Genomic DNA, 114,432 nt, shown 5'->3' on the forward strand with positions numbered 1-114,432 from the left:
AATTTCGAATACATCAACCCTGCAATTATCCGGATAATAAGTGTTCTGATCTTACCGATTCCATTTACACCTGGCCACATAAATATGTTTTTGCAAAATGGATATAAATCCGATCTTCAACTCCCGCGTTATATGCAGATTTAATGGATTGCACGCCACCAAAAGCAACAGATATGATCTGCATTTTATTGATCATCAGCTAATTTCAAAATCAAAGACAGCAAAAAGAGAGAGAGGAGATCATTTCGTTTCTTTACTTGAAGATGATTGTGTATTAAGCGTCTGTGACTTACTTTCACTTTTATTTGCAATGTTTGTACGTTGGCTTGATGACGCTCTGCTCATCTGCGGTGATGCGTGTCGCCGTATCTGACTATAGCATATAGCCTATATAACACGCTCTCACTCGTTTATTTTTTAGCATTTTTGGGAGGAGTAAAATATACAAATGTGGTTTCAACAACCAGATTGCGTTTACACCTAGTAAAGATCCGAACACAATGTAAGCCAGACTACCTCCAGATGTGGTAACGTGAAGCGTATAACGCATGTGAATCACAACAATAATGAGGTTAGCGCCACCGGCAGCTTAGCAGCAGTAGGTTGCACGCACATGTCGGAGCAGATGCTGAAATTAGACAGGCGGCAAAATAAACGCATTAATCGATTCTCTTGCAGACGCATCGATGCATTGAATCGTCGGCTGTATAATTGATGCATCGATGCAAATCGATTAATATTTACACCCCTAATTCACGCCCATTCGCATATTGCCTTGGCAAACAAAACAAAATGTTTTTCACAATATAACCCAATTCACAGTTTTATGTGAACGATTAGGAGGATGATTTTCAGATCATTGTGAAGAAAAAACCCTAGGCAACAACATAAATTAGTCAAAAGTCTTGTGGACACATATTTAGTATGTGTTTTGTGGCCTTATTTCAGAAACTTTCATTTTTAGTTTTTACAATAACCACACATAAACAATATTCTCTCAAAAATACAAACATGTACAAACATGTTGCTCATAAGTTATTGTTGCCCTGTTTCTGTTAAATATAGCGTAATTTCACCTGTGCCATTAATATCTTTATAAGCAGCTGAAAAAAACACAGATGTTAGGGCATGTCAGAACATCCCAAGGAGGCCAAATAGCCCTTGATCTCCAGAGGGTTAATTGCAATCAACTTGTAGTTAATTGCAAGTATACACATGCATGCATGCAGGTAAAATAACATATCATCCCTACCCGGGAGATTTATTAACATGTAAGACTGATCTAATCCAAACCTGTATGAATATTTATTAATTACCAATTATTAATTATGATATGCAAATTCCCCATGGATCAGATCCGCCCCTTTGAGTCTTTACAGCTGATAACAAGCAGAATCAATTGTCCTTGATTAGTTTCAGTTTTTAATTTTATTTATTTATTTTTTTTAAGACATAGACATCAAGAATCAGTTACATGAACAAATTATATTATGTTTGTCCCAAAACTCTATTATCTTCTATCAGCCTGAGAGTTTGACTGAGAAAGCCAGGAGCATAGCAGAGAGCAGGGGACAATGGATGGAAAAAAATAAGAAAAGTTTTTTTTGTTGTTTTTTTTATTGAATAATCTTAGTCGCATATGTTTCAGTGCTCAAACTTTATTGTTTCGATGTCTGACTAGTACAAATCAACATATAGCCAAGCAACAGCAATGGAAAATGACTGCTTCACAAAATTGTCCTGTGATGTTAACCTTAACATGGAGACATTCTCTTATCACTTATTTATGAAGACAAACACCCCTTGAAAGCACACAATCATAAAATGAAACAGCAATAGCAAGCATTGCAAGAGCAAGAAAATAAGTAATGTTAAATATAAAAACATAAACTTATAGAAATCAATAATAAAATGATAAAATGATGTAAATCAAATAATATGAAAATCAATCAGTTGTACAATTATGTAAATCAAATAAAATCAGAATAATAAATGATTAAATGATAAATCAAATGATGGCAACATTGACTAATGATTATAAGTGATTAAAAATTAAAATATAAAAAAAACAAAGAAAATAATAATAAAATGATTAAATGATGTAAATCAAATAATATAAAAATGAATAAATTGTACAATTATTTAAATAAAATAATAATCAGAATAATACATGATCAATCAAATGACAACTACATAAATGACTAATGATTATAAGTGATTCAAAATTAAAATCATATAAAAAACAAAGAAAACAATAGGACAACACAGATATTGCTGTTAAGATTCCTTAGATACAATACATAAATTATCCAAACTCTGAATAGCATCTTTTTGTAAGTGCTCTCTCCATTCAGGTGGAATCTCACCATGACCCTGGAATGTTGCATTATAATATTTTTCCAGATCTTTCTGGAATCTGCACACAAACCATTTCCAGTAGGACAGTTCAGAGTGATCAGGGGTGATGCTCCACTCCGCATAAACTCCTCCTGCGCTTCTGTATTCTTTAAATGGAAACCACACATCAGATACACGAAAGCTTTTACCACTTGTTACTAAAGTTGTGCAAAAATCAGCACAGAGATTCTCTGTTTGATAGTATTTAATTCCATTAATTCCATCCACTCGATGGAAAGGAACACTGTGATCTCCAGGATGGTTTTCTGTGGTGTTGGTGCAGATGGCTCCACAGAACGGACACTGAACCCAACAGCACTGACAGAAGTGATCAATCAGAAGCTCATCTGGTCTGTCTTTATAGTCCAGCTTTACTGGAAAAGTCTTTGTGAATCCACTGCTAATGTCCAATATTATGTTAGGAAGTTCTTGTCTTATCACATCTTCTAGGAGTTTCACATCAACATCATCATGTTTGACTCCACTGAGGTCTTTTACAGAGAAGATCAGCACACCTGAGAGCCGCTGTGTGAAACTCTTCAACCACAAACCAACATCTCCTCTGTTCTCTTGAACATGTTCAGTAGATTCATGTGCTGCTTTCAAGATCTTCTTCTGCAGGAGTTTAATGTTCTTCTTAATTTTGGGTAAAACACTGACACTGAAATTATCAGTGATGTACTGACTGACTTCATCTCTGATGAACCTCTTGAAGTGATCTCTGGGATTATGAATGTAGTTCATGTATTTTTCAAAATCCTCCTCTTCTGCCAGTGTCTTCAGGATGTGTTTCTCCAGATTTGATCTGTTTCCATTCAGTGATTCACAGTTTGATATAATTTCACCAGCCAGATCTCTGGCAGTCTTCTTGTAGATACTCTGCTCAATGGGCTCTTTCAGTTTCTGACAGATGATCTCTCCAAAAATGGCCGCTGATGTTGCTCCATGACAATATTTCTGGAAAATACTATAGTACTCTTCTCTCTTATTCTTAAAATATGTTACAGGATCATTGGCTTCCCTGAACATTTTGTGTTGGTCAGTGATCATTGTGTTTGCTCTCTTGAAGATGGAAAGAACCAAATCCCTGAAGAATTCATGCTTGAACACATAATTCACTGGTCCTTCCTCATGTCTTGCTATGCTTTCCTTGATGTAACCTGTGAGTTGTTGAATGCAGCTCTTGTTGTAGCCCATCTTTGAAATGTTAAATGATTGAATATCTGTGTCTGTATGCTGAGCAACGTCTGTGACTAATGCTCTTATTTGAACTTCATCCTCTTTAGATGGAGAACTGGCAACAAATATCCCTTTAGTCTTTGAAATAATTCCACTTTTTTTTACTTTTACATAATCTGAAAAACTGGGCACAGAGAAAATATCTCTGCTCTCCCTCCAGTGGTCTACAGAAACACTTTTATAGGTGTCACTGAGGATCTCTCTCACATCTCTCATTATATCAATGTCTTTGGTTTCAGGAGTATCTGACTTGATATTATTCACACATTTTTCCCAAAACAAATCAAACTCTTTAGTCAGTGTTTCTTCATCATTATCTTTCAGTTTTAAGGCAAGTTCTTTGCTCTTTTCATAGAGAGTGTTTTCTTGATGTTTCCTCTGACCATCAATCTTTTTCTTCAGGTCTCGCTGTTGAAGAACCTCATTTAATTTCCTCTTGGTTTCTCTCACAATGTTTTCCTGAAGCTCCTTGATTTTGATTTCAAATGATGTTTTCCACTGAATCAGTATATCTTTATCTCTGTCTTTCTCAAAGAATCCAGACATCGATTTTTCCACTTCTTCTCTTGTCTTCTTCAGTTCTCTTTGAAGATCAGTTTCCTCAACCTTATGAATTGCTTCATTTTCTATTTGGTTGTGTAGTTTGTTCTCAGTTTCCTTCATGGCACTGCGAAGACTCCAGGTCCATTTGCTGTATTCAGTTTCCAGTTCTCTGTAGGCTGAAATCTCCAGAGAATTTCTGAAGCTGAAGACGAATCGTTCATCCAGTAAAGCCTCCCAGAGATCTTTAATACGGGCTTTTAAGTGTGTCAGCATTACTCCATGTGAATTTGAGGCATGGAAAGTAATTGTTTTCTTTAGTTCTTGAATGTTCTCGCAGTAGTTTGGGTTTGGTGGTGCCATCGGTGGGCTTCCCTCCCAGAGCTGAGCGAAATACTTCACATCTTTCTGTACATCAAATCTAATGACATCACTGAAACATTCTGCATCACACACTTCCTCTTTAGCAGCAAGTTTTGTCATCTCATCCAGTTTCTCCTGCAGTCGTCTCCTTCCCTCCATGTTTTTCTCTCCAGCTGTGACGTCTGAGACGTTCTGATGCACAAACACACAGCTGGGATTCAGTCTGACCTTCTTCATCCTCAGGAAGGCCTGAACAACAATCTGAAGAATGTCCTGCATCTCAGATGGGTTTTCTCCAAAGATGTTGATCAAGGTCAGATTACCAAGACCAACAACAAATGTGGCCAGTTCATTGTCATGATGTCTTGTTGATCTTCCAGCCAGTTCTAGAGCACGAAGACCCTCAGTATCAACTACCAGAATATAGTCAAAGTTCATCTGTGTTTTCATCTCGTCTGAGACTTTGATCAGCTGCATGAAAGCTCCTCTGGTGCACCTGCCAGCACTGACGGCAAACTGGAGTCCAAACATGGCGTTCAGCATGGTGGATTTCCCAGAGCTCTGAAGCCCTAAAACTGACAGCACAAAGACTCTCTGGTCTCCCAGTTTCTGGATGAGTTCATCTATAACAGCAGAGATCCAGACCAGAGGAACATGAGCAGCATCTCCATCCATCAGCTCCAGTGGAAATCCAGAGATCATCATCTCTGCTGCAAGACTCGGGAGAGAAGAGAAGTGAATCTGCAGATCTTTCTTGTTCTTCTTCACAGATGAACATGATTCATAGATCTGACCGATCTCCCTCATGATGTGCTCCAAACCAAAGGCTGCAGCTTGAAGATCCTCAGATATTCTCTCAAGTTCTGCTTGTTCAGCTTTGAATTGTTCAGCTTTTTCATTGTTCTCCTTCAGTTTTAAAACTGTTGACCATTTTTTATCATATTTATGATGAAGAACAGATAGATCAGCAGATGTGTGTTCATCCAGGAAGACTCTGAGCCATTTGAGAAAAAACATCTTTTCACGTTCAAAATGTGAGTTCATTGTTTTATGAAAGCGAGTCATAAACTCACCGGTGTCGCATTCATACTGTTGTTTACGGATTTTCTTCATTTCTGTTCTTTTTCCACTCTTTTCCATTTCTATATTTTCTCCTTGAGGTCGATGTAGTTCTTTGTTCTTCTGACTCCACTGATGCCACAGTTTCCCCTGATGAGGCAGAAATGATACTTTGATTTTTGTCAGATTTTTCTTCTCCAGTAAACTCATCATCTGCTGTGCTGCTTCTCTTCCTCTCCTGCAATCATCATCATCTTCCTCATCTACTCTGATGTCTGAGTGTTTGGACACATCTTCAAGTCTGAAAGTGGAACATGATTCTGAGAGACAATCATTTATGGCTCTTCTGAGTTCTTCAGAAACATCTGACTGATTTCTGTCTTTCAGACCAATCTTGAATTTCCCTTTCTTCATCTTCATTAAAGTAGATTCATCCTCTGTAAAAAGACAAATAAGCGGTGTTGTGATTCTGAACAGGTTCTGGATCTTTTCTGCAGTTCTGTCATTTTTCTGAAGTCCTGGTAGAACAACAACATTGACTGAGGCCATTTCAGTGAGGATCTTCAGTTGTTTCTCATGATCTCCTGCATCACCGTGTAGATTACAGAACGCAACACAGTCCGTGAATCTATCTGTTTTTTTCCCAGAGGGGCAGAACCAGGCGATCTCCACCACTCCATCCATCAGGACTCTGGTTCTGCTGCTGCCTGGACAGTTCCTGTGGAAGAACGTGTTGTGTTTCTCATTGATCAGACTGTTCATCAGATGAGACTTGGATGAAGACACAGAGCCAAACCTGAAGAAACACACCATTGGAGTTTGTGCCTTGTAGACCGGATGGGTTTGACTGATGATTTCATTGTTGGTGTTCTTTATCTTCCAGCTCTTGTTGATTTGTCTGAATGTCCAGAAAGGAAACTCAATCTGTTGTGTGTCTGGATCAGGAACAAGCAGAGGGAGAGCGTACTGACACTGGGACAGTTTAGTGACCATCAACTGCTTCAGGAAACCATCAGCACAATGAAACACGGCCATCTGAACATCCATCGGGTGGATTCGCTCAGATTGACTTGTTCCTTTGTTAGACACTGACACCGCTTGGAATATATCACCAATGTCTTCAGATGTGTCAGTGTCTCTTTGTTGTGTTTGATCATGTTCATTGGCCTTATTAACATGATTGTATCTTGCTCTGTAGTCCATCATCAGTAGTTTTTGAATGAAAGTCTGACTCAGCTCCTCTTCAGAACAGGACTCATGGGAATGTAATGAAAGTTTAGTTATCTGAAGAACATCTGCAGCTCTCAGTTTATTGTTCCTTTGAAGATGAAGTCTGTGAAATAGTTGCTGTATTTCTTTGCGTTTAGTCTTTTCCTGCAGAAGGTCTTGATCTGAACTGATGCCCTCTCTCTGTTTAACATACACAATAATAATAGCTTTATTTAATTTATGCCTAGTTTCATTTACATGCAATCAATATTCAGTATTTAAAATGAGAAAGGCCATGTTATTGGGTCTATATTTTTTAAAGTTTTTTTTAAAGGGATACTCCACTTTTTTGGAAATAGGCTCATTTTACCACACCCCCAGAGTTAAACAGTTGACTTTAACCGTTTTCAAATCCATTCAATTGATTTTCTGATATTTAGAAGAATATCAGTAACCAGACAGTTTCTGGTCTCATTGACTTCCATAGTAGGAAAAAAATATACTATGGAAGTCAATGAGAAGAAAATGGCAAAAATATAAAACAAGACTAAAACTTCTCAAAAGATTTTCTGTTAATGTTCACCTTTATTGAATCATTTGATTCAAAACTCTCAGTCAACTTCTCACAGGGGCTGTTTCCAGTTACACAATTCTCTGTGTTTTCAGGTGAATCTGAAAGACAGAAAATAGCACTAGTTTGTTTAAATATTACCACTGAAGGTTTTAAGATTCAACTAAAAACAAAGATTTTGTCATTTGCTCACCCTTGTTATAAACTTTTATAATAGTTACATTTATTTGTGGAACAAAAGGCAGAATTAGTTGGCTATGCACTTGATTTGCGTATGTGCACTGTGTGCATGTTTGCGACTCCAGTCAACAGCCACTAGTCGGCAGCAACAAGCTCCCATGGTCCTGCCCCACCCAGTAGGTTTTATTTAATTAGACCGCTCCTAACCCTAATAAATTATTTAATTGAATTACAATCATGTTAATAAGTGTATACATGTATTAGTTGGAATAATAAATAAAAAATAAAATTGTTGTGTTTCTGAATAAATAAAGACATTATTTGATTTCACAAAATCACCAATTTATTGATCAGAAGCTATACATGACGTAAACAAATCGCAAACATGACACTTATAATTATATATATATATATATATATACAGGTATATACTTATAATTATATATGTATAATTATTATACACTTATAATTATATATGTGTGTGTATATATATATATATATATATATATATATATATATACACACTCACCTAAAGGATTATTAGGAACACCATACTAATACTGTGTTTGACCCTGTTACGTTCGTAGATATTCTTGTGTTTGTTTTCTTGCGCTCTCTCTCTCTCTCTATCAATTTCTTAGGTCAGCCTTCTCCGCTTGCTGATTGGCCCAGGAAACTGTCAATCATCATCAAGGGATGTGATGTGGACCTATCCGCTGTCTGAGACGTACTCACTACCAGTTTAAAGGACGCTGGAAACAGTCTGGAAATTAGTCCCGTTTTGATTTCAGTTCCCTTTTTGCTGCCATTGTGATTCGTTTGATTTGTTAATTTGCTTATTCTAGTTGTGTTTTTTCAGTTTGTTTTTGTTACTTTGTTTGATTACTTTGTATGACGTTTGTTTCGACTTGTGTAGAGCTTGTGCTCTTTTTGTTACCCTTTGCTCCAAGGAATGGGGGATAGGGAAGATGTCGTACGACTTCCATTGTGCAAACATCTAGAATAACCTTTGTATAGAAACACCAGGTAAGAGGTGAACGCCACCCTTGTATGTTTTTGTTTTGTGAGCTAGGGTAGGGAAGAACACGGCGCTCGGCGCTGAAGAAACAATTCTTTTTTCTTTCCTTTTCTTTAGCCAGGTAAGAGGGTTGAATTTAATTAGAATTGTTTTCTTTTGTTTCTTTCTTTATTTTGGCGTCACTTTAGTCCCTTTTTCCTTAAGGGTAAATTGTTGCTTACTTTCTTTTATTTTATTTATTACTTATTTTTTTTGTTTCTCTTTATATAATTGTTTATATTGTTGGAGGCTGTTAGCTTCCTTACTGTTCCTGATTTACTTTATCATTAATTTGGTATTCCTTATCTTTTGTATAATAAACATCATTATTTTCATTGGCAGTTTGGTTTCGCTTATTGTTTATTGACAAACTACCATTTCCACAGTTCTACAAGGTTTTCTTTTATGTTACTCCTCTAGCCCATAGATTAGTTTGGAGGGGTTGTAACAGACCCCCTTTCGCCTTCAGAACTGCCTTAATTCTACGTGGCATTGATTACACAAGATTATACAAGGCGCTGAAAGCATTCTTTAGAAATGTTGGCCCATATTGATCATATTAAGACCATAATGTGGGGGTCAAAAGCCCAACTAAAACAAACACTCATCTCCATAATGGTGACTTTAAATTCCAGTTTTCTCCTTCGGTGATTCTGCTTGTTAACGTCAGGTGTCTTCAATAATGCTCAATCATCACTCAATTATTCACTTAATTATCTCATTAACTTTAACACTGCTTCAGTATTCATTTAAAACTCAGCTCAGAGTTTGATTGGATGGCTTAAAATGACTTCCATGATGTTGAAGTTACATGAACAAATTATGTTTGTGAAACCAAGTTATGTGGAACCGGTGGAACCTGTTTACAAAAAAAGTGAAGTAAAGCCAACACATCATTTTTTTGTGTGTGAAAGAGGACAACTAAAAGAAAGTCTCGTTACTGTATATCAGTGCAAGTAAAAGTTGTGAAGGCCTGAACAAGACAGAATCAAACCAGACTGGGATTGAAAAATCAGGCTATTACCTTTTCCTAAGGGCTTTTGCAGGGAGGAACAGGACAAAACTTGAATGTTTCAGGTGAGAGCAGGATAAAATAGAAGATTATTAGTATTTTTTGTAGAGAATTTAAGTTGTGTTGATTCTAACAACTTATTCTAGAAAATCTCAGATTATCAAACTTCAGATTCAAGAACCTTTTTAGATCTTGGTAACTCATCTTCAATTGCTAAAAACTGTAATTAATCTTACCGATGTATTCTTTAGGAGGGTACTTGCTTCTCTGCACGTATAGGCTGAGGGGTTTGGGTGGGAATTTATCCCCACCTATGCTGTTGGTCTCCATCTTCTCACTCTTCTCAGTGGAAATGATGTCATGTTGCTTTCTGGGCTTCTTTCTGGGGGAAGCTCCCAGGGTGACATCTGTATCAGGGTCCACCAACATCTGTGCACCACTGTTTGGCCCTGATGCCACTGAGATGGTTTGAGGTGAAAGACACTGCCTTATCAGTTAAATCAGTTGATACTTCTGGTTTTTGATATATGCATCACATCATTTTCCTTTCATTGTTTCAGTTTATACATAATGTAGCACTGGGAATAGTTTGTAAAATACTGGATTAAATGAATCTCAATTTTATAGGCAGGTTGCTTCTTTTACGCAGCAGTGCTGGTAGCCATGTTAGCGAGGGAGAGTGACAGTCGCCCAGCTAGTCATTTCTTTTGTCTTGGTTGGAAATAATGAGCTGTGTTTATTGCAGTACTGAGAGGACTACAGACACTCGATTTGTCTATTTTCTTTTTCAGAGTACTTACATTTTAATTATGTACTGATATATATAGACAGTTTAAACAAATTTGGGATTTTCTGCATAAAGATCTCACCTGGTTTTGTAGTATCCATAGGCTCCGCCTCTTGCTTAATATTCATCTCTGGAAGGGTGGAGCTGACGGCACATGCTGAAGTGGTGCTGGCTGAGTGGGAGGAAAATAGAAAATAGAGAAACACAAGTACTGCAACTGACTTCAAGCCTTTACACATTATTAAGTTTATTATTTTGTAATTTTTTTTAATAATTTTGTATTATTTGGTAATGTGCTCTTGCTGATTGAACTGGCCTTTAAATAATCTGTGCATCCAATTTTTTTGTAAATGCAGGCGGTTATAATGATCATTCTTGCATAGTCCTTTTATTGAGACTATTCTGTAGAGGGAAACTTCAGAATTTAGCATTAAGTTTGCATAAGTAGAAAGCCTGTAGTGTTTTCAAATTATCGTGCTTTCCATCCTTATATCCATCCCCCCGTGGGACGAGAGATTTATGTATTTTTTGTCTGGAAAAAAAATCATCTGATGATGCAAAAATCATCATATTGCATCATCTGAGGATTTTTTGTCCAGAGGCTAAAGACTACACTCAGTAGTAGGGTCTGTCCCGCATGTTCTCAACCTGCCCATAGAGGGTGGGATCTCACTCACAGAATGAACATATAGTGTCGGCCATCTTTTTTTGGAAGCTAAGCTAGCAGGTTCTTGTTCTTTGGAGAAAGACAGATTTTTTCCCGGACAGATTTTCACGCAAAGATTGTACATAAATTCAGATTTTACTTTCTGCTGTCGCCATTCATTGTTTACATGCGCAGCTTTTGTTTCAATCTAACTGAATTCATTACGATTGATGAATCTGAATGTACACTCTTAAAATGGATGTGTTAAAAACAACACAAACTGTGTTGTATCTTAACACATCTGTGTGTTTAGTTAAGGACAACACATTTTGTGTTACTTTTAACTCAACCAGTGTGTTATTGTTCTTAACACAGGGAGTGTGATTTCACTAAGTTTGCACTTTGAATTAGATTAAAATGTAGCAACTGACAAAATATTGTGTGTAAATAAGTTTTATTTACACTGGTGCACTCTTATAAAATGATTTTGTAAATAACACAACCTGTAAAAAGAGATGTTAAAAATGACACATGCTGTGTAGATTTTAACACATAAAGTGTGTGTGCTTAGGGACAACACATTTTGTGTAGATTTTAACACATGCTGTGTAGATTTTAACACATGTAGTGTGTGTGCTCAGGGACAACACATTTTGTGTAGATTTTAACACATGTTGTGTAGATTTTAACACGTTTTGTAGATTTTAACACATTTAGTGTGTTTGCTCAAGGACAACACATGTTGTGTCAAATTTAACACACAACCTGTGTTGTTTCTTTACACATCTCTGTGTTTATAAGGATTACACATTTTGTGTTACATTTAACACAACTAATGTGTTACACAGCAGCAGTGTGTTGTTGAAACCTTTTACACACTAATGTGTTATAGTAACACAACTTGTGTCAGATATGCGTCACATGTGACTGTAGTCGGAGAGTATTTGCCAGAGTTAATTCCCGTGTGCTTACAAAAGTGTTTGGATGAACATTGACACGTATTGGTAACTTGTGTTTATGTAGTCCAGTGATGTTTAATAGAGTTTGTTTGAACATTTGGATGTTTTAAACATCATTAATCTACATAGACAAGCTCTTATTGAGAATTAACAGAGGTTTGATGTTTCATTTCAGTTTTATTTCAAGTCACCATAATCGTGATTAATGGCTCCTTTATTTGGGCTCTTGACCCTTTACTCTTGTTTTAGTGTTTCTCTGGCTGCTGTAACTGTATTTTAATAAAATACATCTGTTATGGTGATAGAAAATATGATCAGATGGTTCTTGATGATGTCATAATCAGCAAGTTATGATCAAGTTTTTGAGTATATGGATGGAGTGCTTTATTTTAATGATTTATTGTTAGTTCTGAAAGTTTTGTGAAACTACATCCAGCAATCAAAAAGTGCAGAATGACAAAAAAAGTTTAAAGCTACAGCAGAAACCAGTCAAACACAGATATCAAGAATCAGCGTATGTATCTCAATAATGGTGACAAACGAAAAATTTCAGGCCGCAATGCATGCTGGTACTTATGGATGAGCTTTATACTAGAGACATGAAGCTTTGCCACCATTGTTGAGAGTCATATGCTGATTCTTGATGTCTGTATTTGACTAGTTTATGCTGCAGCTTTAAACGTTCTCTAAACATAAATTTTTTTAAGAATTATAGCATGAGGTAGCATACACCATAATATCATGTAAAAACTGAGTATCTGTAATCAAATATAAGTGATCAAATATACATTATCTCTTATACATTAAACTTCTCTTGCTATGTTAAAAAAACATCATGTTGAAAACTGATCATTTAATGATCTTTTTCCTGAAGATAATTTCAACTGTTTCAGATCTGCAATATAAATACACAGAAACAGCAAACAGAGAAACGAATGATAAAGTGTGAAGGGTCAAGAGCCCAAATAAAGCTGCCACTAATCACGATTCTGGTGACATCAAAACAAACATTCAATGAATCGTCAACACAAAACCTGGTAATTCTCAATAAGTGTTTCTGTAGACATCTGACAGAAATAAATTGTTTGTTATAATAAATTAGTTATCAATAACAAGTGAAATCAGCATTTGAAAAAACATTGAAACCGAGGCATGATGTGATTGGCTGCCAAAAACACTCATTAATCTGAAGTTTTTTTATGAATTAAGATTTTATTTATTTATTGTAATGTATTGTTTCATTTATTTTAGAGCTTGTTATGGGATACCATAGAAAATATACTACCTCTAATTAGGTTCTTAAACACAAACTTCCCTCAACCCATTAAAATTCTATCCAGTTACATTTTAACACACATTGTGTGTTAAAAACTACACAACTTGTGTCAAAATACCATCAACACATGATGTGTGTTGTTTTTTAACACATCTCTTTTTAGAGTGTAGTGTGTGAGGCCTGCTAAATCGATCCAATCATGGTATTCGATCAGAGTCTCACGCGTGTTCCGTCTCTTCTCATGGCAAAGGGATTTTTAATTAAATGCAATACATTTAATCTTATGTATTAACTCGTTTAATCTGACTCCATAAAATGAAAAGGGTTTTTCAGTGATATCTGTGCATCATTAAATACACGTTAATGTTTGACTATTTCTTTTAACTCTAATATAAAATAAAGTCAAAGTCTGTTAGAATAATCAAATATAACAATTTATTATGTCAGGTAAATGTATTATTACAATTTCATAATCAATTGAACAAAGGGGAAAATCTTTTACTCGACATTTGCCTATGTAAGCTGAGTATCACGATACCCTCCCTCACGGGCTAATCTGAATACAGACAACAGCCCCGAGCTCTCGTTGCATTTTCCTTATACAGCCAGACCTCATTTGATATGTGAGCATTTGCTTCCAGTGGAAATTTACCAGTGGGTAACTGTTTGCTTAGTGGTAATTTGCATTCAGACAAATTTGCATTCAGACAAATTACCAGAAGGTGTCAACTCAAAGACACACCCTTCTGTGTGCAAGATATTTCTATATTCTGAAGAACTTTATTATCTTTTGATTTACTTCTTTGGGAATGAGACATTATAGGGCTTGGACGTCATGACGTCATTACTGGCGTGGCGGCCATGTTGGAGGCTAGTGAATGTAAACAAACAGCAAGTCAAACACAGGAGAAGCGGAGTTGAGAGAAAGAAAAGATTTGATTTGAAAGATTTGATTCATTTGGCGTTACTATTTCAACAATGGTAAAACGTTGCTGTATTGTGGGGTGTAACAGCGCAACACATAATCACCATGGGGAAAAGATTGAAATGGATTAACTTTCCACCGCTTTCCTGCTTGGAGGCGCACCCACGGAGACCAGATATCCGGCGCTCACACCACAAACAAGGTAGCCGAAGATGTCGTTTATACAAAACTGCGGCAGCAAGTCGACATCGGTGCTCCAATCTTTGTTTGAAATTTCATAAGGATCCAAACCGTTGATAGTGCCTATTTTGTCCACATACCGGTCCCTGGCTTCCCTTGTTAACGTTTCGCGGCATATTCCACATCCTTTTAGGGATTTTATTAAATTATTAAATTCTTAATAATTCACATTAAAAGCATATAACCATGTTGGGCGGCAGTGGCTCAGTGGTTCATGTTGGTTGTCTACAAACCGGAAGGTTGGTGGTTCAATCCCCGGTTCCACCTGACCAAGTGTCGAGGTGTCCATGAGCAAGACACCTAACCCCAGCTGCTCCCAACGAGCTGGATGGCACCTTGCATGGCTGACACCGCCGTTGGTGAATGAATGAGTGTGTGAATGGGTGAATGTGAGGCAATATGTTAAGCGCTTTGGTGGCCATTAGGTCTATGAAAGCGCTATATAAATGCAGTCCATTTACCATGTAAATTCTTGTGTGAGTGAGGGATGCGGGGTGTGTGTGTGTGAGAGAGTTGTTCACATGTTAATTTGCAAGCAATGTCCTTCGTTCTCACAGTGATCTCTCCAACCAGTTTCCAGTTTTTCCAGTCTTACAAGTGAACCAGCTTACACGAACGCTAAACAGGTAATCGGTTGAAGTGCATTTTAACATTGCTAAGAAAATTCCCACTCCTACGAGACCGTTGTGTGTCACTCACAGGTGTTGCTCGGGCACGTGCACAGGTAGGGCTCAACCTGTGGAGAGCGCATATCCTTTTTGCCTAAGTGCCCCTTTTTCTTTTTTTTTTTTTCTTTTTTTTCAATAAATCAATGCTATTGGTCACCCTTTAAGTCTATCTGTCCATTTTAAAATGAAAGATCTTAAAAAGAGCTATGTAATTCTTGTTCAATCCTCAAACTGTCAGTTAAGCTGATAAATCCGCCCCCTCCATCTTGACCGAATCAACTGAAGCCCTGCAGCGACCTCAGCTGAACCAAGTTTTGCAAGGGTAAACAAAAATCTTGTAGTTTGAATAATACTAAACACGTTTTCTACAAAAGCTCATATTTTATTTATTTGATATCTGATTAAGATATTTGGGACATGACTGAGAGAGAGGGCTATGCTAGCATTTGCCATACACAGCAAAATCCCCAGTGTTAAATTAACACTTTAAAGTGTGAATTATATAAACTCTGAGCAGAGTGTTAAATGAACACTGCAGCAGCGTTAAAGTTAATGAGATGATTAAGTGAATAAAGTGAGTGATTGAGCATTATTGAAGACACCTGATGATAACAAGCAGAATCGCTAAAGGAGAAAAACTGAATTTTTAAGTCACCGTTATGGTGATCAGTGTTTGCTTTAGTTGGGCTCTTGACCCTTAAATCATTAACTTTAGATTTTGTTTGGCTGCAGTACATGAGTTATACTAGCCAGATAATCAAATAGAAAAGGTGATCTGATGGTTCACGTTTTAACATAATCAGCTGCAAACGGAGACGTGAAGTCGGACTCTTTCTGGTTCCCGTAGTGACCGCTCACATGGTGTTTGCATTCTTTACCACAGCTTAAGTTAAATAAATGCAATATTTGCAAAATACACTGACATTTAAGACACATTTTCATTCAATACTTTACTGCTTCATACAGCATCTGTTTGAACTAGAATAAAGTTCAAAATATGCCTATATCAATGAAGTGGAGTCAATGTTTTTTAATCAGTTTTATTTTAATAACCATGACACAAAATAACATTGCGACTACATAAAAAGACTTACTGTTATAAAAAACTGATTTGTGAGCTTTTGTGGAACTAAAGGTGTGAGAATAAACACGAAACGCACGTGATCATTGTCATGCGGTAAATCCAGCAAATCGTGGAACAGCTGTTTCGTCATCAGAGTCTGTGCAGCCGCGCTTGAGAAAACTGCGCTGGCTGAGAACTCCGGCTACTCTCGGATCGCTCTTGCGGTACTTTGATAGCATAAGTCACAGTCATGTGGAGTCATCAAGTCGGACAATTTCTAACTGGCATGCACTGCTTCAAGTCAGCCACCGATCGGTCTGCGCAGAGCTGCTTGAAGTCGTACAAGCCTATAGCCTACTGTATTAAAGGCTCATTCAGTCGGGACTTTTATTCTGAAACCGTAGTCATGGTAACATGCAGAACTGTGTACATTCGTCAGTTCAATTGCCGCTATCTGCTGAGTGCATGTAATCTGTGAGAGCTGTCAGCTGTAATGTTGATTCCCGTTCATTCAGGGTGATTGGTGCAACTCTAATATTGTGATGTTAGTCATTGCCCTCAAAGTAAGTCACTTTATTATATTTAGGTTGATTTTGAGTTGTGTAACTTGATCTGAATAGAGTTAAGCGTCCGTGACATAAGTGCATGTCCGGACATGTCCTGTATAGATCGTTCTGTGTTATTCAGATCGGTTATAGGCTAGTATTATTATTTAATATTAGGCTATTCCTTAAAGTGTGACGATTCATTCTTTATTAAGCACCATATCAGTGTTATGGGTTATTAATGAGGTGTTGTTAGTCGGTCTGTTAAGATGTTCTAATACTAGACGATCAGCGTCATGTTTGTATGCTCTGCATATGAGCCATACGATTATCCATATATGGGCACTGAATGTTACTGATGACAATGGCCCTCACCGTGTGTATTTTTTTCCTGTTTAATACTTCGTTTCAGTTTATTTAGCTAGATGTCTCGTAGAGAAATGTCAATAATGAGTATTCTGGATAATCATTTAATTATGTAACAGTGCATGCTTCTTATTGTATATTTAGTTTATTCATTCTCTTTATTGTACTTATTTTTCAGACTATGTACATCATTGAATATACAGTTGTGGCCCATCCATCTATCTACAATACACCAAATTAATCTGACCACCTGTCTCCTCATTATTTGTGCTCTTACCGGCACCCAGAAGGGTTTACTCATCCATAACCTAATCCAAACCTAACAGTCCAAAGCCTCTACAACAAATTGGTCCTTCGAGCCGGATTTGAGTTCTCCCTTCTGAAGTTATGGACTCTGATGAGGAGAGGATTGGAGGAACTCGCCCTAAGCGCAATACTCGTCCTCCAGCTTACCTACAACAGTATGAGGTACATTATCCCCGAGGCCGACCTGTCACTGCGCATGATGTTCCACACACCTGGGAGGCACCTGTCCACCGGACTCCCCCCCCATCCTTCCAGCCATACGCCTCTGCCTCTGGTGGTGACTTGGTATGTTCTGGTGGCTCACAGATCATGTCCTCTAGTTATATGCCTCCACAGCATGTTGTTTTTCCTCGGCAATCCTTCTTGTCGCCTTCGGCAGCTGATTTTACTACCTCTGTACATGTCAGTGATCGACAGCACTTGCGCCAGGAGCATGCTCAACTAATGCAGACACATCAGGCTTTCCAGGCTGACTTAAGGGAGTTGAGAGAAGTCAGAGCAGAAGTACGAGAATTAGTTCAGGTGGCTCAGTCCCTTCGAGTCGATCTCAGTAAAGCTAGAGGAGAGAATTTATCGCCAGCACAGCCGACAGCGTCTCAGTTATCCAGCCCTCTCCTGAGGCCATATGAATCTACAAACCTAATGGAGGATGGACATGTCACTGAGCTTCCCCCACCACCGTGGCCTGAGCCTGATGTTGACCTAAGCACACGGTTGGATGGCCTTGCTTTGTCTGATACGGGTGCCACAATTCACCTACCTGTGATGCCAGGGACCAGAAAGTATTCTTTTGTTTCACCGGCTACTCAGTCACGCCCTCCTAAACCTTATGCTCCTGATATCTGGGGATTTCCCCCTCCTCCTACTCCTAAAGAGCTCCAAGAGCTGCTAACACCTGCAGCCATGCCTTTACCTGCTAGCCGCACGTCGGTGCCTATCTCCTCATGGTTCAGCTCTATGCCTGCTTATTCGATTCCTCCAAATTTAGCGATGAAGGTAGAACCCAATCAACCTCCTGCAGCATCTAGGTCTGAACATGTGTACAGAGGACCTACCCCTACAATTCCTAAGTTTAGCCGGCCTGATCCGGGTGAGTTTGCCCGACTTCGGATTGCTTTAGAGAACCTGCTCCCCCCTGATGGGACGGAACTTTTCAAATACCAGATCTTAGTGGATCATCTCAAGCTTGAGGAGGCTAGAATGATAGCGGACGCTTATTTGAACTCCCGTACCCCATTTACTGATACAATGACTGCACTTCATGAGAAGTTCGGCCAACCGCATCAGCTGGCCTTAAGGAGGATCGCTGTTGTTCTAGAAAGTCCTGACATCAAGCGAGGTGATATATCTGCCTTTCAGAGGTTCGCGCTCCAGGTACAGTCGCTAGTAGGACTACTGACAACCTTGGGACGCGACGGTGAACTGGAGCTGAGTTGTGGGTCCCATGTGGCGCGACTTCTTAGTAAGCTTCCACCTGAGCTGCGTGCTGACTTTCGTCGCCATATGTTCCACCAACCTGGCACGACCCCTAATCTGGTTGACCTTTCGAACTGGCTCCGTTACGAAACATGGTGCCACAGCTACGATGCCGAGCCGATGTCTAAAGTCTTTCACGCCAAGCAAGACTCTGGAAAGAGAACTGTGACCATTCTGCATGGGGTTAAAGAACCCCCGGTGGAGACTCCCATTTCTCGCAAGGGTCTCGTTTCACAAACTAAACCTTCTAAAGTGAAACGGTATTGTCCATTCTGTGATAAGACTGAGCATTACCTAAGCCAGTGTGCATCCTTCAATAAGCTTACCTCTGACCAGGTCAGGACATGGATTCGGAGTAACAATCGTTGTTGGCGATGTGCTAGGGCACACCATGCTGCTCAATGTGACCTTAAGAAACCGTGCAACCTCTGCCAAGGCACACATCTCCGCCCTCTTCATGAGGTGAATGTTGGTCTATCCCCGAGGGAGGATTCAGCTCAAGTGGAGAAGAGTTGCCTGACGAATTCCTCTCCTGATCGATTCTTCCTGGACAAACCCTCTGAAGGAGGTCGAGTCATGCTCAAAGTGGTTCCTGTAAATCTACATTATGAAGATCGCACCCTTGACACCTTCGCTCTTCTTGATGATGGCTCGGAGAGGACTATTCTGCTCTCCCCTGCAGTTAAGGCCTTGGGGATCAAGGGTGTTCCTGAGGATCTTCCTTTACGGACAGTGAGAGACGATATTCAGGTCCTGCATGGTTCTTCCATATCCTTTCGGATCTCTTCCATCTGTAAACCCCAAACCAGTTATAAGATCAATCATGCCTTCACAGCAGATCGTCTTAACCTATCTCGCCAGTCTTACCCAGTAGAACAGCTACGACAGAAGTACAGACATCTGCAGGGTCTTCCAATCAGTACACTTACTGAAGTCCAACCTTTACTTCTCATCGGTTCCGATCAGCCCCATCTCATAATTCCGACAGAGCCTGTTCGTTGGGGCGGCCCGGGTGCACCAGCTGCAGTTCATACATGCCTAGGATGGACGCTCCAGGGCCCCATTCCTTTCATGGGGCGGCCTCCTGCAGCCCAGCAATGCCTGTTAACTACCATGGATCCAATCCAGGATGAACTCTTCCAGAATGTTCAACGCCTGTGGCAGTTGGATGTGGGTCCGCAGTGGGAGAGTAAAGATGTAACCCGGTCCAAGCAAGATCATGAGGCTCTTCAGCTGCTTGAGATGGAAACTCGCACTCACCATGTGGAGGGCATCAATCGGTTAGCTACGCCTTTACTGCGACGTAAGGACATGCCTTGTTTGAATGCACCTAAGGAGTCCGTCCTACCTACCCTTCGCAGTGTAGAAAGGCGTCTGTTGAAGGACCCTGTTAAAGCTGAAGTCTATAAAGAGGAAATGAGGAAATTAGTCGAGACAGGAGCTGTTCGGGAAGCGACTGACCCTTTACCTGATTCGGCTGAGTGCTGGTACATCCCTCACCACATTGTTAGTCACAATGGGAAGTTCCGCATCGTGTTTAACTGCTCACACCAATATCAAGGACATAGCCTCAATCAGTACCTGTTGCCAGGGCTCACCCTTGGCGCCTCGTTGCTGGGAGTTCTTATCCGCTTCAGGGAACATCCCGTGGCAGTGAGTGGGGACATCAAGGCGATGTTCCACCAGGTTCGCCTTCTACCTGGGGACCGTCATCTACTCCGTTTCCTTTGGCGGGACCTGAAGATGGATGAGGCACCAAGGATTTTTGAATGGCAGGTATTACCTTTTGGCACGACCTCCAGTCCATGCTGTGCAACCTACGCACTACAACGCCATGTACAGCAACATCCCCAGACGGATGAGACGATTCAGTTTTCAATGGAGAGGTGTTTCTATGTCGATAATTGCTTGCAGAGCCTGCCTACTGTTGAAGCAGCGCGAAGTTTGATTGATCGACTACGAAATATCCTCTCTGGAGCTGGATTTGACATTCGCCAGTGGGCCTGCAATGATCCTAGTGTGGTGAGTCACCTACCAACCAATGCCCGAGCTGTGAGTGTGGAACTGTGGTTGACGCAGGAGAAATCCGATCTCTCTGAATCAACGCTAGGTCTGAGCTGGAACTGGCAGGCGGACACTTTGTCCTACAAGCACCGACCTGTGTTATATAACACTCTTACATTGAGGAATATCTACAAGGTACTAGCTTCCCAATACGACCCTCTTGGCTGGCTTCTACCTTATACGACTCGAGCGAAAGTGATCATTAAGCAACTGTGGAACAAGCAGAGAGGGTGGGATGACCCCAACCTACCACCTGAGCTCCTCCAGTCTTGGAATAATTGGGAAGAGGAACTCCAATACCTACCTTGTATCACCTTTTCCCGGCCATATCTCCCTCCGGAAGTTGAAATGAGTGGAGCTACTCATGAGGTACATGTCTTCTCGGATGCTTCTGAGCAGGCATATGGAGCGGTGGCTTACCTCCGGACTACTGACCAGGAAGGTCGGACTTATCTGTCCTTCATCATAGCACGCTCGCGTGTCACTCCTAGACGAGCTCACTCTATTCCAAGACTGGAACTCTGCGGAAGTCTAGTCGCAGCACAGTTGGCTAAGTTACTTGAGAAAGAGTTGACCCTACCTATCAAGTCTACTTCCCTGTGGACAGACTCTACCACGGTCCTTCAGTGGTTGAGTTCTGAGTCCTGTCGATACAGAGTCTTCGTAGGAAACAGAATTGCTGAGATCCAGGAGTTGACGGCGAAGTGTTCATGGCATTATGTAAGCTCTGCAGACAACCCGGCGGATGACCTCACGAAAGGAAAACCTCTCCAATACCTTGCTGTACCAAACCGATGGTCTCAAGGACCCTCCTTCCTCCTCCGGGATGCCAAGAATTGGCCAGTATTTCCTAAGACTGAGAACATGGCAGACAAGGCGGAACTGCGGAAATCTGCCTTTTGTGGGATCAGTACCTGCCCTCCCTCTTCTGGCAATACTGACAGATGGAACTACCATACCTGGCAGGAACTATTAGATGTTACAGCCCAAGAACTTCGAACTACCATTTCTCCTGGAACTTCTCCCCAGGCTGAGGATTACCATCAGGCTGAGCTCCAAATTCTCAGACGGGTGCAACAAGAATCTTTTCCTGAGGACTTTAAATTGTTAGAGAGCGGGAAGTCAGTCCGGTCCAAAAGTCGTCTAATTACCTTAGCCCCTGAAATGGATCTGTCCAGTGGTCTTATCAGGGTAGGAGGTCGTTTGAGGAGAGTTGCAGGCATTGAGGACTCTGTTTTGCATCCTCTGGTTTTGGACCCTTATCACCCAGTCACCCGTTTGATCATACACCATTATGACCAGAAATTACATCATTCTGGATCTTAACGGCTGTTTGCCGAACTACGGAGATATTACTGGATTCTTCGTGGCCGCGAAGCTGTACGACGGTTTCAACACGAGTGTCCAGAATGTCAACGGTGGAGGGCCCAACCGACAATTCCTAAGATGGCAGATCTTCCCTCCGCTCGTCTTCGGCTCTACAAGCCTGCCTTCCATTCTTGTGGAATGGACTGTTTTGGACCATTGCTGGTCAAACTCGGAAGACGTACAGAGAAACGTTGGGGTATTCTGTTTAAATGTTTGACCACGAGAGCAGTCCATTTAGACTTACTTCCAAGCATGAGTACCGACTCCTTCCTCATGGCTCTTAGAAGGTTTGTCTCGAGGAGAGGGACACCGGCTGAGTTGTGGTCGGATCGAGGTACGAACTTCCGCGGGGGTGAAAGGGAGTTACGGGAAGCTTATGCCGCATTAGTTCCTGATATACAGCATCAGCTTGCTCGCCATAAGATCCATTTCCATTTCAATCCCCCATCGGCCCCCCACTTCGGTGGAGTCTGGGAACGGGAGGTGAGATCTGTTAAATCAGCCTTGTACACGGTTTTGGGTTCACAGTCAGTTCCCGAGGAAGTGTTGATGACTGTCTTGCTGGAGGTAGAGGCCATCCTGAATTCAAAACACTTGGGTTACGTATCGTCCGATATTGCAGATACTGACCCAGTGACGCCAAATAGTTTCCTCATGGGGCGGCCGGATGGATCTCTGCCTCAAGTCATTTACCCAGAATCAGAGATGCTAAGTCGCCGGCGCTGGCGACATTCCCAGGTCATAGCGGACCAATTCTGGTCAAGGTTCATCAGGGACTATCTTCCTAGCCTTTAAACTCGCCAGAAATGGCAAGCCTCTCCCCCTAACTTGAAGGAAAAAACATTTGTTTTAGTTGTCGACCCCCAATTACCTCGTGGTTTATGGCCTGTGGGACAAGTTATCAAGACTCACCTGAGCCTGGATGGTCAAATCCGTTCAGCGGACGTGCAGATAAAGGATCAAGTTTATACCAGACCAGTAGCCCGCCTAGTCATCCTCCCAGCCTTACCTAAGGATGATCCTGATGCTTCTAGCAGCTAATAAGTAAAGTCGCCTTTCATGGCAGCAAAGATGCTCCACATCTTTGGGGGGGGCTGTATTAAAGGCTCATTCAGTCGGGACTTTTATTCTGAAACCGTAGTCATGGTAACATGCAGAACTGTGTACATTCGTCAGTTCAATTGCCGCTATCTGCTGAGTGCATGTAATCTGTGAGAGCTGTCAGCTGTAATGTTGATTCCCGTTCATTCAGGGTGATTGGTGCAACTCTAATATTGTGATGTTAGTCATTGCCCTCAAAGTAAGTCACTTTATTATATTTAGGTTGATTTTGAGTTGTGTAACTTGATCTGAATAGAGTTAAGCGTCCGTGACATAAGTGCATGTCCGGACATGTCCTGTATAGATCGTTCTGTGTTATTCAGATCGGTTATAGGCTAGTATTATTATTTAATATTAGGCTATTCCTTAAAGTGTGACGATTCATTCTTTATTAAGCACCATATCAGTGTTATGGGTTATTAATGAGGTGTTGTTAGTCGGTCTGTTAAGATGTTCTAATACTAGACGATCAGCGTCATGTTTGTATGCTCTGCATATGAGCCATACGATTATCCATATATGGGCACTGAATGTTACTGATGACAATGGCCCTCACCGTGTGTATTTTTTTCCTGTTTAATACTTCGTTTCAGTTTATTTAGCTAGATGTCTCGTAGAGAAATGTCAATAATGAGTATTCTGGATAATCATTTAATTATGTAACAGTGCATGCTTCTTATTGTATATTTAGTTTATTCATTCTCTTTATTGTACTTATTTTTCAGACTATGTACATCATTGAATATACAGTTGTGGCCCATCCATCTATCTACAATACACCAAATTAATCTGACCACCTGTCTCCTCATTATTTGTGCTCTTACCGGCACCCAGAAGGGTTTACTCATCCATAACCTAATCCAAACCTAACAGTCCAAAGCCTCTACAACACCTACACTTAAATAGCCTGTGCACACAGTGGCATTTAATTTTTTATAAAATGCGATTTTGACCAAATGTATTTTACAACAGGAAAAACTGAGCGCCTATATATAGCTACAACAATCTAGTTGGTGATGGCGCCGTTTCAATAGGAAAATCAAAAACACAGTTTTGATTGGTGGCACCCAGAATGCACTGCAACATGCTGTATTATTTTCACCATTGTTAAGATTCACAGGCTGATTATTGATTTCAGTGTGTCTAAATAAAATACGTTTTTAGATAAAAAAAAACAAAAGAAATATTTTAGATTATATTGAAAATTCTGAAAATTGTTTGCAGTTGAATCACTAAAAAACTCTCTAAATGAGTTTTGTGATGCAGTTCAAGTAATGATTATGTTAAAACATAACCGACAACATCAGATCACCTCTTCTATTTGATCCTCTGGCAGTTATTATTCATAAACAACAGCCAAACAAAAACATCTCGGTTACATATGGTAACCCTCATTCCCTGAGGGAGGGAACGGAGACGTACAGTAGGTCATGACTGACCAATAGGAATCTTGCTAGAGAGCCAATTTACTTTGAGTGAATTTAAAACAATCCAATGCACATTGGCGTGCAATCATTTGCAGCAGCTGTGCGTCCTCGTCAGTGCGGGTATATAACAAGCAGCTGTTGTGATTGGACTTCAGTTTTGCTGAGGAGCCAAACTTGGAAGCTGGCCCCCCGGCGGGCAGCAGCAGATGTGGCGTCGGGACCTACCATATGTAACCGAGACGTTCCCTATCAGTCAGTCACTACAACGTAGGTCATGACTGACCAATAGGAATCCCTACCAAAGCGCCACAGTCGCTGCACCCCATCCAGCGCCCCATGCAAGCCTCTGCACCTTCTTGCCTGGAAGGACGATAGGAGGAGGGTTACACAGAGAGCGTCTGACACTGTTGTTCCTTTATAACACAAACAGTGAGACTTTGGATAACACTGGGATAGCGTGCCCTTTTTTAAAGGGAGGGAATGCTAGGATTTAATCGTCTCGCCCCCCTAAGAAACCTGACGACCAGGTCGTACTTTCCAACTGTTTTGCCATCTATGTTTTTTTTTTTTTTTTTTTTTTCTTTTCATTTTTTCATTTATTTCGGTTTGGTCATTTACAAATCATTCAATCAATCAATCAAATCATTTGAAACATAAACACTATAGATGCCCAGGTGTAGGCAGAAGCTAAAGCTTATTGTGCCTGCCCTTAACTTTGGAATCAAATGCAACTCATTAAAGACAACATCTGTTCATAAAATTAACATTACCACATTAATGGACCATTGTCCACACCAGAAGCAAGCCTATTTAATTAATTTTCATTCTATTGAATATTTTTCCAATGTTATTCTCTTGTAAATATTTTTATACTGAAAAATAGACGTGGCTTGTTTTAACTCATTACAGCAATCCTCTAAGATTATATTTACTTTCTCGCTGGGAAAATAATAATTGCAAGCATTTAGGAGTTTTATTATATTTGACTTGGTAAATAAACTTTAACGTGTACAAATCAACTAAGTCATAAAACCTTAAAATTTTTGATTGATGAAACAGTAAATTACTTGGTGAATTGTAAGGTGCATAGTTAATTAATCTGATTAAGTATGGTGTAACAAGTGAACTATAAAGTAAATGTAATGCATTTTTGTTCAAAATATATTGCAACTTATACAAAATTGCAATCGTTTTTGATACTTTCTTCTGAACGTTAAAAATATGTGGTTTCCATGTCATTTTACAATCAATAATTACTCCAAGAAATGTTATATGATTTACTCTTTCTAATGCATTTTCATTAATCCTGATCTCATTATTTATCTCTTTATTACTAAATACCATAAATTTCGTTTTATTTAAATTTAGTGACAATTTATTAAAATCAAACCAATTCTTTAGTTTATATAATTCTTTCTCTACCACCAACACAAGCTCTATAAGATTTGGGCCAGAACAATAAATTGTTGGATCATCCGCAAAAAGAAATTTAAAACATCCGACACTTTACAAATATCGTTTATATATAACAAAAATAACTTGTGGCCCAAAACAGAGCCTTGCGGAATGCCACAATTCTCAGAAAGCAGGACGCAACTCCATTTAAATCAACATACTGAAAATGGTCTGTTAAATAATTTTCTAACCAAGAATATACAATTCCCCTAAATCCATATTTTTCCACTTTATATAATAATATTCTGTGATCGATGGTATCAAAAGCTTTCTGTAAATCCAAAAAAACTCTGATTGTATGTAATTTTTTATCTACTGATTGTGATATATTTTCTAGCATTTTAACAACTGCCATTGTTGTTGACCTATGAGCTCTGAAACCAAACTGATATTCATTCATTATATTGTTTACTTCAACATAGCTATCTAATCTTTTACCAAATAATGTCTCTAATATTTTTGAAAATTGTGACAACAGAGAAATAGGTCAATAATTACAAAACAGATGTTGGTCGCCCTCTTTATACAATGGGAGAACTTTTGATATTTTCATTTGAGTTGGGAATATACCAGTTTTAAAAGATTGATTGCAAATATATGAAAAATGGATAAATAACATTTTCAATAATATTTTAAGTACTGAAGTGATGGTGTTAAGTACCTCTGGGGGTAAGTCACCTAGAACCTCTGCGTCCCGTCCAGGGACCAGACATGAAGTTTCCAGAGGTCTGGACGCAGGTGCCATAGGGTGCCCCGACTTTGAGTCAGAAGATCCTTCCTCAGAGGAATGGGCCAGGGAGGGACTGTCACAAGGAGCATGAGTTCTGGGAACCAGGTCCGAGTGGGCCAGTAGGGAGCCACCAGAAGGACCTGTTCCTTGTCCTCCCTGACTTGTAGGCTCCCTGGGGGAAACGCATATTTGCGAAGGCCCCGGGGCCAGCTGTGTGCCAGTGCGTCCGTGCCGAGTGTTCCCTCGGTCAGGGAGTAAAACAGCTGGCAATGGGAGGTTTCTGAGGAGGCAAACAGGTCTACCTGAGCCTCCCCGAACTCTCTCCAGATCAGCTGAACCACCTGGGGGTGGAGTCGCCATCCTCCCGGGAGCACAGCTCGTGATAGCTTGTCGGCCACACGGTTGAGCACACCGGGGACATTCATGGCTCGAAGCGACCTCAGATGCTTCTGACTCCAGAGGAGGAGATGGCGGGCGAGTTGCGACATGCGACGGGAGCGTAGACCACCTTGCCGGTTGATGTACGCAACGTGCGCAGTGTTGTCCGTACGGACTAGCACGTCCCTGCCCTGCAGCGGCCTTTTCAAGCGTCACAGAGCGAGGTGTACTGCTAGCAATTCAAGGCAATTGATGTGCCAATGCAGATGAGGTCCGTCCACACCCCTGATACTGCATGCCCGTTGTACGTGGCACTCCAGCCTGTGGCAGAGGCATCTGTGAATACCACAGCATGCCTGGATACCTGTTCCAAGGGGACTCCTGCCCGAAGGAACGAGGGATCTGACCACGGGCTGAAGGTCTGACGGCAGGCCGGTGTGATTGCCACCTGGTAAATGTGCCATGATGCCACGCTCATCTCGGGACTCGGCCGTGAAGCCAGTGCTGAAGTGGTCTCATATGAAGAAAGCTGAGCAGGGTTACCGCTGCTGCCATATGCCCCAGGAGCCTCAGAAAAAATTTCAGTGGGACCGCCGTCCTGCCTTTGAATCTGTTCAAACAGTCTAGCACCGACTGAGCGCGCTGCTCTGTGAGGCACGCAGTTTGTGCGACCGAATCCAACTCCATAACGAGAAAAGAGATCCTCTGCACAGGGGCGAGTTTGCTCTTCTCCCAGTTGACCCGAAGACCCAACTGGCTGAGGTGCCTGAGCACAAGGTCCCTGTGATCACATAACTGATCTCGAGAGTGTGCTAGTATGAGCCAGTCATCGAGATAGTTGAGGATGTGAACGCCCTGTTTCCTCATGGGAACAAGGGCCCCCTCCGTTACTTTCGTGAAGAGAAGGGGGGACAGGGACAGCCCGAAGGGTAGGACCTTGTACTGATACGCTCGACCCTCAAACGCAAAGCACAGAAACGGCCTGTGTCGAGGGAGAATCGAGACATGAAAGTACACATCCTTTAGGTCGATTGCTGCAAACCAATCTCGGGGACGGATGCATTTGAAGATGCGTTTCTGCGTGAGCATTTTGAACGGTAGCTTGTGGAGGCTCCGATTCAAAACTCGCAGGTCCAAAGATCGGTCGTAATCCACCACCTTTCTTGGGTACAATGAAGTAGGGACTGTAGTGCCCTGACCTCATATCGGCTGGAGTGCCGGCTCTATCGCGTCCTTCGCCAGTAGGACTCCAATCTCCACGCGCAAGACATGGGCATCGGCTGCTCTCACTGTAGTGGAGTGGATGGCTTGAAACTTGAGGGGATGCCGGGCAAACTGAATCGCATCGCCGAGCCTGATGGTCCGGATGAGCCAGCGAGACGGACTGGGGAGTGCTAACCAGGCTCTCAGAGGCTGTACAAGCGGGACCAACGGGACCGTAGGCGTACCTGGAGTGGGGCAGCGAAGTGGAACCCAGGGACCTGGCTGGGGGGGCTCTCTCTGGCTGGCAACCCACAGCGGGGTCTGAGTGTGCTGTGAAGCACTTACCTGGTTCCACGGGGCAGGAGGTGCGGAAGGCGGCTCGGTGGCGTTCTCGAACCATACACTGCTGCCAGCTGGAGATAGAAGAGAAGGATGAGAGTGGTAAGGATTTTGTCCCCCCACTGCTTTCCGAGTCCTCTTCGGACCCAGAGATGGTAGAAACTGCTCTTTTATTGAAAATTTGGGGGCAGCACACACCGGAACAAACAAAAGATTTTCCACCCGGCCCTCTTCCGGGGGAGGGAGCGATGCGGTCATCGTCTCCTGGAGAGCAGTCTCTGCCATCTCTGGGTTGCCCGTCCTAGGGCCGCTTGTTGTTGGCTCTGCGGCCCCTCTTGGCAGGGGCCCGGACGGGCGGGGCGTCCTGCCTGCGACTGGCTCCACGGCGCCGTTTCGATGGAGGCTGCGACCCGGGAGCACGAAGCATGAGGTCCGTCGCACGCCGGAGTTCTTGGAACACCAGAGGGTCGTGACCACCCTTGTGCAGTTCCCTCAGTGCCTTGGCCTGATTGACCTGCAGCAACGCCAAAGCGTGCACGGTAGAGGCAGCTTCCCCAGAGGCCTTGCAAGCCTTGCCGGTTAAATCCAACGAGTACTTACAGGCCCGGGAAGGGAGACACGGTTCTCCACGCCAAGTGGAGTTAGGGCACAGTTGCATAGCAATGGCCCTGCTCCACCGGCGGGATACGCATTTATCCCTTAGATGCCCCGCCGTCAAGGGTGGTGAGGGAGGAGGAACCACTGGAACGGTTTAGGGCACTAAAAGGTGCCGTCCACGTCCCGGTGAGCTCCTCATGCACCTCCGGGAAGAATGGGACTGGGGTGGGTTGCTGAGAACCACCCCGGATATGCCTGGATATGTTGAGAAGCCACCCCAAGATATCAATCATCCAACCTCGAGGGTTCGGGACACGGTGGAGGGTTCCACACGAGCCCAACCCTCTCGGCAGCCCGGGAAAGCATGGCCATCATCTCCGGGTCCGTATCGGGCACCACTGGCTCCCCCGAAGGAGGCAGCGGCTCCGACACGTCACAAAGGATACGACTGCTACACATCTCGTGGATGGTCCAGCGCGCTCCCTTGGCAACTCAAATGGTTGTGGAGGCTGAGTGGGGTGAGGGTTCCTAGGGGGTTGGTTCTCCGAAGGAAGCGCGCTCACCGTTATCCTCAGGTCACCTGCGCCAGCTGCTGAAGCAACCCTCATTGGAGGATTGGAATGGAGCGCCGGCACGGGGACTCCGCCCCCTTGCAGGAGCGAGAGTCTCGACCGCAGCTCCGAGATGGTCATGTTCCCGCAATGGGTACATGACTCATCCACGACACACAACACAGCGTTCGTGACCATCCCGCGATCCCAGGTAACGACCGCATCCAGAAACACACAGATAGGACGTCTTTAAAAAGACGTGAACTATGTGTCCAAGCTCTTTTAGGGACTACTCTCGCTGGCACTGAAGCACGCAGGGGAACAGCTGTAGGCGGACACGGACGGGAATGTGCACCCGCACGCGCGCTGGTTCTCTCTCACAGTTATCTTACCAGCTGTGGAAACAGCTTTTGGGTTATGCTCAAACAGAGAGAGAGAGAGAGAGCTGTTCACGCTGAAGTGTCGTTACACCGGCACCAAGAAGCGAGAGATCTTCCAACAGGCTTGACTCGTAGAATTCGACTCTAAGAAGAGGCATGAAGCTTTGGCTCCAAAGCAAAAAGCTGAAGTGCAATCACAACAACTGCTTGTTATATACCCGCGCTGACGAGGACGTGCAGCTGTTGCAAATGATTGCACGCCAATGTGCATTGGCTTGTTTTAGATTCACTCAGAGTAAATTGGCTCTCTAATTGGTCAGTCATAACCTACGTTGTAGTGACTGACCGATAGGGAACTAATGTTAACAGTTTAAGGGTTGCGAGACAAACTAAAGCAAACCCTGATCACCATAATGGTGGCTTGATTTATTTATTTTTTTCAGCCTCATGGAAAGAAGTTGCAATACAATACAATGGAATACAATGCAATAAATTGTATATTGAAAATGTTATCAGTGATCGTTAATTTGCCATCAATTTTAGTTTAAAATGAATGTATTTTACAAATGAATGTTCTAGTAGTAATTCATTATTTGGTACTGCAGCAGGTTTTAAAGTTTCAAAACACCACTTTAGTTGGCTGAACTTATTGGATGTAATTTAGAAAACTTAACTTTAGTCGGCCAAAATTAGATTCAAAGTTTACTCAACTAAATTAAATCAGTTCAATGCACTTTATAACCATTCCAAATTTGTCAGGTACACTTTTTGAAATAAGTTAAACTAAAAAAAACATGCAAAAAGATAACACAAAATAATGAGTTAAATCAACAATTTTTTTTACAGTGAAAAGCATGTGGCATTAAAGTGAACTCGCACAATGGGTTTAATAACAGTAATTTACAAATGTGTTCAATGCAGCTCAGTATCCTATACACAACAACCGGATATTAGAAGACATGTTTGTCGTAAGTTTTATAGTAAAAATATAGGATATCAACATAATAATGTAGTTGTTTATATGTTTAGCTTCATTGCAAGTGTATGACATTTAGAAATAAACAATGGTAATTAATTGCTTTTCCTAAAAATGAGAAAGTAAGACTTTACAAATAAAGTCAGTATGTGAGGCTAAATAGATTGTGTTTTAGTCTGAATTAGGGAAGATGTGTGCTTCCAGTTTCCACAAATCCCTTCACTTGATTGGGATGTTCTCTTGTGTTCTGGGCAGCAAGTGCAGTAACTGTAACACCGTGTCCTAACTACACGCGACGCAATAAAATTCCAGCGACAGCAAGTGTGTCTGTCCACACTAGACGCGACGCGACGCCACACGTCAATCACAGCCATTCAGAACAGCGTGAAAGCGCACTGCTGGCCCGCACTCGCATAGGAAATGGGTAAGGACATAATCAAATCAAGAAATAACATTATTAAACATTAACAAAATATACTCATTGACTAATTTTGTTATGAAGTACAGTGTGTTTGCATAGAATTCATTTTGAACGCTATATATGCTTTCAAAATCTTGAGGTAATCCGTTATCGCTTGTGGCACAGTGACCTATTTTTAACTAAAAATAAATGTGTACTCATAACCAGTGTAATTTCTTCATTCTGTCAGCCGCGACATCGCAGAAACAGGAACCGTTTCTAAATTAGAAACTTCGCGGGTCGCCGTCGCGTCTGGTTAGGACAAAAACTCTGATTAACATGAAAAAGATACCTTTTATCATGTGTCGCGGCGTCGCGTGTAGTTAGGACATGGTGTAACATCGTGGTACATTGTGGTACAGCCGCGGATCAGATATTCACTGCAAACGCATCATATGTGAAAGCGCTACAGCACCCGTTGCTCCTGCATCACAACACATACTACAAACGGCGTATGTGTGAAACAGGCGTTGAATGATAGATCCACCTACAGTTCTTAGAAACTTAGATGTGTTTAAGAACTCTTTTTTTCGTACAACAGCAGCACTTATCTTTTGTTTATCGTTTGTTTATAGTGGATGCGGATGAACAGTCGTAGACCGGAAACTGATATGCCGACTTCTGACAATAGCGGAAGTTCGGAACTACGCTTGTGCACATAGCCTATACATCACAGTTGTTTAAACCAATGAGCATTAAAGGGCACCTATTATGCCCCTTTTTACAAGATGTAATATTGGTCTCGGGTGTCCCCAGAATGTATTTGTTAAGTTTCAGCTCAAAATACCCCATAGTTAATTTATTATAACCATTTGAAAATGTCATTTTGGGGCCTGATTAAAAATGAGCTGTTTTGGGTGTATGCCACCTTAAAGATGAACTGAACTGAAAAATATCGACGTTGAAAACGTGTTGTTTATGACAATTAAAAGTAAATTACACTAAACATTTAAAAAAAAAAATTAATATAGCTTTTTTTAAGCAACGCAAAACTGCGCTTGTTAGCGCTGGCAATTTCGATGATGTCACTGGCATGGTAGGACCCGCGGAGCGCCATAGACAACAGCTGTGGTCCTGTATACACGGACGAAAATGAGCGCTTTTAACGGCATGGATTACGCATTGACGAAAGTACACATCTCTAAATAGCGTGTCGTTAAAAAATCTGTTTCCTTAGCCATGTCATTTAGCCTCAGACTGTTTACAAGCTACGGCTGTTCTGCTGGTGCGGGTAGGGTACGGAGTAGCTTACCATGCCAGTGACGTAGTCGAATGTTGAAATCCAACATGGCGGCGCCCGTGTAACAAAAACAACACTTTCAATGTACCATTTTATCCCTTTTAACAAATTCTGCCATTTTAAAAATTTTACCAATGAGAATAAATAAAATATATCTGTTATATCACCTTTTCTCAAATTTCAGTTAATGCAAATGAGCTGCATATCCCCGCCCTGCCTTTGGATGAGGGTGTAACTTGATACCAATGGCAGTCGGTACTGAGAGAGTGAGAGAAACCGCTGTTTTGAATGTCATTCAGCGTACGTTTGAATCGGAATATATAAATAGTACAAAGAGACTCCGGCAGAATAAACACAAATGAGAATGGACCAGTACGTCTCGGTATGGAATTTGATACATTTATGTATTTATAGAGTTGTAATCGCGTCTTTTTGCAAGTATGGGTGTGCAACACACACACACACACACACACACACACAGATACACACAAACACTAACGCAATTTTTTGAAACTACATAACGTTACACATTCTGTGATAACGTTTGCTACATAAGCGAAATTACATTGATGCGAGGGACCTGTGGCGTCATGTTTACTTGTCATACAGGTGCTTCTGTGGCAAATGTGAGAAGATGGCTAACTTACAGAACAACAACATATATGCAGTTTTTAATACAATATCTTTAAATATATATATATATATATTTATATTTATAAACATGTTGTTACACACTATACAAACAATGTTTAAATTATATACACAGACATCCTACGACGACAACAACTTTAGATGCATTTGTTGATGAATTGGCTGACATCGACTGAAAAGACCATTTGCTCAAAAATCATAAAATACACTTACTGTTACTGGAGGTGACGGTGGATCGCAAACAGTACACAACGATCCACACTTGAGGATTAATTTTTAAGCCACAACAACAGGATTAACCCACGAGTCCACAACAGAACATTTATGTTTCCAAGAGACATTACCGGCTGTCGTTGAAACAATGGAGGATGGTGTGTACAGATCACCGAGGGCGGGGTCTAGGCCACAACCACACTGTCAATCAAACCCCTTTCTCACTTTCTACGTCACAAAGAGCTGAATCTTAGAACAGCTTGTTCTGAGACAGTGCATATGATTTATTGAGATTAAAGTTTTGAGATTTATTGAGATTTATTGAGTTAAAAAACCACTGGGTGGATTTGTATCATTCTAGGGTGGTTTTGCTCACACACTGCCAACACACATTTATGTTCAAACACCATGTAAAAGTGAATTTTCCATAATAGGTGCCCTTTAAGCTGTGTCGTCAGCAAGTCATTTCCCAGTCGGTGGAGAGCAACTGCGCTCGACTGCAGAATCAGACACATGCGCCTTGCACTCGCGAGAGTTTTTGACATACTTTGGCATGACATTAGCCAGGCGGACTGCTTTCCGACACTTCTAACCGGCATGCATCTCACGCTGATCACCGGTGAACGGTTCTGCGCAGATTTTGCTCATCTCAAACAAGCCTTATCTCGCAGTTAAGAAAATATTTTGGTAACACTTTAGAATACTGTATCTTACTTACTGCATAACTAATAAGGAATTAATGAAGAACTAATAGGTAATTCTTTATTAACACTTAAGTCACTACTGTTAACTACTAAGGAAGATGTGTTAACTAATCAGTATGTAACATAATTTTATGATTGTGTTAAGTATCAGTTAGTTAATCAATAGCTAATGAATTCTGTCATACCTCCCGAAGAACTACTATTAATTATCTACTAATTAAGGTTCAAGAAAAATAACTATGAAGTAACTACTAATTAACAGTCATACACAGTCGTCAGTTTGTCATTCTTCAGCACTAATAAGAAAAATAAGTGCAGACATTTACCTATAGACTATGATCTGCAAATAAGCAAAAACATCTCATGTATATTACACCTTATTATTATACTTCTTATACATTTTAAACTTCTTTTGCACCATTCAAGTTCCGGCAATATCGCGGTAGCCACATACACTGAGCCTGGGTTCTCCCAAGGTTTTTTTCTCCATTCTGTCACCTGATGGAGTTTTGGTTCCTTGCCACTGTTGCCTTTTTCACTTCTCTTCGCCTTTGTCGCAAGTAACTGTCGTGTATTTTACAAAGGTTTAGATGATTACGTTAATATATATAGGCTAATATTTTTTTATTTACAGTAAGTTTGATTTGAGTCAGAAGTATGTGGTAATTCTTTATTAATTACTAATGGGTTCCCTATATTGTCACTTTAGAATACTGTTTCAGGTTCTAAGTAATTCCTGAAGGACTATCTAATAATTATTTATTAATTGCTAATAAGTTCCTTATATTTTTACTTTAGAAGACTGTTTCAGGTTATAAGTAGCCTAATTCCTAGATAATTAATTTGATAATTATTTATTAATTACTAACGGGTTCCCTCTATTGTCACTTTAGAATACTGTTCCAGCTTCCAAGTAATTCCTGAAGAACTATTAAAAAGTTATTTATTAATTACTAATAAGTTCCTTATATTTTCACTTTAGAAGACTGTTTCAGATTATAAGTAGCCTAATTCCAAGATAATTATGTGATCATTTTTTATTAATTACTAATGGGTTCCCTGTATTTTCACTTTAGAATACTGTTCCAGCTTCTAAGTAATTCCTGCAGAATTATTTGATACTTATTTATTAATTACTAATAAGTTCTCTATATTTTCAGTTTCCCTCAGTCGTTGCCTCAAATACATGAATTTACTCAGTGGCATTCTATGCTGAGGAAAACAGACACACACAGTACTGTATATAAAATATACAAATAATATGAGGTTAGTTTTGTATGACTGTTCAGTAGTTACTTCTTAGTTATTTTTCTTGAACCTTAATTAGTAGATAATTAGTAGTAGTTCTTCAGGAGGTATGACAGAATTCATTATTTATTGATTAACTAACTGATACTTAACACAATCATAAAATTATATTACATACTGATTAGTTAACACATCTTCCTTAGTAGTTAACAGTAGTGAAGAAGTAGTTAATGAAGAATTACCTATTAGTTCATCAATAATTCCTTATTAATTCTGCAGTAAGTAAGATACAGTATTCTAAAGTGTTACCAATATTTTGAGCGAAGGAAAATCAATTTTGCATTTAAAATAAGTATTTGAATGTGTGCAGACGTTCACTTTCACATGTGCAAAGTTTCACTTTCTTGCTCCTCAACATCCCAGCCCTGAGCACTCTTGAAGCGCAGAGATGAGGCTGCTAAATTCTGAATGGCTGGCTTGACAACCAATCACAAAACTCCCTGCATCACTGACTGTGGAAGAGAAAAAAATACATGGAAGAGGATGTTTGTTTAATTTGTTTAATGCCTTGAACACTTCAATTTAAGTTCAAATGTCTACCACTCGACGACCACAGTTTATTTTTTAGCTTATTTTTAAGCTATTTTTTTAGCTTATTTTTAATCAAAATCAAATCATACTATTACTGTACATAATGGCATGTCCCAGTGTTTGCTACACCTCAAGTGGTAGTTCTAACTTCTTTCTGAACTGCAAATTATGTAATTAGCATTAGTGAAATATGAATGTGACCGAGCTGGGATCTCAAATTTTCAGAAATAAAGATGGGCAGACATTTACCCTTTTAATGAAATAAGTGTGTAAAAACGGTACATCACTCACATCAGAATAAAAAAAGCCATCAAATAAACGTAGAAATGCAATGTAATAACGTTAAAATAATAATCAATCTATAATCAAGCAGAGATGTTCTCTAAAAACAACTATCATACAAAAAAATATATACTGTATTTTCTTATATACTATTTAAGGATGGATATAGTGCTCACTGGGATGCATGCTTGTTCCCCTCACTGCAAAAAAAAAAAAATAATAATATAATTATGCAAGTAATTATATAGTATGGGTCACACACCCAAGATTTTCATTTACAGTTATATTTGCATATATGTTTGCATTGTTAACCACATTTGCAGTAAGGGGAACAAGCCTGCATCCCAATGTGCACACTATCCATCCTAAAATAGTGTATAATAAAATACAGTATATTATTTTTGTATGATAGTTGTTTTTACAGAACATCTCTGCTGTGGATCTTTTTGTTTACTTGAACTTAAATAGAAGTGTTCAAGCCATTAAACAAATTAAACATATCTTCCACCATGTATTTTTCCTCGTCCACAGTCGGTGATGCAGGGAGTCTTGTGAATGGTTTTTAAGCTAGCCAATAAGAATTTAGCAGCCTCATCTCTGATTGGCTGGAATTATGGCATGTTGTAATGCTGGGTTGTGTTGAGCAAGCCAGCCGTCTCCGCCTGTGCTTCGAGAGCACTTAAAAAAAAATGTGTTGGCTTTACTTAACTTTTTTTTTGTAAACAGGTTCTACCGGTTCCACATAACTTGGTTTTGTTAAATAAACATAATTTGTTCATGTAACTTCAACATCATGGAAGTCATTTTAAGCCATCCAATCAAACTCTGAGCTGAGTGTTAAATGAACACTGAAGCAGTGTTAAAGTTAATGAGATAATTAAGTGAATAATTGAGTGATGATTGAGCATTATTGAAGACACCTGACGTTAGCAAGCAGAATCACTGAAGGAGAAAACCGGAATGTAATGTCACCATTATGGAGATGAGTGTTTGTTTTAGTTGGGCTCTTGACCCCCACATTATTAATTTTAGATTTTTTTTGGCTATACATGAGTTATAACAGCCAGATAATCACATAGAAAAGGTGATCTGATGCTGTTGGTTGTGTTTAACATAAACATTATATGTTAAAGCTAGTGATGCACCGATGTGAAAAATTTGTGGCCGATACCGATAACCGATATTAACATTGCTGTTATGGCCGATACCGATATTTACCGATGTCGATATCCCTGTATAGAAAACAAATAGCGAGGATTAGGGCTGCACGATATTGTTAAAAAATGACATTGTGATATTTTATTTTTCTGCGATATATATTGTGATATAAAAACAATTTCACCAGATTACTTGAATAGCTCTATTTGGAAAGAATGAATCATTCTAGAATGACTGGGGTAGTTTTGTCATGGAGTAAATCCGCATAGAAACTAATATTAATAGAATGTTAACAAAATTTGTTAACATTCTATTAATCTATTAACCTTACACTTTACAACAAGGTTCCATTTATTAAAGTGTACATTTAATGTACACTTTAATAAATGGAACCTTATTGTAAAGTGTTTCCGATTTATGTCTCTTGAGCTCAGTGTTGGACAGATCAGTTGTTTTAACCATTCATTAAAGTGAATCGGTTCAAAGGAGTCATTAGTTCGCGAATCGGACGTGTCATTAACAGAACCACGGCACACGTTGTGATTATCCAGGCAGTTTAGAACATCGCACGAGATTTGTCTCGACCTATTTTTACAGTCTATGGTCTCGACAGTCGACACAGAAAACATTTCATCAACAGATAGATTTTTTTCTTGGTTTATTGAAAGTGTGGTTTCACAATTCACAACCAGTAGTTCAGAAGAAAAAAACTTCGGTCTTCCGACCTTTTACCATCGTGTGTATTCTCAAAGATATTCAGTCAACTCAATTCATAAACATGCGCGAGGGAGGGAGGGAGAGAGAGAGAGAGAGAGAGAGAGAGAGAGAGCCAGAGCCAGCGCCAGCGAGCAAGACATTTTGAAGACGGCGCGCGTGACCGGTGCTTTCACTCTCTCTTGTTCCCTCAGTTAAACAAGCGCAGCAGTCAGTCATCTACATCACTTACCGGTGAAATGTGGCTTTGGCGGGACAAAAATACGCATTAGGAAGGCTGGCAGAAAACAGCTCACCACTTCCAGTCTTCGTGCGCTTGATGTTTAAACGCACTTGTGATTTTAATACGCGTGCAAAAACAAACATCCCCGCCCCCACACTCACACCTACACGCACGTCAAAAATACACAGGGAATGATCATCGGCCTGTTCACATCGGCCCTATTTTGACATCGGCACGATACCGATGTGTAAATTGACCAAATCGGCCGATGTTATATCGGCGGCCGATATATTGTACACCACTAGTTAAAACATGACACCTCAACACTTGGTTAGGTGGACCTGGGGATTGAATCATCAACCTTCCTGTTTGTAGGCAACCTACATGAGCCACTGCCACTGTGAAGTTTACCTTATAGATTATAGCAGTACCGCTGTTGTAGAGCATGCAATTTTTAAGCTTTTCAATGGAATCCAAATGATCAAATCAATAAAAAAGAAACTTCTTAAAAACAAATTAGTTTATGTAGGCACACACAGACTCAAGAATCAGCCTGTGAATCTCAACAGTGGTGACTATTATAAAGCATGTTGCAGTGCATTTCGTGGTGCCACCAATCAAAATTAATTCATGGCTCCCATCATGCATTGCTGCATGAATAAATAATGAGCTTATGTTCAGAGGTGATATTTATTCGCATTGGAGGTGATGTTCAGAGGTGATATTTAATCTCAGCAATGGTTTGTCACCATTGCTGAGATTAATACTTTAAATATTGATGTCTGTGTGTGCATGCATACAAAGGTTTTTTGTGAAGGTTTTTTTTTGATCATTTGGATTTCTTTGAAAGGGCTAAAAAATGGTATGCTCTACAATAGCAGTACTGCTATAATCCATAAGATAAACTTAACTCAGAAATTTGCTTCTGTATGAGTTCAGTGATTCTGGTCAAATGACTGATATAATGATTATGTTAAAACACAACCAACATCTACAGATGACAGTTTCTAGTTGATTATCTGGCTGTTATAGCTCAGACAAAGCAGCCAGATAAAATATAAACTTAACAATGTAGGGGTCAAGAGCCCAATTAAAACAAACACTCATCTCCATAATGGTGACTTTAAATTCCGGTTTTCTTCTCCAGTGATTCTGCTTGTTAAAGGTGCTCTAAGCGATGTCACACGTTTTTTAGGCCAAAACATTTTTTTTGTCACATACAGCAAACATCTCCTCACTATCCGCTAGCTGCCTATCCCCTAAACACACTGTAAAAAAACGCGGTCTATGCAGACAACCCAGGCTCCACAAATGGCAACAAAAACAAACTGCAGCGACACATCCATGAAACATAACAACCTGTTCCAGCCAATAACTGACAAGGCCCTGGGGGTGGGATTTGGGGATCAGTACGCAGATGAGGAGGAGGGAGGGTCTATCTAGCCTCCGTTTTGTTTGAAAATACTTTAAACGTCAACAAGTATCACGTTACCTGACATCGCTTAGAGCAGTGGTAGAGAATGTTTTCATTGATTCAAATCATTAGGTCATTATAGGGCTGGGCGATATATATCGCAGGATATTGTTATGCGCATCTAATCAGTAAAGCCGGTGCCTTGATTAGTAGTAAATCACCTTCACCTGCTTTCAGATGGAAGATATGATGCAGATATAAGTGTTAAATTAACACTCAAGAGTGTTAAAGTTAATGAGATAATTAGGTGATTAATTTAGTGATGATTGAGCATTATTGAAAACATCTGATGATAACAAGCAGAATCACTGAAGGAGAAAATCACAAATTGTAAGCCACCGTTATGGAGATCAGTGTTTGCTTTAGTTGGGCTCTTGACCATTATTCTTTCACTTTATTTTTTGTTTGTCTGTTGTTATTGATTTAAAACAGTCAAATGAACAAAGAAAATTGTGATCTGATAGTGTTGGTTATGTTTTGACAATCATGCTGTGATCTGAAAAATAAAACTTATTCAGATGAATTAGTTTAACTTGTTAGAAACAGTTTTGTGGTTTTACAGCATATGATAATCTGTATTTTTCTTATAAACCAAAATATTTAATAAAATTGTTCTGATCAAATCTCTTTCAAAAGCATTTGATTTAGAAACACAGACATCAATAATCAGCCTGTGAATCTCAACAGTGGTGACAATAATAATCATTGTTGCCACCAATCACAACTCATTAATGGCTCCCATCATGCATTGCGGTATGAATAAATTATGATCTGAATGGTCTATGTAATTTATTTTTCCTAATTGAATATTCTGCATGTCACCATTGTTTAGATGCATTGAGTGAATCTTGAGGTCTGTGTGTACCTTAAAGAAATTTTTTTTTAAAAAACAACTTTTAAGAAATCCATTATATTATATCTAAAATTCTGGACATTTATGCAGAATCTCAGTTATGCTGTAACCAACAGAATAAATCACAAACATAAATTTTAAATGATGAATGTCATAATAAAACCAACAACATTAGATCAATTTCTTTCTTTGTTCATCTGGCAGTTATAACTCAGATACAACAGCCAAACAAAGTCTAAAGTTAATAATATAAGGGTCAAGAGCCCAACTAAAGCAAACACTCATCTCCATAATGGTGGCTTACAATTTTAGATTTTCTCCTTCAGTGATTCTGCTTTAGGTGTCTTCAATAATGCTCAATTATCACTCAATGAATCACTTAATTATCTCATTAACTTTAAGTCTTGAGTGTAGACTCAAACACACTCCCAGGAGTGTTAATTTAAAGGGCACCTATTATGGAAAATTCACTTTTACATGGTGTTTGAACATAAACGTGTGCTGGCAAAAAAAGTGTTTTTTTTACAATCTCAATAAATCATATGCACTGTCTCAGAACAAGCTGTTCTAAGATTCAGCTCTTTGTGACGTAGAAAGTGAGAAAGGGGTTTGATTGACAGTGTGGTTGTGGCCTAGACCCCGCCCTCGGTGATCTGTACACACCATCCTCCATTGTTTCAACGACAGCCGGTAATGTCTCTTGGAAACATAAATGTTCTGTTGTGGACTCGTGGGTTAATCCTGTTGTTGTGGCTTAAAAGTTAATCCTCAAGTGTGGATCGTTGTGTACTGTTTGCGATCCACCGTCACCTCCAGTAACAGTAAGTGTATTTTATGATTTTTGAGCAAATAGTCTTTTCAGTCAATGTCAGCCAATTCATCAACAAATGCATCTAAAGTTGTCGTCGTAGGATGTCTGTGTATATAATTTAAACCTTGTTTGAATAGTGTGTAACAACATGTTTATAAATATATATATATTTTTAAAGATATTGTATTAAAAACTGCATATATGTTGTTGTTCTGTAAGTTAGCCATCTTCTCACATTTGCCACAGAAGCACCTGTATGACATGTAAACATGATGCAACAGGTCCCTCACATAAATGTAATTTTGCTTGTACATAGCAAACTTTATCACAGAATGTCTATGTAGTTTCAAAATAATACGCCAGCTTCAGTGTTTGTGTGTGTCTGTGTGTGTGTGTTGCACATCGGGACTCGATTACAACTCTATAATAAGTACATAAATGTATCAAATAACCTTACCGAGACGTACTGGTCCATTCTCATTTATGTTTATTCTGCCGGAGTCTCATCGTACTATTTATATATTCCGAAACGTACGCTGAATGACATTCAAAACAGCTCGTCTCTCGCTCTCCCCTTCTGCTTACCGACTGCCATGGGTATCAAGTTACGCCCTCATCCAAAGGCAGGGCGGGGATATCCAGCTCTTTTGCATTTAAGGTGGTATAGTCCCCGAAACAGCTAATTTTTAAGCAGGCCCCAAAATGACATTTTCAAATGGTTATAATAAATTAATTATGAAACTGAAACTTCACATATACATTCTGGGGACACCCGAGACCAATATTACACTGGATACAATTAATATACAATTAACACTGGAGTTTTTGCTGTGTACGAAAAGCCGTAGTTAACTGACCAGCTGAGCCATATTGCATTAATTATCGCTGGCGATACGTCCTTGATATTAATGCGATTTGGCTCAGCTTGTTAGTGAACTACGGCTCTTTGTAGTAAATGCCGCTCCATCTGAAAGCAGGTGAAGGTGATTTACTACTAATCAAGGAACCGTCTTTACTGATTAGATGCGCATAACAATATCATGGGATATATCGCCCAGCCCTAAAGTTGAATGATGAGTCGCATCAGGTGTGTTTGATTAGGGAGACATGGAAAACGTGCAGTGTTGGTGGTCCTCCAGGACAGGTTTGGGAACCACTGGCTTAGAGCACCTTTAACGTCAGGTGTCTTCAATAATGCTCAATCATCACTCAATTATTCACTTAATTATCTCATTAACTTTAACACTGCTTAAGTGTTCATTTAACACTCAGCTAAGAGTTTGATTGGATGACTTAAAATGACTTCCATGATGTTGAAGTTACATGAACAAATTATGTTTTTTTAACAAAACCAAGTTATGTGGAACCGGTGGAACCAGTTTACAAAATAAAGTGAAGTAAAGCCAACACATCATTTTTTTGAGTGAGTGCTCAGGGCTGGGATGAGAGGAGCAAGAAAGTGAAACTTTGCACATGCGAAAGAGAACGTCTGCGCAAATCCAAATACTTATTTTAAATGAAAAATTGATTATCATTCACATAAATTATTTTCTTATCTGCGAGACAAACATTTCTCTGCAAAACTCAGTTCATGCTCGTACGAAATGCCCTTTTGCGTGCTCAAAATGTGATCTTGCGTGCGCAGAATTGTGACAGAATTCTAACCCCATAGAACGCAACCCTTTTTGGTTGTGTGCAGCATAATACTTAATTTTGTGTAACTGGAACATGTTTTTCACAAATGAGGACACTTACAGCATCTGGTGGCGTCAGAAGATAAACATTTTTTAATGTAAATAATTTAAAGAAGGAGGAGAAAACAGGTCACATTTCAAGCAGCCACTCCAGACCAAAACGTTCACAAGGTAAAAAAAAAATCTAATAACATTTTATTGTTGATTCTTGTTAAGTTATGCATAATTAGTGTTGTATGATTAATAAAAAAAATTATTAAAAAAAGTGTGCGCTGTGGATGACAACAGCCTCTAATAAACAACCCTTGTTCTTAAAAAAAAGCCTCGTCCTTGTCTGAGAACGCTCCATTCTCTTAAAACGATGTAGCCAAATTAAAAACAAAAACAAAATATGAGGTTATAAATCTATGCCTGAGGGCTGACATTGAAAGCAGACCAGGAAAGTGTGTCAAAATAAATATACTTTAATTATTTAAGATTAGCATGACAAAAAAGTGCAGCAAGTTAAAACAGAAAAGGACGTAGGTGTTTATCATTGCTTGGGACACTGAAGATAGCAAACGTTTGCTCAAAGAGATTTCATTTTATTTGTGTGCAGGAGCAACTATCCTTCTACCTTAGCTAGTCTACTCGAGTATATTACAAATGGGTTATCCAAAAGCTTTTAGTTAGACTTCATTACTTTGCACATCTGCTAACTGCGTAGTTCTTTGAAGGGCTTCGGTCTTTCACTTTGCAACAAAAACACTGCGTTATTAACCTATGGCATCTAAATAATGGCTCATATGGGAGAGAAATTATTAGCGTGCAATTTAGCGTGTTGCGTTCAGATTCTAATCTGGATCAACCACCTAGCATCATCAATATGAGTATGAATTTGCTCCTCCAATAATACATTAATTCACGCTAATCGTTTTCACTTTAAACATTTTCAAGCACAAACCTAAAACATTCTAACAGAACGAGCAGTAGGCTATAGGCTGTTGTTCTGACAAAATAAATGTCCTGACAAAAACATTCTTGTAATTTCATGGGAGCCAAAAATGTTTAGTCAAACAAACACTGACACATGATAGTTGTAGCCTATATCTTTTTGTCACTTTTTTTTAAAGACATGGACTTTATAAAATCAAATATAAGCAACTTACCACACCAACAAGTTTAAACACAAACACACACACCCAAAATATATAAAACAAGGTCTTCTTAAAGTGCTATTTTCTGTTGTATAAGTAGGTCCTATAACCATGTTTTATTTTAATGGTTTATGACATTGTTTGCAAAAAGAATTTGGCAAAATTAGTAAATATAATTATAAAAATCAAACCTGGGGGAGTCCTTGGGGAGTCTGAGGGAGTCCAGAGTCCCAACAGTCTTTTTATAAGGAACATTTTCTTGATCTCTTTTTCTATATTCGTTTGTCACACTACATTGCAGGTTTAAATACCACAAATATTACGCAAGATGCATGTCAGCCAATCAGAATGGATCGGTAGTAGGCCTACTTTTTCCAGTGTATCACATGGTTTTGAAGAAACCGTCTACGGGGCTTAAATGGAGAAGCACCTGGCTGAAGCCTGCAGATTTGGGCGGGGGTGCACCTGGGGCACGTGTAGCCCCGCCCACAATACTTCTCATTAGTTTGTGGCAAAGTGATGACGTTGATGGAGGTGGGGCTGCAGGCAAGCTACAGGCAAGCTTCTCCTCTTCTTTTTTCTCTAATTTTATTTACAATTTTCAATTCTGAAGTGGTATTTAGTGTGATGATAAAATGAAGTGGTGTAAAAATAAGATTGTGTAACTTTACTCACCATATCACATATAAAACTAGGGCAGCGTGTGTATGTATAAGTCAAGGGTATATATATATATATATTAGAGGTGGGCATAGATTAATTTTTTTAATCTAGATTATTAATTTTGAAATTAATCTAGATTAATCTAGATTAAAATGGCTCATTTGAATTCTTCCAAAGGCGTGTGCTATACCCAAATAAATAACCTCGCAGGTAGTTTGTAATTAGGCCTAAATATGTTTTATACAAGATTTAACACTGGAATTATTCATATTATTGTTCATATATATCACTGGAATGTTCATATAGGTTTTCTTGTGTAATTCTAAACCCATTTGATCTACTTTTCTTCTATGTAACACGAAATTAATTATTTTGTAGTGTCCGGGAAGCTCTTTTTCTTACAATACAAATAAATAGAGAGGGATGAAATATCTGATGAATGCATATAATGCATAGCCTAATACAGAAATCAGCTGCTTGAATGACAATTGCTGATGTTATTGGATTTTCAGGTGAGATTCTCAATTAATTCAGTTAACGGATGCTCTGAAATCACCATACGTTTTCTGTATCCGATCTTAAGATTCAATTGAAAAGACCATGTATAATGCCCTCCGAAACTCCGATCACTCAAACCACATCAGAAGGTAGTCTTGGCCACATTCCAGACGAAACTGGACATGCATCTGGTTGTTGAAACCACATATGTAAATGTTACTACTCCCAAAAATGCTAAAAAAATAAACGTGTGACAGCGTGTTATAGGCCATATGTCATGTTATTTTAGTCAGATATGACGGCGCTACTGCGACACGTATCACCTCAGATGAGCAGCTGAGCGCCTATCAAGCAGCGCGCTGCAATCTATCGCAAATCAAAGTGAAAGTAAGTCGCTGACACTTAACACTACCATCTTCATTAAAAGTAAAGAAACTAAATGATCTTACGCGAGGTTATTGCTGTCTTTGCTGATTTTGAAATTAGCCGATGATCAAAATGCAGCTCATTGCTATCGTTGCTTTCGGTGACGTGCACTTCATAAATCCGCATATAGCGTGGGGGAATTGAAGATCAGATTTATATCCGTTTTGCAAAAACACATGTATGTGACCAGGTGTAAATTGAATCGTTTTGATAAATCAGATAGCTATCTGATCTGAGAAAACGCATGAAGTGGCCAGGTACAGCCCCCTAGACGTGGCCACCCGCGCGGCGCTGCGCTTCTCGTTTTGGTGTGCGACCCCTTTTACGGATGTGTATTTCCCTCATATAAATATAAAATGCATCTCTGATATTTCCCTAATGTCTGGATAAACAGACGTTTCAATATGGTTTAAATTACCCTTACTGTGCAGTGTTGTATAAAGTAGAAGTAGAAGTAGAAAAAAAGTAGAAATCCTGCCATGTGTTTATTCCAGCCATGAACGGATTGACAGTTGATTTCAGCTGATTTCTGATTTCTTCTCCTGACTGAAAAACTGCTAATAAGCAAATCCAGGTGATTGGAACAAAATACTGATGCGGACTTTTACTTTCTGAACCTGGACTTTACTCCTCTGAAGAGAACAGAAAAAGAAATGAACAGAAACACAAGAACTACAACTGACTTCAGACATGGTCTTGAAAAGGCAGAAAAGAAGACATTAAATCTGAAGATCTCAGCAGAGGAGGATTAAACAACTCAACAAACAGCATTACCAGCTTCACTTATTACTAACCAGACTGACTTTATTTCTGTCAGACTTCTACAGAAGATTTTATTGAGAATTAGGTTTAACTCTGTTTCATTTGAAGTCACCATAACATCAGAATCTCTGAAGGAGAAAATCGTAATTGGTTACCATTATATATAGAGATCAGTGTAGAGATCAGAGATTAGTCTTTAGTTGGGCTCTTGAGCCTTAGGCTACATTAACTTTAGGTTTTGTTCAACTGTTGTATCTGAGTTAAAACAGTCAGATGAACAAAGAAAAAACATACAAACTAATAGTTTTGGTTATATTGTGACAATCGTCATTTGAATTTAGTATTTGTTATTTATTTTGTTGGTTACAGCATAACTGAGAATCTGCATAAATATCCAAAATGTATAATATAAAGGATTTCTTAAAAGTTGGGAAAAAAAAATCTTTTTTGAAGGCACACAGACCTCAAGATTCAGTCAATGCTTCTCAACAACGGTGACGAGTATTCAATTAGGAAAAGTAAATTACATAGACATTTCAGATCATAATTTATTCATACCGCAAAGCATGATGGGAGCCATTGATGAGTTGTGATTGGTGGCAACAAGGATTATGTGGTCACCACAGTTGAGATACACAGGCTGATTATTGATGTCTGTGTTTCTAAATAAATGCATTTGAAAGTGATTTGATCAGAATAATTTTTATTAAATATTTTGGAAAATTAGAAAAATATTGATAATCGTATGTTTTAGAACCACTAAAGTGTTGCTTATAAGTTAAACAAAATCATCTGAAAAGTTTCATTTTTCAGATCACAGCATGATTATGCCAAAACACAACCTACAGTTGTCTTTGTTCATTTAACCTGTTATAAATTAATAACAGCAGACAAACAAAGTTTAAAGTGAAAGAAAAAGGGTCAAGAGCCCAACTAAAGCAAACACTGATCTCCATAACGGTGGCTTACAATTTTAGATTTTCTCCTTCAGCGATTTTGCTTGTGATCATCAGGTGTCTTCAATAATGCTCAATCATCACTAAATTAATCACTTAATTGTCTCATTAACTTTAACACTCATATCGTCCATCTGAAAGCATGTGAAGGTGATTTACTACTAATCAATGAACCGGCTTTACTGATTAGATGTGCATAACAATATCGTGTGATATATCGCCCAGCCCTAATTACAGGTTTTGTTTTTTGAAAATAATTTGTCAAAATAATTATTATATTCAAATACCACAGTGAATCAGGCTTTTTCATGATGATTATAAAACCATCACCAGGTAATCTTCATCACCTGATCTCATTCAACTTTGTTACTATAAATGTGTTTGACAAACACACTGTCACAGCAGTCAGAAGCGATCAAATATAAGAGCCTGTCTAATGGAAACACTAATCACTGTTATGGTGACTTCAAATGAAACACAGAGTTAAATCTCTGTTAATTCTCAATAAAATATTCTGTAGAAGTCTGACAGAAATAAAATCAGTCTGGTTAGTAATAAGTGAAGCTGGTAATGCTGTTTGTGGAGTTGTTTTATCCTCCTCTGCTGAGATCTTCAGATTTAATGTCTTCTCTTCAGGTGATTTCATCTAGACTGTGTCGTCTCTTTTTCTGTTCTCTTCAGAGGAGTAAAGTCCAGGTTCAGAAAGTAAAAGTCCACCTCAGTATTTTGTTCCAATCACCTGGATTTGCTTATTAGCAGTTTTTCAGTCAGGAGACAGAAATCAGCTGAAATCAACTGTCAATCCAACTGTCAAGACATGGCAGAATTTCTACTTTCTACTTCTACTTTATACAACTCTGTTACAGTGCAATTTGACTACATCTGCGCTAAAATATCAAAGTGAAAGTCATCATAGCTTGCGTGGTATAGTCAGCTCCCAACTTAACTGTGAGAATAGATTAACGGCGATATTTTTTTTATCGCCTGACAAGAGTCTCACGTTAACGCAGCACGTTAACGCCGATAACGGCCCACCCCTAATATATATATATACAGTATATATATATATATATATATATATATATATATATATATATACAGTATATATATATATATATATATTTATACACACAGCAAATTCTGTTTTTTGGAATAAACTCCCTGTTAGTTAAAATCAACTCAATCTGAGTGTACTCCAGCGCAGAGTTAAAATAACTCTGCTCTTGGAGTTGAATTTTTAACACTTTTTCAGAGTTAAAATGTAACTCTTTATGGAGTTAAAATACTAATCCTACAGTAAAGAGAGTAAATGTAACTCTAAAATTAATTATATGAACTCATTACCAGTATTAAAAAGTAACCCTTAAAAAATATTTTGTTACGACCTGTGATTTGGTTTGTTTTATTGCTTTGTTCTTTTTTTTATTTTTCTTTCTTTTCTACCCCTCTTTCTTTCTTGTTGCTTTAATTTCAAACAGGAAACAGGTGAACTAACCCGGGGTTGTAAGCCGCCATTGGTTGTCCATGCGGGGCGTGGACTTTATAAGGACGCTGCTGGCATTCATCGGGGAGCTCATTGTTGGTTTGGCCGCACGCGGGTTGAGAGCTCCGGAATCCCTCCTCCGGCCGATGATCAAATATTGTTTAAGAGATGCTAATTATCTGAATCCTGTTCGCATGTTTAAAACAACTTAACAATGTGGAGCGTGTAGGGGTGTCCTGCCTTGTTTATTTCGATCTTGTTTGAACTTGTTTAAATTGGGATCCTACTACTAAATAACAATAATTTCAACAGATGCATAATAAATGAGCTATAAAGGGAGGAACACAAAACACAAAAACTGTCAAAAATCAATGGTTTCTGAAACTTGCCAAAGGCAGACTGACAGACAACCACTGGCAGCTGCCAGTCAGCCACTGACAGGTCACGTGACCTGCCAGTGGCAGGTCCTGCCAGCCAGTTGAAGATTGAACCCCCACTCATATATAATAAATATATATAATAGCCTTCGAACGCATATTGCAGCCCCTTTTGCCTACTTCTATCGGACACTATCGTGCGCCGCGAGCGAAAGAGAGAGAATGTTGTTGCAGCTGCCAGCTGGAGCTAATTGACGTTGAATAACAAGACGACACAAAACTTTATCCCCACAGAATCAACACGGATGTCCAGGGCCCATTCCACCCATAGACAGTAAAATAAAGGTTCCACCCGAGCTGCCATAACGATAGGCTAGCTGTTCGGAATGACTTGAAGGATTTTTTTCAGTCTCCACATAGAACTGCTATGGCAGGATAATGTGTCCCGTGGTCGACTTAGCACTGTATATCAATGATGTAACCGTGAACATTGTATTTAAAATAAACAACAAACTGTGTTTCAAAACAAACGTTGATTTATTGATTGATTGAAGTTTATTGCGAGAAAGAAAGAAAAGAATATAGACATATTAACAATGACATAAAAAAACAGTTTATTTTTAGTTTAATTCTTTATTTACTTTCTTTAAGAGTGTTATAATTATCAGAACAAGGGTGCAAATGTTAAAAATAGCGCTATAACAGAAGGGGGAAATCGGAAAAGCTACACTCCTGAAATGATGTATAATCTGACCAATCAAAGCCCTTGCTGTCTGCGTCGCCTCGATGCATAGTTACAAATTTTTGGAGGTGCACGTCGAGCTACGGCGGAGGGGTCGGAGAGGGGTTCGCGTCGACGGATAGGTGTCTGCAGGGGTACGCCGTCGATTCGACGCAGAAGCATAAAAGAAGAAGCGCAGATGAAGTTTGACGGATGTAGCAACAGTAACTAAGGGGGGCGGTGCTTAGCCAAAGGTGAATTGCTGACATGTTTCAAAACGGTGCTATGTTTGAGCCAACAAGGCAGTGATTAATTTACAGGATTTTTACATATTCAATATCAAAATACTTTAACATACAGTATTTTTCAAACCATAAACACACAAGAAAAGAGACAAAAAGGTGTCGGTAATGGTAATAAAATAAAAATAACAACAATATACACACAGAAAAAATAATTTTGTGAACCTGTCCTGCAAAAGATTCGATTCTCTGGGATGAATCATTCTAATTGTGTGGTTCTGAATCTCCCGCGGTCAGCGCGCACGGAAGCGGCTCCACCCTCTCCCGCTGGAGTCTTGGAAGAGGGCGGGTCTTAGAGTGCGGTGCGACTTCTGATTGGTCCTGTTCCAGCGTCGCGCGCATTGCGCATGGTCAGTGACCCCGCTGTCTCATCCTGTATTTACTGCTACTGAAAATGGCCGCTACATATGCTGCCGAGATTTTACAGAGAGAAACAAAAACTACTTTTACAATCGACTAAATGAAACGGATTCGACTCGAATGCTGCGAGGAAATATTATATAATTTAAAACGGACATCATTTCGTTTTGTGTCAGTATCAAACTGTTGTTTAATAGTGTGAGCGCTAATCTTAGCTAAAGCTAACAGTCAGCAGCGCGCGCGTGCACGCGCGTGTGTGTGTTCGGGCTCGAGCAGAACCGGAGAGTCCAATGGCTGACCCGAGAAAAGTGCCGTTTGTCACCCTCGCCTCGTTCAGCACCACACCGGTGGCAGCCGAGCCAAAGAAACGCCGACGGGAGGACGAAGAGAATGAACCGAGTCCCGGTGTCACCGCCCCGGGGGTGTTCGGTGCCGGGAAACCGGCAACGGAACCCGGAGAACCCAAACGCACCGTCCGCCTGATCCTGAGCCTGTCAGAACCGAGTGAACAGAAGTCAGCGGAGTTCAACTACGGCGAGCTGGTCCACTCGAGCCTGCAGGTGAGGTCCGCGGGGAACGGGTGCGGGTTCGAGCCCAGACTCGAGCAGGGGAACCGAACCTGTAGTAAATACATCGTTAGACACTTTAGAGTTACTTTCTGTCTTAACCACAGCAGCGCATACGTGACTAGTGTGTGGTTTAGTGGTTATTCAATATCTGAACTGAAAGATTCTAGGTTCAGGCCAAGTTTCTGTCAACCTGTCAAATGTAAAAATAGGGATCGTTAATTCATACATCAGTAGTTGGATTGAGATTAATGATGGATGGTTTAGTTTTCTATTTAATGAAATCTGAGGGCTTTCTGACCCTCCATTGACAATCTACCACTTTCGAGTCCTAGAAAGCTAGTAAAAAATTCATCAGTAAGCTCAGCTGTGACTCCAGTGGTTTAACCTAAGTTTTATGAAGTTATGAGTAGTAAAGACATAATAAAAGTGCATAAAAAACATGATTTGCCACTTTATCAACAAAAATTACTCTCCAATGCACATTCACGTAACAACCCAACACGCATGCGTCATGGTGCCCTAATGTCATGTGCGTTGAAGATTATTATTTTGTAAATAAAGTGGTACATTATGTTTTTATGAACTTTTATGATGTCTTTTCTGGGTCTTAATAGTGGTAGTTGTGTCACAAAGCTCTCAGATTCAATCAAATTAAGTTTTGTTTATGTGTTCCGAAGATGAACGAAAGTTACGGATAAAGAACGACGTGAGGTGGAGAAATTAATGACAGAATTTTCATATTTGGGTGAATTATCCCTTCATATATATTAGCTGGTAAAGGCTGTTGGTTCGATTCCCAGTTGCATATTAAATTTTTTTTTTTTTTTTGCGAGCGCTCATTTATTTAGCAATATATAAACGTTTTTGTGTTGGTTTGGGTGATATTTCGTAATTGACATTAGCTTGACAGATCTGGAGTTGTTTTTTTAACGTCACTAGTAAGTTCACTGCAAAATCTAGACAAATACTGCACATGGGTATATCACAGCTGATTATTTAAATGTATAAGTTGTACATTTGTATAGTCGTACACAATATATCAGCCACAATATCTGTATCAGTTACGTTTAAAATGTTATCTTTATCGGCCCGATAATAAAATTTGGTCAATATATTAAAGCTGATAAATAATGTGTTATTTGCTTCAGCTGAGACACTTCAGATGCGGACTCACTGTTCAATATAATGCTTTTGAATTGCTTAAAAAATTAAATATGATTGAAATCACTTAAATACAGTGTCATATCGGCTATATAAAATAAAAATATGAACATTATATTTGTGTGTTTGATATGTGGCTGTTAATGGTGAGACTTTTGATTTTGTGAGCAGGCTCTCAAAAATGACATAAATGTAGATTTATCGGCCAATAAATTGGTTATCATCTTTCAAATATAAAGTTATCGGTTATCGCCATAATCGGTATGAGTGTCATTGGTTATGTCTGACTGCTTTAATTTCCATGTCAAGGTGAGGAAAGCTCCTCAAGGTCTCAAACCTGCTCTGGATCCCAGCGACCCGTTCGCAGACGAAGACAAGGAGCGGCAAGAGGTCGAGGCTCTCGCCAGGAAGTTTGAGAGCAAATATGTATGTATTATTTTACAGACGAATGCACACATCCACCAGCAACCAACGTGTGTGTCTGTGTGCGCGTGTGTGTTTACACAGAAAACATTTAATCTCAATCACGACACGTCAAATGAATAGAGTGTATTATCATCTCAGGGAAACACTGTTGTTAAGAAGAAGCGACGAGACCGGATGCAGGATCTCATCGATATCGGTTACGGCTATGATGAAACCGATCCGTTTATCGACAACTCCGAGGCTGTGAGTATCAGAGAGAGCTTCACCCAGAAGTCCACCACTGATTACCTCCCTCACCGTTCGGTACACTAACACCACATGATGGGGAATTTAAGTGAATTCGAGTGTTTGACCACACTATTATATCTCAGTATACTTTGAAAATGCATATGAAAGAGTTTTCTGAATGGATGTAAGGATTGTATATTTCACTCTTCAGCATTAACGACCTGCAGGACGACCGTATATATGATGTCTGTTGTGTGTCTGCAGTATGACGAGCTCGTTCCTGCGTCCCTGACCACTAAACTCGGCGGTTTCTACATCAACACCGGCACACTTCAGTTCAGGGCCGCGTCCGAGTCAGAGGGAGAGGGCGGAGGGAAAGACTCCAATCACTTCAAGGTGATCTTCGTCATCTTCATCATCATCATGGCTCATGCTGTGGAGTAAAGGGCCAGTTTGAGCACAGACAGAATTATAAGTGTTTTATGAGGATATGAGTGGTGGTGTTGCATACTTGTAACATGTCCTAGCCTGATTATTATCAAACCACAGAAGGAAGATAAAACATATTCTTCACACACTCTGTTCAGCATATTCCACTATTTTTTAGCTTTAATATCTAAGTAGCAACAGTATTAGATGTTAATTACTTTATTCGAATCACTAGTTTAACAACAATAATTTATATATATTAGGGCTGTGCAAAAATTAATTGTGATTAATCGCATCCAAAATAAAAGTCTTTGTTTACATAAAATATTTGTGTGTGCTGTATATAAGTATTTTGTATATATAAATACACACACATGCATGTATATATTTAAGAAAATGTGTTATTCATATATAAAATATTTATATAATATAGATTATGTATATATAAATATATACAGAATTTAAGCACAAATAATTCTTAAATATATACATGCATGCATAGGTATTTATATATACAAAATAATTATATACAGCACACACAAATATATTATGTAAACACAGACTTTTATTTTGGATGCGATTAATCGCAATTAATTTTTGCAGAGCCCTAATATATATATATATATATATATATATATGTTTGCACATTCATTGCACAGTATCGGTTATTGACACTTTTGTATTTTATGGTACTGGATTATTGGATATTTCATTGTTTCGACTTATTTTAAGATTTAGATGATCATCTAGCACTAATTTTAAGGTATGCAATCGATTATGGCAAAACTTTGATCCTTTTAAAGCTCAAGTGCCTCTCAGTGTGAAAAATGAATGTATTAATTTATACAAATTAATTTAAATTAGTAAAATAGGCATATTTATTGATTATTAGCCATAATTTGACAATAATTTTTTGGAGCATTTTTATCTTATCAAAGTTCAAAATAATCACAATGTGACTTTTTTTTTTTACCAAGTAATGCTGTTTTTCTTAATGCTCAGCTCCAGTGTTTTATATACCGAGGGATTTCTATCAGAGACCTGATCAATGTTTTGAGTCTGTGATGGTGTGATTGACTGAGATGATGATTCACAGAAGGATGGAGAGGAGCGGGTGATTAAGAGAAGGAAAAAGAAGCAGGACGGCGGCCTGGAGGAGAAGAAACCCAGGAAATTCAAAGTACCCAAGCCAGGGTGAGTTCATATGCTTTTAGTGTTTCAGTACGCTGCTTTTATGGTGACAACCACTAGATGGACGTCTTTGAACGTTACGGGACATCTCACTGCTTTTTATGATTTAGACAGGGTTCCCACGGGTCCTTAAAATCCTTGAAAGTTTGTGAATCTGAAAACAAAAATTCAAGGCCCTGGAAGTTTTTGAAAAGAAACATGCATATATATATACAGATCCTTGAACGTGCTTGAATTTATTTTGTGCAAGAAGCTTTCTGGAAACAATTCTATATTGTTCGCTAACCTGTTTTTTCGCCAACACTTCGTGGCCTATGCATACTAGCTTGCTTGGTTTACATTAGTTATGCACATTTATGCATTTCTTTAAGTGTTTCCCATGTGAGAGGTAGTTTGTTTTGTGTTTTGGCCTGACATTCACACAAAACTATTAGGATGATACCTCAACGTTTCACAGATACACCGTGAAACATTGCAAAAAATAGTCTAAAACTGCTGAAACGATGTAACCCTGCTCTCACTTGAAATGTGTCCCGGCATTAAGTCCTTGAATTTGACGGTATTGGACCTGGAAAGTCCTTGAAAGGTCTTTGAATGTGAAGTTAACCAGGGTGTGGGAATCCGGTTTAGGATTTAGGATGATGTGTCAAATTAAACAAAGTTATACTTTGAAAAAAAGTTCGGTAACACTTTACAATAAGGTTCATTAGTTAACATTAGTTAATGTATTTACTAACATGCACTAACCATGAGCAATACATTTGTTACTGCATTTGTTCATCTTTGTTAATGTTAGTTCATGAAAATACAGCTGTTCATTGTTTGTTCATGTTAGTTCACGGTGCATTAATTAATGTTAACAAGATTTTAATCAAGTATTAGTAAATGTTGAAAATAGCATTAACAAAGATTAACAAATGCTGTATATGTGCTATTCATTATTAGTTCATATTAACTAATGTAGTTAACTAATGTTAACTAACGAACCTTATTGTAAAGTGTTACCAAAAGTTCTTTGTGAATGGCCTTTTTGTGTGTTCACAGCCCAAAAATGAACATTTTTCACAATTTTCATTATTGTTTTGGGTCTTTAAACATCAATGAACTCAAATACTGTCAAAGAAATATGTATTTATTAGAATTATACATTGACTTGTTTGTGAACATGGTGGAAATGTAAACAATTGTCGTTCCAAACTGGTATGTATTTTCCTGTGGAACGCAAATATAATGTATAAATATAATATAAAATATACAATTTTTTTTAATGTTTGATTGAAATAAGTTTATTGAATAGGATAAACCCCTTGAGATGGATCATCTCGTTTTCAAGGGGGTCCTATAATGTTTGTGAAATAAGTCTCTTCTGCTCACCAAGGCTGCATTTATTTGATGAAAAATACAGTCAAAACAGTTCAATTCTGAAATATTATTATTATTTGAAATAGAAATCTTGTATTAGTTATTAAATTGATGAAAAACACACATTTAATGTTTGTTTTCGATCAGTTTAATAGCTAAAAACATACATTTCCATACTCATCCCAATCTTTGGAACCCTAGTGTGTACGACACCAGTTTTGTTCCTCTCTTTTTTTGACAGCGTGTCGGCTCTGAACCGACCGGAGAAGAAGAAGAGGAAGAAGCTGATGAAGGACTCTCTGTCTCTGGCGGCCATGATCCGTCGCTTCAGCCGCGAGAAAGAGGAGATCCGTAAGAAGCACCCGGCGTCGGTCGTCAAGCTCGTCCGCGCGCAGCCCAACTCTGCCGCCGTCGCCCCCAGCAACGACGTCTCAATGGCCGACCTGACCTCTGACCCGGCGATGATGTCACTGCTGGGCGGAGCCACGGAGAACGACATGTTGCAGGAGCTGATGGGCGACCTGGACTTCGGGCTGCTGGACTCTCCTCAGCCGGCCAGTCCCGGGCAGAGCGAGAACGGCTCCCAGAAGCCCGGAGTCGCGGGTCGGGTGCAGAAGACGGGGCTGGTGCCGCCGCCGCCGCTTCCCAGCAGCCTCCCTGCTCCGCTTATCAAGCGCATAGAGGACCTGCGGGCGGTGAGTGCTGAGTCTGACCTGTACATGCACATCTCAGTCGCATAAACACTGATTCATGATCCTCAGGAGAAACAGGCTCTGAAGATGCAGTTTGAAAAGTGTGTGTGTTTGGGTGTGGGTGTGAATGTGAGTGTGTGCGTTTGTGTTTGTGTGTGTGTGTGCCATTTTTTCTTTCCAGGCATATTCCAGTGGAAAGAGAGAGTGAAGGAGACGAGGTAGAGAGAGGTGTAGGAGGAAGAGAAGATCAACATGATAGAGAGGAAATAGCCAGAATACAGAGAGAACAGGAAGAGCGGAAGGTTTGAAAGATGGAGATCTGTGGAAAACAGGGTTATAATAGTGTCAGATGACATCAGAAGATGCTGTTTTGTGCTGATGTCTATTATGGGATGTGTCGTGATTCATTTCCAAGTGAAACAGAATATTCAACTGGAAAATGTAGGACTGGACTAGATTTAGTCCATAAGGATTTGATGGGATGGGCAAGTTTTATAATGTTTTGTTTAATAACACATAATTATAAAACGCATCAAGATCAGAAACGTGTTTTAAAGTAAACAGCCTCAATTTGACATTCATGTTGACTTTACAGATGATTGGATTGTGAAAGTGAAATATGAGCTGCAGCTTTAGTTTTATGGAAGATGAATTGTTTTACCTTTCATATTTTGCTACTTTTTTTAAAGTATTTGTGGCCGTGAAGATAGCCATTACATTTGAGCTGTTGTTAACCGCTTGTTTTCCTCAAAGGCGTCTCGTCAGTTTGATATGGAGGGCAGGAAGAAGTTTTTCACGCTGGACATGAACAACATCCTGCTGGAGTGAGTTCATTTGACTGTTGTTTTCATTCCCAGCATCTCTGTTTGGTTCGATCATCTTACTCTGTGTGTGTGTGTGTGTGTAGCATCGAGCTGCAGGTGCAGGAACAGTCAGCGTCTGTGCGCGCCGCCGTCTACGCTCATCTGGAGGCGTTCGTGCCGTGTAATAAAGAGGCTCTGCTGAAGCGGCTGAAGAAGCTGAGTCTGAACATCCAGGACGACCGGCTGCGGACGCCGCTGCTCAAACTCAAGCTGGCCGTGTGCAGCGTCATGCCGGAGCAGATCGCTCGATACAACATGGACTGCATGGCCAGAGTTGCCAAGTAAGAAACTGGAGTGCTACTGAGTAACGGTTAAAAAATAATTCATCAAAGTTGTCCTAAGACAAGAATGGGTGTTGTTCACAATTCATGTATAACTGGTGAAAAAATTCTCGTTTTGTGGTCCATAAAAGAAAGAAGAGCAACACGACTTTGAAATCAACGTATTAGCACCCCAGTTTCATCTCTTTTTTTTTAATTTTTTTTTTAAATACAACATTTTTTAAATTGTTGTTTTTATGAATTCAATTAATTAGACATGCTTTTTGATTATTAAAATGTTATTAAAGTCATTAAAATGTAATCGAGAAAACTTACAAAAGAAACCACAGAATTTGGTAAATATAAAACAGAATTTGAGAAAAGAAAAATAAATTGTTTCATGCGGCCTTAAACATAAATTGTATTTTAAAAAAATAAATTTAAATAAATAAAAAAACGGAATCCATAAAATTATTATTAAATAATAATTAAAAAATATATAAAAATTATTATTCCATTAAAAAAAGTGGAATTTTGGGAGAAATAAAAAATTGGGAAAATTTAATAGGGTCCCAATAAACGAAGAGACTTCTGTGTGTGTGTGCGCAGGCAGCAGACCGAAGACGGCGACAGAAACGGCTCAGAGGAGGAAGACGATGAGAAGCCCGGACGAAGAGTGATGGGACCCAGGAAGAAATTCGTATGGGACGATAAACTCAGGTGAAGGTCATAGATGATCACTAACGTGTTCGTCGAGAGACAGACCTGCAGTGGAAGCTTGACATCTGTGTGTGTGTGTGTGTGCAGGACTCTGCTGTGTAATCTGGTGCGGGTGAAGCTGGGCTGCTACGTGCTGGAGGCGCAGAGCTCACTCTCGCCTGAGGATTACCTGAAGGTCTTCATGGAAACCGAGGTCAAACCGCTCTGGCCCAAAGGATGGATGCAGGCCAGGATGTTGTTCAAAGAGAGCCGAATAGCCCACAATCACCTCACTGGAAACACGTGAGTCTCTCCACTCTGGTTTATTTTTACAATTTTAATCTAGATTTATTCTCACAACATGGAGCCACTGTAAAGGATGGTGTCATTCACAACTTAATTTGCTTTCGTAATCTGACACTTTATGACTGGGACACCATTTAGGGCTGATATTTAGTCATTTTAGGGGAATAAAATGCTATCCATTAACCAGATTGAGACCGAAAACATGTATTATGTGTAGGGCTGGGCAAAAAAAATTATTTTTAGATTAATCGTTTTTTAAAATGTGGTCGATTCAAAATCGATTCTCAACGGCCACGAATCGATTTTTTTCCATATAAAGGGCTCGTGGACGCGGTGCTGCATCTTCTCGTCTCTCTGCACTAGGCAAGCGCTAAGCGCTGCAGCTGTCGATACACACACGCGTTTAGGAGTCGGGACACGACGGAATATTCACTTGCACAATCGGGTCAGCATTGCATCGTAACCTATGATCGTAACTAACATTTATCATTTATTTGCTCAAGCAATGTTAAACCATCCCGTGCTCGCGCACTCTCAGAGATGTCTTTCACTGCGTGCACAGCCTAAATCCGCCTCACAAACAGCTCGCCAGAAACAAAAGTTTTATCCCTGGATTATATCGCTTTAACAGTTAAAACACGCAACATTATGTCAAAACTCTGGTCTTGATGAGTAACCTCGTAAAGACAGTCGGTAATGTCTTAAATTAGCATTAAACGCGTGTAACAGAAAGTTAATGAAACAGTAATGGATTCGCACACTAGTTCTTAAAGTGAACGCAGCCATTTGTGTCAGTCATTAATTCTGTTGTCATAACAACAGAATATAGTATTGTAAGCAATCAGACTTAATAGCCTTTGTATTTAATTCAGTCTGGACTAAAAAGACTATCTAGTGTTATTTTACATTGGATTACTTTATTCAGTTTCTGTAGTATTTCTGACATACCCAAAAAACTACCCCAAAATGTCTTTTAATTTTTGTCTTTATTCTATTGTATTTATTTGTGCTACTTTTTTCAATTTAATTCAAAGATTGAAATCAAGCATCCATACATAAACTCTTAACAAAAAAAAATACATTAACATTTAGGTAAGATCAATGTAAAAAATGTCTAAATATTTATATATTTATCTATCTTAAACATAAAATAACATGATACTGTTTGATCAAGCTGTGCGACTGTTCTGTTCTTTTATAAATTATAAATATAGGATTTTTATTACATCTTCATTATAGTCGAATCGAGAATCAAATCAGGAATCGAGAATCGAAAATCGAATCGAGAATCAAAATCGAAATCGAATCGAACTGAGAGCTTGTGAATCGAAATCGAATTGAAATTGAAATGTGAATCGATACCCAGCCCTAATTATGTGCTTAATTTTATAAAGTATTAAGTGTTAATATTACATTTATCTTTACCTGGATTACGATCGTCATCCATCAAAACTTAACTAGCGCGACACTGGTTTGCGTTTGCGAGAGGTGTAAAGTGTGTGTGTGTGTCTGTGTGTCGTTATGCTCATTCAGCGGTTGGGTGTTTTGAGCCGCCGGTCATTCAGTCTGTATTTGCCACAAAGAAACAGCTCAATGTCACTCGGAAACACTCACAGATGCAGAGAGATGGTCGTTTGAAGCCGAACACACGGTTCTCTCTCCATCTGTGATGATATCTGCCGTGTTTCCACTGCGCTACGACGGCTCGACAGCATTCGCTCACTGACAACTTTCCAGGAGTTTAAAATGATCTTATCCAAAACAGGAGTGGAAACAACAGCAATGGTTTCCCACACTTTGAAACCCCCTGGGCTGTAGTGTTAATAATAAACAGTGTTTTTTTTTTTTTTTTCATTAGCATTTAGCATGATTGGAATCTTACTTAAAAAATACTAATCCGTGGTTATAAAATGGATAACAGGCTTAAAATTTAACAATTCACTGCCGTCACTGACAAGTTTTTTTTTATTATTAAATTTAAATTAGACTTTAAAAATAAATTTTTAAATAGTTTCCATTAAACATAAAAAATGCAGATAATTTATCATTTTAATTCAATATTAAATTATTTTATTTGCATTTAAACATTTAAAATAATTGATTTATTTTAATTTAATTTTTAATTAAACATAAACATATTTTTATTTACTTGGACTGAAAACGTTCCAGGAGTTTATAACATAAAAAAATAATTTGTATTTTAATTAAACAATCAATTATTGTTATTATTGCATTTAAGCATTACAAACATTTTAATTTGAATTAAACATAATAATAATGAAAATATATTACTTAATTAAAAAAACATGGCAACTTTTGAAGTGGTTCAAAAAAATACCCAAAAAGGGTTTTGTTAGAAATTCAAGTGTAACTTTGATGTGTACTTTGATAATGTATTTTCTTAACTTTGTATTTGTCATCGTTGTGTGAGTTTCTGAAACAACATTGATTTGTTTTTGTGTTTCAGAGTAAAGAAGCGGATGTTACCGGCCCCCAAAGCCAGACCCAAGCCTCAGGACGGTGTTGTTCTCCAGCGGCCGGCCCTGTCTGTGGACCCCACCCCCGCCGTCCCGCGCGGCCCGTCCCCGCCGGAGCCCATCTGCCTGTCGGACTCTCTGGACGAGGACCTGACGGCCCCGTCGCTGGACTCCATCTCTCACGCTCTAGCCATGCTCAGCAGCGCCGCTAAAGGCCTGGTCCAGTCCGACAGCCCGCCGTCCAACGACGCTCCCAAACCGGCCCAGTCGCTGCACACACCGTCGCCTCACCTAGCAAAGAAGAGCGCCAACACCCTCCCGCCTCACTCTCCCAGCATCCTCTCCTCGTCTGCGTCTCCGGTCCTTAAAGGAGTGAGTGTTTTATCCCAGGTTCAGAGGCCTTCGGTTATTCCCGCTCAGCGACCGACAGGGACTCCGCCCACAAAACTGGGCGTGTCCCAACCAAAGCCCCGCCCACCTCCCACATCATCGCCTCTTCACGCTCCTCAAAAGATTCCGGCAAAATCAGTGGTCGCCATGTCAACGGGTATCATCAAAACAAGCAATAACAGCTCATCGCCGCATTCGCGCGCACTTCTCACCACTTCCTCGCCGTCGCTCATAAACGTTAAAACCGTTCAGCCTTTCCACGTGACGGCGCCGTCGCAAGCTAAAAAACTTGCACCCCACGAGTCGCCCAAACCAGGCTTCATAACGCCCATGCAAGCCACGCTCACCAAATCGCCACACAACCCCAGCTCAAACATCATCAAGCTCACTCCCACCGGTCAGCCCGTCTCCAGGCCGCCCACGTTACCCAGCATGCACCAGCAAACCTCTAAGAACCAGGGCTTCCACACGGGGTTCATCGCCGGCAATTACAGCTCCCCCGTGGGGCAGAAGAACTCCTCTCAGGGCAACAACATCTCCAGCCTCGCCACGACAACCACAGCTGTTGCTAAGCAGCCGGTGACCAGCGTCTCGTCCGTAGCAGGAACAGCCAATCACGGCCAGCGACACAGACAAGTGGGCGGAGCTAATCAGGGGGTGAAGACAATCACATCGGTGTCTACGGCCGCAGCGACTCAGCTCACACAGGTCTCTCCGTCATAATTTTACTTTTTCATTTAATGTTAATGTTTTGATTCATTATTATTATTTTAAAAATAACGAAATAATTCTAATTTATTTTTTTAATTACAAAATATTTATATATATATTTATATATATATAAATTAATTGAATTATTACTTTTTTATTGTTTTATTTATTTATCATAGTTATAAATAATAATTACTTTATTAAAATTATTACTAAAGTAATAATTTACTTTGTTTTATTTATGTATGTATTTTAGGTATCTTTGCGGCGCTTTGATTTTATTTATTTTAAAAATAACTAAATAAATCTGATTTATTTTTTTAATTACAAAATATTTAAATATATCTATATTTATATAAATTAATTGAATTATTACTTTTTTTATTGTTTTATTTATCATAGTTATAAATAATAATTACTTTATTAAAATTATTACTAAAGTAATAATTTACTTTGTTTTATTTATGTATGTATTTTAGGCATCTTTGTGGCGCTTTGATTTTGGTTTTCTAGTGTTTTTACCACTTATTTTTGCTTCGCTTGCTGACAAATTCCAGAAGTTCTGGCATTTCAATCAGTGCAATAGTTTCTTTAATAGTTTTGCACATTAGAACAGAAAGTGGGACTCATTGGGTAGTGAAGAGGCCTAATGAAGATCACTGATGTTTCCTGTTTGCAGGTGTCGCCCGCCGCCAGCGCTCTGCTCAGTTCGGCCGGCCCGTCTCTGCCTCTGGGTTTCGGGATGTTGGGAGGACTGGTTCCCGTCTCTCTCCCGTTCCAGTTTCCAAACCTGCTGAATCTTCCTTCATCTGTGGTTTCCACGGCGACCTCCGGCGTCTCGACCAATCCCAGCAGCTCAGGGTTCAACCTTCCCCAGAGTGAGTCGCTCTTCACACGTAAATATATTTAATACTGTTTTATTATTATTATCGTTTAAACATTCTTAGTGAGGTGAATTTTACATCGTTAGATCTCACAGAATTGATGCTGTTTTCTATTTTTAAATTGCCTGTAGCATGTTTATTACTCCTGTAATGTTTCTGATACGCACTTTCTATGAGCATTTATTACTGATTATAACCATATATATATTTATGAAAGGTGAAGAGTTGCTTGTTTATTTCTTTATTTTAATTATTGGACTTTTTATTCTAGATTTTCTATTAAATATATTAGAAATATATTCTATATAATATATACACACTTTCTATAATGAGCATTAATTACTGATTATAACCACATATATATATAAATTTGAAAAGTGAAGAATTGCGCATTTATTATTTTAATTATTTATTTTTATTGTAGATTTTCTATTAAATATATTACAAATGTATTTTATATAAAATATACGCACTTTCTATAATGAGAATTTATTACTGATTATAACCACATATATAAATTTGAAAGGTGAAGAATTGCGCAATTATTTTTTTTTATTCTAGATTTTCTATTAAATATATTGATCTGAAAAAGCTCTTGCAATTGCTATATTTTTACTGAATTTTTTTTTTTTTTTAGAAAATATTGTTAAATTGTATAAGATGTGTTTTTGATTTAGGGAATTTTTATTGTTCGGACTAGTTTGCCATTAAAATAGTCTTTGGTGCTGGTATGATTTTAAATAATAAACACATAAAATGCATTTATCAATAACATTACAATAAATATTGTAAAATATGAATCCTTTAAAGTGAGTGTGTATCAGGAATATTCTGGCAGTGAATAAATATTCCAGAAGTGATTCAAGCAGAATAAATATGTTATTTCCCAATACCAGTATCTGTATAAGACCCAGTTATCAATCACCAGTATTTCTGAGTCAGATGTAAGAGACTAATATCAAATCTTCATCTTGGCCCTTCAGTCTCATCTAATATACACTGCTGCAGTTAAAATACTGTTAGATTGTCAGAATTTGTGTTTTCTACTAGACACCATGTATATGTGTGTTTGTGTGTGATAGCTGCAATAACTAATGATCAAATCTGTAATAATTATGAAAATTAACTAGTCACAACACTGAACAAACTTGACATTTAAGTAGTAAAAAGATAATTTTTATGGGGGAATCTCATCGACTAACATTTATACAGTTATTCAGTATTCCAATGTTTTTGAAAACTGCTTTAGATAGCAAGTCACAGTCATTTTTAAACTAACATTCTATAAGAACAAATCTGAGGTATTCGAAATTGAATGTGATTCAAATGTTTTCAACATTCCAAAAGAACACAATTGACATTTGAAAGTTTAATGTGGTTTAAATGTCTTTAAAATACCTTTAATTTGTTCTCATAGAATGTTAAAGACATAATCGTTTGAAAGTTTAATGTGGTTTAAAATGATGTCTAACATTCTATGAGAACAAATCTGAGGTATTTGGAATTGAATGTGATTCAAATGTTTTCAACATTCCAAAAGAACACAATCGTTTGAAAGTTTAATGTGGTTTAAAATTGTGTTCTTTTGGAATGTTGAAAATATTTGAATCACATTCAATTCCAAATACCTCAGATTCGTTCTTTTGGAATGTTCAACACATTTAAACCACATTACATTCTAACAGTGATCATTTTGCGCACTATGACTCCAGTGTTTGATGGGCAAACATAATGAATGAATTAACGGAGTGTTTAGTTAAGTGTGTGTTCAGTAGTTTCTGTTGCTGCTGGTGTTTTTGTGACTCATCTTCTGCTCTTCGTCCTCATGAATCTGATTTCCTCCATTGGTTTCGTCTCCCTGTCCATCCCGTCTCATGCGTGTCGGTGTGTGTGTGTCCCGTCTCTCCTCAGATGTGTTAAAGGGCCTCATGTCAGGGGCTCAGGCTGCTCTGCCGCCACACTTGCAGCTGGCTTTCTCAGGTAAACGCTGACGACGCCTCCTGCTGGCTGCATGCGTCTTCCGTTAGCCGCTTTCTTCATCATCTTCTGTCGGGACACGCCGCCCGTGTTCACTTCACTGACCCCTCTCTCTGTCTGTGCAGATGTCAATCAAACGCAGGGCGGAGACTTGCAGAGGAAGTCCTTATGACATCACAGAGCTCCCGACCGCTGGCCGATCCAGTGCTGACTGACTCCGCCCACTTTTATGCATGATCTGCTGGCTGTCCAATGAGACGGAACTGTTTTTATACGCATTTGAATAATGAATTAGTTTGAATAATTGAATAATGATGCGTCAGTTGTACATATGTATCAATGTTTACACAGACGGACCTAATCACTGTGGACGGGAGAGAAACGTGTGTGTGTGTGTGTTTGCATGTACATTAGCGGGCAGTTTTTTAACGTGTCGAGTGTTTGAATATTCATGAGCGAGTGAATGTGTTCCTCCCTCTCTCGTGTAGGTCGGTGTCTCTGGTGCTGTTCACGAACGAAACGCCCCTTTAAAGTCTAAACAAACTGAAAACCAAATGACGGAGGCGGCGGTTGTAATATACTTGAACTTTCAGGATTTGTTTACTTGCGTTTCAGGACACGTGCGAAATAAAAATGCAGAAGCCTTAGAAAAACTGTGTGTGTGTCTGATGTTTATTTTCGGCTGAATAGATTTTTACCATGTTTAAAAGTGTCCAGGATTTGTAATTTGCATGTTTTAAGGGCACTTTGCCATTGATTTTGGTCTGAAATGTAACTATTGAATTATCGATTTATACATACTTGAGCTCAATGCAATACAAAGTATGTTCAGCAAACACTATCAATTTAAACTGATTCTAGTTAAGAGGGATATGTACAGAGGCGTATTGCATTTTCTGAATTAACAAGTTAATTATCTCAGAATTACGAGATAATTTTTCATGGAAAAATTTTTTTGCTCTGTTTTTCTGAATTAACGAGTTAATTTTTCATGAGAAAAAAAATTTTTGCTCTGTTTTTCTGAATTAATGAGTTCATTTTTCATGAGAAAAAAGTTTTTGCTCTTTTTTTCTGAATTAACGAGTTAATTTTTCATGAGACATTTTTTTTGCTGTTTTTCTGAATTAATGAGTTCATTTTTCATGAGAAAAAAGTTTTTGCTCTGTTTTTCTGAATTAATGAGTTCATTTTTCATTAGAAAAAAGTTTTTGCTCTGTTTTTCTTAATTAATGAGTTAATTTTTCATGAGAAAAAAGTTTTTGCTCTGTTTTTCTGAATTAACGAGTTTCAAGAATTTCAAGAAGATCAGAGAAACTCAAAATTTCGACCCCAAAAAAAAAAAACGACAGTGTTACCCCTGACGTTTTTTTTTTTTTTTTGGGGTCGAAAAAATAAGTTTCTCCAAACTTCTTGAAACTCTGGATTCTGATAGAGGGCCATGGGACTTAGACCTGAGTGCAAAAATGGAGGCTCTAGATCCTTCCAGAGCTGAGATATTGAGATATTTATAATGGCATAAATGCTACGTGGGATGTCCATATCTCAAGTCTGGAAGGGTCTAGAGCCTCCATTTTTGCAGTCAGGTCTAAGTCTCATGGCCCTCTATCAGAATCCAGAGTTTTGAGAAGATTGGGAATACTTAATTTTTCACCCGAAAACGAAAAAAAACGTAAGGGGTAAGTAACACTGTCGTTTTTTTTTTTATGGTCGAAATTTTGAGTTTCGATATCTCAGCTCTGGAAGGGTCTAGAGCCTCCATTTTTGCACTCTGGTCTAAGTCTCATGGCCCTCTATCAGAATCCAGAGTTTTGAGAAGATTGGGGAAACTTAATTTTTCGCCCCCAAAAAAAACGTAAGGGGTAACACTGTCGTTTTTTTTTTCTGGTCGAAATTTTGAGTTTCGATATCTCAGCTCTGGAAGGGTCTAGAGCCTCCATTTTTGCACTCAGGTCTAAGTCTCATGGCCCTCTATCAGAATCCAGAGTTTTGAGAAGATTGAGGATACTTAATTTTTCGCCCGAAAAAAACCGAAAGGGGTATCAATGTCGTTTTTTTTTTTTTTTCTGGTTGAAAATTTGAGTTTCGATATCTCAGCTCTGGAAGGGTCTAGAGCCTCCATTTTTGCACTCAGGTCTAAGTCTCATGGCCCTCTATCAGAATCCAAAGTTTTGAGAAGATTGGGGAAACTTAATTTTTCACCCCCCTCCCCCCCCCCCCAAAAAAAAAGTAAGGGGTAACACTGTGGGGTTTTTTTCTGGTCGAAATTTTGAGTTTCGATATCTCAGCTCTGGAAGGGTCTAGAGCCTCCATTTTTGCACTCAGGTCAAAGTCTCATGGCCCTCTATCAGAATCCAGAGTTTTGAGAAGATTGGGGAAACTTAATTTTTCGCCCCCCCCCCAAAAACGTAAGGGGTAACACTGTCGTTTTTTTTTCTGGTCGAAATTTTGAGTTTCGATATCTCAGCTCTGGAAGGGTCTAGAGCCTCCATTTTTGCACTCAGGTCTAAGTCTCATGGCCCTCTATCAGAATCCAGAGTTTTGAGAAGATTGGAGATACTTAATTTTTCACCCAAAAAAAAAACCGTAAGGGGTAACACTGTGTTTTTTTTTTTCTGGTCGAAATTTTGAGTTTCGATATCTCAGCTCTGGAAGGGTCTAGAGACTCCATTGTTGCACTCAGGTCTAAGTCTCATGGCCCTCTATCAGAATCCAGAGTTTTGAGAAGATTGAGGATACTTAATTTTTCACCCAAAAAAAAAACGAAAGGGGTAACACTGTCGTTTTTTTTTTTTCTGGTCGAAATTTTGAGTTTCGATATCTCAGCTCTGGATGGGTCTAGAGCCTCCATTTTTGCACTCAGGTCTAAGTCTCATGGCCCTCTATCAGAATCCAGAGTTTTGAGAAGATTGAGGATACTTAATTTTTCACCCAAAAAAAAAAAAACACGTAAGGGGTAACACTGTCGTTTTTTTGTTTTTTTTCTGGTCGAAATTTTGAGTTTCGATATCTCAGCTCTGGAAGGGTCTAGAGCCTCCATTTTTGCACTCAGGTCTAAGTCTCATGTCCCTCTATCAGAATCCAGAGTTTTGAGAAGACTGGGAAACTTAATTTTTCGACCCCTCCCCCCCCCCCCCCCAAAAAAAAAAAAACGTAAGGGGTAACACTGTGTTTTTTTTTTTTTTTCTGGTCGAAATTTTGAGTTTCGATATCTCAGCTCTGGAAGGGTCTAGAGCCTCCATTTTTGCACTCAGGTCTAAGTCTCATGGCCCTCTATCAGAATCCAGAGTTTTGAGAAAACTGGGTAAACTTAATTTTTCACCCGAAAAAAAAAAACGTAAGGGGTAACACTGTCGTTTTTTTTTTTGGGGTCGAAATTTTGAATTTCGATATCTCAGCTCTGGAAGGGTCTAGAGCCTCCATTTTTGTACTCAGGTCAAAGTCTCGTGGCCCTCTATCAGAATCCAGAGTTTTCAGAAGATTGGAGAAACTTAATTTTTCCCCCGAAAATGAAAAAAAAAAACGAAAGGGGTAACACTGTCTTTTTTTTTTTCGGGTCGAAATTTTGAATTTTGATATCTCAGCTCTGGAAGGGTCTAGATCCTCCATTTTTGCACTCAGGTCAAAGTTTTGTGGCCCTCTATCAGAATCCAGAGTTTTGAGAAGATTGGAGAAACTTAATTTTTCGCCCGAAAATGAAAAAAAAAAACGAAAGGGGTAACGCTGTCGTTTTTTTTTCGGGTCGAAATTTTGAATTTTGATATCTCAGCTCTGGAAGGGTCTAGATCCTCCATTTTTGCACTCAGGTCAAAGTTTCGTGGCCCTCTATCAGAATCCAGAGTTTTGAGAAGATTGGAGAAACGTAATTTTTCACCCGAAAACGAAAAAAAACGAAAGGGGTAACACTGTCATTTTTTTTGGGTCGAAATTTTGAATTTCGATATCTCAGCTCTGGAAGGGTCTAGAGCCTCCATTTTTGCACTCAGGTCAACGTCTCGTGGCCCCCTATCAGAATCCAGAGTTTTGAGAAGATTGGAGAAACTTAATTTTTCGCCCGAAAACGAAAAAAAAAACGTAAGGGGTAACACTGTGGTTTTTTTTTTCGGGTCGAAATTTTGAATTTCGATATCTCAGCTCTGGAAGGGTCTAGAGCCTCCATTTTTGCACTCAGGTCAAAGTTTTGTGGCCCTCTATCAGAGTCCAGAGTTTTGAGAAGATTGGAGAAACTTAATTTTTTGCCCGAAAACGAAAAAAAACGAAAGGGGTAACACTGTCGTTTTTTTTTTGGGTCGAAATTTTGAATTTCGATATCTCAGCTCTGGAAGGGTCTAGAGCCTCCATTTTTGCACTCAGGTCAAAGTCTCGTGGCGCTCTATCAGAATCCAGAGTTTTGAGAAGATTGGAGAAACTTAATTTTTCGTCCGAAAACGAAAAAAAAAGAAAGGGGTAACACTGTCGTTTTTTGGGGGGGTTCGAAATTTTGAATTTCGATATCTCAGCTCTGGAAGGGTCTAGAGCCTCCATTTTTGCACTCAGGTCAAAGTCTCGTGGCCCTCTATCAGAATCCAGAGTTTTGAGAAGGTTGGAGAAACTTAATTTTTCGCCCGAAAACGAAAAAAAACGAAAGGGGTAACACTGTCTTTTTTTTTTCGGGTCGAAATTTTGAGTTTCGATATCTCAGCTCTGGAAGGGTCTAGAGCCTCCATTTTTGCGCTCAGGTCAAAGTCTCGCGGCCCTCTATCATAATCCAGAGTTTTGAGAAGATTGGAGAAACTTGATTTTTCGCCCGAAAACGAAAAAAAACGTAAGGGGTAACACTGTCGTTTTTTTTTCGGGTCGAAATTTTGAGTTTCGATATCTCAGCTTTGGAAGGGTCTAGAGCCTCAATTTTTGCGCTCAGGTCAAAGTCTCGCGGCCCTCTGTCATAATCCAGAGTTTTGAGAAGATTGGAGAAACTTGATTTTTCGCCCGAAAACGAAAAAAAAAACGTAAGGGGTAACACTGTCGGTTTTTTTTCGGGTCGAAATTTTGAGTTTCGATATCTCAGCTCTTGAAGGGTCTAGAGCCTCCATGTTTGCGCTCAGGTCAAAGTCTCGCGGCCCTCTATATAATCCAGAGTTTTGAGAAGATTGGAGAAACTTGATTTTTCGCCCGAAAACGAAAAAAACGAAAGGGGTAACACTGTCGTTTTTTTTGGGGTCGAAATTTTGGGATCTCAATATCTTAGCTCTGGAAGGGTCTAGAGCCTCCATTTTTGCACTCAGGTCTAAGTCCCATGGCCCTCTATCAGAATCCAGAGTTTCAAGAAGATCAGAGAAACTCAAAATTTCGACCCCAAAAAAAACAAAACGACAGTGTTACCCCTGTCATTTTTTTTTTTTTTTTGGTGCGAAACAATTTGTTTTTCCAATCTTCTTGAAACTCTGGATTCTGATAAATGGCCATGGGACTTAGGGCTGAGTGCAAAAATGGAGGCTCTAGACCCTTCCAGAGCTGAGATATTAAGATCCCATGTAGCATTTATGCCATTATGATCCCACATAGCATTTTTGCCATTATAAATATCTCAATATCTCAACCCTCGAAATTTTGGGTTTCTCTGGGGTCGAAATTTTGAGTTTCTCTGATCTTCTTGAAACTCTGGATTCTGATAGAGGGCCATGAGACTTAGACCTGAGTGCAAAAATGGAGGCTCTAGACCCTTCCAGAGCTGAGATATTGAGATATTTATAATGGCATAAATGCTACGTGGGATCTCCATTGCTGCGTTCCAAACCGCATATTTCCCTACTAAATGGTAAATCGTAAATGGACTGCATTTATATAGCGCCTTCATAGACCTAATGGCCACCAAAGCGCTTTACATTAGCCTCACATTCACCCATTCACACACTCATTCACACACCGACGGCGGTGTCAGCCATGCAAGGCGCCATCCAGCTCGTCGGGAGCAGCTGGGGTTAGGTGTCTTGCTCATGGACACCTCGACACTTGGTCAGGTGGAACCGAGGATTGAACCACTGCCTATTTAGTATGGAAAAAAGAGTAGGCGAGCAAAAAAGTATGAATGAATCCAAAAGAGTAGGCGAGAATTACCTGGGTGACGTAGTAATTGTCGTGAGATTCGGACTTAAGTGCGTTCCAATATGCCTACTTTCCTACTATATAGTAGGCGAAAACAGTACGTGAAGGAAGCAGTATGTTCGTTTTCATAAAAGAGTAGGTGAGAAGTTCTCGGATCGCTTACTGCTTCCGCCCAGATTTTTGAGTGCTGTCCGATGGGTACTCATGATACTCATCGATCTATCCGAGGAGGCCACGTGAGAGGATTCGTCAGTATCAACATCGTGGAGATCAGCGACGCGGGGTTTTGAAATGTGAGTAAACATGGTTCCATTGTGTTTAAATCGGATGTGTTAAACTACTTTAGAGTAAGTTGAAGGTCTAAAGTAGTTAGACAGTATAGTATAGTTGTGATTTTGCTGTAAACACATGTTTTATTATGTATAGCTAACCAGGGGAGCTCCAGTAACCATAAAGTTACTTTTCCTAAGTGGATTTACCTAACCATACATCTTAAATATGCTTTTTTAAAATGTCTGTTTACATCAGGAAGGAAAATATTGTATAAGTATTGCAGGTGAGCACATCCCAACATGAAAAATACATGTGTGTGCTATTATGTAGGATAATTCACTGTTGTCAACACTGCTTACATTAGACAAATATGTGCTGTAAATAAACACTTCTATAAAGTAACTAAACATGATATATAGTTAATTTGTCCCTTATTAGTGTTGATATATTGAAGAACATTTAAGTTGGATTAAAAGTGAGTTAACACATCAACCTCAGCATAAATGCAGTGTTGAGCTCATAATGCGAATCTTTTCTGTGTTACAGGGACAGAAGAACACGCGTGTTTATCCGGTGGAGAGAGGCTCATGATGCTGAATGCTGTCATCAATGGCTCTGAGTGAGTACAGTGGTATGAATAAGTTTTGGCACCCATGCTAAAGTTGCCTAAAAAGAGGAATAAAAAAAATCATCTTTTGGATATTGATCCACACCTAGAGATTGACATGGTTTTACTTCGGTTAGCCTAATAGCTGGTTTGATTTGCATTGAAAGATGATCTTATGGAAAGTACCCCATGCCAATCTCTAGGTGTGGTGGAAGGTGTGTGATGATGTGGGGATATTTTAATTCCAAAGGCCAAGGGAACTTTATCAGGATGCATATTATCCTGGATTCATGAAATAACTGGCTTTTAAAAATAAAAATCTGCCTGACTCTATGGGAATTTAACATAGGGATGCCCTGACTTATGCACCCTGTATTTTAAGGAAAAACATTTATTTAATTTAGGATGCATTATTCATTCACAAAGAAAATTTGTGTCCTTAAAGGTTGGAGTTTTCCTCATTTTTCTAATTAAGGCATTAAGATCAATATCCAAAAGATTTTTATTCCTCTTTTTAGGCAACTTTAGCATGGGTGCCAAAACCTATTCATACTACTGAATACTACAGAAATGGATGACAAAATCTATTGAATGTTAAGTTGTAGTTTATTTGAATGATTGTAACTTCAAACTGAGAAATTACAACAACACCTTTCTGAGTCATGATTTCTGCATTTTGCTGCAGAGCTTTTGTGGAGGAGCAGGACCTGCAAGGAAAGATGATGGCAGCATTTGTTGGGGGAAAAAAAGGTTTCAGGGATTTAACTCAAATATAAAGTAAGGCTATTTTTAATAGATAAATCAAATGACATTGTGCTGTTAAAATGACTGCTTTTGTGTAATGTTTGTGAGCATTTTTGTAGGATCTGAAAAGTCTGCAGACTGGTGTGAGCACTGAGGATGAGGAGCCCAGAGCTGAATCCTGGAAGTGGTGCCATGGATGAGTCCCTCCATCACTCCACCTGCCCTTACAAGACCCTCTATCGCTCCACCTGCCCTTATTGCCTCAGATTGTGAAGCGCAGCAACAAGCTCCAGCACGAAGGCACAGTCCCCTCTGGTGAATTCATCAGAATAAAGCTGCAGAATGGGAACCGCTGTGTTGAGTCGGCAGTAGGATATGGTGTTCAGTGGCTGTAAATACATGCTTGTAGTTTGAGTAAAGCTTTGTTTCATGTGTTGTTGACTTGTATATGCATTTGTTTATTGTGATGGTTACTTTTATTTGTTATTTTACTAATTTATTCATGTTTCTAATTGTTGTCAGCATATAAAATTTAATTAATGTATGCATTAATTCATCGATTGACTGACGATTTAGATGTTTCACTGCATTTAGCAATATAAATGAATTCATGCATAACTGTCATATGACAAAACAAATTACATTTAGCTTGTTTTATAAAATTATATTTTTAGTATATAAAAAGTTATCTAATTCAGTATTGGTCAACATTTAATATTATTATTTTGATTAAGTTTTGGGGTGGGCTAACAATGCAATTCATTCTGAGGTAATATTAATTTTTTTGAGTATAAAATCAACAGTTTTCTCCAAAAGAGGTCTTCGAGCAGCTGTCCGTCTCCTTTGTGCAGACATTACAAACGCAGAGGAAAACTGTTCTAGGTTGTGCTGTCGAGTCACTGATGTTATGAAGTGTTAGTGCACCTGTCGCTTAAACTTATTACATGCAAGATCATGGAAAGATACTATAGTTTATGTAACAATCATAATGCAAAACAGAAAATATAAAGATCATTGGTTTGTGTACATCATAATATGACATAAAATTATATTTATACACAAGAACAATAAAAAAGGCTAAATATCTTCATTATAGTTCGTCATAATACATTAAAAGAAGTTGTTATATGTCTGAGGGATGAAACGAGGTAAATTCATGAAGGAAAAAGAGGAAAACCTAAAGGAGAAACTTTTTGGGTATAAAAAAAAAGAAATTAACAACATAATCAAGAGATGATGATTTTGGAGTTTCTTAATAAAAAATATCGTTATAAGAATAACACTGTTGGTCATTAGTAGAGTTTAAAATATAACAACTTAAATCAACCGTAAATGTATTCACAAAATAAATGGGCAGCTGTTTCTTCAACAATACCACAACAAAATGAGCAAGTTTCATCAATATCAAGATATTTATAGATGAACGTATGAATTAAACGTATCGTTCATATATTAAGGTGTTGCGCTTGTGATAACGCGTAGTAGGTCACATGATAACGTCAACATGGCAGATGTCCGGTTGGCATTCATACTCAACGAGATTTGGCTATAAAGTACTCTGGATTCTGATAAAGGGTCATGAGACTTAGACCTGAGTGTAAAAATGGAGGCTCTAGACCCTTCCAGAACTGAGATATTCAGATAATAATGGCATAAACGCTACGTGGGATCTCAATATCTCAGCTCTGGAAGGGTCTAGAGCCTCCATTTTTGCACTCAGGTCTAAGTCTCATGGCCCTCTATCAGAATCCAGAGTTTTGGGAAGATTGAAGAAACTTAATTTTTTGCGCGAAAACGAAAAAAAACTTAAGGGGTAACACTGTCGTTTTTTTTTTCGGGTCGAAATTTTGAGTTTCGATATCTCAGCTCTGGAAGGGTCTAGAGCCTCCATTTTTGCGCTCAGGTCAAAGTCTCGCGGCCCTCTATCATAATCCAGAGTTTTGAGAAGATTGGAGAAACTTGATTTTTCGCCCAAAAACAAAAAAAAACGTAAGGGGTAACACTGTCGTTTTTTTTCCGGGTCGAAATTTTGAGTTTCGATATCTCAGCTCTGGAAGGGTATAGAGCCTCCATTTTTGCGCTCAAGTCAAAGTCTCGCGGCCCTCTATCATAATCCAGAGTTTTGAGAAGATTGGAGAAACTTGATTTTCGCCCGAAAACGAAAAAAAACGTAAGGGGTAACACTGTCGTTTTTTTTTCGGGTCGAAATTTTGAGTTTCGATATCTCAGCTCTGGAAGGGTCTAGAGCCTCCATTTTTGCGCTCAGGTCAAAGTCTCGCGGCCCTCTATCATAATCCAGAGTTTTGAGAAGATTGGAGAAACTTGATTTTTCGCCCGAAAACAAAAAAAAACGTAAGGGGTAACACTGTCGTTTTTTTTTCGGGTCGAAATTTTGAGTTTCGATATCTCAGCTCTGGAAGGGTCTAGAGCCTCCATTTTTGCGCTCAGGTCCAAGTCTCGCGACCCTCTATCATAATCCAGAGTTTTGAGAAGATTGGAGAAACTTGATTTTTCGCCCGAAAACGAAAAAAAACGTAAGGGGTAACACTGTCGTTTTTTTTTCGGGTCGAAATTTTGAGTTTCGATATCTCAGCTCTGGAAGGGTCTAGAGCCTCCATTTTTGCGCTCAGGTCAAAGTCTCGCGGCCCTCTATCATAATCCAGAGTTTTGAGAAGACTGGAGAAACTTGATTTTTCGCCCGAAAACGGAAAAAAACGTAAGGGGTTACACTGTCGTTTTTTTTTCGGGTCGAAATTTTGAGTTTCGATATCTCAGCTCTGGAAGGGTCTAGAGCCTCCATTTTTGCGCTCAGGTCAAAGTCTCGCGGCCCTCTATCATAATCCAGAGTTTTGAGAAGATTGGAGAAACTTGATTTTTCGCCCGAAAACGAAAAAAAACGTAAGGGGTAACACTGTCGTTTTTTTTTCGGGTCGAAATTTTGAGTTTCGGTATCTCAGCTCTGGAAGGGTCTAGAGCCTCCATTTTTGCGCTCAGGTCAAAGTCTCGCGGCCCTCTATCATAATCCAGAGTTTTGAGAAGATTGGAGAAACTTGATTTTTCGCCCGAAAACGGAAAAAAACGTAAGGGGTAACACTGTCGTTTTTTTTTCGGGTCGAAATTTTGAGTTTCGATATCTCAGCTCTGGAAGGGTCTAGAGCCTCCATTTTTGCGCTCAGGTCAAAGTCTCGCGGCCCTCTATCATAATCCAGAGTTTTGAGAAGATTGGAGAAACTTGATTTTTCGCCCGAAAACGAAAAAAAAACGTAAGGGGTAAGTAACACTGTGGTTTTTTTTTTCGGGTCGAAATTTTGAGTTTCGATATCTCAGCTCTGGAAGGGTCTAGAGCCTCCATTTTGCGCTCAGGTCAAAGTCTTGCGGCCCTCTATCATAATCCAGAGTTTTAAGATTGGAGAAACTTGATTTTTCGCCGGAAAACGAAAAAAAACGTAAGGGGTAACACTGTCGGTTTTTTTTCGGGTCGAAATTTTGAGTTTCGATATCTCAGCTCTGGAAGGGTCTAGAGCCTCCATTTTTGCGCTCAGGTCAAAGTCTCGCGGCCCTCTATCATAATCCAGAGTTTTGAGAAGATTGGAGAAACTTGATTTTTCGCCCGAAAACGGAAAAAAACGTAAGGGGTAACACTATCGTTTTTTTTTCGGGTCGAAATTTTGAGTTTCGATATCTCAGCTCTGGAAGGGTCTAGAGCCTCCATTTTTGCGCTCAGGTCAAAGTCTCGCGGCCCTCTATCATAATCCAGAGTTTTGAGAAGATTGGAGAAACTTGATTTTTCGCCCGAAAACGAAAAAAAAACGTAAGGGGTAACACTGTCGTTTTTTTTTTCGGGTCGAAATTTTGAGTTTCGATATCTCAGCTCTGGAAGGGTCTAGAGCCTCCATTTTTGCGCTCAGGTCAAAGTCTCGCGGCCCTCTATCATAATCCAGAGTTTTGAGAAGATTGGAGAAACTTGATTTTTCGCCCGAAAACGAAAAAAAACGTAAGGGGTAACACTGTCGTTTTTTTTTCGGGTCGAAATTTTGAGTTTCGGTATCTCAGCTCTGGAAGGGTCTAGAGCCTCCATTTTTGCGCTCAGGTCAAAGTCTCGCGGCCCTCTATCATAATCCAGAGTTTTGAGAAGATTGGAGAAACTTGATTTTTCGCCCAAAAATGAAAAAAAAACGAAAGGGGTAACACTGTCGTTTTTTTTTCGGGTCGAAATTTTGAATTTCGATATCTCAGCTCTGGAAGGGTCTAGAGCCTCCATTTTTGCACTCAGGTCAAAGTATCGCGTCCCTCTATCAGAATCCAGAGTTCTGAGAAGATTGGAGAAATTTCATTTTTCGCCCAAAAATGAAAAAAAACGAAAGGGGTAACACTGTCGTTTTTTTTTCGGGTCGAAATTTTGAATTTCGATATCTCAGCTCTGGAAGGGTCTAGAGCCTCCATTTTTGCACTCAGGTCAAAGTCTCGCGCCCCTCTATCAGAATCCAGAGTTTTGAGAAGATTGGAGAAATTGATATTTTTCGCCCAAAAATGAAAAAAAAAACGAAAGGGGTAACACTGTCGTTTTTTTTTCGGGTCGAAATTTTGAATTTCGATATCTCAGCTCTGGAAGGGTCTAGAGCCTCCATTTTTGCGCTCAGGTCAAAGTCTCGCGGCCCTCTATCATAATCCAGAGTTTTGAGAAGATTGGAGAAACTTGATTTTTCGCCCGAAAACGAAAAAAAACGTAAGGGGTAACACTGTCGTTTTTTTTTTCGGGTCGAAATTTTGAGATTCGATATCTCAGCTCTGGAAGGGTCTAGAGCCTCCATTTTTGCGCTCAGATCAAAGTCTCGCGGCCCTCTATCATAATCCAGAGTTTTGAGAAGATTGGAGAAACTTGATTTTTCGCCCGAAAACGGAAAAAAACGTAAGGGGTAACACTGTTGTTTTTTTTTTCGGGTCGAAATTTTGAGTTTCGATATCTCAGCTCTGGAAGGGTCTAGAGCCTCCATTTTTGCGCTCAGGTCAAAGTCTTGCGGCCCTCTATCATAATCCAGAGTTTTGAGAAGATTGGAGAAACTTGATTATTCGCCCGAAAACGGAAAAAAATGTAAGGGGTAACACTGTCGTTTTTTTTTTCGGGTCGAAATTTTGAGTTTCGATATCTCAGCTCTGGAAGGGTCTAGAGCCTCCATTTTTGCGCTCAGGTCAAAGTCTCACGGCCCTCTATCATAATCCAGAGTTTTGAGAAGATTGGAGAAACTTGATTTTTCGCCCGAAAACGAAAAAAAACGTAAGGGGTAACACTGTCGTTTTTTTTTCGGGTCGAAATTTTGAGTTTCGGTATCTCAGCTCTGGAAGGGTCTAGAGCCTCCATTTTTGCGCTCAGGTCAAAGTCTCGCGGCCCTCTATCATAATCCAGAGTTTTGAGAAGATTGGAGAAACTTGATTTTTCGCCCGAAAACGAAAAAAAAACGTAAGGGGTAACACTGTCGTTTTTTTTTTCGGGTCGAAATTTTGAGTTTCGATATCTCAGCTCTGGAAGGGTCTAGAGCCTCCATTTTTGCACTCAGGTCAAAGTCTCGCGCCCCTCTATCAGAATCCAGAGTTTTGAGAAGATTGGAGAAACTTCATTTTTCGCCCAAAAATGAAAAAAAACGAAAGGGGTAACACTGTCGTTTTTTTTTTTGGGTCGAAATTTTGAATTTCGATATCTCAGCTCTGGAAGGGTCTAGAGCCTCCATTTTTGCACTCAGGTCAAAGTATCGCGTCCCTCTATCAGAATCCAGAGTTCTGAGAAGATTGGAGAAATTTCATTTTTCGCCCAAAAATGAAAAAAAACGAAAGGGGTAACACTGTCGTTTTTTTTTTCGGGTCGAAATTTTGAATTTCGATATCTCAGCTCTGGAAGGGTCTAGAGCCTCCATTTTTGCGCTCAGGTCAAAGTCTCGCGGCCCTCTATCATAATCCAGAGTTTTGAGAAGATTGGAGAAACTTGATTTTTCGCCCGAAAACGAAAAAAAACGTAAGGGGTAACACTGTCGTTTTTTTTTTCGGGTCGAAATTTTGAGTTTCGGTATCTCAGCTCTGGAAGGGTCTAGAGCCTCCATTTTTGCGCTCAGGTCAAAGTCTCGCGGCCCTCTATCATAATCCAGAGTTTTGAGAAGATTGGAGAAACTTGATTTTTCGCCCGAAAACGAAAAAAAACGTAAGGGGTAACACTGTCGTTTTTTTTTCGGGTCGAAATTTTGAGTTTCGATATCTCAGCTCTGGAAGGGTCTAGAGCCTCCATTTTTGCACTCAGGTCAAAGTCTCGCGCCCCTCTATCAGAATCCAGAGTTTTGAGAAGATTGGAGAAACTTCATTTTTCGCCCAAAAATGAAAAAAAACGAAAGGGGTAACACTGTCGTTTTTTTTTTTCGGGTCGAAATTTTGAATTTCGATATCTCAGCTCTGGAAGGGTCTAGAGCCTCCATTTTTGCACTCAGGTCAAAGTATCGCGTCCCTCTATCAGAATCCAGAGTTCTGAGAAGATTGGAGAAATTTCATTTTTCGCCCAAAAATGAAAAAAAACGAAAGGGGTAACACTGTCGTTTTTTTTTCGGGTCGAAATTTTGAGTTTTGATATCTCAGCTCTGGAAGGGTCTAGAGCCTCCATTTTTGCACTCAGGTCAAAGTCTCGCGCCCCTCTATCAGAATCCAGAGTTTTGAGAAGATTGGAGAAACTTCATTTTTCGCCCAAAAATGAAAAAAAACGAAAGGGGTAACACTGTCGTTTTTTTTTTCGGGTCGAAATTTTGGATTTCGATATCTCAGCTCTGGAAGGGTCTAGAGCCTCCATTTTTGCACTCAGGTCAAAGTATCGCGTCCCTCTATCAGAATCCAGAGTTCTGAGAAGATTGGAGAAATTTCATTTTTCGCCCAAAAATGAAAAAAAACGAAAGGGGTAACACTGTCGTTTTTTTTTCGGGTCGAAATTTTGAATTTCGATATCTCAGCTCTGGAAGGGTCTAGAGCCTCCATTTTTGCACTCAGGTCAAAGTATCGCGTCCCTCTATCAGAATCCAGAGTTCTGAGAAGATTGGAGAAATTTCATTTTTCGCCCAAAAATGAAAAAAAAACGAAAGGGGTAACACTGTCGTTTTTTTTTTCGGGTCGAAATTTTGAATTTCGATATCTCAGCTCTGGAAGGGTCTAGAGCCTCCATTTTTGCGCTCAGGTCAAAGTCTCGCGGCCCTCTATCATAATCCAGAGTTTTGAGAAGATTGGAGAAACTTGATTTTTCGCCCGAAAACGAAAAAAAACGTAAGGGGTAACACTGTCGTTTTTTTTTTCGGGTCGAAATTTTGAGTTTCGGTATCTCAGCTCTGGAAGGGTCTAGAGCCTCCATTTTTGCGCTCAGGTCAAAGTCTCGCGGCCCTCTATCATAATCCAGAGTTTTGAGAAGATTGGAGAAACTTGATTTTTCGCCCGAAAACGAAAAAAAACGTAAGGGGTAACACTGTCGTTTTTTTTTCGGGTCGAAATTTTGAGTTTCGATATCTCAGCTCTGGAAGGGTCTAGAGCCTCCATTTTTGCACTCAGGTCAAAGTCTCGCGCCCCTCTATCAGAATCCAGAGTTTTGAGAAGATTGGAGAAACTTCATTTTTTGCCCAAAAATGAAAAAAAACGAAAGGGGTAACACTGTCGTTTTTTTTTTCGGGTCGAAATTTTGAATTTCGATATCTCAGCTCTGGAAGGGTCTAGAGCCTCCATTTTTGCACTCAGGTCAAAGTATCGCGTCCCTCTATCAGAATCCAGAGTTCTGAGAAGATTGGAGAAATTTCATTTTTCGCCCAAAAATGAAAAAAAACGAAAGGGGTAACACTGTCGTTTTTTTTTTCGGGTCGAAATTTTGAGTTTCGATATCTCAGCTCTGGAAGGGTCTAGAGCCTCCATTTTTGCACTCAGGTCAAAGTCTCGCGCCCCTCTATCAGAATCCAGAGTTTTGAGAAGATTGGAGAAACTTCATTTTTCGCCCAAAAATGAAAAAAAACGAAAGGGGTAACACTGTCGTTTTTTTTTTCGGGTCGAAATTTTGAATTTCGATATCTCAGCTCTGGAAGGGTCTAGAGCCTCCATTTTTGCACTCAGGTCAAAGTATCGCGTCCCTCTATCAGAATCCAGAGTTCTGAGAAGATTGGAGAAATTTCATTTTTCGCCCAAAAATGAAAAAAAACGAAAGGGGTAACACTGTCGTTTTTTTTTCGGGTCGAAATTTTGAATTTCGATATCTCAGCTCTGGAAGGGTCTAGAGCCTCCATTTTTGCGCTCAGGTCAAAGTCTCGCGGCCCTCTATCATAATCCAGAGTTTTGAGAAGATTGGAGAAACTTGATTTTTCGCCCGAAAACGAAAAAAACGTAAGGGGTAACACTGTCGTTTTTTTTTCGGGTCGAAATTTTGAGTTTCGGTATCTCAGCTCTGGAAGGGTCTAGAGCCTCCATTTTTGCGCTCAGGTCAAAGTCTCGCGGCCCTCTATCATAATCCAGAGTTTTGAGAAGATTGGAGAAACTTGATTTTTCGCCCGAAAACGAAAAAAAACGTAAGGGGTAACACTGTCGTTTTTTTTTTCGGGTCGAAATTTTGAGTTTCGATATCTCAGCTCTGGAAGGGTCTAGAGCCTCCATTTTTGCACTCAGGTCAAAGTCTCGCGCCCCTCTATCAGAATCCAGAGTTTTGAGAAGATTGGAGAAACTTCATTTTTCGCCCAAAAATGAAAAAAAACGAAAGGGGTAACACTGTCGTTTTTTTTTTTCGGGTCGAAATTTTGAATTTCGATATCTCAGCTCTGGAAGGGTCTAGAGCCTCCATTTTTGCACTCAGGTCAAAGTATCGCGTCCCTCTATCAGAATCCAGAGTTCTGAGAAGATCTGAGAAGATTGGAGAAATTTCATTTTTCGCCCAAAAATGAAAAAAAACGAAAGGGGTAACACTGTCGTTTTTTTTTCGGGTCGAAATTTTGAATTTCGATATCTTAGCTCTGGAAGGGTCTAGAGCCTCCATTTTTGCACTCAGGTCAAAGTCTCGCGCCCCTCTATCAGAATCCAGAGTTTTGAGAAGATTGGAGAAACTTCATTTTTCGCCCGAAAATGAAAAAAAACGAAAGGGGTAACACTGTCGTTTTTTTTTTGGGTCGAAATTTTGAATTTCGATATCTCAGCGCTGGAAGGGTCTAGAGCCTCCATTTTTGCACTCAGGTCAAAGTCTCGCGCCCCTCTATCAGAATCCAGAGTTTTGAGAAGATTGGAGAAACTTCATTTTTCGCCCAAAAATGAAAAAAAACGAAAGGGGTAACACTGTCGTTTTTTTTTCGGGTCGAAATTTTGAATTTCGATATCTCAGCGCTGGAAGGGTCTAGAGCCTCCATTTTTGCACTCAGGTCAAAGTCTCGCGCCCCTCTATCAGAATCCAGAGTTCTGAGAAGATTGGAGAAACTTCATTTTTCGCCCGAAAATGAAAAAAAACGAAAGGGGTAACACTGTCGTTTTTTTTTCGGGTCGAAATTTTGAATTTCGATATCTCAGCTCTGGAAGGGTCTAGAGCCTCCATTTTTGCACTCAGGTCAAAGTCTCGCGCCCCTCTATCAGAATCCAGAGTTTTGAGAAGATTGGAGAAACTTCATTTTTCGCCCAAAAATGAAAAAAAACGAAAGGGGTAACACTGTCGTTTTTTTTTCGGGTCGAAATTTTGAATTTCGATATCTCAGCTCTGGAAGGGTCTAGAGCCTCCATTTTTGCACTCAGGTCAAAGTCTCGCGCCCCTCTATCAGAATCCAGAGTTTTGAGAAGATTGGAGAAATTTCATTTTTCGCCCGAAAATGAAAAAAAACGAAAGGGGTAACACTGTCGTTTTTTTTTTTCGGGTCGAAATTTTGAATTTCGATATCTCAGCGCTGGAAGGGTCTAGAGCCTCCATTTTTGCACTCAGGTCAAAGTCTCGCGCCCCTCTATCAGAATCCAGAGTTTTGAGAAGATTGGAGAAACTTCATTTTTTGCCCAAAAATGAAAAAAAACAAAAGGGGTAACACTGTCGTTTTTTTTTCGGGTCGAAATTTTGAATTTCGATATCTCAGCGCTGGAAGGGTCTAGAGCCTCCATTTTTGCACTCAGGTCAAAGTCTCGCGCCCCTCTATCAGAATCCAGAGTTTTGAGAAGATTGGAGAAACTTCATTTTTCGCCCAAAAATGAAAAAAAACGAAAGGGGTAACACTGTCGTTTTTTTTTCGGGTCGAAATTTTGAATTTCGATATCTCAGCGCTGGAAGGGTCTAGAGCCTCCATTTTTGCACTCAGGTCAAAGTCTCGCGCCCCTCTATCAGAATCCAGAGTTCTGAGAAGATTGGAGAAACTTCATTTTTCGCCCGAAAATGAAAAAAAACGAAAGGGGTAACACTGTCGTTTTTTTTTCGGGTCGAAATTTTGAATTTCGATATCTCAGCTCTGGAAGGGTCTAGAGCCTCCATTTTTGCACTCAGGTCAAAGTCTCGCGCCCCTCTATCAGAATCCAGAGTTTTGAGAAGATTGGAGAAACTTCATTTTTCGCCCAAAAATGAAAAAAAACGAAAGGGGTAACACTGTCGTTTTTTTTTCGGGTCGAAATTTTGAATTTCGATATCTCAGCTCTGGAAGGGTCTAGAGCCTCCATTTTTGCACTCAGGTCAAAGTCTCGCGCCCCTCTATCAGAATCCAGAGTTTTGAGAAGATTGGAGAAATTTCATTTTTCGCCCGAAAATGAAAAAAAACGAAAGGGGTAACACTGTCGTTTTTTTTTTTCGGGTCGAAATTTTGAATTTCGATATCTCAGCGCTGGAAGGGTCTAGAGCCTCCATTTTTGCACTCAGGTCAAAGTCTCGCGCCCCTCTATCAGAATCCAGAGTTTTGAGAAGATTGGAGAAACTTCATTTTTTGCCCAAAAATGAAAAAAAACAAAAGGGGTAACACTGTCGTTTTTTTTTTCGGGTCGAAATTTTGAATTTCGATATCTCAGCGCTGGAAGGGTCTAGAGCCTCCATTTTTGCACTCAGGTCAAAGTCTCGCGCCCCTCTATCAGAATCCAGAGTTCTGAGAAGATTGGAGAAATTTCATTTTTCGCCCAAAAATGAAAAAAAAAACGAAAGGGGTAACACTGTCGTTTTTTTTTCGGGTCGAAATTTTGAATTTCGATATCTCAGCTCTGGAAGGGTCCAGAGCCTCCATTTTTGCACTCAGGTCAAAGTCTCGCGCCCCTCTATCAGAATCCAGAGTTTTGAGAAGATTGGAGAAACTTCATTTTTCGCCCAAAAATGAAAAAAAAAACGAAAGGGGTAACACTGTCGTTTTTTTTTCGGGTCGAAATTTTGAATTTCGATATCTCAGCTCTGGAAGGGTCTAGAGCCTCCATTTTTGCACTCAGGTCAAAGTCTCGCGCCTCTCTATCAGAATCCAGAGTTTTGAGAAGATTGGAGAAACTTAATTTTTCGCCCAAAAATGAAAAAAAACGAAAGGGGTAACACTGTCGTTTTTTTTTCGGGTCGAAATTTTGAATTTCGATATCTCAGCTCTGGAAGGGTCTAGAGCCTCCATTTTTGCACTCAGGTCAAAGTATCGCGTCCCTCTATCAGAATCCAGAGTTCTGAGAAGATTGGAGAAATTTCATTTTTCGCCCAAAAATGAAAAAAAACGAAAGGGGTAACACTGTCGTTTTTTTTTCGGGTCGAAATTTTGAATTTCGATATCTCAGCTCTGGAAGGGTCTAGAGCCTCCATTTTTGCACTCAGGTCAAAGTCTCGCGCCCCTCTATCAGAATCCAGAGTTTTGAGAAGATTGGAGAAACTTGATTTTTCGCCCGAAAACGAAAAAAAACGTAAGGGGTAACACTGTCGTTTTTTTTTTCGGGTCGAAATTTTGAGTTTCGATATCTCAGCTCTGGAAGGGTCTAGAGCCTCCATTTTTGCGCTCAGGTCAAAGTCTTGTGGCCCTCTATCATAATCCAGAGTTTTGAGAAGATTGGAGAAACTTGATTTTTCGCCCGAAAACGGAAAAAAACGTAAGGGGTAACACTGTCGTTTTTTTTTCGGGTCGAAATTTTGAGTTTCGATATCTCAGCTCTGGAAGGGTCTAGAGCCTCCATTTTTGCGCTCAGGTCAAAGTCTCACGGCCCTCTATCATAATCCAGAGTTTTGAGAAGATTGGAGAAACTTGATTTTTCGCCCGAAAACGAAAAAAAACCGTAAGGGGTAACACTGTCGTTTTTTTTTCGGGTCGAAATTTTGAGTTTCGGTATCTCAGCTCTGGAAGGGTCTAGAGCCTCCATTTTTGCGCTCAGGTCAAAGTCTCGCGGCCCTCTATCATAATCCAGAGTTTTGAGAAGATTGGAGAAACTTGATTTTTCGCCCGAAAACGAAAAAAAACGTAAGGGGTAACACTGTCGTTTTTTTTTCGGGTCGAAATTTTGAGTTTCGGTATCTCAGCTCTGGAAGGGTCTAGAGCCTCCATTTTTGCGCTCAGGTCAAAGTCTCGCGGCCCTCTATCATAATCCAGAGTTTTGAGAAGATTGGAGAAACTTGATTTTTCGCCCAAAAATGAAAAAAAAACGAAAGGGGTAACACTGTCGTTTTTTTTTCGGGTCGAAATTTTGAATTTCGATATCTCAGCTCTGGAAGGGTCTAGAGCCTCCATTTTTGCACTCAGGTCAAAGTATCGCGTCCCTCTATCAGAATCCAGAGTTCTGAGAAGATTGGAGAAATTTCATTTTTCGCCCAAAAATGAAAAAAAACGAAAGGGGTAACACTGTCGTTTTTTTTTCGGGTCGAAATTTTGAATTTCGATATCTCAGCTCTGGAAGGGTCTAGAGCCTCCATTTTTGCACTCAGGTCAAAGTCTCGCGCCCCTCTATCAGAATCCAGAGTTTTGAGAAGATTGGAGAAATTGATATTTTTCGCCCAAAAATGAAAAAAAAAACGAAAGGGGTAACACTGTCGTTTTTTTTTTTCGGGTCGAAATTTTGAGTTTCGGTATCTCAGCTCTGGAAGGGTCTAGAGCCTCCATTTTTGCGCTCAGGTCAAAGTCTCGCGGCCCTCTATCATAATCCAGAGTTTTGAGAAGATTGGAGAAACTTGATTTTTCGCCCGAAAACGAAAAAAAACGTAAGGGGTAACACTGTCGTTTTTTTTTCGGGTCGAAATTTTGAGTTTCGATATCTCAGCTCTGGAAGGGTCTAGAGCCTCCATTTTTGCACTCAGGTCAAAGTCTCGCGCCCCTCTATCAGAATCCAGAGTTTTGAGAAGATTGGAGAAACTTCATTTTTCGCCCAAAAATGAAAAAAAAACGAAAGGGGTAACACTGTCGTTTTTTTTTTTCGGGTCGAAATTTTGAATTTCGATATCTCAGCTCTGGAAGGGTCTAGAGCCTCCATTTTTGCACTCAGGTCAAAGTATCGCGTCCCTCTATCAGAATCCAGAGTTCTGAGAAGATTGGAGAAATTTCATTTTTCACCCAAAAATGAAAAAAAACGAAAGGGGTAACACTGTCGTTTTTTTTTTCGGGTCGAAATTTTGAATTTCGATATCTCAGCTCTGGAAGGGTCTAGAGCCTCCATTTTTGCGCTCAGGTCAAAGTCTCGCGGCCCTCTATCATAATCCAGAGTTTTGAGAAGATTGGAGAAACTTGATTTTTCGCCCGAAAACGAAAAAAAACGAAAGGGGTAACACTGTCGTTTTTTTTTCGGGTCGAAATTTTGAATTTCGATATCTCAGCTCTGGAAGGGTCTAGAGCCTCCATTTTTGCGCTCAGGTCAAAGTCTCGCGGCCCTCTATCATAATCCAGAGTTTTGAGAAGATTGGAGAAACTTGATTTTTCGCCCGAAAACGAAAAAAAACGTAAGGGGTAACACTGTCGTTTTTTTTTTCGGGTCGAAATTTTGAGATTCGATATCTCAGCTCTGGAAGGGTCTAGAGCCTCCATTTTTGCGCTCAGATCAAAGTCTCGCGGCCCTCTATCATAATCCAGAGTTTTGAGAAGATTGGAGAAACTTGATTTTTCGCCCGAAAACGAAAAAAAACGAAAGGGGTAACACTGTCGTTTTTTTTTCGGGTCGAAATTTTGAATTTCGATATCTCAGCTCTGGAAGGGTCTAGAGCCTCCATTTTTGCGCTCAGGTCAAAGTCTCGCGGCCCTCTATCATAATCCAGAGTTTTGAGAAGATTGGAGAAACTTGATTTTTCGCCCGAAAACGAAAAAAAACGTAAGGGGTAACACTGTCGTTTTTTTTTTCGGGTCGAAATTTTGAGATTCGATATCTCAGCTCTGGAAGGGTCTAGAGCCTCCATTTTTGCGCTCAGATCAAAGTCTCGCGGCCCTCTATCATAATCCAGAGTTTTGAGAAGATTGGAGAAACTTGATTTTTCGCCCGAAAACGAAAAAAAACGTAAGGGGTAACACTGTCGTTTTTTTTTTCGGGTCGAAATTTTGAGTTTCGATATCTCAGCTCTGGAAGGGTCTAGAGCCTCCATTTTTGCACTCAGGTCAAAGTCTCGCGCCCCTCTATCAGAATCCAGAGTTTTGAGAAGATTGGAGAAACTTCATTTTTCGCCCAAAAATGAAAAAAAACGAAAGGGGTAACACTGTCGTTTTTTTTTTCGGGTCGAAATTTTGAATTTCGATATCTCAGCTCTGGAAGGGTCTAGAGCCTCCATTTTTGCACTCAGGTCAAAGTATCGCGTCCCTCTATCAGAATCCAGAGTTCTGAGAAGATTGGAGAAATTTCATTTTTCACCCAAAAATGAAAAAAAACGAAAGGGGTAACACTGTCGTTTTTTTTTTCGGGTCGAAATTTTGAATTTCGATATCTCAGCTCTGGAAGGGTCTAGAGCCTCCATTTTTGCGCTCAGGTCAAAGTCTCGCGGCCCTCTATCATAATCCAGAGTTTTGAGAAGATTGGAGAAACTTGATTTTTCGCCCGAAAACGAAAAAAAACGTAAGGGGTAACACTGTCGTTTTTTTTTCGGGTCGAAATTTTGAGTTTCGGTATCTCAGCTCTGGAAGGGTCTAGAGCCTCCATTTTTGCGCTCAGGTCAAAGTCTCGCGGCCCTCTATCATAATCCAGAGTTTTGAGAAGATTGGAGAAACTTGATTTTTCGCCCGAAAACGAAAAAAAACGTAAGGGGTAACACTGTCGTTTTTTTTTCGGGTCGAAATTTTGAGTTTCGATATCTCAGCTCTGGAAGGGTCTAGAGCCTCCATTTTTGCACTCAGGTCAAAGTCTCGCGCCCCTCTATCAGAATCCAGAGTTTTGAGAAGATTGGAGAAACTTCATTTTTCGCCCAAAAATGAAAAAAAAACGAAAGGGGTAACACTGTCGTTTTTTTTTTTCGGGTCGAAATTTTGAATTTCGATATCTCAGCTCTGGAAGGGTCTAGAGCCTCCATTTTTGCACTCAGGTCAAAGTATCGCGTCCCTCTATCAGAATCCAGAGTTCTGAGAAGATTGGAGAAATTTCATTTTTCGCCCAAAAATGAAAAAAAACGAAAGGGGTAACACTGTCGTTTTTTTTTCGGGTCGAAATTTTGAGTTTCGATATCTCAGCTCTGGAAGGGTCTAGAGCCTCCATTTTTGCGCTCAGGTCAAAGTCTCGCGGCCCTCTATCATAATCCAGAGTTTTGAGAAGATTGGAGAAACTTGATTTTTCGCCCGAAAACGAAAAAAAACGTAAGGGGTAACACTGTCGTTTTTTTTTCGGGTCGAAATTTTGAGTTTCGGTATCTCAGCTCTGGAAGGGTCTAGAGCCTCCATTTTTGCGCTCAGGTCAAAGTCTCGCGGCCCTCTATCATAATCCAGAGTTTTGAGAAGATTGGAGAAACTTGATTTTTCGCCCGAAAACGAAAAAAAACGTAAGGGGTAACACTGTCGTTTTTTTTTCGGGTCGAAATTTTGAGTTTCGATATCTCAGCTCTGGAAGGGTCTAGAGCCTCCATTTTTGCACTCAGGTCAAAGTCTCGCGCCCCTCTATCAGAATCCAGAGTTTTGAGAAGATTGGAGAAACTTCATTTTTCGCCCAAAAATGAAAAAAAACGAAAGGGGTAACACTGTCGTTTTTTTTTTTCGGGTCGAAATTTTGAATTTCGATATCTCAGCTCTGGAAGGGTCTAGAGCCTCCATTTTTGCACTCAGGTCAAAGTATCGCGTCCCTCTATCAGAATCCAGAGTTCTGAGAAGATCTGAGAAGATTGGAGAAATTTCATTTTTCGCCCAAAAATGAAAAAAAACGAAAGGGGTAACACTGTCGTTTTTTTTTCGGGTCGAAATTTTGAATTTCGATATCTCAGCTCTGGAAGGGTCTAGAGCCTCCATTTTTGCACTCAGGTCAAAGTCTCGCGCCCCTCTATCAGAATCCAGAGTTTTGAGAAGATTGGAGAAATTGATATTTTTCGCCCAAAAATGAAAAAAAAAACGAAAGGGGTAACACTGTCGTTTTTTTTTCGGGTCGAAATTTTGAATTTCGATATCTCAGCTCTGGAAGGGTCTAGAGCCTCCATTTTTGCGCTCAGGTCAAAGTCTCGCGGCCCTCTATCATAATCCAGAGTTTTGAGAAGATTGGAGAAACTTGATTTTTCGCCCGAAAACGAAAAAAAACGTAAGGGGTAACATTGTCGTTTTTTTTTTCGGGTCGAAATTTTGAGTTTCGATATCTCAGCTCTGGAAGGGTCTAGAGCCTCCATTTTTGCACTCAGGTCAAAGTCTCGCACCCCTCTATCAGAATCCAGAGTTTTGAGAAGATTGGAGAAACTTCATTTTTCGCCCAAAAATGAAAAAAAAACGAAAGGGGTAACACTGTCGTTTTTTTTTCGGGTCGAAATTTTGAATTTCGATATCTCAGCTCTGGAAGGGTCTAGAGCCTCCATTTTTGCACTCAGGTCAAAGTATCGCGTCCCTCTATCAGAATCCAGAGTTCTGAGAAGATTGGAGAAATTTCATTTTTCGCCCAAAAATGAAAAAAAACGAAAGGGGTAACACTGTCGTTTTTTTTTTCGGGTCGAAATTTTGAATTTCGATATCTCAGCTCTGGAAGGGTCTAGAGCCTCCATTTTTGCACTCAGGTCAAAGTCTCGCGCCCCTCTATCAGAATCCAGAGATTTGAGAAGATTGGAGAAATTGATATTTTTCGCCCAAAAATGAAAAAAAAAAACGAAAGGGGTAACACTGTCGTTTTTTTTTTCGGGTCGAAATTTTGAATTTCGATATCTCAGCTCTGGAAGGGTATCGAGCCTCTATTTTTGCACTCAGGTCAAAGTCTCGCGCCCCTCTATCAGAATCCAGAGTTTTGAGAAGATTGGAGAAACTTCATTTTTCGCCCAAAAATGAAAAAAACGAAAGGGGTAACACTGTCTTTTTTTTTTCGTTTCGAAATTTTGAATTTCGATATCTCAGCTCTGGAAGGGTCTAGAGCCTCCATTTTTGCGCTCAGGTCAAAGTCTCGCGGCCCTCTATCATAATCCAGAGTTTTGAGAAGATTGGAGAAACTTGATTTTTCGCCCGAAAACGAAAAAAAAAAACGTAAGGGGTAACACTGTCGTTTTTTTTTTCGGGTCGAAATTTTGAGTTTCGGTATCTCAGCTCTGGAAGGGTCTAGAGCCTCCATTTTTGCTCTCAGGTCAAAGTCTCGCGGCCCTCTATCATAATCCAAAGTTTTGAGAAGATTGGAGAAACTTGATTTTTCGCCCGAAAACGAAAAAAAACGTAAGGGGTAACACTGTCATTTTTTTTTTCGGGTGGAAATTTTGAGTTTCGATATCTCAGCTCTGGAAGGGTCTAGAGCCTCCATTTTTGCGCTCAGGTCAAAGTCTCGCGGCCCTCTATCATAATCCAGAGTTTTGAGAAGATTGGAGAAACTTGATTTTTCGCCCGAAAACGAAAAAAAAAACGTAAGGGGTAACACTGTCGTTTTTTTTTCGGGTCGAAATTTTGAGTTTCGGTATCTCAGCTCTGGAAGGGTCTAGAGCCTCCATTTTTGCGCTCAGGTCAAAGTCTCGCGGCCCTCTATCATAATCCAGAGTTTTGAGAAGATTGGAGAAACTTGATTTTTCGCCCGAAAACGAAAAAAAACGTAAGGGGTAACACTGTCGTTTTTTTTTCGGGTCGAAATTTTGAGTTTCGGTATCTCAGCTCTGGAAGGGTCTAGAGCAGGGGTCATCAACCCGTCGATCGCGATCGACATGTCGATCTTTGAGATTTTCCTGTCGATCGTGAAAATAATATTAAAACAGCTTCAGCCCCTCTGAACTTCTGCCTAACCCCCCCTAAAATGTGTGATTAAGTTTAGGCTACACAAATTCGTGTTCTCTTCAGTGTTGTTTTAATCAGATTCAGCGCTTTGTCTTCAATCCGCAGTGGCGCAGAGCTGAGCGCACGCAGAGGACAGGTTGTGTGTGTGTGTGTGTGTGTGTGTGTGTGTACGTAACGTGACGTGTGCGTGTGTGTTGTTGACTGTGTTCATCTGAGCCTCATTGGTCTGTCACTGCTCATCAATGTCAAAATATTTGAGATGACCAATAAAATCTAAGTAGGCGGGCTTTATGTGCGTAGACGCTGCAGAGCGCGGGAGTTTTAGTCAAGTTAGTTACAGACAGCTAACATGGCTGAGGCGCCGCGAAAGAAGCCGCGAACCTATTATTTTCATCCGGAATGGGAAGAACAGTTTGTATTTACGTTAGTTAAAGACAAGTGTATATGTATGTTATGCCGGCAAACACAAGCACTGGCTAAAAGAGGAAATCTGGAGCGGCACCACAATGCTAATCATCCGACCTTTAAGGACAGCTATCCACCGAATAGCGCCATCCGTTCTAAAAAAGTTGCGGAGCTAAAGCTGGAATTGAAAGCCCAGCAGTCGCTCTTCACTAAACCTGCTGTTCGACATAAGGCTGCTACAGAAGCATCATTTCGTGTTAGTCACCTTTTGGCCAAACATAAGAAGCCTTTTACAGATGGCGAGTTAATCAAGCAGGCTATGGATATTATTGCCGACACAGTTTGCAACGACTTCAAAAAAAAAGATGACATCAAAACAGCATTCAGCAGTGTCCCGCTAGGCCCCGCAACAGTGACAAGAAGGGTCGAATCACTGTCGGAGGACGTGGATCGACAGGTGTTAAGGGACCTGTCATTTTGTGAATATTTCTCACTGCAATTGGATGAATCCCTGGATGTAATGGACACAGCTCAGCTTGTTGTATTTGTCAGGATGGTTTTCCAGGATTCTACAACCAAGGAGGACTTTCTCACTCTTCTGCACTTGAAGGACAGAACAAGAGGTGAGGATATATTTAACGAATTTAAAAAATACGTCGATGAAAATTGCATTCCCATTCATAAACTGGTGGCAATCACTACTGATGGGGCTCCGGCAATGCGCGGTGTGCGCTCCGGTTTTATAGCGCTGTGCCGCAATGATCCTGCTTTTCCAGACTTTTTAAATTATCACTGCGTAATTCATCAGCAGGCCTTGGTTGGGAAAGTCGTGGACTTCTCTCACGTCATGACACTAGTGGTCAAACTGATTAACTCGATTCGAGCAAAAGCTCTCCAACATCGTTTATTCAAGGCGTTATTGGATGAGCTTGATGCCGCTTACGGAGACCTGATTTTTCACGCTGATGTCCGGTGGCTAAGTCGCGGCAAAGTGTTACAGAGATTTGTTGACTTGCTGCCAGAGATAAAGACTTTTCTCTCAACAAGGAATGAGGAGCACAAAGAATTGTCAGATGATGCGTGGCTACTTGACCTGGGATTTCTGACAGACTTAACGGCAAAACTGAATGCACTCAACACTGAGATGCAGGGAAAAAACCGATCCCTGTCCCACATGATAAGCGCAGTGAATGCGTTCAAGGCCAAGCTCGGTTTTTGGACCACACATCTAAACGGGAGGAGACTAACACATTTTCCCAACCTGGAAAAAATGTCACAAACCATCAAAGACAAGGACGCGTTTCAACCGGAGCAGTACTGCGCTCACCTGGACAAAGTTGCGACGGAATTCAATCGGCGTTTTGGTGAGTTAGACGTCATGGAAGACATTGCTGCATTCGTCTCAAACCCATTTCAGCCCATTGATGTAGAAAAGATTGCAGCCAAATTTCATCAAGGATTCGCTTTGCAAAGTGGTGTTGACATGGAGATACTTGATTTGCAAAATGACTTAGAACTGAAAGCCAGATCAAGGGAAAGTGACTTTTGGGGACTTGTAAGTAGAGAGAAGTTTCCTCTACTCACTGCATGTGCACTAAAAGTGAGTGCATACTTTGGATCCACTTACCTCTGTGAAATGGCATTTTCACAAATGAAAATAATAAAATCAAAGTATAGGAGCCGCCTTACTGACAGACACCTCACAGACTGCCTCAGACTGGCTGTCTGCAGCTATGAGCCAAACTACAAAAAACTCACAGACAGTATTCAATCACAGGCATCGCACTGACTTGAGTGAACATTACTGCAAACGCTTTGCCTGTTGCCGTTTGGCCTGTTGTGAAAGTGATGCTGCATAAAATGGACTAGACCTGCATTTAGTTTAATTTACTGGGGAAGTTATTGCCATTAATCTTTCCTAAATTATACAAAGTAAATAACAAACATACATGAAGCAAAATCATAAGCTTCACAATGTTATTAATGGCACTACATATGATCTGCTCATTACAAAATGTGTTTATTTTTTTCCCACTATGAACAAAATAACCTAATCTACATAATTCATAAATGCTGTTCATTATTAGTTCATGATAATGAATTTATTAATTTTTAAAAGTTCCCTCTTATCACCTAATTTTTCAACCTACATAATTCTATAAAGCAAATAGAAAATAGGCCACATTCCTTTCTTATTTGTATTCATATGAATTTAATGCAACTTAAAATTGATGTTGTGATGTAAAGTTCTTAAAGCAATACAACCTGTTTAATGCACCAGTTACAGTCTGCCTAAATAAAAGACCTCTAGTTGGAAGTATTTTGGCTTTCTTTCACTTTCTTCATTAGGTAGATCTTGCCTTTAATCAGGGCTGAGGTCAGGGATCTTAGGCTCAAAAAGGTTGGTGACCACTGGTCTAGAGCCTCCATTTTTGCGCTCAGGTCAAAGTCTCGCGGCCCTCTATCATAATCCAGAGTTTTGAGAAGATTGGAGAAACTTGATTTTTCGCCCGAAAACAGAAAAAAACGTAAGGGGTAACACTGTCGTTTTTTTTTCGGGTCGAAATTTTGAGTTTCGATATCTCAGCTCTGGAAGGGTCTAGAGCCTCCATTTTTGCGCTCAGGTCAAAGTCTCGCGGCCCTCTATCATAATCCAGAGTTTTGAGAAGATTGGAGAAACTTGATTTTTCGCCCGAAAACGGAAAAAAAACGTAAGGGGTAACACTGTCGTTTTTTTTTCGGGTGGAAATTTTGAGTTTCGATATCTCAGCTCTGGAAGGGTCTAGAGCCTCCATTTTTGCGCTCAGGTCAAAGTCTCGCGGCCCTCTATCATAATCCAGAGTTTTGAGAAGATTGGAGAAACTTGATTTTTCGCCCGAAAACAGAAAAAAACGTAAGGGGTAACACTGTCGTTTTTTTTTCGGGTCGAAATTTTGAGTTTCGATATCTCAGCTCTGGAAGGGTCTAGAGCCTCCATTTTTGCGCTCAGGTCAAAGTCTCGCGGCCCTCTATCATAATCCAGAGTTTTGAGAAGATTGGAGAAACTTGATTTTTCGCCCGAAAACGGAAAAAAAACGTAAGGGGTAACACTGTCGTTTTTTTTTCGGGTGGAAATTTTGAGTTTCGATATCTCAGCTCTGGAAGGGTCTAGAGCCTCCATTTTTGCGCTCAGGTCAAAGTCTCGCGGCCCTCTATCATAATCCAGAGTTTTGAGAAGATTGGAGAAACTTGATTTTTCGCCCGAAAACGAAAAAAAAACGTAAGGGGTAACACTGTCGTTTTTTTTTCGGGTCGAAATTTTGAGTTTCGATATCTCAGCTCTGGAAGGGTCTAGAGCCTCCATTTTTGCGCTCAGGTCAAAGTCTCGCGGCCCTCTATCATAATCCAGAGTTTTGAGAAGATTGGAGAAACTTGATTTTTCGCCCGAAAATGAAAAAAAACGTAAGGGGTAACACTGTCGTTTTTTTTTCGGGTCAAAATTTTGAGTTTTGATATCTCAGCTCTGGAAGGGTCTAGAGCCTCCATTTTTGCGCTCAGGTCAAAGTCTCGCGGCCCTCTATCATAATCCAGAGTTTTGAGAAGATTGGAGAAACTTGATTTTTCGCCCGAAAACGAAAAAAAAACGTAAGGGGTAACACTGTCGTTTTTTTTTCGGGTCGAAATTTTGAGTTTCGATATCTCAGCTCTGGAAGGGTCTAGAGCCTCCATTTTTGCGCTCAGGTCAAAGTCTCGCGGCCCTCTATCATAATCCAGAGTTTTGAGAAGATTGGAGAAACTTGATTTTTCGCCCGAAAATGAAAAAAAAAAACGTAAGGGGTCACACTGTCGTTTTTTTTTCGGGTCGAAATTTTGAGTTTCGATATCTCAGCTCTGGAAGGGTCTAGAGCCTCCATTTTTGCACTCAGGTCAAAGTCTCGTGCCCCTCTATCAGAATCCAGAGTTTTGAGAAGATTGGAGAAACTTCATTTTTCGCCCAAAAATGAAAAAAACGAAAGGGGTAACACTGTCGTTTTTTTTCGGGTCGAAATTTTGAATTTCGATATCTCAGCTCTGGAAGGGTCTAGAGCCTCCATTTTTGCACTCAGGTCAAAGTCTCGCGCCCCTCTATCAGAATCCAGAGTTTTGAGAAGATTGGAGAAACTTCATTTTTCGCCCGAAAATGAAAAAAAACGAAAGGGGTAACACTGTCGTTTTTTTTTCGGGTCGAAATTTTTAATTTCGATATCTCAGCGCTGGAAGGGTCTAGAGCCTCCATTTTTGCGCTCAGGTCAAAGTCTCGCGGCCCTCTATCATAATCCAGAGTTTTGAGAAGATTGGAGAAACTTGATTTTTCGCCCGAAAACGAAAAAAAAACGTAAGGGGTAACACTGTCGTTTTTTTTTCGGGTCGAAATTTTGAGTTTCGATATCTCAGCTCTGGAAGGGTCTAGAGCCTCCATTTTTGCGCTCAGGTCAAAGTCTCGCGGCCCTCTATCATAATCCAGAGTTTTGAGAAGATTGGAGAAACTTGATTTTTCGCCCGAAAATGAAAAAAAACGTAAGGGGTAACACTGTCGTTTTTTTTTCGGGTCAAAATTTTGAGTTTTGATATCTCAGCTCTGGAAGGGTCTAGAGCCTCCATTTTTGCGCTCAGGTCAAAGTCTCGCGGCCCTCTATCATAATCCAGAGTTTTGAGAAGATTGGAGAAACTTGATTTTTCGCCCGAAAACGAAAAAAAAACGTAAGGGGTAACACTGTCGTTTTTTTTTTCGGGTCGAAATTTTGAGTTTCGATATCTCAGCTCTGGAAGGGTCTAGAGCCTCCATTTTTGCGCTCAGGTCAAAGTCTCGCGCCCCTCTATCAGAATCCAGAGTTTTGAGAAGATTGGAGAAATTTCATTTTTCGCCCGAAAATGAAAAAAAACGAAAGGGGTAACACTGTCGTTTGTTTTTTTCGGGTCGAAATTTTGAATTTCGATATCTCAGAGCTGGAAGGGTCTAGAGCCTCCATTTTTGCACTCAGGTCAAAGTCTCGCGCCCCTCTATCAGAATCCAGAGTTTTGAGAAGATTGGAGAAACTTCATTTTTTGCCCAAAAATGAAAAAAAACAAAAGGGGTAACACTGTCGTTTTTTTTTCGGGTCGAAATTTTGAATTTCGATATCTCAGCGCTGGAAGGGTCTAGAGCCTCCATTTTTGCACTCAGGTCAAAGTCTCGCGCCCCTCTATCAGAATCCAGAGTTCTGAGAAGATTGGAGAAATTTCATTTTTCGCCCAAAAATGAAAAAAAAAACGAAAGGGGTAACACTGTCGTTTTTTTTTCGGGTCGAAATTTTGAATTTCGATATCTCAGCTCTGGAAGGGTCTAGAGCCTCCATTTTTGCACTCAGGTCAAAGTCTCGCGCCCCTCTATCAGAATCCAGAGTTTTGAGAAGATTGGAGAAACTTCATTTTTCGCCCGAAAATGAAAAAAAAACGAAAGGGGTAACACTGTCGTTTTTTTTTCGGGTCGAAATTTTGAATTTCGATATCTCAGCGCTGGAAGGGTCTAGAGCCTCCATTTTTGCACTCAGGTCAAAGTCTCTCGCCCCTCTATCAGAATCCAGAGTTTTGAGAAGATTGGAGAAACTTCATTTTTCGCCCAAAAATGAAAAAAACGAAAGGGGTAACACTGTCGTTTTTTTTTCGGGTCGAAATTTTGAATTTCGATATCTCAGCTCTGGAAGGGTCTAGAGCCTCCATTTTTGCACTCAGGTCAAAGTCTCGCGCCCCTCTATCAGAATCCAGAGTTTTGAGAAGATTGGAGAAACTTCATTTTTCGCCCAAAAATGAAAAAAAAAAAGAAAGGGGTAACACTGTCGTTTTTTTTTTCGGGTCGAAATTTTGAATTTCGATATCTCAGCTCTGGGAGGGTCTAGAGCCTCCATTTTTGCACTCAGGTCAAAGTTTCGCACCCCTCTATCAGAATCCAGAGTTTTGAGAAGATTGGAGAAACTTAATTTTTCGCCCAAAAATGAAAAAAAACGAAAGGGGTAACACTGTCGGTTTTTTTTCGGGTCGAAATTTTGAATTTCGATATCTCAGCTCTGGAAGGGTCTAGAGCCTCCATTTTTGCACTCAGGTCAAAGTCTCGCGCCCCTCTATCAGAATCCAGAGTTTTGAGAAGATTGGAGAAATTGATATTTTTCGCCCAAAAATGAAAAAAAAACGAAAGGGGTAACACTGTCGTTTTTTTTTTCGGGTCGAAATTTTGAATTTCGATATCTCAGCTCTGGAAGGGTCTAGAGCCTCCATTTTTGCACTCAGGTCAAAGTCTCGCGCCCCTCTATCAGAATCCAGAGTTTTGAGAAGATTGGAGAAATTGATATTTTTCGCCCCAAAAATGAAAAAAAAAACGGAAGGGGTAACACTGTCGTTTTTTTTTCGGGTCGAAATTTTGAATTTCGATATCTCAGCTCTGGAAGGGTCTAGAGCCTCCATTTTTGCACTCAGGTCAAAGTCTCGCGCCCCTCTATCAGAATCCAGAGTTTTGAGAAGATTGGAGAAACTTCATTTTTCGCCCAAAAATGAAAAAAACGAAAGGGGTAACACTGTCGTTTTTTTTCGGGTCGAAATTTTGAATTTCGATATCTCAGCTCTGGAAGGGTCTAGAGCCTCCATTTTTGCACTCAGGTCAAAGTTTCGCGCCCCTCTATCAGAATCCACAGTTTTGAGAAGATTGGAGAAACTTAATTTTTCGCCCCCATTTTTGCGCTCAGGTCAAAGTCTCGCGGCCCTCTATCATAATCCAGAGTTTTGAGAAGATTGGAGAAACTTGATTTTTCGCCCAAAAATGAAAAAAAACGAAAGGGGTAACACTGTCGGTTTTTTTTCGGGTCGAAATTTTGAATTTCGATATCTCAGCTCTGGAAGGGTCTAGAGCCTCCATTTTTGCACTCAGGTCAAAGTCTCGCGCCCCTCTATCAGAATCCAGAGTTTTGAGAAGATTGGAGAAATTGATATTTTTCGCCCAAAAATGAAAAAAAAAACGAAAGGGGTAACACTGTCGTTTTTTTTTTCGGGTCGAAATTTTGAATTTCGATATCTCAGCTCTGGAAGGGTCTAGAGCCTCCATTTTTGCACTCAGGTCAAAGTCTCGCGCCCCTCTATCAGAATCCAGAGTTTTGAGAAGATTGGAGAAATTGATATTTTTCGCCCCAAAAATGAAAAAAAAAACGGAAGGGGTAACACTGTCGTTTTTTTTCGGGTCGAAATTTTGAATTTCGATATCTCAGCTCTGGAAGGGTCTAGAGCCTCCATTTTTGCACTCAGGTCAAAGTCTCGCGCCCCTCTATCAGAATCCAGAGTTTTGAGAAGATTGGAGAAACTTCATTTTTCGCCCAAAAATGAAAAAAACGAAAGGGGTAACACTGTCGTTTTTTTTCGGGTCGAAATTTTGAATTTCGATATCTCAGCTCTGGAAGGGTCTAGAGCCTCCATTTTTGCACTCAGGTCAAAGTTTCGCGCCCCTCTATCAGAATCCACAGTTTTGAGAAGATTGGAGAAACTTAATTTTTCGCCCCCATTTTTGAGCTCAGGTCAAAGTCTCGCGGCCCTCTATCATAATCCAGAGTTTTGAGAAGATTGGAGAAACTTGATTTTTCGCCCGAAAATGAAAAAAAAAACGTAAGGGGTAACACTGTCGTTTTTTTTTCGGGTGGAAATTTTGAGTTTCGATATCTCAGCTCTGGAAGGGTCTAGAGCCTCCATTTTTGCGCTCAGGTCAAAGTCTCGCGGCCCTCTATCATAATCCAGAGTTTTGAGAAGATTGGAGAAACTTGATTTTATTCGCCCGAAAACGAAAAAAAAACGTAAGGGGTAACACTGTCGTTTTTTTTTCGGGTCGAAATTTTGAGTTTCGATATCTCAGCTCTGGAAGGGTCTAGAGCCTCCATTTTTGCGCTCAGGTCAAAGTCTCGCGGCCCTCTATCATAATCCAGAGTTTTGAGAAGATTGGAGAAACTTGATTTTTCGCCCGAAAACGAAAAAAAACGTAAGGGGTAACACTGTCGTTTTTTTTTCGGGTCGAAATTTTGAGTTTCCATATCTCAGCTCTGGAAGGGTCTAGAGCCTCCATTTTTGCGCTCAGGTCAAAGTCTCGCGGCCCTCTATCATAATCCAGCGTTTTGAGAAGATTGGAGAAACTTGATTTTTCGCCCGAAAACGAAAAAAAACGTAAGGGGTAACACTGTCGTTTTTTTTTCGGGTCGAAATTTTGAGTTTCGATATCTCAGCTCTGGAAGGGTCTAGAGCCTCCATTTTTGCGCTCAGGTCAAAGTCTCGCGGCCCTCTATCATAATCCAGAGTTTTGAGAAGATTGGAGAAACTTGATTTTTCGCCCGAAAACGAAAAAAAACGTAAGGGGTAACACTGTCGGTTTTTTTTCGGGTGGAAATTTTGAGTTTCGATATCTCAGCTCTGGAAGGGTCTAGAGCCTCCATTTTTGCGCTCAGGTCAAAGTCTTGCGGCCCTCTATCATAATCCAGAGTTTTGAGAAGATTGGAGAAACTTGATTTTTCGCCGGAAAACGAAAAAAAACGTAAGGGGTAACACTGTCGTTTTTTTTTCGGGTCGAAATTTTGAGTTTCGATATCTCAGCTCTGGAAGGGTCTAGAGCCTCCATTTTTGCGCTCAGGTCAAAGTCTCGCGGCCCTCTATCATAATCCAGAGTTTTGAGAAGATTGGAGAAACTTGATTTTTCGCCCGAAAACCAAAAAAAACGTAAGGGGTAACACTGTCGTTTTTTTTTCAGGTCGAAATTTTGAGTTTCGATATCTCAGCTCTGGAAGGGTCTAGAGCCTCCATTTTTGCGCTCAGGTCAAAGTCTCGCGGCCCTCTATCATAATCCAGAGTTTTGAGACGATTGGAGAAACTTGATTTTTCGCCCGAAAACGAAAAAAAAACGTAAGGGGAACACTGTCGTTTTTTTTTCGGGTCGAAATTTTGAGTTTCGATATCTCAGCTCTGGAAGGGTCTAGAGCCTCCATTTTTGCGCTCAGGTCAAAGTCTCGCGGCCCTCTATCATAATCCAGAGTTTTGAGAAGATTGGAGAAACTTGATTTTTCGCCCGAAAATGAAAAAAAAACGTAAGGGGTAACACTGTCGTTTTTTTTTCGGGTGGAAATTTTGAGTTTCGATATCTCAGCTCTGGAAGGGTCTAGAGCCTCCATTTTTGCGCTCAGGTCAAAGTCTCGCGGCCCTCTATCATAATCCAGAGTTTTGAGAAGATTGGAGAAACTTGATTTTATTCGCCCGAAAACGAAAAAAAAACGTAAGGGGTAACACTGTCGTTTTTTTTTCGGGTCGAAATTTTGAGTTTCGATATCTCAGCTCTGGAAGGGTCTAGAGCCTCCATTTTTGCGCTCAGGTCAAAGTCTCGCGGCCCTCTATCATAATCCAGAGTTTTGAGAAGATTGGAGAAACTTGATTTTTCGCCCGAAAACGAAAAAAAACGTAAGGGGTAACACTGTCGTTTTTTTTTCGGGTCGAAATTTTGAGTTTCCATATCTCAGCTCTGGAAGGGTCTAGAGCCTCCATTTTTGCGCTCAGGTCAAAGTCTCGCGGCCCTCTATCATAATCCAGCGTTTTGAGAAGATTGGAGAAACTTGATTTTTCGCCCGAAAACGAAAAAAAACGTAAGGGGTAACACTGTCGTTTTTTTTTTCGGGTCGAAATTTTGAGTTTCGATATCTCAGCTCTGGAAGGGTCTAGAGCCTCCATTTTTGCGCTCAGGTCAAAGTCTCGCGGCCCTCTATCATAATCCAGAGTTTTGAGAAGATTGGAGAAACTTGATTTTTCGCCCGAAAACGAAAAAAAACGTAAGGGGTAACACTGTCGGTTTTTTTTCGGGTGGAAATTTTGAGTTTCGATATCTCAGCTCTGGAAGGGTCTAGAGCCTCCATTTTTGCGCTCAGGTCAAAGTCTTGCGGCCCTCTATCATAATCCAGAGTTTTGAGAAGATTGGAGAAACTTGATTTTTCGCCGGAAAACGAAAAAAAAACGTAAGGGGTAACACTGTCGTTTTTTTTTCGGGTCGAAATTTTGAGTTTCGATATCTCAGCTCTGGAAGGGTCTAGAGCCTCCATTTTTGCGCTCAGGTCAAAGTCTCGCGGCCCTCTATCATAATCCAGAGTTTTGAGAAGATTGGAGAAACTTGATTTTTCGCCCGAAAACCAAAAAAAACGTAAGGGGTAACACTGTCGTTTTTTTATTCAGGTCGAAATTTTGAGTTTCGATATCTCAGCTCTGGAAGGGTCTAGAGCCTCCATTTTTGCGCTCAGGTCAAAGTCTCGCGGCCCTCTATCATAATCCAGAGTTTTGAGACGATTGGAGAAACTTGATTTTTCGCCCGAAAACGAAAAAAAAACGTAAGGGGAACACTGTCGTTTTTTTTTCGGGTCGAAATTTTGAGTTTCGATATCTCAGCTCTGGAAGGGTCTAGAGCCTCCATTTTTGCGCTCAGGTCAAAGTCTCGCGGCCCTCTATCATAATCCAGAGTTTTGAGAAGATTGGAGAAACTTGATTTTTCGCCCGAAAACGAAAAAAAACGTAAGGGGTAACACTGTCGGTTTTTTTTCGGGTGGAAATTTTGAGTTTCGATATCTCAGCTCTGGAAGGGTCTAGAGCCTCCATTTTTGCGCTCAGGTCAAAGTCTTGCGGCCCTCTATCATAATCCAGAGTTTTGAGAAGATTGGAGAAACTTGATTTTTCGCCGGAAAACGAAAAAAAACGTAAGGGTAACACTGTCGTTTTTTTTTCGGGTCGAAATTTTGAGTTTCGATATCTCAGCTCTGGAAGGGTCTAGAGCCTCCATTTTTGCGCTCAGGTCAAAGTCTCGCGGCCCTCTATCATAATCCAGAGTTTTGAGAAGATTGGAGAAACTTGATTTTTCGCCCGAAAACCAAAAAAAACGTAAGGGGTAACACTGTCGTTTTTTTTTTCAGGTCGAAATTTTGAGTTTCGATATCTCAGCTCTGGAAGGGTCTAGAGCCTCCATTTTTGCGCTCAGGTCAAAGTCTCGCGGCCCTCTATCATAATCCAGAGTTTTGAGACGATTGGAGAAACTTGATTTTTCGCCCGAAAACGAAAAAAAAACGTAAGGGGTAACACTGTCGTTTTTTTTTCGGGTCGAAATTTTGAGTTTCGATATCTCAGCTCTGGAAGGGTCTAGAGCCTCCATTTTTGCGCTCAGGTCAAAGTCTCACGGCCCTCTATCATAATCCAGAGTTTTGAGAAGATTGGAGAAACTTGATTTTTCGCCCGAAAACGAAAAAAAACGAAAGGGGTAACACTGTCGTTTTTTTTTCGGGTCGAAATTTTGAGTTTCGATATCTCAGCTCTGGAAGGGTTTAGAGCCTCCATTTTTGCGCTCAGGTCAAAGTCTCGCACCCCTCTATCAGAATCCAGAGTTCTGAGAAGATTGGAGAAATTTCATTTTTCGCCCAAAAATGAAAAAAAACGAAAGGGGTAACACTGTCGTTTTTTTTTCGGGTCGAAATTTTGAATTTCGATATCTCAGCTCTGGAAGGGTCTAGAGCCTCCATTTTTGCACTCAGGTCAAAGTCTCGCGCCCCTCTATCAGAATCCAGAGTTCTGAGAAGATTGGAGACATTTCATTTTTCGCCCAAAAATGAAAAAAACGAAAGGGGTAACACTGTCGTTTTTTTTTTTCGGGTCGAAATTTTGAATTTCGATATCTCAGCTCTGGAAGGGTCTAGAGCCTCCATTTTTGCACTCAGGTCAAAGTCTCGTGCCCCTCTATCAGAATCCAGAGTTTTGAGAAGATTGGAGAAACTTCATTTTTCGCCCAAAAATGAAAAAAAACGAAAGGGGTAACACTGTCGTATTTTTTTCGGGTCGAAATTTTGAATTTCGATATCTCAGCTCTGGAAGGGTCTAGAGCCTCCATTTTTGCACTCAGGTCAAAGTCTCGCGCCCCTCTATCAGAATCCAGAGTTTTGAGAAGATTGGAGAAACTTCATTTTTCGCCCAAAAATGAAAAAAAACGAAAGGGGTAACACTGTCGTTTTTTTTTCGGGTCGAAATTTTGAATTTCGATATCTCAGCGCTGAAAGGGTCTAGAGCATGGGTCACCAAACTAAGGCCCGCGGGCCGAATCAGGCCCGCCACACCCCTTTGACTGGCCCCCCAACCCCTCTGCCCCCCACTACTTGAACCGGCAATCCCCAAAAGTCGTCATGGCCTATTTTTTAAATTGCTTTTTGGAAAATAATAACATGTCTGCATTTGGTATTTTGTTGTTTATTGAGCATGCTCACCTGGATAGGCATAAGAGCTGACTAGTTCTATTACTCATGTTGTTGTTATAATTTCAATGTTTATTTATTTATTTTATAGGCCTATTTATTTGACCTTTATTAAGTGCTGTACACAATTATTATAAATAGTAACAGGCCTACCTATAATTTATAATTTTTCATTCATCCTTACCAGTGCCACTCACCTCAACTAGGCAGATGTTTCTTACCTTGACAGGTTTGATGTTATTTGTATTCGAAAATAAATAAATGGAAAATCTGTGGTATTTCAAATTAAAACAAAGTGTGAAGACTCGATTACTACTTTTGCAAACAACTATTAATGATAAACAAATATGGCTGTGCCAGGCTAGTAATCTCTACTATGAGGCCTGCTGGTGGTCAGTTTGGTCTTGGTCACACAATTCTATTTTATATAGCCCCGGCCCCCCATCACAGTCAGGAACGATAATGTGGCCCCCAGAGAAAAAAGTTTGGTGACCCCTGGTCTAGAGCCTCCATTTTTGCACTCAGGTCAAAGTCTCGCACCCCTCTATCAGAATCCAGAGTTCTGAGAAGATTGGAGAAATTTCATTTTTCGCCCAAAAATGAAAAAAAACGAAAGGGGTAACACTGTCGTTTTTTTTTCGGGTCGAATTTTTGAATTTCGATATCTCAGCTCTGGAAGGGTCTAGAGCCTCCATTTTTGCACTCAGGTCAAAGTCTCGCGCCCCTCTATCAGAATCCAGAGTTCTGAGAAGATTGGAGACATTTCATTTTTCGCCCAAAAATGAAAAAAACGAAAGGGGTAACACTGTCGTTTTTTTTTTTCGGGTCGAAATTTTGAATTTCGATATCTCAGCTCTGGAAGGGTCTAGAGCCTCCATTTTTGCACTCAGGTCAAAGTCTCGTGCCCCTCTATCAGAATCCAGAGTTTTGAGAAGATTGGAGAAACTTCATTTTTCGCCCAAAAATGAAAAAAAACGAAAGGGGTAACACTGTCGTATTTTTTTCGGGTCGAAATTTTGAATTTCGATATCTCAGCTCTGGAAGGGTCTAGAGCCTCCATTTTTGCACTCAGGTCAAAGTCTCGCGCCCCTCTATCAGAATCCAGAGTTTTGAGAAGATTGGAGAAATTTCATTTTTCGCCCGAAAATGAAAAAAAACGAAAGGGGTAACACTGTCGTTTGTTTTTTTCGGGTCGAAATTTTGAATTTCGATATCTCAGAGCTGGAAGGGTCTAGAGCCTCCATTTTTGCACTCAGGTCAAAGTCTCGCGCCCCTCTATCAGAATCCAGAGTTTTGAGAAGATTGGAGAAACTTCATTTTTTGCCCAAAAATGAAAAAAAACAAAAGGGGTAACACTGTCGTTTTTTTTTCGGGTCGAAATTTTGAATTTCGATATCTCAGCGCTGGAAGGGTCTAGAGCCTCCATTTTTGCACTCAGGTCAAAGTCTTGCGCCCCTCTATCAGAATCCAGAGTTCTGAGAAGATTGGAGAAATTTCATTTTTCGCCCAAAAATGAAAAAAAAAAACGAAAGGGGTAACACTGTCGTTTTTTTTTCGGGTCGAAATTTTGAATTTCGATATCTCAGCTCTGGAAGGGTCTAGAGCCTCCATTTTTGCACTCAGGTCAAAGTCTCGCGCCCCTCTATCAGAATCCAGAGTTTTGAGAAGATTGGAGAAACTTCATTTTTCGCCCGAAAATGAAAAAAAACGAAAGGGGTAACACTGTCGTTTTTTTTTCGGGTCGAAATTTTGAATTTCGATATCTCAGCGCTGGAAGGGTCTAGAGCCTCCATTTTTGCACTCAGGTCAAAGTCTCTCGCCCCTCTATCAGAATCCAGAGTTTTGAGAAGATTGGAGAAACTTCATTTTTCGCCCAAAAATGAAAAAAAAAAACGAAAGGGGTAACACTGTCGTTTTTTTTTCGGGTCGAAATTTTGAATTTCGATATCTCAGCTCTGGAAGGGTCTAGAGTCTCCATTTTTGCACTCAGGTCAAAGTCTCGCGCCCCTCTATCAGAATCCAGAGTTTTGAGAAGATTGGAGAAACTTGATTTTTCGCCCAAAAATGAAAAAAAACGAAAGGGGTAACACTGTCGTTTTTTTTTCGGGTCGAAATTTAGAATTTCGATATCTCAGCTCTGGAAGGGTCTAGAGCCTCCATTTTTGCACTCAGGTCAAAGTATCGCGTCCCTCTATCAGAATCCAGAGTTCTGAGAAGATTGGAGAAATTTCATTTTTCGCCCAAAAATGAAAAAAAACGAAAGGGGTAACACTGTCGTTTTTTTTTTCGGGTCGAAATTTTGAATTTCGATATCTCAGCTCTGGAAGGGTCTAGAGCCTCCATTTTTGCACTCAGGTCAAAGTCTCGCGCCCCTCTATCAGAATCCAGAGTTTTGAGAAGATTGGAGAAACTTCATTTTTCGCCCAAAAATGAAAAAAACGAAAGGGGTAACACTGTCGTTTTTTTTCGGGTCGAAATTTTGAATTTCGATATCTCAGCTCTGGAAGGGTCTAGAGCCTCCATTTTTGCACTCAGGTCAAAGTTTCGCGCCCCTCTATCAGAATCCACAGTTTTGAGAAGATTGGAGAAACTTAATTTTTCGCCCAAAAATGAAAAAAAACGAAAGGGGTAACACTGTCGGTTTTTTTTCGGGTCGAAATTTTGAATTTTGATATCTCAGCTCTGGAAGGGTCTAGAGCCTCCATTTTTGCACTCAGGTCAAAGTCTCGCGCCCCTCTATCAGAATCCAGAGTTTTGCGAAGATTGGAGAAACTTCATTTTTCGCCCAAAAATGAAAAAAAACGAAAGGGGTAACACTGTCGTTTTTTTTTCGGGGCGAAATTTTGAATTTCGATATCTCAGCTCTGGAAGGGTCTAGAGCCTCCATTTTTGCACTCAGGTCAAAGTCTCGCGCCCCTCTATCAGAATCCAGAGTTCTGAGAAGATTGGAGAAATTTCATTTTTCGCCCAAAAATGAAAAAAAAAACGAAAGGGGTAACACTGTCGTTTTTTTTTCGGGTCGAAATTTTGAATTTCGATATCTCAGCTCTGGAAGGGTCTAGAGCCTCCATTTTTGCACTCAGGTCAAAGTCTCGCGCCCCTCTATCAGAATCCAGAGTTTTGAGAAGATTGGAGAAATTGATATTTTTCGCCCAAAAATGAAAAAAAAAACGAAAGGGGTAACACTGTCGTTTTTTTTTCGGGTCGAAATTTTGAATTTCGATATCTCAGCTCTGGAAGGGTCTAGAGCCTCCATTTTTGCACTCAGGTCAAAGTCTCGCGCCCCTCTTTCAGAATCCAGAGTTTTGAGAAGATTGGAGAAACTTCATTTTTCGCCCAAAAATGAAAAAAACGAAAGGGGTAACACTGTCGTTTTTTTTCGGGTCGAAATTTTGAATTTCGATATCTCAGCGCTGGAAGGGTCTAGAGCCTCCATTTTTGCACTCAGGTCAAAGTCTCGCGCCCCTCTATCAGAATCCAGAGTTTTGAGAAGATTGGAGAAACTTCATTTTTCGCCCGAAAATGAAAAAAAACGAAAGGGGTAACACTGTCGTTTTTTTTTTCGGGTCGAAATTTTGAATTTCGATATCTCAGCGCTGGAAGGGTCTAGAGCCTCCATTTTTGCACTCAGGTCAAAGTCTCGCGCCCCTCTATCAGAATCCAGAGTTTTGAGAAGATTGGAAAAACTTCATTTTTCGCCCAAAAATGAAAAAAAACGAAAGGGGTAACACTGTCGGTTTTTTTTCGGGTCGAAATTTTGAATTTCGATATCTCAGCGCTGGAAGGGTCTAGAGCCTCCATTTTTGCACTCAGGTCAAAGTCTCGCGCCCCTCTATCAGAATCCAGAGTTCTGAGAAGATTGGAGAAATTTCATTTTTCGCCCAAAAATGAAAAAAAACGAAAGGGGTAATACTGTCGTTTTTTTTTCGGGTCGAAATTTTGAATTTCGATATCTCAGCTCTGGAAGGGTCTAGAGCCTCCATTTTTGCACTCAGGTCAAAGTCTCGCGCCCCTCTATCAGAATCCAGAGTTTTGAGAAGATTGGAGAAACTTCATTTTTCGCCCAAAAATGAAAAAAAACGAAAGGGGTAACACTGTCGTTTTTTTTTTCGGGTCGAAATTTTGAATTTCGATATCTCAGCTCTGGAAGGGTCTAGAGCCTCCATTTTTGCACTCAGGTCAAAGTCTCGCGCCCCTCTATCAGAATCCAGAGTTTTGAGAAGATTGGAGAAATTGATATTTTTCGCCCAAAAATGAAAAAAAAAACCGAAAGGGGTAACACTGTCGTTTTTTTTTTCGGGTCGAAATTTTGAATTTCGATATCTCAGCTCTGGAAGGGTCTAGAGCCTCCATTTTTGCACTCAGGTCAAAGTCTCGCGCCCCTCTATCAGAATCCAGAGTTTTGAGAAGATTGGAGAAACTTCATTTTTCGCCCAAAAATGAAAAAAACGAAAGGGGTAACACTGTCGTTTTTTTTTCGGGTCGAAATTTTGAATTTCGATATCTCAGCTCTGGAAGGGTCTAGAGCCTCCATTTTTGCACTCAGGTCAAAGTCTCGCGCCCCTCTATCAGAATCCAGAGTTTTGAGAAGATTGGAGAAACTTCATTTTTCGCCCAAAAATGAAAAAAAACGAAAGGGGTAACACTGTCGTTTTTTTTTCGGGTCGAAATTTTGAATTTCGATATCTCAGCTCTGGAAGGGTCTAGAGCCTCCATTTTTGCACTCAGGTCAAAGTCTCGCGCCCCTCTATCAGAATCCAGAGTTCTGAGAAGATTGGAGAAATTTCATTTTTCACCCAAAAATGAAAAAAAAACGAAAGGGGTAACACTGTCGTTTTTTTTTCGGGTCGAAATTTTGAATTTCGATATCTCAGCTCTGGAAGGGTCTAGAGCCTCCATTTTTGCACTCAGGTCAAAGTCTCGCGCCCCTCTATCAGAATCCAGAGTTTTGAGAAGATTGGAGAAATTGATATTTTTCGCTCAAAAATGAAAAAAAAAAACGAAAGGGGTAACACTGTCGTTTTTTTTTCGGGTCGAAATTTTGAATTTCGATATCTCAGCTCTTGAAGGGTCTAGAGCCTCCATTTTTGCACTCAGGTCAAAGTCTCGCGGCCCTCTATCATAATCCAGAGTTTTGAGAAGATTGGAGAAACTTGATTTTTCGCCCGAAAACGAAAAAAAACGTAAGGGGTAACACTGTCGTTTTTTTTTCGGGTCGAAATTTTGAGTTTCGATATCTCAGCTCTGGAAGGGTCTAGAGCCTCCATTTTTGCGCTCAGGTCAAAGTCTCGCGGCCCTCTATCATAATCCAGAGTTTTGAGAAGATTGGAGAAACTTGATTTTTCGCCCGAAAACGGAAAAAAACGTAAGGGGTAACACTGTCTTTTTTTTTTCGGGTCGAAATTTTGAGTTTCGATATCTCAGCTCTGGAAGGGTCTAGAGCCTCCATTTTTGCGCTCAGGTCAAAGTCTCGCGGCCCTCTATCATAATCCAGAGTTTTGAGAAGATTGGAGAAACTTGATTTTTCGCCCGAAAACGGAAAAAAACGTAAGGGGTAACACTGTCTTTTTTTTTTCGGGTCGAAATTTTGAGTTTCGATATCTCAGCTCTGGAAGGGTCTAGAGCCTCCATTTTTGCGCTCAGGTCAAAGTCTCGCGGCCCTCTATCATAATCCAGAGTTTTGAGAAGATTGGAGAAACTTGATTTTTCGCCCGAAAATGAAAAAAAAACGTAAGGGGTAACACTGTCGTTTTTTTTTCGGGTCGAAATTTTGAATTTCGATATCTCAGCTCTGGAAGGGTCTAGAGCCTCCATTTTTGCACTCAGGTCAAAGTCTCGCGCCCCTCTATCAGAATCCAGAGTTTTGAGAAGATTGGAGAAATTGATATTTTTCGCCCAAAAATGAAAAAAAACGAAAGGGGTAATACTGTCGTTTTTTTTCGGGTCGAAATTTTGAATTTCGATATCTCAGCTCTGGAAGGGTCTAGAGCCTCCATTTTTGCACTCAGGTCAAAGTCTCGCGCCCCTCTATCAGAATCCAGAGTTTTGAGAAGATTGGAGAAACTTCATTTTTCGCCCAAAAATGAAAAAAAACGAAAGGGGTAACACTGTCGTTTTTTTTTCGGGTCGAAATTTTGAATTTCGATATCTCAGCTCTGGAAGGGTCTAGAGCCTCCATTTTTGCACTCAGGTCAAAGTCTCGCGCCCCTCTATCAGAATCCAGAGTTTTGAGAAGATTGGAGAAATTGATATTTTTCGCCCAAAAATGAAAAAAAAAACCGAAAGGGGTAACACTGTCGTTTTTTTTTTCGGGTCGAAATTTTGAATTTCGATATCTCAGCTCTGGAAGGGTCTAGAGCCTCCATTTTTGCACTCAGGTCAAAGTCTCGCGCCCCTCTATCAGAATCCAGAGTTTTGAGAAGATTGGAGAAATTGATATTTTTCGCTCAAAAATGAAAAAAAAAAACGAAAGGGGTAACACTGTCGTTTTTTTTTCGGGTCGAAATTTTGAATTTCGATATCTCAGCTCTTGAAGGGTCTAGAGCCTCCATTTTTGCACTCAGGTCAAAGTCTCGCGGCCCTCTATCATAATCCAGAGTTTTGAGAAGATTGGAGAAACTTGATTTTTCGCCCGAAAACGAAAAAAAACGTAAGGGGTAACACTGTCGTTTTTTTTTCGGGTCGAAATTTTGAGTTTCGATATCTCAGCTCTGGAAGGGTCTAGAGCCTCCATTTTTGCGCTCAGGTCAAAGTCTCGCGGCCCTCTATCATAATCCAGAGTTTTGAGAAGATTGGAGAAACTTGATTTTTCGCCCGAAAACGGAAAAAAACGTAAGGGGTAACACTGTCTTTTTTTTTTCGGGTCGAAATTTTGAGTTTCGATATCTCAGCTCTGGAAGGGTCTAGAGCCTCCATTTTTGCGCTCAGGTCAAAGTCTCGCGGCCCTCTATCATAATCCAGAGTTTTGAGAAGATTGGAGAAACTTGATTTTTCGCCCGAAAACGGAAAAAAACGTAAGGGGTAACACTGTCTTTTTTTTTTCGGGTCGAAATTTTGAGTTTCGATATCTCAGCTCTGGAAGGGTCTAGAGCCTCCATTTTTGCGCTCAGGTCAAAGTCTCGCGGCCCTCTATCATAATCCAGAGTTTTGAGAAGATTGGAGAAACTTGATTTTTCGCCCGAAAATGAAAAAAAAACGTAAGGGGTAACACTGTCGTTTTTTTTTCGGGTCGAAATTTTGAATTTCGATATCTCAGCTCTGGAAGGGTCTAGAGCCTCCATTTTTGCACTCAGGTCAAAGTCTCGCGCCCCTCTATCAGAATCCAGAGTTTTGAGAAGATTGGAGAAATTGATATTTTTCGCCCAAAAATGAAAAAAAAAAACCAAAGGGGTAACACTGTCGTTTTTTTTTCGGGTCGAAATTTTGAATTTCGATATCTCAGCTCTTGAAGGGTCTAGAGCCTCCATTTTTGCACTCAGGTCAAAGTCTCGCGGCCCTCTATCATAATCCAGAGTTTTGAGAAGATTGGAGAAACTTGATTTTTCGCCCGAAAACGAAAAAAAACGTAAGGGGTAACACTGTCGTTTTTTTTTCGGGTCGAAATTTTGAATTTCGATATCTCAGCGCTGGAAGGGTCTAGAGCCTCCATTTTTGCACTCAGGTCAAAGTCTCGCGCCCCTCTATCAGAATCCAGAGTTTTGAGAAGATTGGAGAAACTTCATTTTTCGCCCGAAAATGAAAAAAAACGAAAGGGGTAACACTGTCGTTTTTTTTTTCGGGTCGAAATTTTGAATTTCGATATCTCAGCGCTGGAAGGGTCTAGAGCCTCCATTTTTGCACTCAGGTCAAAGTCTCACGCCCCTCTATCAGAATCCAGAGTTCTGAGAAGATTGGAGAAATTTCATTTTTCGCCCAAAAATGAAAAAAAACGAAAGGGGTAATACTGTCGTTTTTTTTTCGGGTCGAAATTTTGAATTTCGATATCTCAGCTCTGGAAGGGTCTAGAGCCTCCATTTTTGCACTCAGGTCAAAGTCTCGCGCCCCTCTATCAGAATCCAGAGTTTTGAGAAGATTGGAGAAACTTCATTTTTCGCCCAAAAATGAAAAAAAACGAAAGGGGTAACACTGTCGTTTTTTTTTCGGGTCGAAATTTTGAATTTCGATATCTCAGCTCTGGAAGGGTCTAGAGCCTCCATTTTTGCACTCAGGTCAAAGTCTCGCGCCCCTCTATCAGAATCCAGAGTTTTGAGAAGATTGGAGAAATTGATATTTTTCGCCCAAAAATGAAAAAAAAAACCGAAAGGGGTAACACTGTCGTTTTTTTTTCGGGTCGAAATTTTGAATTTCGATATCTCAGCTCTGGAAGGGTCTAGAGCCTCCATTTTTGCACTCAGGTCAAAGTCTCGCGCCCCTCTATCAGAATCCAGAGTTTTGAGAAGATTGGAGAAACTTCATTTTTCGCCCAAAAATGAAAAAAACGAAAGGGGTAACACTGTCGTTTTTTTTTCGGGTCGAAATTTTGAATTTCGATATCTCAGCTCTGGAAGGGTCTAGAGCCTCCATTTTTGCACTCAGGTCAAAGTCTCGCGCCCCTCTATCAGAATCCAGAGTTTTGAGAAGATTGGAGAAACTTCATTTTTCGCCCAAAAATGAAAAAAAACGAAAGGGGTAACACTGTCGTTTTTTTTTCGGGTCGAAATTTTGAATTTCGATATCTCAGCTCTGGAAGGGTCTAGAGCCTCCATTTTTGCACTCAGGTCAAAGTCTCGCGCCCCTCTATCAGAATCCAGAGTTTTGAGAAGATTGGAGAAATTGATATTTTTCGCCCAAAAATGAAAAAAAAAAACGAAAGGGGTAACACTGTCGTTTTTTTTTCGGGTCGAAATTTTGAATTTCGATATCTCAGCTCTTGAAGGGTCTAGAGCCTCCATTTTTGCACTCAGGTCAAAGTCTCGCGGCCCTCTATCATAATCCAGAGTTTTGAGAAGATTGGAGAAACTTGATTTTTCGCCCGAAAACGAAAAAAAACGTAAGGGGTAACACTGTCGTTTTTTTTTCGGGTCGAAATTTTGAGTTTCGATATCTCAGCTCTGGAAGGGTCTAGAGCCTCCATTTTTGCGCTCAGGTCAAAGTCTCGCGGCCCTCTATCATAATCCAGAGTTTTGAGAAAATTGGAGAAACTTGATTTTTCGCCCGAAAACGAAAAAAAAAAACGTAAGGGGTAACACTGTCGTTTTTTTTTCGGGTCGAAATTTTGAGTTTCGATATCTCAGCTCTGGAAGGGTCTAGAGCCTCCATTTTTGCGCTCAGGTCAAAGTCTCGCGGCCCTCTATCATAATCCAGAGTTTTGAGAAGATTGGAGAAACTTGATTTTATTCGCCCGAAAACGAAAAAAAAACGTAAGGGGTAACACTGTTGTTTTTTTTTCGGGTCGAAATTTTGAGTTTCGATATCTCAGCTCTGGAAGGGTCTAGAGCCTCCATTTTTGCGCTCAGGTCAAAGTCTCGCGGCCCTCTATCATAATCCAGAGTTTTGAGAAGATTGGAGAAACTTGATTTTTCGCCCGAAAACGAAAAAAAAAACGTAAGGGGTAACACTGACGTTTTTTTTTCGGGTCGAAATTTTGAGTTTCGATATCTCAGCTCTGGAAGGGTCTAGAGCCTCCATTTTTGCGCTCAGGTCAAAG

The 114,432-nt window shown here is 40.0% G+C and overlaps 3 protein-coding genes and 1 long non-coding RNA gene across 9 annotated transcripts; 3 read left to right on the plus strand and 1 right to left on the minus strand.

Moving 5' to 3' along the window:
* Positions 1-2,176: 2,176 nt before the first annotated feature.
* Positions 2,177-45,180, minus strand: LOC120476239 (interferon-induced very large GTPase 1). Of its 2 annotated transcripts, XM_089129283.1 has the most exons (6): positions 45,097-45,180; positions 10,497-10,586; positions 9,864-10,085; positions 9,640-9,678; positions 7,391-7,479; positions 2,177-7,008 (listed from the first exon to the last, which is right to left on the minus strand). In XM_089129283.1, exons 1-6 carry the CDS (start codon positions 45,158-45,160, stop codon positions 2,278-2,280), a joined length of 5,235 nt encoding a protein of 1,744 aa, XP_088985409.1. In that variant the 5' UTR covers positions 45,161-45,180; the 3' UTR covers positions 2,177-2,277. The 2 variants fall into 2 exon arrangements, with proteins under 2 accessions (XP_088985409.1, XP_088985410.1); XM_089129284.1 differs by lacking the exon at positions 9,640-9,678.
* A 6,269-nt stretch (positions 45,181-51,449) lies between these two features.
* ubn2b (ubinuclein 2b) lies at positions 51,450-66,731 on the plus strand. Of its 5 annotated transcripts, XM_089129296.1 has the most exons (15): positions 51,450-52,013; positions 53,493-53,609; positions 53,748-53,852; positions 54,102-54,233; positions 55,363-55,460; positions 57,061-57,534; positions 57,711-57,813; positions 58,265-58,335; positions 58,419-58,655; positions 59,244-59,354; positions 59,442-59,636; positions 62,107-63,214; positions 63,897-64,113; positions 66,013-66,081; positions 66,204-66,731. In XM_089129296.1, the coding sequence occupies exons 1-15, from the start codon at positions 51,744-51,746 to the stop codon at positions 66,248-66,250; spliced, it is 3,354 nt and encodes a 1,117-aa protein (XP_088985422.1). In that variant the 5' UTR covers positions 51,450-51,743; the 3' UTR covers positions 66,251-66,731. The 5 variants fall into 5 exon arrangements, with proteins under 5 accessions (XP_088985422.1, XP_039523186.2, XP_039523187.2 ...); XM_039667252.2 differs by lacking the exon at positions 57,711-57,813 and having other exon boundaries at positions 51,451-52,013; positions 57,061-57,514; XM_039667253.2 differs by lacking the exon at positions 57,711-57,813 and having other exon boundaries at positions 51,451-52,013; positions 55,366-55,460; positions 57,061-57,514.
* Positions 66,732-72,937: 6,206 nt separating this feature from the next.
* LOC148981943 (uncharacterized) lies at positions 72,938-74,230 on the plus strand. Its single transcript, XR_016155344.1, has 3 exons — positions 72,938-73,051; positions 73,725-73,816; positions 73,903-74,230. It is a non-coding gene; the product is annotated as an uncharacterized LOC148981943 (long non-coding RNA).
* Positions 74,231-92,509: 18,279 nt separating this feature from the next.
* Positions 92,510-94,255, plus strand: LOC120468600 (general transcription factor II-I repeat domain-containing protein 2A-like). Its single transcript, XM_039657117.1, has one exon. It carries the CDS (start codon positions 92,510-92,512, stop codon positions 94,253-94,255), a length of 1,746 nt encoding a protein of 581 aa, XP_039513051.1.
* Positions 94,256-114,432: the final 20,177 nt, after the last annotated feature.

This window comes from Pimephales promelas, chromosome 3 (assembly GCF_988280905.1).
Source record: "Pimephales promelas chromosome 3, fPimPro1.hap1.1, whole genome shotgun sequence".
Taxonomy (NCBI): domain Eukaryota; kingdom Metazoa; phylum Chordata; class Actinopteri; order Cypriniformes; family Leuciscidae; genus Pimephales; species Pimephales promelas.

Excerpts from the sequence above, each read along its gene's own strand:
- LOC120476239 (XM_089129283.1), bottom strand. The coding sequence starts at position 45,160 with ATGTTCCTTATAAAAAGACTGTTGGGACTCTGGACTCCCTCAGACTCC. Across the intron at positions 10,086-10,496 it reads TATGGATACTACAAAACCAG|TGGCATCAGGGCCAAACAGT; the intron begins GTGAGATCTTTA and ends AAACCATCTCAG. Across the intron at positions 7,009-7,390 it reads AATCAAATGATTCAATAAAG|AGAGAGGGCATCAGTTCAGA; the intron begins GTGAACATTAAC and ends TATGTTAAACAG.
- ubn2b (XM_089129296.1), top strand. The coding sequence starts at position 51,744 with ATGGCTGACCCGAGAAAAGTGCCGTTTGTCACCCTCGCCTCGTTCAGC. Across the intron at positions 53,610-53,747 it reads GGAAGTTTGAGAGCAAATAT|GGAAACACTGTTGTTAAGAA; the intron begins GTATGTATTATT and ends TTATCATCTCAG. Across the intron at positions 63,215-63,896 it reads CAGCGACTCAGCTCACACAG|GTGTCGCCCGCCGCCAGCGC; the intron begins GTCTCTCCGTCA and ends TCCTGTTTGCAG.
- LOC120468600 (XM_039657117.1), top strand. The coding sequence starts at position 92,510 with ATGTTATGCCGGCAAACACAAGCACTGGCTAAAAGAGGAAATCTGGAG.